This window comes from Aegilops tauschii, chromosome 5 (assembly GCF_002575655.3).
Source record: "Aegilops tauschii subsp. strangulata cultivar AL8/78 chromosome 5, Aet v6.0, whole genome shotgun sequence".
Classification (NCBI taxonomy): domain Eukaryota; kingdom Viridiplantae; phylum Streptophyta; class Magnoliopsida; order Poales; family Poaceae; genus Aegilops; species Aegilops tauschii.
In genome coordinates, this window is record NC_053039.3 from 136,795,761 (window position 1) to 136,939,939 (window position 144,179).

Here is a 144,179-nt window from a genome sequence, read left to right on the forward strand (position 1 = left end):
AAGGGGTGGTGGGAAGAAAGGTGAAATGGGAACCTTACGTTATTTTTAAGTAGTAGAGATAAGTAGTAGAGAAGAAAGATATAGAGATAAGTAGTAGAGTTTCATTTTTTATGAAAGCTAGTGTCTCTACTCTCATGACGGAGGAGTGCGAAATATGGCAGCCCAGTGAACTTGGCTTGTGCACTGGTCCATACTATTTTTTTCTTGACTTGAAGATCTTTTGAAACAAGGTGATGACTTGAAGATTGCTCACCATGCCTCCTGCTTGGTGTGCAGTGGTTCATACGCCAGACTTGTCTTAAGACTGGCACGTAGCCTAGATATCAATATACGATGATAAATTTTGGCTTGGCACGTGCTGTATGTCCCACATGTTAGGGGATTGACGAGGACATGAACAACGTGGTAGAGCATCTCTAGTTCTTCCATATTTATGTAAGCAAGCGTCTCCACTCTTACAAGGGAGGAGTGCGAAACAAGGCAACAACATGATATGACCACCCTTTTTCCTTTAAGGGCGATTTCACGGTGTAGTTCGAGGGTCGGAGCCCACATGCAGTACTCCCTCCGTCGGCAGGCCATCGGCTCATGCACGAAAGGAGGCATCGATTTCACTATGGGGTAGCTATCCCCATTGAAAACCGAGTACTCTCCAAGTGTATTCATGCGCACCTAGGTAGCATCACGGGGGTCGAACACGCCTTCGTCCATATGGTATACCTGACATCTCAAACCTGGATACATGATCAGGGTCCCATTGTGATAGATCGTGGCACCTTGTTGCCCTTTAATGGTACCATATGTAACGACTCTAGGATAGTACGTCCCAAGTGGGAGTCATCAGTTACAAGTTTCCACGTGAGACCGAATACCCCAGGCACATCCATGACCGGCAATCTGATGTTGATTGAGGGATCACTGTTCCCTGCACAATAATGGAGCACTATTTAGGGATTACAACACGATGGTTAGGAGATCTCCAACGCTGACCCACAAATTTACACCGGCATCTATCCGCGGACACTGACGATGGAGGATGCCATCCAATGTTGCCCACATACCTTTCGACAACTACATGAACTAATCAGACGAAATTCATGCAAGCAAAGCAAATTTCTTATAAACCAAACGAAATTCATTACATTTTGAAAACTTCTCCTACAAACCATACAAAATTTATTTCATTTTTCACACAAACCGTACTAGAACCTACTCTAAACCTAATTTAAATGATCGGTGGTGCCCGACCACCATGTCCGGCCATGAGCCCCGAGAACTAATGCTCCAGCTATTGCCTTCGCCTCCTCCTCATCCACCTTGGCACTGTCCATCTCCGCCTCCATAACCTCCTCCTCCTCCGGAGTGCAAGGTTCTAAAGATTTCCAGCTCCACTTCGCTACCAAGTGGCTAATCGGTCGCCGATGTTGATACCACCAAGTTTGGCATCGACGGAGGGGAGGAGCGGTGGCCTTCCTGGGACCAGAGCAACGGCGACCTACCATGCACTACTCTTCCTCACTGCCTGTGGCGCCCATGCAGACATGCCGACTTCGTGGTCGTGGCAGCGGAGGGCGGCCAGGGGGGAGCCGGCGATGTCCTTTGTCTGCTCGTACGATAGTACATCCAAGAGAGCTTTCGAGCGTGCCCGAAGCGGAGCCAGTGATGTACCTTTGTCTGCTCTGGAGGCAGTACATCCCAGAGAGCTTCAGAGAGCAAGGAGGCCATGGTTGGGGTGGTGCCGACAGGAGAAAGGGACGAGAGGAGAATGATTGTGGGTCTGTGGCTGTGGCCGAGGCTGAAGTTAATATAGAGGGCGAATGGAAATGAGCTGCAGCAGACGGACGGGAGGCGCCGGAGTAGGTTAGTCGGTAGCTGCGTGTCATTAATGTGGGCAGCGGAAGGACGAATGGTCATGGTGTCGTTATAATGCGGAGCAGTCACTTGCACTAGGAAGCGGCGTGGGTGGCACTCTCTCGGCCATCACGCTGCTGCAATGCCGGCGCCAGTGAGAGGTCGCGTCGAGCGTGAATGCGACATTGACGTTCTGGAGTGGTGCTGGCCATTTCAGGCGAGAAGCGCGTGCAGGTGAGGAAAGGGGTTTTGGTGGGCCAGGGCGGGCAAACACGGGCGTGGTGGTATTGCTTTTGTAGTTTGAATTACTCAATTAATGTGGCACTTGACTTTTTTTCTACGATCAACATACACCCTACAAAGCACTGTGTTCAAATTTGGCATTTTTCTGGGTTCATTTACCATATTTAGGCCATTATGTGCATTTTGTAGACATTTACTACCACCATCTGATTTATTGGCCCCCTTAGTATTTTGTGCCAAACTTTAACCATAGATTGAAGTAAGAAAATAATAATGCATGCCACCAAAAATTATATCATTGGATTCGTATTTAAACATAGTTTCTAGTGATATTATTTGTGGTTACATGCATTAACATTTTGTTAATTAGATCTAAAGTCGAAATTTAGCACAAAATGTGAAGGGGACCAATAAACCAGGACGGAGGTAGTAGCGTAGAAACATCAAATCCTAGCTATAGCTACACAGGTGTGATGAGAGGGACGTGGAATGTCGTTCGATCCCGGTGCACGCACATGATCCGTATGGCTGGGGTTGCGGCCAATCAGAAACAACCCACAATAGAGTCAGTGCACACAGTTTCCAGAGGCTACGGAAATTAACCACGTGCAATGATAAATGACCAGGATTGAAGGGGAATCCAAATTTCCTTCGTCATTTGTCCTTGAGCTTTGAAAAACCAATGCACTATATGGTTGTTTGGCCACTCCACCCAGAGCTCTCTCCAAGCGTCGTTCATGGTACCAATGCCGCACACTAATCAGTAAGGAAGTGATGGCATCCCGCCGCGCCGAGTTCCTCGCCGCCCATGACCGCACACTAAATGGTAAGGAAGTGATGGCATCCCGCCATGCCGGGTTCATCGCTGCTCACAATTTCAGACCTACGTGGGCGGACTTCGAAGCTACCAAGGCCAAATGGGTGGTAGAGCAAGAGGCGTCCAAAGCCGCACGGAGGGAGCAGAAAAGGCAGAAAGCACTCAAGAAACGAGAGTCCCACTGTCGCAATAAAGAAGAGGATGCACACGCTGCCGAGGAGAGTTCAGCGGAGATCCAAGCACGGTATGGTGTCGCCGACAAGGTCGGGAAGGAGAACAATGGCGTCTGGCCAGCATTCGCCAATGCCTCCACCTGCCAAGATCACGGCGGTAGCTACCGTGGCGCTAAGGAGAGCTGGGCAGAGATCCAAGCATGGTGGGGTGCCGCCGACAAGGACGACAAAGAGAACGATTGTGTCTGGCGAGCATGTGAGAAGTAGTACTAGTACTAGTTAGTGTGTGTGACGCCCGTATGTTTGCTTAGTTAATTATGAACATCTACCATTACTACTAGTTACTAGTACTACCTCCGTCCTGTTTTATTGGTCCCCATTGTATTTTGTGCAAAATTTTGACCAAAGATCTAACTAATAAAATGTTAATGTATGCCACCAAAATTTATATCATTGGATTTGTGTTTGAACATAGTTTCTAGTGATATTATTTTTGGTCACATGCATTAACATTTTGTTAGTTAAATTTGAGGTCAAAATTTAGCACAAAATGCGAAGGGGGCCAATAAACCAGGACTAAGAAAATAATAATGCATGTCGCCCATAGTATCATTAACGTACAATGTTGATAAGTGACATACTTTAGGACTTTGAGCATTGCTTTGTGTTCACTGAAGTTTTAGAGCTGGACCCCGGCCCTAAATACTCTCCTCAACGTCCGCCCAGTCAAAAAAGGTGACCCAACCGGGTCATAGCGGCACACCCGCAGTCACCCGGGTGCCCCTCAACATCGGCATCTCAAGGGGCATCAACTTGCATCTATGGCCACGCCGTGCTTGAGAGACCCCCCAGGAAACATACTTGTCCTTGAGGATGCATGGAAGTCCAACCAGCATGGCCTTCTCCCATGCGTATTTACGCGTTGTCTTAAAGCATTTGGTGCCAGTACTGCTAAGGAAGAAGCGGCTTATACGAGGTGAACGAATACACTGATGAGTATGCAAGATTGCAATGTATGAATTGCAATGCCAAGTCTCAAAGAGGTAAGCAATTAAAAGATACAAAGGAAATGACTTTCTATCAATAGCGCCATAAAATGAACCCTCGCATTGATTTTTGTGTGGATAAGAACATGATCGGTTGAAAATGATACACAAACGGATGAAGTGGCTTATAGAAGGTGAATGGATACACAAACCAAGTATGCAAGATTGAAGTGAAATTGCGGATGTGAGGAAGTCAGAGCGACTTATAATTTCTCCCAAAGGATCGTCGTCCAATGTCTCCCAACCTGGACGAGGATGAGAAGCACCACCGCCTTGCGGATCTATAGCAATGGTGATGAACTACCTTGTCCCCTTGGGAACTGGTTTAGATGAGATGAGATGGTAACTATAGGGCTCCATCCCTTCATTTGTTTTCAATGCACTTCGTCCCTTCGGAATGAATGTTCTGCGGGCACAAACTAGTGAAGTTTATATTTGAGATTAGGGAGCCGACGGGCGGTTCGTTGTACGACACGTTCGTGTCCATCCACTAATCTGGAATTTAAGCATGCATGACATTTATAGCGACTAGGATCAGTTTGTTTTTCGGGTGCAGGGACCAATGCGGACTAGCGGACCTCATCGCCCTTTTTCGAGCACGACTTCGACAACAACTTGCATGAAATGCCTGCATGCAAATCTTGTGTGGCCAAACCATGCGAGGCAGAGCGGTGGGCTATCGAACTATAGCCTGCATGTTGTTCGACATGCAGCCTGCATGTTGTTTAGCCAAAAAAAATTATGGCTTGCATGTTGTACCATGTCATCCACACGGAACCTAAAGGCCAATTCATACTATCTACTACTCCCTTTGTAAAGAAATATAAGAGTGTTTAGATCACTACTTTAGTGATCTAAACGCTCTTATATTTGTTTACGGAGGGAGTACCTTTGTCCTAGTTTATTAGTCCCCTTTGTATTCTGTGTCAATTTTTGACCTTAAATTTAACAAACAAAATATTAATGCATGTCATAAAAATAATAATAATTGGAAACTATGTTGAAACACGAATCAAACTATATAATTTTTTGTGACATGCATTAATATTTTGCTAGTTGAATCTCTAGTCAAAATTTGGCACAAAATACAAAAGGGACTTATAAACCAGAACGGAGGTCGTAGTTGCTATTAGTACTAAATAATGTACTATGCATTGTTTGGCATGAAATTTCCTTGGAGCTCGTGTTGCAGATGTTGTACTCCACAGCCTGCTTCTCTTCTCCTTCCTCTTCCATAGCCCGGGCATGTCCATGGGAAGCGACATGTATACTACTAGTACTACAAAAAGATGCAAGCATGACTACCCACAGTGGAGAGTAACTTAGACTAGTAACATGCATATGTTACTAGTCTATGTGACTACCTCTATAGTGGGGAGTAACATATGTGGTGTCATGCAACTCTTCATTTATTAGGTTGTGGATTCATACTACATGTGTTGGTATGTGTGATGTTACTCATTTACAGTAGTAACTAGCTACTATTGTATGTTACACTACATGTCTCTCTTTCAACATTAATTACTTGCCATGTCATCTATTTTGTCTAGATAAGTGTGATGTTACCACCTATGTTACTCCCACTGTGGGTAGTCTAATTCCTTTCTCTTATCTCTATGAAATAAATGTGGCGTGAGACTCAAAGCCCTTTAACTTGGAACAACATGAGCCTAATATGATGGAAATGTATTTTTTTCAGATGAGTCCTTTAAACCAGAAAGGAGGTGATACATCTCCAACGTATCTATAATTTTTTATTCTTTCATGCTATTATATTATCTGTTTTGGATGTTTTATATGCATTAATATGCTATTTTGTATTATTTTTGGGACTAACCTATTAACTTAGAGCCCAGTGCCAGTTTCTGTTATTTTCCTTGTTTTTGAGTTTTACAGAAAATGAATATCAAACGGAGTCCAAATGGAATAAAACTTCCGCGATGATTTTTCTTGGACCAGAAGACACCCAGCCGACTTGGAGAGAGAGCCAGAAGAGTCTCGAGGGCACCACAAGCCCTCTTGGCGCGCCCCTGGCTTGTGGGCCCCTCGCGATTCCTCCAACCCTATTCTTGCGCTATAAATTCCCAAATATTCCCAAACCACCAGAAGCGTCCACCAAAATACTTTTTCGCTGCCGTAACCTTCTATTCCCGTGATATCCCATCTTGGGGCCTTTTCCGGCACCCTGCCGGAGGGAGATTCGATCATGGATGGCATCTACATAACCTCTATTTCCCTTCCGATGAAGCGTGAGTAGTTTACCACAGACCTACGGGTCCATAACTAGTAGCTAGATGGCTTCTTCTCTCTCTTTGATCTTCAGTACAATGTTCTCCTTGATGTTCTTGGAGTTCTATCCGATGTAATATTCTTTTGCGGTGTGTTTGTCGAGATCCGATGAATTGTGGATTTATGATCAGATTATCTATAAATACTATTTGAGACTCTTCTGAATTCTTATATGCATGATTTTATATCTTTGTATTTCTCTTCGAATTATCGGTTTGGTTTGGCCAACTAGATTGGTTCTTCTTGCAATGGGAGAGGTCCTTCGTTTTGGGTTCAATCTTGCGGTGTCCTCACCAGTGACAAAATAGGGGTAGCGAGGCACGTATTGTATTGTTGCCATCAAGGGTAAAAAGATGGGGTTTTCATCATATTGGTTGAGTTTATCCCTCTACATCATGTCATCTTACTTAAGGCGTTACTTCGTTCTTATGAACTTAATACTCTAGATGCATGCTGGATAGCGGTCGATGCATGGAGTAGTAGTAGTAGATGCAGGCACGAGTCGGTCTACTTGACACAGGCGTGATGCCTATATTCACAATCATTGCCTTGGATATCGTCATAACTTTGCGCTTTTCTATCAATTGCTCGACAATAATTTGTTCACCCACCGTATGCTTTCTTCAAGAGAGAAGCCTCTAGTGAAACCTATGGCCCTCGGGTCTATTTTCCATCATATATTTTCAGATCTATAAAACCAAAAACCTAAAAATACCGTGCTGCAATTTATTTACTTTTACTTTGTTTTACGTTTTAGTAATCTTTTATATATATATCTCTATTAGATCTCATCCTTGCAAGTGACCGTGAAGGGATTGTCAACTCCTTTATCGCGTTGGGTGCAAGTGTTTGATTGTTTGTGCAGGTGCATAGATTGGAGACTTGCGTGTACCTCCTACTAGATTGATACCTTGGTTCTCAAACTGAGGGAAATACTTATCTCTACTTTGCTGCATCACCCTTTCCTCTACAAGGGAAAAACCAACGCAAGATCAAGAAGTACCAGGAAGAATTTCTGGCGCCGTTTCCGCGGAGGTTCTACATCAAGCCTACCAAGTACCCACCATAAACTCTCATCTCTTGCATTACGTTATTTGCCATTTACCTCTCATTTACCTCTCCCCCACTTCTAAAAGATTTTCAGAAAAACACAAAAATATTTGCCTTTTTATTCGCCCTTCCTCCGTTCATCTTTTCGTTTGCTTCTTCTTTGCTTGTGTGCTTGATTGCTCGTTTTCTCCCATGGCTTGTCCATCTACTACCATTAGTACCCCTGAAAGTGAGGTTCTCAATTTTAAGCAAAAGGGGGAGACAATTTAAAAGATGCTTGGTATAGAATTTGCAATGCTCAAAATTGATCTACTCATAAGCAATCTACTACCATTCTCCTTCGTAATTTTTATGTGGGTGTTACTACTTGGTATAGATATGTACTAGATACCATCACCGGAGGTAATTTCTTGGGGAGCCATACTTTGGATGCTTACAATGCTATGATAGATTTGGTAGGCTCACCACCACTCATGGTTAATGAATCAGTTTTAACTTTGGAACATGTGATGCAAAGGCTTGATATTATTGAGAATAAAATTTCTAACGTAGAGCTTATTGAAAACTTGGATAAGAAGGTTCATAATCAAATTACTCAATATGGATCGAAGGTAGGAATCACTTTGAAGAATCTAAAGGAAAAAGAACCCATAGTTAATGAGAAGATAGATCAAGGTTCTACTAGAATTGATAAGCTAGAAGATATTATTACCAACTTGGGTTCCGCTTTTGACTCTGTTAAAACTACTCCAAGTTTTCCTGCTACTAAAGCTACTAAGTTTATTTATGTTCCTAAAAATAAGGGTGAATCATCTAGTAAAGGAGGCGAAGATCTTAAGATGATAAGTGTTCACCCTAGCTTTGTTAGTACCGTGAAGGAACAATTGTTACGACTGAATTTCTTGATTTCCTACAAAGGAGTGTGATTATCAATAAGATCAAAGAACTTACTAGGAGACACAAAGGTGCAATTGAGGAATTTCATACCAAAGATGACAATACCTAGATCTTTGTTTTATGCCTAGCTAGGGGCGTTAAACAATAGTGCTTGTTGGGAGGCAACCCAATCTTATTTTTATGTTTATTTTTTGGTTTTGTTTTTTTAAATACGCATTATTACTTCTGTAGTAATCGTGTTTTGGTGTTTTTATTAGTGTTTGAGCCAAGTAAGACCTTTGGCATGGCTTATGGTGATAGTTGATTTGACCTTGATGAAAAACAGAAACTTTTTCGCCCAGTAAAACAATTTTGAAAAATCACAGAAGCGTGCTTTTGATCTAAAGTTTTACACAAGATTGATATACAAATTGCCCAGGTTTTCCTAATTTTTCATAATTTTTAGAGTTAGAGAAGAATACGAAGTTTACAGATTGCTATAGACTGTTCTGTTTTTTGACAGATTCTGTTTTCTATGTGTTGTTTGCTTAGTTTGATGAATCTATGGGTAGTATCGGGGGGTATGAACCATGGAAAAGTTGGAATAAAGTAGATATAACACCAATATAAATAAACAATGAGTTCACAACAGTACCAAAAAGTGGTGATTTATTTTCTTATACTAATGGATCTCATGAGTTTTCTGTTGAGTTTTGTGATGTGAAGTTTTCAAGTTTTGGTTAGAGATTTGATGGACTATGGAATAAGGAGTGGCAGGAGCCTAAGCTTGGGGATGCCCAAGGCACCCCAAGGTAATATTCAAGGACAACCAAGCATCTAAGCTTGGGGATGCCCCGGATGGCATCCCCTCTTTCGTCTTCTTTCCATCGGTAAATTTACTTGAGGCTATATTTTTATTCACCACATGATATGTGTTTTGCTTGGAGCGTCTTGTATGATATGAGTCTTTGCTTTTTAGTTTGCCACAATCATCCTTGCTGTACACACCTTTTGAGAGGGACATGCATGAATCGTGATTTATTAGAATACTCTATGTGCTTCACTTATATTTTTTGAGCTAGGCAATTTGCTCTAGTGCTTCCCTTATATCTTTTTAGAGCACGACAGTGGCTTTATTTTATAGATATATTTGTACTCTCATGCTTCACTTATATTATTTTGAGAGTCTCTAAATAGCATGGTAATTTGCTTAGGTTATGAATTTAGTCCTAATATGATGGGCACCCAAGAGGGATATAATAAAAACTTCCATATAAAGAGCATTGAATAATATGAGAAGTTTGATTCCTTATGATTGTTTTGAGATATAAAGATGGTGATATTAGAGTCATGCTAGTGAGTAATTGTGGATTGGTAGAAATACTTGTGTTAAAGTTTGTGATTCCCGTAGCATGCACGTATGGCGAACTGTTATGTGATGAAGTCGGAGCATGATTTATTTATTGATTGTCTTCCTTATGAGTGGCGGTCGGGGACGAGTGATGGTCTTTTCCTACCCATCTATCCCCCTAGGAACATGCGTGTAGTACTTTGTTTTGATGACTTATAATTTTTTGCAATAAGTATGTGAGTTCTTTATGACTAATGTTGAGTCCATGGATTATACGTACTCTCACCCTTCCACCATTGCTAGCCTCTCTAGTACCGCGAAATTCTCGCCAGTGCATTGCACCCACCATATACCTTCCTCAAAACAGCCACCATACCTACCTATTATGGCATTTCCATAGCCATTCCGAGATATATTGCCATGCAACTTCCATCATTTCGTTTATTATGACACGCTTCATATAGAGTCATATTTTGTTCTAGCATCGAGTTGTAATTCTTGAGTTGTAAGTAAATAAAAGTGTGATGATCATCATTATTAGAGCATTGTCCATGTGAGGAAAGGATGATGGAAGCTATGATTCCCTCAAAAGTTGGGATGAGTCTCTGAACTTTACAAAAAATAAAAGAGGCCAAAGAGCCCAAACAAAAAAGATAGAAAATAAAAGAGAAAATGAAAAAATGAGAGAAAAGAGAGAAGGACAATGTTACTATCCTTTTTTCACACTTGTGCTTCAAAGTAGCACCATGATCTTCATGATTGAGAGTCTCCTATTTTTTCACTTTCATATACTAGTGGGAATTTTTCAATATAGAACTTGGCTTGTATATTCCCATGATGGGCTTCCTCAAATTGCCCTAGGTCTTCGTGAGCAAGCGAGTTGGATGCACACCCACTTAGTTTCTTTTTGAGATTTCATACACTTATAGCTCTAGTGCATCTGTTGCATGGAAATCCCTACTCACTCACATTGATATCTATTGATGGGCATCTCCATAGCCCCCTAATATGCCTAGTTGATGTGAGCCTTTCTCCTTCTTTTTATCTTCTCCACAACCACCATATTCTATTCCACCTATAGTGCTATATCCATGGCTCACGCTCATGTATTGCATGAAAGTTGAAAAGGTTTGAGAACATCAAAAGTATGAAACAATTGCTTGGCTTGTCATTGGGGTTGTGCATGATTTAATACTTTGTGTGATGAAGATGGAGCATAGCCAGACTATACGATTTTGTAGGGATAACTTTCTTTGGCCATGTTATTTTGAGAAGACATGATTGCTTTATTAGTACTCTTGAAGTATTATTGTTTCTATGTCAATATTAAACTTTTGTTTTGAATCTTATGGATCTGAATATTCATGCCACAATAAAGAAAATTACATGGATAAATATGTTAGGTAGCATTCCACATCAAAAATTCCTTTTTTACCATTTACCTACTCGAGGACGAGTAGGAATTAAGCTTGGGGATGCTTGATACGTCTCCAACGTATCTATAATTTTTTTATTGTCCCATGCTATTATATTATCTATTTCGGATGTTTTATATGCATTAATATGCTATTTTATATTATTTTTGGGACTAACCTATTAACCTAGAGCCTAGTACCAGTTTCTGTTTTTTCCTTGTTTTTGAGTTTTACAGAAAAGGAATATCCAATGGAGTCCAAACAAAATAAAACTTTCGCGATGATTTTTCTTGGACCAGAAGACACCCAGCAGACTTGGAGAGAGGGACGAGGGCACCACAAGCCCTCAGGGCGTGCCCTAGAGGGGGCGCCCCCATGGCTTGTGGGCCCCTCGGGAGTCCTCCAACACTAATTCCCGCACTATAAATTCCCAAATACTCCCAAACCACCAGAAGTGTCCACCAAAACACTTTTTCGCTGTCGTAACCCTATGTTCCCATGAGGTACCATCTTGGGGCCTTTTCCGGCACTCTGCTGGAGGGGGATTCGATCATGGAGGGCATCTACATCAACTCTATTGCCCTTCCGATGAAGCGTGAGTAGTTTGCCACGGACCTACGGGTCCATAGCTAGTAGCTAGATGGCTTCTTCTCTCTCTTTGATCGTCAATACAATGTTCTCCTCGATGTTCTTAGAGTTCTATCTGATGTAATATTCTTTTGCAGTGTGTTCATCGAGATCCGATGAATTGTGGATTTATGATCAGATTATCTATGAATATTATTTGAGTCTCTTCTGAATTATTTTATGCATGATTTGATATCTTTATATTTCACCACTGCAGGATGCTGCTAATGCGACACTACAATCAGAGACCCTTCGAGAAAGTGTGTGCAATGCCATAATCGCAAATGGTGTTGTATGAAAACCATCGAAAATGTATAAAACGTTTGCGATGACGGATGCATCAAACACAGTTCAGGTTTTAGTTGCGTGTGCGATGAAGGGCATACGGTTCAGTTCAATTAACAGTTTGCGATGAGGAGGAACAAAAGAAACGGGCAGCCAGATGAAGGCGTGTGCGATACACAGCATACGGTTCACTCGGATGAACGGTTTGTGATTAGGCAACACAAAAGAAACGGGCAGCCAGATGAAGGTGTGTGCGATATACAACATACGGTTCACTCGGATGAACTGTTTGTGATTAGGCAACACAAAAGAAAAACGGTCAGCCAGATCAAGGTGTGTGGGATATACGGCATGTGGTTCACTCGGATGAACTGTTTGAGTTGACATAAGAGAACAGAAATGCTTCAACTTAACAAGACGTGTGTGTTGTGCGATGGGATTGCATGCGGTTCACTCGGCCCTTGTCGTGAGTGTGTGACCTCTGTGGCAACCGTTCGCTCCCCAGGCGCCTCTTCGTGTACCGTGGCAACCGTCCACTGACTCTTCGCCTTTCCCTCTCGATTTGGAACTACTGTCGCACGCTAGCTCTTCCTCCCTCCTCCATTTGCCTTCACCCTTCCTTATGCCATTGTTTGATCGTCTTCTCCATGGAGGGAGCAAGCCGGAAATGACCCCGTTATTCTTGCCCTGATCTGAATGATGACGCGGTGGAGGAACTCATTGATCGGTGCGACGTCATCACCTCAGTTAGCATGGTAGGTTCGTTCAAGATCATTCTCGACTCAACTAATAACATCATTACAAGGAACCCAAGGGTTCAGGAGCAGTTTGATCTCCCCTATCTTCTTCGCCGTGACCCTGCTGACTGGCCCGGGGATGAGGGAAGCCTCGCCTTGTGTAAGTTGATGCCGCTTGATAATGATACGTATGATGTTAAGATGCATCGCTTGAGGGCAAGGCTTGGGCAGGCGCAAATGGAGATTGGGTTGTTTATATTGGGTACAACTGCGAGTGGGAACTTTTGAACGTGTACACTCGTCACCGGGTTCCACTTCGAAAAATCTCAGACGGCTGCCCAGAGGTTGAGTACACTGGTATTCTACGTGAGTTCAAATACGATCATGCTGACTGTCATCTACGGAAGATAGCAATTTGTCGAGTTCCCAACCGCTCTTGCAGTTATAGGAATGCTTATGTTGTCGCTATCTTCGACAAGCTTGTTGCCGTCCTTCATGGTTCGACTCGATGGATATTGCTCAAAAATCAGTTTCTATACACGGATGAGTATTGTGATGCAATTCAATACGAGGGTCTTGTGTTTGTGGCCACCACTCGTGGCACTGTTTTTGCATGGAATCCTCATGATTTCGGTACGTTTGTCTTCCACCGTAATTATAATTGTTTCATCCACATGCATGCGGGTTAGTTAGTTTCCCTTTACTAATTAACCTTCTTGTGTTTCCAAGGTCCTGTGAACATTCCACCACCTATACTTGAAAATTTTATTCACGAGCATGTGGACGAGCAGGACCCATATACTCAGTGGCGCCTAGCAACTTATTCCGATGGATCACCTCTTCTTGTCTGTATACGGGGCACTGCTGATGTTACTAAGGAAGCAGGTGTTGTCTCGTATGGTCGCACTCTCCGGGCCTATTCCAACATCCGTTGCAGGGTATTCGGGATGGATACTGGTATACTAGCGCCAACACCTTCTCCCTGGTTCAGTATTGAAAGTCTTGGAGGAAAATCGCTCTTCCTTGGACAAAACTATCCAATGATGGTGGAAGGCGATCCAGCTGCTGTTGACACAATGTTACTACCATTTATGAGAAGCAACTGTATCTATACCTCGGACATTACTATGCTTCCCTACCGTCCCAATATGGGTATTGAAATAGGCCGCTTCAGCCTGGATGATCAGTCGTGCGTTGGTCTAGAGATTGACAGTAGCTGGCCCTTCCCAGAGAATCACTTCTGGTTCAATGCAAGTGTTTCCAATGCTGACGAGTGGTTGAGCTGAAGTTCATTTCATCGCTTTGTTACTTGTTGTGTGAGAAAAACTTTACTAGAATGTTTTGTTGGAAATGATCTATAATCCAACGTGTATCCTCGTTGTCGTTGTGGGTTAATGACTTGTTGTATGTAATCAATGGTACATTTGCATATGCGTCCATGAACTCACGCCTGCTAGTGGTGTCCATATGAACAGTGCTAGTGATTTTAGTTGCAAAAATTAGACAGTGCTAGTGATTTGTAGCTGCATATTTTGACAAATCGCATAGTTACAAGGTTGACAAATGGCAATGTTACTAGATAAACAAATGTCAATCTTTCCAGTTTGAGAACTGGCAACATACCCAAAATGACAGATATACAAATCTTACCCAATTGTTTGTACGTGGTTGCACACGGGTCATGCAAAACAACCGTTTGCATTGAAGGGATGCAAAAATCCTGCTCGGCACATTTTCCCTTGGCTTACTGGGGAAGCTGTCGGTTTGCATACGGGTGTTCTAACTAAAACGTTTGCGATGAGTGTTTAATATTTAAAAACCGTTGACGTTTTTTTAAAAGAAAATCGTTTGATAAGTCTGTACATTAAGAGAGAAAAATGCAAGTTATTTCAAACCATATCTTTCATTCAGTCACACTGCGAATTTATATTCATATGATCGAGAATTTGAGATACAGTATTAAACCCCAAAAAAACTATTTCCGGCGGCGGCGGAGGCGGCGTGCGGCGCCGTCGTTGTCGTTGTCGTCCTCCGGGACGCCATTGTTGAATTCTTCAAGGCAGCACAAAATGTTCTTCACTGGTAAATCAAACATCATGTCATCGCGCGATCGACGGGCGGGGCGCGGGAGGATGGCAACTGGCTCCGCTGAGAGGTAGCGGTCGACGGCAGCGTCCCATGCCGCTGAGGGGGGGGGGTGCACGGCATAGGCACAGGCGCGGCGGGTGCAACCAAACGCACGGGGACCGGCGCCGCGGTGGGTGGAGGGGCGCGCACGGGTGCGGCGGGTGCAGCCAAACGCACGGGGGCCGGCGCCACGGTGGGTGGAGGGGCGCGCACGGGCACGGGCGCTGGCGCTAGCATGTACACGAGCTTGCGCAGGTCCACAGAGACCTCGCTGACGCCCGCGGCTTCCAGCTCTGCGACAGTGCTCGGCGACCAGCCCATCAATGCTACGGGGATGGTCGCTGGCGCGGGCACGGGGATGGGAGCTGGGACGGGAGCGGGGGAAGCAACCGCCGCGGCCAGCTCGTTCTGGGCCATGTCCATGAGGCCCCATTCCTCCTTATTTTCTATCTCCTCCGGCTCGGAGTCGACTTCACCAAACTTGAAGACTAGTGGCAGATGATCATTCTGCGCCATGGCGGTGGAGGTCTGGGGGGGGGGGAATGGGAGGCGAACAGTAAGGCCGCTGTATTAAACAGCGGCTCGGGCGCCATTAGTGGAGAGGAAGGCGGGCGGCCATGGAAGTCAAAGGGCTCGCTTCCCAGTGAGCCTGCGTAGCGTAAAGCTCGCACGCTTCCCGGTGAGCCTGCGAATGGGAGGACAGCTTGCACGCCTCTCGGTCAGCCTGCGCACCAGACTGCGCTCGCACGCCTCCCATTCAGTCAAGGTCAAGCAGCTGTCCGCACGGCACCTCCTACAGCCATTAAAACCAAGACACGTGGCGTCACGTGAATGGTTAACAGAACACACACGTTTTGAATTATACAAACGTTTGAGATATTAAGGTGGCAGCTATTTTTTCAAAATGCCATTGTTGGCTGTCATTATTCGAGTGCGCCTTCTCTCAAAATGGACACGAAAAATATCACATCATGTCGGGTGCCATTCCATGATAGCATGCCAAGTTTCATGAATTTCAGACGAGTTTTGGATTTACTAGAATTTAAAAACGAGGCATCTCAATGTTTTGCCGACAATCAACGGTGCCCTGGTGTTTGAAATTCATTCCCATTTTTTGCATGGGACCTAAGCATGCACCCAAGGACACATATTTGATTTTCAACCAATTTATATGCACTGGAGCATGTGCATGTAGTTCAAATTTGAATTATGCACATAAATGCATTGAAAACTCTGTTAATGCATAAAAATGTCCAAAAGAACCCCGAAAAATCACAAAAATTGACACAACACTCATGTTGTTCTATGTTGACACAAGAAAATTTTTGGAAGCAATAAGAGGCAGTGGATATCGTTTCGTCCCCAAAGGTGGGACGTTCCCTACCGAAACCATGATGCTTGTTGTGAGAAGCATATACCCAAACCTGCCCCAAACGGGACAAATTTTTTACCATGGCATGTTGATGCCGCTCCATGAAAGCATGCCAAGTTTCATGAATTTCAGACGAGTTTTGGATTTACTAGAATTTAAAAACGAGGCATCTCAATGTTTTGCCGACAATCAACGGTGCCCTGGTGTTTGAAATTCATTCCCATTTTTTGCATGGGACCTAAGCATGCACCCAAGGACACATATTTGATTTTCAACCAATTTATATGCACTGGAGCATGTGCATGTAGTAAAATTTGAATTATGCACATAAATGCATTGAAAACTCAGTTAATGCATAAAAATGTCCAAACGAACCCCGAAAAATCCCAAAAATTGACACAACACTCCTGTTGTTCTATGTTGACACGATTTTTTTTGAAAGCAATAAGAGGCAATGGATATCGATTCGTACCCAAAGGTGGGACGTTCCCTACCGAAACCATGATGCTTGTTGTGAGAAGCTCTGGTTTGTGAGAAGCATATACCCGAACCTGCCCAAAATGGGACAAATTTTTTAACACGTCATGTTGATGCCGCTCCATGATAGCATGCCAAGTTTCATGAATTTCAGACGAGTTTTGGATTTACTAGAATTTAAAAACCAGGCATCTCAATATTTTGCCGGCAATCAACAGTGCCATGGTGTTTGAATTTCATTCCCATCTCTTGCATGGGACCTATAAATTCACCCAAGGACACATATTAGATTTTTCAACCAACCTTAGTGCATTGGAGCATGTGCTAGTAGTTCAAATTTGAACTATGCACATAAATGCCTAGAAAACCCAGTTAATGCATAAAAATGTCCAAACAAACCCCGAAAAATCACAAAAATTGACACAACACTCCTGTTGTTCTATGTTGACACTAGAAAATATTTGAAAGCAATAAGAGGCAATGGATATCGTTTCATCCCCAAAGGTGGGACGTTTCCTATCGAAACCATCATGCTTGTTGTGAGAAGCTTATACCCGAACCTGCCCCAAATGGGACCCATTTTTTACCATGGCATGTCGATGCCGCTCCATGATAGCATGCTAAGTTTCATGAATTTCATACGAGTTTTGGATTTACTAGAATTTAAAAACCAGGCATCTCAACGTTTTGCCGGCAATCAACAGTGCCCTCGTGTTTGAATTTCATTCCCATCTCTTGCATGGGACCAAGAAATTCACCCAAGGACACACATGTGATTTTTCAACCAACTTTAGAGCATTGGAGCATGTGCTTGTAGTTCAAATTTGAATTATGCACATAAAATACCTGGAAAACCCAGTTAATGTATAAACAGGCCAAACGAACCCCGAAAAATTCCAAGATTGAACACAACACTCCTGTTGTTCTAAGTTGACATTAGAATTTTTTTGAAAGCAATAAGAGGCAACGGATATCGTCCCGTCACCAAAGGTGGTACGTTCCTTATCGAAACCATCATGCTTGTTGTGAGAAGCTCTGGTTTGTGAGAAGCTTATACCCGAACCTGCCCCAAATGGGACAAAATTTTCACCACGGCATGTTGATGCCGCTCCATGATAGCATGCCAAGTTTCATGAATTTTAGACGAGTTTTGGATTTACTAGAATTTAAAAACCAGACATCTCAACGTTTTGCCGATAATCAACAGTGCCATGGTGTTTGAATTTCATTCCCATCTCTTGCATGGGACCTAGAAATTCACCCAAGGACACACATGTGATTTTCAACCAACTTTGGTACATTGGAGCACGTGCTTGTAGTTCAAATTTGAATTATGCACATAAAATGCCTAGAAAACCCAGTTAATGTATAAAAAAGGCCAAACGAACCCCGAAAAATTCCAAGATTGAACACAACACTCCTGTTGTTCTATGTTGACACCAGAAATTTTTTGAAAGCAATAAGAGGCAACGGATATCATCTCGTCCCCAAAGGTGGTACGTTCCCTATCGAAACCATCATGCTTGTTGTGAGAAGCTCTGGTTTGTGAGAAGCTTATACCCAAACTTGCCCCAAATGGGACAAAATTTTCACCACGGCATGTTGATGCCTCTCCATGATAGCATGCCAAGTTTCATGAATTTCAGACGAGTTTTGGATTTACTAGAATTTAAAAACCAGGTATCTCAATGTTTTGCCGGCAATCAACAGTGCCCTGGTGTTTGAAATTCATTCCCATCTCTTGCATGGGACCTAGAAATTCACCCAAGGACACACATGTGATTTTTCAACCAACTTTAGTGCATTGGAGCATGTGCTTGTAGTTAAAATTTGAATTATGCACATAAATGGCTAGAAAACCCAGTTAATGTATAAAAAGGCCAAACGAACCCCAAAAATTCATTCCCATTTCCATGGGACCTAAGCATGCACTGAAGGACACATATTTGATTTTTCAACCAATTTGTATGCACCGGAGCATGTGCATGTAGTTTAATTTTGAATTGTGCACTTGAAATGGCTAGAAAACTAGTTTAATGTATGAAATGTCCAAACGAACCCTGAATAATTCGAATTCTTTTACGACACACATACAGTTGCATGTTCACTGCAGATAAAAGGTCTAGCAATTCAAACACCGTCCATTGCCGCTGTGACCCCATTTTGTAATTCAAATCAAGTAGATCCCACACAGTTTATTCTCACCAACCGTGTGAGATGTAGTACAAAATATCTTGGAGCACCGTCGGTGTATAGTACGCCTATGCCTTATGCGAGAAGGTGTGTCGGCTACAGTCCACAGCCGGCGTGTCAAGCACACTAGCTTGCTCCCCCAAAACTCCCGCCTCTGCATCCCTCTCTGCTTCAGTCCCTTGATTCAAATTTTCAGTAGCCCTAGCATTTTACTCCCACCTCTGCATCCCTCGCAATCTCAAAAATATCTGCTCGCCCTTGATCCAAATTTCCAGTAGCCCCGCCTTGTTACTCCCGCCTAGTAAAATTCAGTTGCCGCAATATTTACTCAAACACAACCTCCGCTCACACAGACACACACAACCCTCGAAACCATTGGTAGGTCGCCGCCATCGCCGGCGCCTCCATCCTCAACCTCTACCTGTGTGTCGGGGAGCTCGAGTAGCCAATGGCCAAAAAGAGGTTTATCGCGGCCTTTTCGCCCGACGTCGGCGAGGTGGCCGCCGAGGTGTCCCCGTCGTCCTCCGCAGGCCCGATCCGCCGTCGCCGGTCCCCCGATCCGCCCGCCGCCGCGCCCCTACGCCGGTTCAAGGACTTCCCCGTCCTCCCCCGGACCCGGCAGCCGACGAAGTCCTACCTCGGGGTCCGGCAGCGGCGGTGGGGGACGTGGGTCGCCGAGATTACAGATCGAGAGACCCACACCCGCTGGTGGCTCGGTAGCTTCCACACGGCCGAGCTCGCGGCCATGGAGTACGACCGCTAGCAGGTCCGCTACCACGGCGCGGCGGCTAGGCTCAATTTCCCCTTCGGCACAAGTCCGGTCCACCTCGTTCCACCGGAGCCAGGGGTGGTGAGCTCGGCTATGGCGCGGGAGGACCGCGAGGCGTGGGAGTATCTCGAGGCCGAGGCCGCCGATGAGGCCTACATGCAAGAGCTCCGCCGGCAGCACCCGGAGCTCGTGGAGGCGGAGCGAGCGATCTTTGCCGAGGCAGAGGGCGGCGAGGTTATTGTGCTTTCCTCCGATGACGAGGTCGAAGGCGGCGAGGACGGCGGCGCGGAGGGTGGCGAGGTTATCGCGCTCTCCTCTGATGACGAGGTCGAAGGTGGCGGTGATGGCGGCGCGGAGGGCGTCGAGGTGGGCCCTGAGGACGAGGAGATTGACATCGACGAGTGGAGGAGTGCCTTCCCCAACGACCCCGACGATGGTACTGGCCCGGACCCAGCTCGCGGCACATCGTACATGACGAGGAAGGATTGGCTCGACCTCTACTTCGACCGAAAGTAGTTTAGCTTAGTTTAAATTTATGTTTTACGTTCGGTTATGCTAAACTATCTATGTTTATGTCTGAATGCATGCTACTTTCGGTTGAACCTGCTTTGAACTTGATCAAATTGAAGTTTAATCAACCTTAAGTTTAGGGGATCGACTAGAAAAGGCCAAAATTGCTGGAGTATATATATATCCACTAAGGGTTTTAGTCCTTTAACTTTTTAAGGATCGCCTAGAGATGTCCTTATGACTTGTTTATTTCAGTTCTTCACAATGTGATGCTCCATATGTGCAACTATTTGCTATGCAGTTCAATTCCATCAATAACAGTTTCAACAATACCACTATGAATTACGATATTTGGTTGCTGTTAAGGATATTGCAGTTAACATGCCTTTTCGTTTTTCAATTGTTGTTTAGCAACATGCATTGTACTGAATGACTAAATATGCAATCCCAAGCTACATAGCAACAAGGAAGAGTGTTACCTTAATGTTCTGATGATGTCTAGATATACATGTAATAAAATCTTATATAATGGGATGGATGGAGTGTTGTACTACATCATTTTTCAATTGTTGTTTAGCTTCTAATATTAACTTGGTGCTTTTAGGTACATATATCATTGCCAAAGATCCACACTTCCACCCTTTCTGCGTATGGGGCAATGAGATATTCATGAACCAGCATCAAGTGAGGAAACTGATAAAGATTGTTACTAAAATGGGTCAAAAGATGTCAATCGAACTATTTGTTTACACTTTATGCAAGACAACATTGAACTGCAGGTTGGTAAGTAAGATCCCTGTAGCCTTCTTTTTACTGCCCGTAATGAGTTGTGTTAGATGACAATATCTGAATCTTTTTTCTTTTGCAGTGGATCCTGAACCAGTTTACTCAGGATTACCTCTCAAACTACATGATTGGCGGCCGACCATCACAAGGGGTTGGACTAGAGTCCTGCATGCCTTCTGCATCCAGGAGAGCACAATAGGGCCATTCCGCTTCACCTTGTTCAGCAACTGGAATGTCTGTCACCTCTTTCTTTACCATCTGTAATAGTACAAGTATAGAACCCTGGTACATCATTCTTTGTTTGGTGCTTCTGTAATTCTTAAACATATGTACCTTTGAATCGAATAATGCATTGGTTGTCTGAACTTGATGTATATGAATAAAACTATAGCCTACTTTCAAGTTTAAATTAGGTACAATTTTAAATAGCAGCAATTAAATTAGGGCGAAATTACGTTGTGCAGGTCATTACGGCACACACGGTTGGCAAAACACAAACGTTTGCGATATACACAATAATCCGAGACGGTTCACAGAGAGGAAACGTGTGCAAGTATGCACAAAGTTGCCGTTTGCAAAGCATGTGTGATGTCAGATACTATCACATACGGTGCGGGAAAACTAAATGTGTGTGATTGTCTACCTATTGTACACGTTTATAATCATGAATTGTTTGTGATGTGCCAGGCATCGTAAATCTCCCGTGCCTGGAATCTGCCTAGAATCTGCTGAGGGAGTCCTGGATTAGGGGGTCCTCGGACAGCCGGACTATATGCTTTGGCCGGACTGTTGGACTATGAAGATACAAGATTGAAGACTTCGTCCCGTGTCCGGATGGGACTCTCCTTGGCGTGGAAGGAAAGCCTAGCAATTCGGATCTGTAGATCTCCTCCCTTGTAACCGACTCTGTGTAACCCTAGCCCCCTCCGGTGTCTATATAAACCGGAGGGTTTAGTCCGTAGGACAAGAACAATCATAATCATAGGCTAGATTCTAGGGTTTAGCCTCTACGATCTCGTGGTAGATCAACTCTTGTAATACTCATATCATCAAGATCAATCAAGCAGGAAGTAGGGTATTACCTCCATCGAGAGGGCCCGAACCTGGGTAAACATTGTGTCCCCCGCCTCCTGTTACCATCCGCCTTAGATGCACAGTTCGGGACCCCCTACCCGAGATCCGCCGGTTTTGACACCGACATTGGTGCTTTCATTAAGAGTTCCACTGTGCCGTCACCATAAGGCTTGATGGCTCGTCTTGTTGTCAAGGACAACATCACCTCTAGGGGAGCCCTGGCTTTAGGCCAAACTCTCCGACTAGGCGGCTTCGTCATGACCGCCCGTTCGGCCGTTGCGCCGACGATGACTTCTCGGGTCATCAAAAACAGCCTCCACGTCGGCTCGGGATTCGTCGAGCAGATGGATCCAATGGAGCTCTCTTCCTTGAACAAGCTCTTGGATCGCATCGCCGCCTTGGGAGTCGCTACGGACTATGATTGGATCGGGCTTAAACCCGACCAAAGGGAGATTAACTCTCCGCGGGTCACCCATCAGATAGCGGTGGTGGAGGAGCAACGCAACAATTCTTCCTCTATCTTGAAGACAAACTATGTCCGGATTCCCGAGCTCTCCGAGCTGGATACCCATCTACGGGAGGACATGGCCCATGCTTTGAACCTAGAATCAGACAGCGGGCCAGATCTATTGGGCAACATCCCGGAGCCCGAACTGCCAAGCTCGGAAACTCCTCCGCCCCTGGGTCTCAGATCGGGTCAGGGTTCGGACCTAAATCTACCCACCCACCCAGATATAAGCGATCTTTCCCACATTAGACAAGAGCCCCAAGAGACAGTACATCACTATTGGGCCAGATTCCTCCTTGTAATGAGCAAGGTCAAGGACTGTCGCGAGGAAGACGCAATTTCATGTTGGGGAACGTAGTAATTTCAAAAAAATTCCTATGCACACGCAAGATCATGGTGATGCATAGCAACGAGAGGGGAGAGTGTTGTCCACGTACCCTCGTAGACCGAAAGCGGAAGCGTTAGCACAACGCGGTTGATGTAGTCGTACGTCTTCATGATGCGACCGATCAAGTACCGAACGCACGACACCTCCGAGTTCAGCACACGTTCAGCCCGATGACGTCCCTCGAACTCCGATCCAGCCAAGTGTTGAGGGAGAGTTTCGTCAGCACAACTGCGTGGTGACGATGATGATGTTCTACCGACGCAGGGCTTCGCCTAAGCACTGCTACAGTATTATCGAGGTGGACTATGGTGGAGGGGGGCACCGCACACGGCTAAAAGATCAAACGATCGATTGTTGTGTCCTTGGGGTGCCCCCTGCCCCCGTATATAAAGGAGCAAGGGGGGGAGGTGTGGCCGGCCAGGAGGAGGCGCGCCAGGAGGAGTCCTACTCCCACCGGGAGTGGGACTCCCTCCCTTCCTTGTTGGATTAGGAGAAGGGGGGAAAGAGGAGGGAGAGAGGAAGGAAAGGGGGGGCGCCGCCCCCCTCTCCTTGTCCTATTCGGACTAGGGGGGAGGGGCGCGCGGCCCTGCCCTGGCCGCCTATCCTCTTCTCCACTAAGGCCCACTATGGCCCATTAAGCCCCCGGGGGGTTCCAATAACCCCTCGGTACTCCGGTAAAATCCCGATTTCACCCGGAACATTTCCGATATCCAAATATAGGCTTCCAATATATCAATCTCCATGTCTCGACCATTTCGAGACTCCTCGTCATGTTCGTGCTCACATCCGGGACTCCGAACAACCTTCAGTACATCAAAACTGATAAACTCATAATATAACCGTCATTGAAACTTTAAGCGTGCGGACCCTACGGGTTCGAGAACTATGTAGACATGACCGAGACACGTCTCCGGTCAATAACCAATAGCGGAACCTGGATGCTCATATTGGCTCCCACATATTCTACGAAGATCTTTATCGGTCAGACCGCATAACAACATACGTTGTTCCCTTTGTCATCGGTATGTTACTTGCCCGAGATTCGATCGTCGGTATCTCAATACCTAGTTCAATCTCGTTACCGACAAGTCTCTTTACTCGTTCTGTAATACATCATCCTACAACTAACTCATTAGTTTCAATGCTTGCAAGGCTTAAATGATGTGCATTACCGAGTGGGCCCAGAGATACCTCTCCGACAATCGGAGTGACAAATCCTAATCTCGAAATACGCCAACCCAACAAGTACCTTTCGGAGACACCTGTAGAGCACCTTTATAATCACCCAGTTATGTTGTGATGTTTGGTAGCACACAAAGTGTTCCTCTGGTAAATGGGAGTTGCATAATCTCATAGTCATAGGAACATGTATAAGTCATGAAGAAAGCAATAGCAACATACTAAACGATCGAGTGCTAAGCTAACGGAATGGGTCAAGTCAATCACATCATTCTCCTAATGATGTGATCCCGTTAATCAAATGACAACCCATGTCTATGGCTAGGAAACATAACCATCTTTGATCAACGAGCTAGTCAAGTAGAGGCATACTAGTGACACTCTGTTTGTCTATGTATTCACACAAGTATTATGTTTTCGGTTAATACAATTCTAGCATGAATAATAAACATTTATCATGATATAAGGAAATAAATAATAACATTATTATTGCCTCTAGGGAATATTTCCTTCATTTCATTCTTTTGCAAAAATTGCACGGACAAGGGAATCCTCAACGCCATAAGTCGCCGTGACATAGCACACTTCACTGACTTGGCGGCCATAGTACAGAAGTACTGTGCGATGGAAAGTGCCTGGAAAACCCAAACAAAATTCTAGGACCCTCCGGCTCTCACTAAACCCCCCGTCCGAACTAAAAGGGTGTACTCTCGTAAGTCACCCGATCCAATTACAAAGAAGCAAAAGCCCACTACAGGGCATGGAACAGTATTGGAGGGATGGCTCAATGGGCCATGCAGAATTCACAGTACAGCGGATACCATACCAACACATAGCCTTAGAGCATGTTGGATACTCCGGCAGGTGGCCAAGAGTGGCGAGGATATCCTCATCAACAATACAACAGAGCACCATCCCATGGAAAATAACAATACTGTATTGACAGTCTTGAAGACCTTCGCCTCAAACAATAGGCGCAAGCGAGCACTCTGCAGCCTTGCCGAAGTCTGCCACGTGGCAGCAATAAATCCATGGAGCGATACGGCTATAACCTTCAATGCCAGTGACGAACATAAATTCTGAACAACCCGAGCACCAGCCGCCTTGGTCCTTAGTCCAATTGTGGACGGCTTCCGGCTCACTAAAGTGATCATGGACGGCGGCAGCGGATTAAACCTCATCTATGAGGAGACTATTTGAAAAATGGAAATGGACAAGAGCCGCATTGAGCAAAGCAGCACGACCTTCAGAGGAATCATCCCTAGTCGGGAGGCGCGATGTGCAGGAAAAATCACACTAGATGTGGTATTCGGCATGCCAGAGAATTATAGGTCCGAAGAAATCACATTCCAAGTGGCCCCGTTCAGTAGCGGATACCACGCCCTTTTAGGGCGGGAGGCATTCATGATCTTCCAAGCTATACCCCATTACGGGTACATGAAGCTCAAAATGCCCGGGCCCAATGGAATCATCACTCTAGCTAGTGATCCGGACATAGCACTCCGCGCCGAAAATAAAACCGCCGCACTAGCCCTCGAGGCGATATCCGAAGCCCTCGCGGCCGAAGAACTAACTGCGCTGCGCTCCACAGTGGACAAGGACGACGTGATACTCGACAAAAGACCCAAGTCCACCTCTTTTAAACAAGCGGACGAAATAGTCAAATTCCAAGTCCACCCAACGGACCCTACAAAAACAGCATCCATCGGGGCACAGTTAAACCCCACAGTAGACGCCGCACTGCGGGAGTTCTTGCGCGAGAATTGGGACATATTCGCCTGGCATCCTTCGGACATGCCAGGAATCCCACGCAGGCTGGCCGAGCATAGCCTTAACATTCTAAAGGGGTTCAAGCCGGTCAAGCAGACTCTTCGACGTTTCTCTGAGCCTAAGCGACAAGCCATGGGAGAAGAGCTAGCCAAGTTACTTGAGGCCGGATTCATTAGAGAAATAAAACATCCGGACTGGCTAGCAAACCTGGTGATGGTACCAAAGAAGGACAAATCCTGGCGCCTATGTGTCGATTTCAAGGACCTTAACAAGGCTTGCCCCAAGGATCCCTCCCCCTCCCCCGCATCGATCAGATTATCGACGCTACCGCAGGACACGACTCATTGTGTTTCCTCGATGCATACTCCGGATACCATCAAATTAAGATGGAGGAATCCGATCAAGCCGCAACGGCATTTATCACTCCATACGGCCCCTTCTGTTTTAACACCATGCCTTTCGGGCTCAAAAACGCCGGTGCAACCTATGAACGCATGATTCAGACATGCCTGGAAACACAAATTTGCAAAACAGTGGAGGCATACGTAGACGACGTGGTCATTAAAACCAGACATGTCGAATCTTTAATAGACGACTTGAGGCTCACGTTCGACAACTCCGAACATATGACATCAAGCTCAATCCGGAAAAATGCGTTTTCGGCGTGCCCGCCGAAAAGCTCTTGGGCTTCATCGTCTCCAGTAGAGGAATTGAAGCAAATCTGGCTAAAATCCGGGCTCTGTCATAGTTGGCTATCCCAACAGACCTCAAGCAAATCCAGAAATTAACTGGATGCGTGGCTACCTTAAGCCGCTTTATCTCCTGATTGGGAGAAAAGGCACTACCCCTTTATCGCCTTCTTCGGCGCACTGAACACTTCGAGTGGACGGATGCGGCCACGGCCGGATTAGAAGAAATAAAAGCCGTCTTGGCCACCAACCCAATCTTGGCCGCGCCAAATGTCGGCGGACCAATGCTGTTATATATAGTGGCAACACACCAAGTTGTAAGCGCAGTGCTCGTCGTCGAACGAGAGACGGACGGACATAAGTTCCCGCTTCAAAAGCCGGTATACTACGTATCCACCGTCCTCACTCCATGCAAATCATGGCACCCACATTATCAAAAGATAGCATATGCGGTCTTCATGGCATCCCGAAAACTACGACACTACTTCCAAGAGTGTTCAATTACGGTGGCCTCCGAAGTACCACTCAATGACATAATTAATAACCATGACGCCACGGGCCATATTGCTAAATGGGCTATCGAGCTCCTCCTGTTCGACATAACATATAAACCACGGCGAGCCATTAAGTCGCAAGTACTGGCTGATTTCATCGCCGAATGGACGGAAGCCGAACTCCCTAAAGAGTACGGCGCGTACTCCAATTGGATCATGCACTTTGACGGCTCTAAGATGCTGGCTGGTCTGGGGGCAGGCGTTGTCCTGACATCCCCCACCGGAGATACAATCCAATACGTACTCCAAATATTATACACAGACTCCAACAATGCAGCAGAATATGAGGCCCTGTTGCATGGTCTCCGGATGGCAGTCTCCATGGGCATTCAATGCCTAGAAGTGCGGGGGGATTCGAACCTCGCAATATCTCAAATAAATGGGGACTTTGACGCCAAGGACCCAAAAATGGCGGCTTACCGCAACGCCGTCCTCAAAATGTTAGCTCGGTTCGAGGGGCTCGAATTCCACCATGTGGTCCGAGAATACAATCAAGTGGCGGATATCCTCGCCCGCATCGGCGCTAAGCGCGACCCTGTCCCACCCAATATCTTCTTGGAAAGGCTGTTTAAGCCATCCGTGGTATGGGAAGGAGAGACCGGCAACAACAGTCCGGACTCGGCCAAAACACCAGATACCGAACACTCTGACGTAATCGGAGGCTCTGCCACCGAAATAACGCCTTCGGCCCACGAGATTATGGCTGTCATTGCCCCGTGGACAGAACCCTTCTTGGCCTACCTAACTAGGCAGGAACTACCTGAGGACCCAAACAAGGCACGTTGCATTGTGCGGCAGTCTAAAGCGTACAAGGTCCATAAGGGAGAGCTTTATTAGAAAAGAGCTACCGGAGTACTTCAAAGGTGCATCTCCGAAGAGGAAGGACGGCAACTTTTGGCAGAAATTCATGCTGGACTTGGCGGCCACCACGCCGCAGCTCGGGTCCTTGTAAGCAAGGCCTTTCGTACAGGTTTTTACTGGCCGACAGCCCGAGCAGACGCACAAGACCTCGTTCAACGTTGCGTCGGTTGCCAGCTTTTTGCAAACCAAATCCATATGCCACCTACCGCTCTCCAAACAATCCCCATCACTTGGCCCTTTGCGGTCTGGGGGCTGGACATGGTCGGACCCCTTAAAGGGGTAAGTCATAAGAAAAAATACCTATTGGTCATGGTGGATAAATTCACCAAATGGATAGAAGCCAAACCAGTTAAAACGGCCGAATCCGGACCAGTGATAGACTTCATATCCGGGGTTGTACACCGTTATGGCGTCCCCCACAGCATCATCACCGATAACGGCTCAAACTTTACAGCCGAAGAGGTAAAAACTTGGTGCAGCAACATGGGCATTAAGCTCGATTATGCCTCTGTCTATCACCCGCAAACTAACGGTCAAGTCGAACGAGAAAATGGTCTTATCATGAGCGGCATTAAACCCAGATTAGTGCGATCCTTGAAGGAATCAGATACGCATTGGGTCGAGGAGCTTGACTCCGTACTATGGGGGCTGCGGACCACGCCGAATCGCACTACCGGATACACACCGTTCTTTATGGTGTACGGCGCAGAGGCGGTACTACCCTGCGACATAATTCATGACTCACCTCGAGTGCGCATGTACGAAGAGAAAGAAGCCGAGCTTGATCGGCAGGACAGTTTGGACGCCCTAGAGGAGGAGCGTGACGTAGCTAAAGCCCGCTCCGCATTCTATCAGCAACAGGCTCGATGGTATTAAAGCAGAGAAGTACGGGCAAAAACTTATAACGTTGGCGAACTCGTTCTACACCTACCGGAGAAGAAAAAGAACAAGCTCAAGCCCAAATGGGAAGGTCCCTTCGTTATTGACAAAGTTCTTACCGGTGGAGCGTACCGTCTGCGGGATGCATCAGACAATCGACTCGAGCCAAACCCATGGAATGCAGCCAGACTCCGAAGGTTCTACGCCTAGTGTCGGACTCTGTGTTCGTCTCCTTACCTCCGTCAATTTTTTATATCCGTTATCTGTCTTTTCTTTCTTTCTTTCTTTCTTTCTTCCCTTTTTGTTCACGACCTTAAAAGGTTAAAATGTGTCTTGACTACACAATCTTGATGCGCTAGGCGTGCTCATTATACTTGGGGGCTTCTTATACAGAAGCTTAATATAACTATATTCCGGGCTCTACGCCCCCCGCACATGTGTTACTTTTCCACATGTACCTTTTCTTCGCCATTATATGCATCCATATGACTTAAGTTTCGGCCAAGCTGGGTTGCCTGGCTCTTGTGTTTATGCACTATGTTCCCGTTAATTCGGCTAGGGCATAAGGGGAGCACCTCTGCGATTGTTACTGCCGGGTCAGCCGGATGTGTACCTCAGACTGGGTGAAGCCAAAAGCTAGCGTTCTTAGGGGAATATTCGGTCGGTGAATAAAAGATGACTTTTATTTATTGTAATACATGCCCCCAGATGTTTATATCCTGCGTCTCTTTTTCGCAGTTCGGACATGCACATTAATGCATGCGTACACAGGGAAAGGAACCCTTAACGGAACTATTCTCCCTGGAAGATGTTTCCTACTACCCATGTAATATAACATAGCTAGTTGGGTACTTGTATGTTCAAGCACTTATGACCCCTACGCCCGGTTTCCACGCATACCCCGGTTTTTACATAACTGAGCGGGTATTCGGATACACTCCGGACTGTCGGGTCCAGAGGTCGAAGCGAAAAGGTCCGCCATGACAAATGATTTACAATTCGGCCAGGGACAATATATGTCACTTGAAGTACACAGTCACTTAGACTGACTAAATTCTTCTTCTATACCATCCAACAGGCCGTCTAGCCTACAATCCTGTTGGGAATACTTTGCGGCTAATTTCACCTGGTCATACACCAAACTGACGGGGATCTCTTTCCCATCAGACCCCACAGGTCCGACCTCGGCCATGTGGTTCGGGTCAGTCTTGGTATACCGCGTCTTCACCATGGCCCAGGCTTCCCTTGCACCTTGTCGGCAGGCTGATATCTTCCATAATCGGAAGCGCCGCCGCGCTCCCTTGAGCATCTCTACAAGCTCCCCCATGCCTCCTGGCAGGGAGGCGGATGGCCACAAGGCTTGGGCAATGCCCTGCATCACCTGCCGTACTTGTTCGTGCAGTTGTAAGAGCTCTGGCAGAAGGTCACCCGCAGACCCGGGCATCTCCTCTGCGGGACGACCCGTCAGCATACCTACAGATATAACTCTGTTAGCCGGTTTCTTCGCCGAACTCTATAAAAGTTCGTTCAAGAACTTACTAAAAATGCCGCGTCGAAGCCTCTTATTCTCCTTTACGGAGTCAGCAAGCTGGGCTCGAACATCTTTCAGTTCAACGCCCAGTCGGGTATTGGCATCTTGGAGATCGTTTTTCTCCCGCCTAACCTGCGTAAGCACGCGCTCGCCAGCCTTTAGTTGTCGTTGAGCATGTTGCTCATCCCCTCGCACGACCTCCGGATTCACGCCGGGGTCATCTGCAGAATCTATTATTATATTTGCATGCATGCCGAATACTAACTGGTACATGTCATTCTTTTCGATAGAAACAAGTATTACCAGATGGGGCCTTCTCGGACTCCTTCATTGCAGCAACTGCGGCCGTAGCTGGGCTTTGCACTCCTCCAGCTCTCGAGACAACTGAGTATTCTTCTCCGTAAGAACCTACGAAAACAACGATCCTTAAATCAGCTGTGCCAACTGTTTCAAGTCTCAGGGGCTACTGATATACATAATTATTAGATTTTCTTACCCGTATATCTTTTACATACTGGTCCATGGCTCTGGCTAGACCATTTTGAGCAGCTCAGATGTACGCGTCTCCTGAGTTGAAGGCATCGAATGCCTCTTGAGAGAAACAAGCATCGCGGAGTACAGCCCGGCGACGTCTGTGATTCATGGCACTCTCCACCTCAGAATTCGTAGCGGACAGCCTATCCGCATCCTCTGTAGGAGGAACATCCGGTGTTGGCCCCACGTTAGCGTCTGCCTCTAAGTTCGGCTCTAGAGCCCGGCTGGTGGAGGCGTGGCCGGCAGGCTCTCCGGATATGATCCGGCGAGCGTTTTTTCTGCTAGGAACCATGGACGTTATTACATTTTAAAAAGACGACAACCACAGAGCAGGGTTCTTTTTCATACCTCTGCGACGGCGTCTCAGTCCTGACCGCCTTCCTTTTAAGCCTACCCGGTTTCGGTGCCCCTTGTTGGTGAGTCACTGCGGGTTCGGCATGGCGTCCCGAGGACCTTCCCTGTAAGACACCATATGTGTGCGGTAGGTGAAGTGCGAAAAAAGGGATCCTTCTCGGAAGTTGGGACTCCGGTTTTACTTACATGCGATGCAGGGAGCAGTCCAGGATAATCGGCTATGATGGCCAACAAGGCGCCGTCGCAGCTTAATTGATAGAACGTCCTGTCGATGAGCTCCACAAATGTGCCCGGATCTTCTTCGAGTCTGGGGTCAAGGGCCCGGTCAGGGTCCTCTGGTTGTGGAGACGGGCTGTGGACCTCCCTCACAGCTTTTCGCAGTTCCTGCTATGAAATAGCAAGGTAAATACTTATGACGAAGAATGCGGGAAGGTTCGGAGTAAAAAGTAGTAGCTCACCCAGTTTGGGGGGTTGTACATGGAGAATCCATCCCGTGGCTTAATGCGGATGAACTCCTCTCCCTCTCCTTTGTATAAATCGGACAAAATTTTCGCTAGAGCAGCGATGGAGCCCGGTCCCTTACGACCGCAGCGGGTGGTATCGTCTTCTCCATTGAAGTGCCACGTGGGTTGTCCCCGATATTGAAGTGGCTGCACCCCCCGCATTATACATATTGATATAACCTCGATTATAGTCAATCCTGATTTGGCTAGCATTTTTATCCGGCCCATCACGTTAAGGACCTCTCCGTTATCTTCCTCCTAGGGCCTCCGAGGGCGCCAGCTGCGGCGTTTCTTCAAAGGGGCGTTGTTGAACTCAGGAAGGCCCATCCGAATAGGGTCCGGAAGAGGGACGTCCTCCATATAAAACCACTCCGAAGGCCAGTCTTCGGATGTCCTCTTCGGAGTACCGGACAGGTATCCGGTCCCGGCGATGCGCCATATCTCGGCTCCGCCCACTTGATATATTGACCCCTCCTGTGTATGGGGTATGAGGAAGAATAGTCTCTTCCATAGCTCGAAATGAGCTTCGCAGCCTAGAAACAGCTCGCAAAGGGCGACATAGCCAGCGATGTGCAATATGGAGGCGGGAGTAAAGTTATGCAGCTGGAGGCCGTAGAACTCCAGGAGCCCGCAGAGGAACGAATGGATAGGAAATCCAAGCCCCCTCAATAAGTAAGGGACAAGGCATACCCGCTCCCCCATGGATGGGTTGGGAAAGCTCTTTGCTTGCTCCCCGCCATTGTAAGTGGCTAATCTGGCTCGGACGGGGACCATACACGCAGGAGGGAGAAACCCCTGGGTCTGCAACTCTACTAATTGGCTGTGGGGGACGGAACACTTCTTCCAATTGCCTGGCTTAGGGCTACGGGAGCGAGAGGAGGAGCTGCGATGGCCGGCCATGATGGGATGGGCTTTTCCGGGCGCGCTCCGATGGATACTCGTTGTGGAAGGATGGTGTGATCTGGATTTGTGGATCCCCGTCTCTTTAAATAGACGATTTACTTACATGGTTTGGGTGGCAAGTGTAAAAATGCCCCGACTTCTCGCATTCGCTCGACACGTCGATGATAGCCATTATTGGGTGCAGAAGTCAAGGAGTGCAACATTCATGGGAAGACGGACACTACTCGACAGGTACTCAGAATTTGGAGAAGAACCCGCCTTGTAATGCCGAAGACAATCTGCACGCCGGACTCATCGTCATTGAAGCCTGGTTCAGGGGCTACTGAGGGAGTCCTGGATTAGGGGGTCCTCGGACAGCCAGACTATATGCTTTGGCCGGACTGTTGGACTATGATGATACAAGGTTGAAGACTTCGTCCCGTGTCCGGATGGGACTCTCCTTGGCGTGGAAGGCAAGCCTGGCAATTCGGATCTGTAGATCTCCTCCCTTGTAACCGACTCTGTGTAACCCTAGCCCCCTCCGGTGTCTATATAAACCGGAGGATTTAGTCCGTAGGACAAGAACAATCATAATCATAGGCTAGCTTCTAGGGTTTAGCCTCTACGATCTCGTGGTAGATCAACTCTTGTAATACTCATATCATCAAGATCAATCAAGCAGGAAGTAGGGTATTACCTCCATCGAGAGGGCCCGAACCTGGGTAAACATTGTGTCCCCCGCCTCCTGTTACCATCCGCCTTAGACGCACAGTTCGGGACCCCCTACCCGAGATCCGCCGGTTTTGACACCGACATCTGCCTAGAAAGCTCCCGTGCCTAGAATCTACCTGGTTTTAGGCAGAACCACAAAACTCCGACTGCGATGGCAATGCGAGCACAAACGAGTAGCAAGGATGAAGCGTTTGGGATATTCGAGATATCAGAAATGGTTATATAGGGACAACTGTATGCATCAAGGCTCCCTATCCCCGACGGTTTCTGGGTCGTGTGGGAAGGACCCCCCTATCGCCCACACTCACTTGGCGATGATTCCAAATGCCGTCGCGGAAAGGGGTTTTAAACCGTTTGTTTAGGATTGACGCGCACCAGTGTTTCTCTTCGAATATCGGTTTGGTTTGGCCATCTAGATAGGTTCTTGCAATAGGAGAGGTGCTTAGTTTTGGGTTCAATCTTGCGGTGTCCTCACCAAGTGACAAAGTAGGGGTAGCGAGGCACGTATTGTATTGTTGCCATCAAGGGTAAAAAAATGGGGTTTTCATCAGATTTCTTGAGTTTATCCCTCTACATCATGTCATCTTACTTAAGGCGTTAGTCCGTTCTTATGAACTTAATACTCTAGATGCATGCTGGATAGCGGTCGATGTGTGGAGTAATAGTTGCAGATGCAGGCAGGAGTCGGTCTACTTGACACGGACGTGATGCCTATATTCATAATCATTGCGTTGGATATCGTCATAACTTTGCGCTTTTCTATCAATAGCTCGACAGTAATTTGTTCACCCACCGTATGCTTTCTTCAAGAGAGAAGCCTCTAGTAAAAACTATGGCCCCCGGGTCTATTTTCCATCATATATTTTCAGATTTATAAAACCAAAAACCCAAAAATACCTTGCTATAATTTATTTACTTTTACTTTGTTTTACGTTTTAGTAATCTTTTATATCTATCTCTGAAAGCACAAGTGCTCCCTGGGTGATTTTGGTAATTAATGTCAACATATCTCTTGTTGGACTAATATTTTCATCTAGTATATTTGAGAAAGTTCAGCAAAGGCGTGGCATGGACAAGAGGATGAGGAGCCCCTTCAAGTTGCTAAGGACAGAAGATTGGCAAAAGCTCAAGACTCTTCATTTCTATTTCAGTGATCCAAGATCACATTGAGTCCATAGGAAAGCCAATACTATTAAGAGGGGATGAGCTGTTGCTTAATGGTCTACTTGCTCAAAGTGCTTAGTGATATGCTCCAAAGCCCTCAACCACTTTCTCAATTCCAAATATATCGTAAACCTAAAGTCAAAGTCGGCCCCACCGATTTGATTCATCCGGTGCCACTGAGTTCACTTGACATAGCCATAGCCAGAAACCCTAATCAGTTCGGTCTCACCGATAGGGATCTCGGTCTCACCGAGATGGGCTTGCAAACTCTTTGTTGTGTGTTGCAATTATTTCAGTATCACCGAAATATGCAGTCGGCCCCACCGAGTTTGCTTGACCAACTCTGTGTTTGCTTATTACTAAAATCGGTCTCACCAAGTTTGTGCAATCGGTCAAACCGAGATGAGGTTTTACCCTAACCCTAGCACATCGTTCCCACCGAAAAGCCTAACGTTCACATTTTGAACTAAATCGGTCTCACCGAGTTCATATATTCGGTCTGACCGAGTTGGCTCAAATGTGTGTAACCGTTAGATTTTGTGTGGAGGCTATATATACCCCTCCACCCTCCTCTCCATTTGTGAGAGAGCCATCAGAACGTGCCTACACTTCCAGCATACATTTTCTGAGAGAGAACCACCTACTCATGTGAGACCAAGACATTCTAATCCACCCACAAGAATCTTGATCTCTAGCCTTCCCCAAGTTGCTTTCCACTCAAATCATCTTTCCACCATAGCCAAATCTGTGAGAGAGAGTTGAGTGTTGGAGAGACTATCATTTGAAGCACAAGAGCAAGGAGTTCATCATCAACACACCATCTATTACCTTTTGGAGAGTGGTGTCTCCTAGATTGGTTGGGTGTCACTTGGGAGCCTCCGTCAAGATTGTGGAGTTGAACCAAGGAGTTTGTAAGGGCAAGGAGATCGTGTACTTCGTGAAGATCTACCCAAGTGAGGCAAGTCCTTCGTGGGCGATGGCCATGGTGGGATAGACAAGGTTGCTTCTTCATGGAACCTTCGTGGGTGGAGCCCTCCGTGGACTCGCGCAACCGTTACCCTTCGTGGGTTGAAGTCTCCACCAACATGGATGTACGATAGCACCACCTACCGGAACCACGCCAAAAATCTCCGTGTCTCCAATTGCATTTGCACACTCCAATCCCATCCCTTTACTTTCTTGCAACTTGCATGCTTTACTTTCTGCTGCTCATATACTCTTGCCATGCTTGCTTGAAATGTATTGTGTATGTTTAAACTTGTGCTAAAACTCCACCTCAACTTGAAGAACTTAAAAACTGCTACTTTTTCTTGTTGAGGGTCTAATCCCCCCTCTAGACACCTCTTCTCTTTCCTTTCAATTGGTATCAGAGCATTGGTCTCCATTGCTTTGGTTTAATCACCATTGGAGGAAGATGGATGAGTCTATGATGGGGAGTTTTAGACGTAGAGTGCGTATGCTTGATGGAGAGTTCTATAATGCTTGAAAAAATGAGATGCTTGAGATTTTCAATGAAAATCACCTGAACAAGTACATTACTAGCCCTTCTGCGCCCCTTGTTCACCCCTTGCATCCTACCCCTGATGAGTCCCTTGACATGATCCATAATCTTAGAACTATCAATCTTATCATTAGAGGATTGCCTAGAAATTTGATTGTATGCTTGCCTACTCTTGAACGTGCTTACACCATATGGAGATTTCTTGAGGAACGGTTCCCAAACTATTCCTTGGAAAATCTAGATGTCATTCTTCAAAAGTCCATAGCTTTTCACAAAATGAAACCTAGTGATCCTAAATTTGATGATTGTCTATTTGAGCTTCATGACCTTATGCGTGCCAAAGGAGATATTGGAGTCATTATCTCTCAAGTCATTAGAATTCATAAAGATGCATATTGCCATGGTCATACATCTAATGAATCACTCTCTCTAGGTGATGATCAATCACAAGATGATGTTGAACATGGATACTATGATGAGGATGATGATAATGACTTTGATCTCGATGAGTCTATGAGACACTTTGGTCTTATGGCTAACCTTCGCGGCTACATGGCTGGAGGAAAGGAATGGGTTCTTGATAGTGGATGTACCAATCACATGACCGGAGACAAGGATATGTTTTGTGAGCTTGCTGAAAATGACGACCCTCGAAAGTATGCCACTTTTGGTGATAACTCAAAGGGTAAGGTGGTTGGCCTTGGTAAGGTGGCCATCTCACATGGCAGCTCCATCCAGAATGTTATGCTCGTTGAATCTCTTGGCTATAATTTACTTTTCATATCTAGACTAGCCGATTTCGGTTTCAATGTCATATTTACTGAAGTAGATTGCCAAGTGTTTCGAAGAGATAATCATAATATGGTCTTAACCGGTATACGTAGAGGTGATCTATACATGGTAGATTTCACTAAAAAGGCTCAACCTAGAACTTGCTTAATTGCTAAATCATCTAAAGGTTGGTTGTGACATAGAAGGTTAGGCCACGTGGGCATGCGAAATTTTGATAAGCTTATTAAAGGTGATCATATCCTTGGAGTTAAAGATGTTATATTTGACAAGGATAGACTTTGCAGTGCTTGTGAGGCAGGAAAACAGGTTGGAGGAAGCCACCCCGTGAAAAACATCATGACCACGAGAAGACCGCTCGAGCTGCTTCACATGGATCTTTTTGGTCCAAACGCCTATAAAAGTCTCCGTGGTAATTCGTTCGGTTTAGTCATTGTCAATGACTTTTTAAGATTTACGTGGGTGTTCTTTCTCGATGATAAATCGTAGGTCCAAATATCTTCAAGAACTTCGCTAGGAAGGCCCAATATTAATTTGAAGTGAAGATCAGAAGGTGCAGCGACAACGAAACGGAGTTCAAGAACGCCAATGTGGAACCCTCTCTTGAAGAAGGGATTTCACATGAGTTCTCTGCTACGTACACACCTCAACAAAATGGAGTTGTTGAAAGGAAGAACCGGACTCTTATTGAGATGGCGAGAACGATGCTTGATGAGTACGAGACGCCAAAACACTTTTGGGCGGAAGCGGTTGAGACAACTTGTCATGCAACAAATCGTCTATATCTTCACAAGCTACTCGGCAAGACGGCTTATGAGCTTCTCACCGGTACCGAACCCCAAGTTGGATACTTTCGAGTATTCGGCTCAAAGTGCTATATTCTTGATAAGCATCGTCATTCGAAATTTTCTCCTAAATCTCATGAAGGTTTCCTACTCGGTTATGGCTCAAACTCTCACACTTACCGTGTCTACAACAATTTCACCCGAAAGGTTGAAGAGACGGTAGATGTGAAGTTTGATGAATCTAACGGCTCGCAAGTAGAGCAATTGCCAATTGATGTAGGAGACAAAGACCCTTCGGAAGCAATCCAAGACTTGTCTATTGGCAAGATTCGCCCAACGGAGGCGAAGGAGAGTACCTCGTCCATTCAAGTGGAAGCCTCTACCTCACGACAAGGTGGTCCACGAGTTGACTCGGAGGCACCCACAATTGGGACACACCAAGATGAGGGAAACGAGGAAGTACACCAAGATGAACCTCATGAACCTCCTTCTCCACCTCCACAAGAGAACAACAACACCAACAATGAAGAAGGCCAAGAGGAAGAACAAGATGATGAAGAAGATGTTCCACCCCGACCCAAACAAAAGCTCTCACGAGTTAGAGCAAGAGTTTCAAGAGATCATCCCGTCGAACAAATCTTTGACGATATCCAAACCGGGAGAATTACTCGCTCTAAAACTCATTTGGCTAATTTTTGTGAACATTATTCATTCATCTCTAGTATTGAACCTATGAAGGTCGAAGAAGCGCTTGATGATCCGGATTGGGTGTACGCCATGCACGAAGAGCTACACAATTTCGAGAGGAACCAAGTGTGGACATTGGTAGAAAAGCCGGACAACAACCAAAATGTCATTGGAACCGAATGGGTGTTTCGGAATAAGCAAGATGAAGATGGATAAGTTCTATGCAACAAGGCCCGTCTCGTCACCCAAGGCTACAGTCAAGTCGAAGGTATGGACTATGGTGAGACATATGCCCCCGTTGCTAGACTTGAGGCCATATGCATCTTACTTGCTTATGCCAATCACCATGACATTACTTTGTATCAAATGGACATTAAAAGTGCTTTTCTAAATGGTGAAATTGAGGAGGAAGTTTATGTTAAACAACCTCCCGGCTTTGTTAATCCTAAGAAACCTGAACATGCTTACAAACTTCACAAAGCTCTTTATGGTCTTAAACAAGCTCCTAGAGCGTGGTATAAATGCTTGACTAAGTTTTATTGCAAAAGGCTTTGAGATTGGAAAAAAATGATTCTACAGTTTTTACTATAAGGGTTAACGGTGATTTATTTGTGTGCCAAATTTATGTGGATGATATCATATTTGGTTCGACTAACCCTCATTTTAGTGAAAAGTTTGGAAGGCTAATGTCGGAGAAGTTTGAGATGTCTATGATGAGTGAACTCAAGTTATTTCTTGGTTTGCAAATCAAGCAAACTAAGGAGGGTACCTTTGTTTCCCAAACAAATTATACCAAGGACTTATTCAAGAAGTTCAACATGCAAGAAAGCAAAGGTATGAAAACACCCATGCCTACTAGTGGACATCTTGACTTGACAAAGGATGGCAAACTGGATGACCAAAAGTTTTATCGCTCTATGATTGGTTCATTGTAATATCTATGTGCCTCCCGTCCTGATATTATGCTAAGTGTGTGCATGTGTGCACCATATCAAGCGGCCCTAAGGAATGTCATCTTAAGGCTGTGAAAAGGATAGCGAGATACTTAATTCATACACCAAATTTGGCATTTGGTATCCTAAGAGGTCTTGTTTTGATCTTGTTGGCTACTCCTATTTGGACTATGCCGGTGATAAGGTTGATAGAAAGTCCACTTTGGGTACTTGTCAATTTATTGGTAGATCTCTTGTGTCTTGGTCCTCCAAGAAACAAAACTCGGTATCCTTATCCACCGCCGAAGCGGAATACATTGCCGCCGGTTCATGTTGTGCTCAGTTACTTTGGATGACCCAAACTCTTAAAGATTATGGGATATATGTGAAACATGTTCCATTGCTTTGTAATAATGAAAGTGCTATTAAGATTGCTCACAATCCCGTGCAACATTCTCGAACTAAGCATATTGAAGTTCGTCATCATTTCATTCGAGATCATGTTGCTAAAGGAGACATCGATCTTACGCATGTTCGTACCGATATGCAATTGGCGGATATATTCACCAAACCGCTTGATGAGAAAGTATTTTGCCATTTGAGAGGTGAATTGACCATCATTGATGCCTCAAACTTGGAGTAGAAACTCCATTTGGATACATGCAAGGCATGAGCCTCTGACAAATCCTTTATATTTCTCTTGTGATGATGATCATATGTCTTGGATCTATACTTGTACCCTTGCATGTCATCTAACCCTTGTAGGTACTTGGATGAATCCAAATCTATGAGATTACAACTCACTCATATCTTGAGCAATCTCTACATCACCAAGTCTCTACAATATGGTGGTTGAAGACAAGGAAGCATGAATCCTTTCAACATATCCTTTGACAATTTCAATATATCAAATTTCATTTGGTATCAAATTTCATGATTGTCATTTTGGATACACAAGTGCTCTTCCTTGCAAAACTAACCCATGTAGGTAGATGAACTCAAACTACAAGTGGTGCTCCCAACTCTTGATGAACTACATCAACCTTGAGCATCCAACACAAGTTCAACTACATGATCAAGATCAACACCACTACCCAAGGTATGTTATTCTATCTTAGAGGAGCTTTACCCCTAGACATGGGTCAAAGCATCTCAACAAGATGAGAATACATCAAAATGCTTAAACAAAAAATGGTAACCCTGTTTTGAGCTTAAATGATGAGTATGACCTATGATCAAGTGTTCTCACTTGACTCCTTAGTCAATATACTCTAACATAGGTGACTTTGTCGCCGGCCATTCTAGATGAAGTTCTCTAGTGTTTCTTTGTGTTCTTGCATTTGTTTCTTTCTTGTTTGTTCCCCTTTCAAAAAAAAACTTCATTTAGAACTCTTTTCTTTTTGTCTGTTATTCTCTGCATTCCCTGCATCTAATTCATTGCAAATCTATCAGTTAATTCCTTGCAAATCCTTGTGAGATCTTATTTGCCAAGTGAGCTGAGATGACAAAATATTTCCTCTGTATTGAACTCGGTCTCACCGATTTCTGCCTATCGGCTAGACCGAACTGCAATGTACATTGTAGTTTGTTCATCGGTACAACCGACAAGGACAAACACGGTCTGACCGATATGCATCATCTATGACACTGCTAACTCGGTGTCACCGATGAAAATAAATCGGCGTTACCGATTTCACTACTGAGAATTTTTTTGGCATTACAATGTTAGTTCTTCTCCAGCTCCACTCGATGATTCTTTTCCTCTACTAGCATCTTAAATTTCTTGTTGCTTTGTAATGTGACTCAAGGATCAAACCTATAGGACTCATGCTCCGGAAGATCCCTATCGGTGTCAAAACCGGCGGATCTCGGGTAGGGGGTCCCGAACTGTGCATCTAAGGTCGATGGTAATAGGAGACATGGGACACGATGTTTACCCAGGTTCGGGCCCTCTCTATGGAGGTAATACCCTACTTCCTGCTTGATTGATCTTGATGAATATGAGTATTACAAGAGTTGATCTACCCCGAGATCGTAATGCCTAAAACCCTAAAAGTCTAGCCTGTATGATTATGGTTGCCTCTACAGACTAAACCCTCCGGTTTATATAGACACCACAGGGGACTAGGGTTGTACAAAGTCGGTTACAGAGAATGGAATCTTCACATCCGAACGCCAAGCTTGCCATCCACGCTAAGGAGAGTCCCATCTGGACACGGGAGAGAGTCTTCTGTCTTATATCTTCACGACCCATCAGTCCGGCCCATGTCCAACAGGTCGGACGCCCGAGGACCCCTTAATCCAGGACTCCCTCAGTATCCCTTGAACCAGGCTTCAATGACGAGGTGTCCGGCGCGCAGATTGTCTTCGGCATTGCAAGGCGGGTTCCTCCTCCGATTACTCCAAAGTATCCTTCGAACGTGTCCGGCTCTGCAAAACAAGTACCACACACAACCGCAGAGAGTATAATATTTCACGAGTCCAATCTGTCGACAACTTTTGTAGCGTGACATCATGTCCCTTCCCGGTCATTATTTCGAACTGTTTTTAGCCTCCCGCTCCATATTTCGAGATGCGGTTTTATTGGCATGTCTTGTCAAAGCAGAGATCGTGTCCCCTTATTGCGGGATTCTCATCAATACGGGCGTGGGTAATCCAACCGTGCCGCCTACACGGCCCTTGGGGAATAGGCGAGTTTTAAGGCGAGTGGGGAGGCGCTTGATATTCGCTGCCTTTATAAGGAGATAAGGATTCACCCCTTTCAACCATGCCTTCTCTCTCTCTGCCCACCCATTCTCGTGCTCCAGCGCCCAAGTTCTCATCCTTTCCGCCTCAAAAAAAGCACTCCGATCATGTCCGGATCCGGAGCGCAGGGCAAGTAGATGGTCTCCTCCGTCAAGGAGAAGGACATCACCAAGCTCCGGGAGGCCGGATATTTGGCCAAGGAGGTTGCCCACCGACTCCTGACCAAGGGACAAATCGTCCCTACCCCGGAGCCCCATGAGAGGGTAGTGTTCATCCCCCACTTTGTCCGCGGGCTGGGATTTCCACTCCACCAATTCATCCGCGGACTCATGTTCTACTACGGGCTGGATTTCCACAATCTGGCCCCCAACTCCTTCCTCAACATCTCGGCATTCATTGTCGTGTGCGAGGCCTTCCTCCGCATCTCACCCCACTTCGGATTGTGGCTGAAGATCTTCAATGTGAAGCCGCAGGTGGTGGACGACCAACACGTAGAGTGCGAAGGTGCCATGGTGAGCAAGATGCTGAACGTCATATGGACCAAAGGTACTTTTGTGGAGACCATTATAGGATGGCAACAACAGTGATTCTATGTCACAGAACCCCGCGACACCACCTGGGCCGCGGCTCCCGAGTTCAGGTCCGGGGCCCCGATGCAGCTCACCTCCTGGCTAGAGAAGGGCCTAGACTGGGCCTCGTCGGACGAGCTAACAGCGCTGCAGATGCGCATCAAGAGCATGGTCGACAAGAACATGAAGCTTGTCAATGTGATCCAGGTGATGCTCTTTCGCTGGATCCTTCCATGCCAAAGCCGGACCTACAATTTGTGGGAGTTCGATCCGGCCAAGCACCAGACCCTGCAACACTTCTTCGGCGTTACGCACGAAGGTATTTGGAAGGTGCTCTTCAAGGCCAACGAGACGTGGCCGAAGGAGACCGAAGATCTTGGGTACAACCTGACCCACCCCGCCAGTCCGGTAAGTTTTTTTTTGTGTTTTCAAGGTGTATCCTTTACTTATATACTCAAGGAGAACGTCTGAACTTCCCCATCTTACTTTTTCAGGGCTGGACAAAGAAGGTAGAGCTGGTCAAGTGTCCGGCTCCACTGCCTGAAGAACCAGCAATTCCACTCCTGACGAAGATGCTGGTTCCGGCGCCCTACCAGGCGCCGGAGAAGAAGGCCAAGGGGACCAGAGGTGGCCTCCGCCACAAGGGCACTTCGGACGTGACGTCCGAAGACGCCGAGACCCATTCCTCACCGGCCACCGACGAGGAGGAGGAGGAGGAAGAAAGCCACTCCCCCCCTGAGGGGGGAAGGAAGAAAAGGGCGGCATCCATGCGTCTGGAGGCTGAAGCTTCCAATAGGGGGATAGGCTCCCTTGCGGACGCACGCCGGGTACTGACACAGCTCGGAGTGGCGCCCCGGGGATAAGCCCCCGGCCGAATCGTAAGTATTCAAAGGCTCTGGCGCACTTATATGTCCGACTCCTTTATCTCCTAATTCTAATGTGTTGAATCACGTGCTGCAGTCCGGCCCACGACAGCTCCCAGCGATCCTCATCGGGGGATTCACTGGATCCAAAAGCTATGGACAGCGATTCACTACAGTTGGCCTCCTCTCCCAAAGCCACGGACGACGCCGAGGCGCTGTCTCGAAGGACCTTCACAGGCCAGGGAGAGACGCAGGAGGCCATCAGGACGGCGCCGAAAGGCGAAACCTTGGCTGCCGGACACCTGGGGGAGCAAATCCCCCTGGAGACTGGCGATGGGGGCCATATCCACTGCGGCCCCTAGCCGAGTACCATTCCGGAAGCCAGCACGGCTCCGGATTCAGACAAGCAGCCTCCTTCAAAAGAAGGGGGTGCGCCTGCTCGCCGGTGTCCTCTGTCCATCCAGAGGCATCGGATAATCTGGTGGAAGCGCTGCAAGGCACTTCCATTGTTGAGGAACACCGTATCCTTATGGGTACGGTGGTTGAGAGTGTTCAGTCCGTTAAGAGCGGAGTGACCGAAGCCTGCACCAGCCTTCTAACAGGCTTTGAGGTAACCGACGCAATTGTATAAAAAGAATGTCATAGTGTAGACAGTAGCCCCTGATACTCTGTCCGCTGTTCGGAAAGAAAAGCTGGACTGAGGATCAAATGATTTCCGCAGGAGACTAACCATACATGTCTATGTGAAATAAGCAGGCGCCGTTGCTGGCTGCGACCTCTCATGCTGCCGAAGTCTCCGGACTGAAGCAGGGGCTGGAGCGGGCCAAGGAGGAGCTCGGCCAAGTAAGAAAGCAGCTGGAGGATAAGCAAGGTATGTAATGACCTATTTAGATACAAAGAGATATGAATTGTTTGTGTTGACAGGAGTGCCATAATATTTATAGGAGCGGCGACCGAGGTGGAGACCCTTAAGAAGGCGCTGGCTAAGGCCCAAAGGAAAGCGGCAAATGAGCAAGCCGCCCGTGAAAAACACGAGGCCAGAGTTGGTGAGGTCCAGCAAGAGCTCCAGGACGCCATGAAGAAATGCGAGTCCTTGGAGCGCAATATTGCGGATCAAGGGACCGAACTCGCCAAGGCCCGTCAAAGCGCACAAGATACCCGGGTTGAAGACCAGTGCGCCCTCCAGGAAATCAAAGAGGCCAGAAAAATCGCGGCGGGTAAGGCCTTCATTATGCAGAGCAAATATGTGAAGAGGAGGTATCTCTTACTAACCCAGATTTTGAGTTCTCCAGGAGTGTTTGCGGATTTACTGCGCAGTGTTGCCGATGCTGCAGAGTTCTTCCGAGTCGAAGAGGGGAGCTCGACGGAGAAGCTATTCTGGTCGCAATATCTTGCGCCAGTACATCCGGTGCCCTTTAGCGATCAGCTAAAACAGTTGGTCGAACTGCATAGGATGGCCGAACTAGCCATGAAGGATTTGATAATCTGGCTATGGCCTGCCGAAGCCATGCCCAACAGTTACTTCGGGCTCGTGAAGCGGCTGGTCAATGCCTGCCCCCGGCTTGACGTCATCAAGCGGTCAGTCTGCTTCGAGGGTGCGCGGATGGCCTTCGCCCGTATCAAAGTCTAGTGGGCGAAGATGAACGCCATCAAGCTCGCGATGGAGGGACCACCCGCTAGCAAGGAGCACCGCACGCCCGAGCAGTATTTTGATGATGTCCTGGAGGGATCCCGCATTGTAGCGGAGCAATGTGCTAAGGACATTATTTTTGAATGAATGTATTCATGTTATCCTGCCCTGTATGGTGAAACAAAGCTGATATGTAATATAATGTTTGTTATTTTGCTTCTAGTGCGGCCGTTTTGTTAAATATGAGAGTTGGCCTGTCGTTGGCTTCAGCCCCCACATAGGTAGTACGGGGTGTTCGGGGTGGAATCTAAACACTCTTGATCCAAAAGTTTGGTCCTTGAAGGAGGTGTTTAGTGCAACGAACCAGGCAATCGGACTATGTGGCTTTATCACCCTCACTTAGCCATAGGAGTTTGACAATATAAATGTAGGCACAGCCCCTAGCTAGTTTTTAATCCGGACTAGGGTGCTGTAAACACCTGACCGGATGAAGGCCGATCCGTCGCACAAAGCAGAAAAAATCACAAAAGATTTTGAACCTTCGAATAGCTGACCAGCTCTCGCCACATCATGACAGTCAGTTTTCGGCTTTCTCTACTGAGGTGTTTGCTCGGGTAAACCAGAAACACAATCGCAGTAGTTCTGCCTTTACTACCCTAGCCGATAGAGCGGAATGTAAGGTAGTAAGCAAAGGAGCCGGGCAACCCAACTATTGACCAAAGACATGATTCGGAGCCAATGCATATAATGCTAAAATTCGAGGTGCCGAAGTATACTGTAGAAGTGTTCGGACTTTGTTGCCGTAGTATGGAGCGTAATAAAGCCCCTGGCGAATTCAAGCATACCAAAGTGTACGGGTGCAATCGATAAGAACAACGAAATAAAGAATGAAGTAGTAAGCCGGTGCCACATAAATTGGGCCACAAACTGTTTCCACTATAATTTGATTGATACGTCAAAGCGTATTTGTACAAATAGTGCAATAAGCGACCTGGCTATTTAACATGCCAAGACCAAGGGGAAGCCGCGTGCGGGTCCCGAAAATAGGTAGAATGATCGTCAAGAAGAACATCTAGAAATTCCCCCACACGTTTGTAGTACTTGCCGCCTTGGTGTATCTGTCCTTCAAAAAGGACCAAGGAGCAGGCCGCAGCGAGGGGCCTGTGGAAAAGAAACCTGAAAAGGATAAAAAGAAAAGTGAAAGGATGTGTGTCCAGGGAAGGTCGAGCCATATTATGGACCACAGTCTGGCTATGCCTCCGTCTCTGCCCATGGTATTTTCAGTGCGTAGTTATGTACACGCGGTACGTATGCCGCTACTTGGTCGGGACTGAGATGGAGGTAGAATTGCTAGTCTAACTCCTAATGAGCCGGATTGTCATGCTGCGGAGTAGTCCGGACTCGTTTGACAGTGTCTGGGAGCTTGGCCGCTGGATTAAAATTCTGCCTTAAAAGGCCGCTCCGTACTTCCGCTGCAAGGGCTGCGGTGTGCTCCTTGGTACGGAGGGAGCGCTCCGTATTTCCATTGACTATTATGACACCGCGTGGTCCGGGCATCTTGAGCTTGAGATAAGCATAGTGCGACATCGCATTGAATCGAGCGAATGCGGTTCGTCCGAGCAGCGCGTGATAGCCACTGCGGAAGGGGACGATATCAAAGATCAACTCTTTGCTTCGGAAGTTGTCCGGGGATCCGAAGACGACCTCCAATGTGATTGAGCCCATGCAGCGGGCGTCTACACCTGGTATAACTCCTTTAAAGGTAGTTTTTGTGGGCTTGATCCTTGACGGATTGATGCCCATTTTGCGCACTATATCCTGATAGAGCAGGTTGAGGCTGCTGCCACCATCCATGAGGACTCGCGTGAGGTGGAATCCATCAATTATTGGGTCGAGGACCAGTGCGGCTGAACCGCCATGACGGATGCTGGTCGGATGGTCCCTGCGATCGAAGGTGATCGGGCATGACGACCATGGATTAAATTTTGGGGCAACTGGCTCTATCGCATAGACATCCCTGAGCACGCGCTTGCGCTCCCTCTTGGGGATATGGGTAGCGTATATCATGTTCACCGTTTTGACCTGAGGGGGAAACTTCTTCTGTCCCCCTGTGTTCGGTGGACGGGGCTCCTCGTCATTGTCCTCACTTTGCGATCCCTTCTCCTTGTTCTCGGCATTTATCTTGCCGGCCTGTTTAAAAACCCAACAACTTCTGTTGGTGTGATTGGCTGGTTTATCGAGGGTGCCGTGTATCTGGCATGGACGATCGAGTATGTGGTCCAAGCTGGATGAGCCCGGGTTGTTCCTTTTGAATGGCTTCTTCCGCTGGCCGGACTTGGAGCCACTGAATCCGGCGTTGACCATCGTGTCATCGGTATTGTTATCGTTGCTTCGACGCTTGTGTCTGTTGCATCGGGGTTTGCCATTGCTATTTCTGGCTTCAAGAGTGCCAGGTTCACTTGTATTGTTATTGCTATGGGCTAGCCAGCTGTCTTCGCCCGCGCAAAAGTGGGTCATGAGTGCCGTGAGGGCTGCCATGGACTTCGGCTTTTCCTGGCCGAGGTGTCGGGCGAGCCATTCGTTGCGGATGCTGTGTTTAAAGGCCGCTAGGGCTTCGGCATCTGAACAATCGGCAATCTGGTTCTTTTTAGTTAAGAACCTAGTCCAGAATTTCCTGGCTGACTCTCCGGGCTATTGGACTATGTGACTTAGGTCATCGGCATACGGAGGTCAGACGTATGTACCTTGGAAGTTATCGCGGAAGGCGTGTTCCATGTCCTCCCAGCTGCCAATGGAGTTTTCGGGCAGGCTGTTCAACCAGTGCCGGGCTGGTCCCTTGAGTTTTAGTGGGAGGTATTTGATGGCATGAAGATCATCACCGCGGGCCATATGAATATGGAGAAGAAAATCTTCGATCCATACCGCGGGGTCTATTGTCCCATCATATGATTCGATGTTCATGGGTTTAAACCCTTCTGGGAATTCGTGCTCCATTACTTCATCAGTGAAGCAAAGGGGGTGTGCGGCCCCTCTATATCGGGCCACGTTGTGACGTAGCTCAGATGGAGTCCGTCTGCGGTTTTCGGCCCGGGCGTGATTATGCTTGTCGTGTCCGGCTAGGTAGCCATCATCGCGTGTTGGGGCACGCCCCCGCGATCCGTAGGTCGATCTGGTCTGTCCTGCTCTACTGTCTAGGTCCTGCCGCAGGTCATATGTATATCCCCGAGCTATTTTATCTCTGCCTTTACGGTGAGGTAGTACAGGCTGGTGTTCGGCTTGAGTTGCCGCTTTGTCCCGGCCACGTGGTGGTCGATCAGCCACATTATGCGCTGATGGTATGGGCTCAAGTGCCTCGTCATCGAATTGAGGTAGCAATTTGCGCTTCGGGTAACTTTTGGTGGGGCGCTCGAGGCCGTATTCGTCGGCTGCCAGGACATTAGTCCATCTATCGTTGAGTAGATCTTGATCAGCTTGAAGCTGCCGCTACTTCTTTTCCAGGCTCCTTGCAGTAGCTATTAGCCGGCGCTTAAAGCGCTCCTGCTCGAGAGGTTCCTCAGGTACGATAAAATCCTCATGGCCGAGGCTCACCTCATCCTCGGAGAGCGAATGATAATTACTATCTTCCGAGTCTTAGTTTATGACCTATTCATCAGGGCTAACTCTCCCATCTTCCCGTTCGTCCTTTTCGGAGGTTGGCTCAATGGGGTCTTCATTGTCTTCGGCATCGTCTAGAGTATTATTTTCTCTTGTGCCGGTATTGCTGTCTTTTCCACGGCGTGACTTAGAGCGGCGCCGCTGTCGTCGGCGCTTTGGCTGTATCTCAGGAGGTTGACCCTCGACTGGGTCTTCTTTGTCATCACCGTTAGCTTCTTTGGGTGTATCCACCATGTACACATCATACGAAGAGGTGGCCGTACAGCGTCCGGTAAACGGCGGGTTTTGGGCCTGCTCTTCTCCGGCATCGTCGTCCATATCATCGTTGTTTTCGGAATCGTAATCGAGCATGTCGGTTAAGTCCTCGACAGTGGCTATAAAGTGGGTGGTGGGTGGGACGGAAAATACCCTGCTCTCAGTCCCTAGTCCGGGCTGGGCATAGTTCGGACGTTGCTCCTCTGTAATAACAAGGGACCGCATTAAGTCCAGAGCCTTGCTTAAAGGCGAGGTTTGGCCCGAGAGAAGAGAGCCCGTGGAGTACGGCGAGAGGGAGACTCCTTGGCCGAACTCACACGATGCTGACTCCGAGGGTTCGGATCCAGTGTCCGGAGAAGGGTCCAGCTTCATGATGGTTGCCAGCGACACCACTTCCTCCGGCTCTCCCGTAATGGGCTTAATGGCCGCAGATAGTCCGGCGGGCTCAGGAAGCCCGTCTTCGGACCTGGCCATACGCTCTAGATCTAAAGCCAGAGCGGAATTTGGGGGCACGAATCCTTGGAAGATCAAGTCTCCTCGGATATCAGCGACGTAGTCTAGATTTCCAAAACTAATCTGGTGACCTGGGGCGTAGCTGTCGATCTGCTCTAGATGGCCAAGCGAGTTGGCCCACAGTGCGAAGCCGCCGAACACAAAGATCTGGCCAGGGAGGAAAACCTCCTCCAGGGTAGCATTGTTGAAGGCGATTGACGGGGCCATCGATCCTTATGGGGACGACGCAGCGGAACTCTCAATGAAAGCACCAATGTCGGTGTCAAAACCGGCGAATCTCGGGTAGGGGTCCCGAACTGTGCATCTAAAGTCGATGGTAACAGGAGACAGGGGACACGATGTTTACCCAGGTTCGGGCCCTCTCTATGGAGGTAATACCCTACTTCTTGCTTGATTGATCTTGATGAATATGAGTATTACAAGAGTTGATCTACCATGATATCATAATGGCTAAAACCCTAAAAGTCTAGCCTGTATGACTATGATTGCCTCTACGGACTAAACCCTCCGGTTTATATAGACACCGGAGGGGACTAGGGTTGTACAAAGTCGGTTATAGAGAAAGGAATCTTCACATCCAACGCCAAGCTTTCTATCCACGCCAAGGAGAGTCCCATCCGGACATGGGAGAGAGTCGTCTGTCTTATATCTTCACGACCCATCAGTCCGGCCCATGTCCAACATGTCGGACGCCCGAGGACCCCTTAATCCAGGACTCTCTCAATACCTTCTTGGAAATCGATGTCAAAGGGGGAGAGAGAGCACATCAAAGCTTATCACATAAGAGGGAAAGCACATCTTAGCTTTTCCAGATGCTTATTAACCATATAGGAGAGAAATCACATGTCTTTAATAGGGGAAAGAGATGTTAGCATATGTTGCTGTGTTCTGATTTTATTTTACCCTACCTTCTCCCATTATCCAATATCAGATTCAGGGGGAGAAAGAGTTCATATCTAAGGGAAGAAAATCTTTGGAATTCACTGCATATCTTTATTCCTTGGGGACATGTCTATATACAAATAGAGTACTAAGTACTCACTCACTACATGTCATCCCAGTCTTGGTACTCTTGTGGTTTTCTCAAATTGCTCTGTTTAGTAGGTGTTCTTGTGTTATCTAACCCTGTTTTCTCAAGATTCACCTCCTCCAAAGCCAACTCAAGACCACAAGGTAAGTATATGCATCACACCCATGTGCATGTTGATCTCTTGCTGATGTACATACTATTTGCAAGAAGGACTCATGAACATGAATGTACATTTCATGTATTTACATCATTTGCTCTGATGCATATAGCCAAGATGCATGTAACTCATTGCTTGCTCGGACATGCTTATGCATTCACATGCTCTTACATACAATCTTTACATGACTGCATACTTGTAGGGGGAGCCTATGCCTGTAACATGTCTTTCCAAAGCTTTACTTGTTATTCTTCATATCTTTATCTAAGACTTTGATGTATGTTGTCATTAATTACCAAAAAGGGGGAGATTGAAATCACAAGTGCTTCCTGGGTGATTTTGGTAATAAATGTCAACATATCTCTTGTTGGACTAATATTTTCATCTAGTATATTTCATAAAGTTCAGCAAAGGCGTGGCATGGACAAGAGGATGAGGAACCCCTTCAAGATGCTAAGGACAGAAGATTGGCAAAATCTCAAGACTCTTCATTTCTATTTTAGCGATCCAAGATCACATTGAGTCCATAGGAAAGCCAATATCAAGATTGGAGACCCACCACAAGCAGAGAACAAAAAGCTATTAAGAGGGGATGAGGTGTTGCTTAATGTTCTACTTGCTCAAAGTGCTTAGTGATATGCTCCAAAGCCCTCAACCACTTTCTGAATTCCAAATATATCCTAAACCTAAAGTCAAACTCGGCTCCACCGATTTGATTCATCCGGCGCCACCGAGTTCACTTGACATAGCCATAGCCATAAACCCTAATCAGTTCGCTCACCGATAGGGATCTCGGTCTCACCAAGATGGGCTTGCAAACTCTCTATTGCCTGTTGCAACTATTTCGGTCTCACCGAAATATGCAGTCGACCCCACCGAGTTTGCTTGACCAGCTCTGTGTTTGCTTATTACTAAAATCGGTCTCACCGAGTTTGTGTAATTGGTCAAATTGAGATGAGGTTTTACCCTAACCCTAGCACATTGGTCCCACCGAGTTGATCATGTCGGTCCAACCGAAAAGCCTAACGTTCACATTTTGAACTGAATCGGTCTCACCGAGTTCATATATTCGGTCTGACCGAGTTGGCTCAAATGTGTGTAATGGCTAGATTTTGTGTGGAGGCTATATATACCCCTACACCCTCCTCTCCATTTGTGAGAGAGCCATCAGAACGTGCCTACACTTGTAGCATACATTTTCTGAGAGAGAACCACCTACGCATGTGTTGAGAGCAAGACATTCCAATCCAACCACAAGAATCTTGATCTCTACCCTTCCCCAAGTTGCTTTCCACTCAAATCATCTTTCCACCATAGCCAAATCTGTGTGAAAGAGAGAGAGTTGAGTGTTGGGGAGTTTATCATTTGAAGCACAAGAGCAAGGAGTTCATCATCAACACACCATCTATTACCTTTTGGAGAGTGGTGTCGCCTAGATTGGTTAGGTGTCATTTGGGAGCCTCCATCAAGATCGTGGAGTTGAACCAAGGAGTTTGTAAGGGCAAGGAGATTGCCTACTTCGTGAAGATCTACCCAAGTGAGGCAAGTCCTTCATGGACGATGGCCATGGTGGGATAGAGAAGGTTGCTTCTTCGTGGACCCTTCGTGGGTGGAGCCCTCCGTGGACTCGCGCAACCGTTACCCTTCGTGGGTTGAAGTCTCCACCAACGTGGATGTACGATAGCACCACCTATCGGAACCATGCCAAAAATCTTCGTGTCTCCAATTGTGTTTGCACACTCCAATCCCATCCCTTTACTTTCTTGCAACTTGCATGCTTTACTTTCCGCTGCTGATATACTCTTGCCATGCTTGCTTGAAATGTATTGTGTATGTTTAAACTTGTGCTAAAACTCCACGTCAACTTGAAGAACTTAAAAACTGCTACTTTTGCTTGCTGAGGGTCTAATCCCCCCCTCTAGACACTTCTTATCGATCCTTTCAATCTCTATCAGATCTCATCCTAGCAAGTGACCGTGAAGGGATTGACAACCCCTTTATCGCGTTGGGTGCATGTGTTTGATTGTTTGTGCAGGTGCATAGATTGGATACTTGCGTGTACCTCCTACTGGATTGATACCCTGGTTCTCAAACTGAGAGAAATACTTATCTTTACTTTGCTGCATCACCCTTTCCTCTTCAAGGGAAAAACCAACACAAGCTCAAGAAGTAGCAGGAGGGAGTACCACGCTCCATGTATATTCACTACAAAAAACACTTCCGTGATGATACGTGCATGTCACAGTAGGTCATGTTTTCTGCCATGCATGTACATCCATGACAATTTTATGACAGAATCAAGATAGTCATATTTGTGCTGTCGTAGAAGTGTTCCATGAAAATACTGAAATTATCATCACGGAAGTGTCCACTTCCTTGACGATAAAGGCCGCGTCATGGAATTGTTTTCGCCAAGGATAACCGACACATGGCATCCACGGTAATGGGTCGCCGTTAAGCTATCGGCTCCAGTTTTGGATCCGATAACCCGTTAACAGCCACAACCAATGGCGATTTTCCACGTGTAAAATTCTCACTGGCCGAAGGATCCATGATACGTCTCCAATGTATCTATAATTTTTGATTGTTCCATGCTATTATATTATCTGTTTTGGATGTTTTATATGCATTAATATGCTATTTTACATTATTTTTGGGACTGACCTATTAACCTAGAACCCAGTGCCAGTTTTTGTTTTTTCCTTGTTTTTGCGTTCTACAGAAAAGGCATATCAAACGGAGTCCAAACGAGCTGAAAATTTATGTTGATTTTTTATGGAACAGAAGAGACCCATGGAGCATCGGAGTTGGGCCAGAAGAGTCCCGAGGTGACCACAAGCCTAGGGGGCGCCCCCCCTAGGCGACCACAAGCCAAGAGACTCTTTGTTATTTGGTTGCAGGGTTGTCTGAGAGAGACCATCTTCATCCTACGCCTCCCATAGATTGATAAACCTTAGGTCATCCACTTGAGGGAAAATGTCTACTGTCCTACAAAACTCTGCGCTTGGAGGCCCAACACGAGTCTACAATAAGAAGGTTGCGTAGTAGACATCAAGCTCTTTTCTGGCGCCGTTGCCGGAGAGGTGAGTGCTTGAAGGTATATCTTTAGATCTTGCAATTGAATCTTTCAGTTTCTTGTTTTATCACTAGTTTAGTCTATAAAAGAAAACTAAAGAAGTTGGAATTGAGGTTGCCTCATATGCTTCATCTTTTTAATGTCTTCCATGAAAATGATGGAAATGAAATTGTGCTCAAGTGTTAGAATAAGAAGTCAATAAAATGTTTGGCTCTAAATCTTTGAATGATAAACATGATTGCAATGTTGTTAGTGTGCTTGCTATGAATATTCATGATACTAATGATGATTGCACTAGTCATGATAAAGATGTTTCTTATAAGCATGTCAATCTTTGTGGAGTGAATAGAGTTTGTGAAGACATGCCTTATAGGGATGATAGATTTTGTAAGAAGCATAAACATGATGAAACCAATCGGTGGCTGTCGGTGTCAAAACTGGCTGATCTCGGGTAGGGGGTCCCGAACCATGCGTCTGAGGATTGAAGGTAATAGGAGGCGGGGGACACGATGTTTACCCAGGTCCGGGCCCTCTTAATGGAGTTAATACTCTACTTCCTGCTTGATTGACTTTGACGAGTATAGGGGTTACAAGAGTTGATCTACCTCGAGATCATAATGGCTAAACCCTAGATGTCTAGCTTGTATGATTATAATGATCTCTACGGACTAACCCCTCCGGTTTATATAGACACCGGAGGGGCCTAGGGTTGTACATAGTCGGTTTACAAAGAAAGGAAACTACACATCCGGACGCCAAGCTTGCCATCCATGCAAAGGAGAGTACCATCCGGACACGGGGAAGACCTTCTATCTTGTATCTTCACGGCCCATCAGTCCGTCCCATGCTATATAGCCCAGACGTCCGAGGACCCCATAATCCAGGACTCCCTAGTAGCCCCCGAACTTGCCTTCAATGACGACGTAATATTCAGCTCATGTCTTCGGCTTTGCAAGGCGGGTTCTTCACTATAATCCGGACTGATGACAATCTGGTGATAATCTTGATGCCTTTTACGATTCCCCCTATTGACGCTTGGATTTCCGCTCGCTGAGCGAATATAAACGATCCATGCTTTTTTGCAAATAAGTCGTTTACCACGCTCGGATGGCATCTATATAAGGTGATACAGATCTCGAAATGGCATCCCACATCGCGCAGAAAGAAAATTGCCAAGTCCAGCCACGAGCAAAGCCTCCCACCATGACCAGTGCCCCAGGCTCTTCTTCACGCCCCCATGGCCCTCAAGAGGGCGATTGGAAGAGCTGCTCCATGCCTCATTTGTAGTTAAGCCGGCTCCAGACACAAGGCTACCTCCCCCCCCCCCCCCCCCCCCCCCGCGGATCTAGTCTCGGTCCGAGCGGGATTGTATTCAGTAGGCAACAACGCGACGGCTGAGAATTTCCCTAACCCCAATAAGGAGGAGAGGGTGTGCTTCATCCCATTCTTGTTGCGGGGCCTAGGATTTCCAATCCATCCCTTTCTCAGGGGGTTATTGGAATTTTATGGCATCCAACTACACAACCTTACCCCAGGTTCGATTTTGCACATCTCAGGCTTTGTCGCCCTCTGCGAGCTATTTTTGGGTATTGAGGCCCATTTTGAATTATGGAGGAAGTTCTTCTGTGTCGTTCCCCACCACCGAGGAGGTTCTATATTTGAGGTGGGCGGTGCCGAAGTATGGCGTATAGCCGGATCCGGATACCCCGTAGGAACACCTAAAGAGGTATACCGGATAACCCACAAGTATAGGGGATCACAACAGTTTTCGATAAGTAAGAGTGTCGAACCCAACGAGGAGCTAAAGGTAGAACAAATATTCCCTCAAGTTCTATCGACCACCGATACAACTCTACGCACGCTTGACGTTCGCTTTACCTAGAACAAGTATGAAACTAGAAGTACTTTGTAGGTGTTGTTGGATAGGTTTGCAAGATAATAAAGAGAACGTAAATAAAAGCTAGGGGGCTGTTTAGATAAAGACACAATAAAGTAAATATTGTGAGTGTGGAAAAGTGGTGGTAGGAGTTGCGAAATTGTCCCTAAGCAATTGACTACTTTACTAGACCGATAGCAAGTTTTATGTGGGAGAGGCCACTGCTAGCATGTCATCCCTTACTTGGAATTCTATGCACTTATGATGGGAACAATTAGCAAGCGTCCGCAACTACTAACGTTCATTAAGGTAGAACCCAACCATAGCATTAAGATATATTGGTCCCCCTTCAATCCCGTATGCATCAATTTCTATGCTAGGTTGAAGCTTCTGTCACTCTTGCCCTCCAATACATAGTCCTATCAACATACAACTAACCCTATGGTATGATCCACGTGCACACTCATATGATGGGAACCAAAGGACAACAACATAACCACAAGCAAATTAAATCAATCATAGCAATTCATCAACCACCGATAGGACAATGAAAATATACTCAAACATCATAGGATGGCAACACATCATTGGATAATAATATGAAGCATAAAGTGTTGGGGAACATAGTAATTTCAAAAAAATTCCTACGCACACGCAAGAGCATGGTGATGCATAGCAACGAGAGGGGAGAGTGTGTCTACGTACCCTCGTAGACCGAAAGCGGAAGCGGAAGCACAACGCGGTTGATGTAGTCGTACGTCTTCACGATCCGACCGATCAAGTACTGAGCGTACGGCACCTCCGAGTTCAGCACACGTTCAGCTCGATGACGTCCCTCGAACTCTGATCCAACCGAGTTTTGAGGGAGAGTTCCGTCAGCACGACGGCGTGGTGACGATGATGATGTTCTACCGACGCAGGGCTTCGCCTAAGCACCGCTACGATATGACCGAGGTGGATTATGGTGGAGGGGGGCACCGCACATGGCTAAGAGATCCAAGGGATCAATTGTTGTGTCTATGGGGTGCCCCTGCCCCCGTATATAAAGGAGCAAGGGGGGAGGCGGCCGGCCAAGGAGGAGGGCGCGCCAAGGGGGGAGTCCTACTCCCACCCTTGTTGGAGTAGGAGAGAAGGAAAGAGGGGGAGAGGGAGAAGGAAAAGGGGGCTGCACCCCTTGTCCAATTCGGACCAGAGGGGGGGTGCGCGCCTCCTTCCTTTTGGCCTCTCTCCTCTATTCCCGTATGGCCCAATAAGGCCCAATACTTCTCCCCGGCGAATTCCCGTAACTCTCCGGTACTCCGATAAATACCCGAATCACTCGGAACCTTTCCGAAGTCCGAATATAGTCGTCCAATATATCGATCTTTACGTCTCGGCCATTTCGAGACTCCTCCTCATGTCCTTGATCTCATCTGGGACTCTAAACTCCTTCGGTACATCAAAACACATAAACTCATAATATAACCGTCATCTAACTTTAAGCGTGCGGACCCTACGGGTTCGAGAACTATGTAGACATGACCGAGACACGTCTCCGGTCAATAACCAAAAGCGGAACCTGGATGCTCATATTGACTCCCACATATTCTACGAAGATCTTTATCGGTCAAACCGCATAACAACATACATTGTTCCCTTTGTCATCGGTATGTTACTTGCCTGAGATTCGATCGTCGGTATCTCAATACCTAGTTCAATCTCGTTACCGGCAAGTCTCTTTACTTGTTCCGTAATACATCATCCCGCAACTAACTCATTAGTTACAATGCTTGCAAGGCTTATAGTGATGTGCATTACTGAGTGGGCCTAGAGATACCTCTCCGACAATCGGAGTGACAAATCCTAATCTCTAAATACGCCAACCCAACAAGTACCTTTGGAAGCACCTGTAGAGCACCTTTATAATCACCCAGTTACGTTGTGACGTTTGTTAGCACACAAAGTGTTCCTCTGGTAAACGGGAGTTGCATAATCTCATAGTCATAGGAACATGTATAAATTATGAAGAAAGCAATAGCAGAATACTAAACGATCGTGTGCTAAGCTAACGGAATGGGTCAAGTCAATCACATCATTCTCCTAATGATATGATCCCGTTAATCAAATGACAACTCATGTCTATGGCTAGGAAACATAACCATCTTTGATCAACGAGCTAGTCAAGTAGAGGCATACTAGTGACACTCTGTTTGTCTATGTATTCACACATGTATCATGTTTCCGGTTAATACAATTCTAGCATGAATAATAAACATTTATCATGATATAAGGAAATAAATAATAACTTTATTATTGCCTCTAGGGCATATTTCCTTCATAAAGCACCATGTTCAAGTAGAGGGTACAGTGGGTTGCGGGAGAGTGGACCGCTGTAGATAGAGGGGGGAAGGTGATGGAGATGTTGGTGAAGATGGCGGAGGTGTTGGTGAAGATCGCGGTGATGATGATGGCCCCAGCGGCGTTCCGGCGCCACCGGGAGAGAGGGGGAGAGAGCCCCCCTCCTTCTTCTTCCTTGACCTTCTCCCTAGATATGCCCACGCTCTAACAAATATAAGTGAAGCAAAAGAGCATTCTACAAATGGCGGTTTTCTATGTAAAGAGAAACAGGCAATCCAAACTTCAAATGATATAAGTGAAGCACATGAAGCATTCTATAAAGCCGTACTCAAAAGATATAAGTGAAGTGCAAAGAGAATTCTATAAATCAACCAAGGACTATCTCATACCGGCATGGTGCATAAAAGAAAAGTGAAAACTAAATGCAAAAGACGCTTCAAGATTTGCACATATCACAAGAATGAAACGAATCCGAAAACATACTGATACTTGTTGAAGAAAGAGGGGATGCCTTCCGGGGCATCCCCAAGCTTAGATGCTTGAGTCTCCTTGAATATTTACTTGGGGTGCCTTGGGCATCCCCAAGCTTGAGCTCTTGCCTCTCTTCCTTCTTCTCACATCGAGACCTCCTCGATCATCGAAAACTTCATCCACACAAAACTTCAACAGAAAACTCGGTAAGATCCGTTAGTATAATAAAGCAAATCACTACTCTAAGTACTGTTGCAAACCAATTCATATTTTGTTTTTGCATTATGTCTACTGTAATATAACTTTTTGATGGCTTAATCCACTGATAGAAATTGATAGTTTCATCAAAACAAGCAAACTATGCATCAAAAACAGAATCTGTCTAAAACAGAACAGTCTGTAACAATCTGAACATTAACCATACTTCTGGTACTTGAAAAATTATGCCACAATTAGGAAAAATAAACAATTTTTATAGAAAGACAGTGCAAAAACAATCAGAACTATTTGATGTTCCAGTAAAACATTAAAAATCGCGCACTACAGCCAAAGTTTCTGTCCTGCACCGCACAAACCAACAAGTATTGTAAACATCCTAAAGGCAAACCTTGGCACATTATTTTTATAATACAATGGAATTGTACAAGGGGATAATTATTTTTGTTAAAAAGTTTCTGTAATTAATACTCACAAAGTTTCCATGGGCATGAACAAAGTTCAAGGACGTCCCCCACTTTCACAATGCTCGTCTATCTCACTTTCACTTTTCTTTTTGAAAACGTTTTAGGTTCCCCTCTTTATTTTTTTTTGTTTTTAAACTATATAAAAGCACTCAACAGAAATAAATGACTCTCTAAAACTTCCGGGTTGTCTCCTTGGCAGCGCTTTCTCTAAAGCCATTAAGCTAGGCATATAGTGCTCAAGTAATGGATCCACCCGGATCCCAAGGTATATCAAAGCCAATTTTAATTAGCAATGATTTGGCATTTAGTAGTGAGCACAAAGCAACATATATCAAGCAATGACGAAGTCTAACTCTCTTCCTATGCATCGGCATGTCATATAAGAACAATTCATGCACACATAGTAAAGGCCAATGCATAGTATAAGCAGTTTCTTGCAATTTTACCATGTTGGAAACATAGAGAGGTGGAGATATAGTTCCTCTCTCATAATAATTGCAAGTAGGAGCAGCAATCACATGCATATTATATTCATCAAAATCATCATGTGCAACGGTAAAAGGCAACCCATCAATATAATCCTTAATAAAAGCATACTTCTCTGATATAGTGTAGTTTAGAGAATTCAAAAAGATAATAGGACTATCATGCGTGGGTGCAATAGCAACAATTTCATGTTTAACATAAGGAACTATAGCAAGTTCATCTCCATAAGCATAATTCATAGTGGCATCTTGGCCACAAGCATAGCAAGCATCATCAAAAATGGATATTTCAAGAGAATCAACGGGATCATAACAATCATCATAGAAATCATCCTTCGGTAAGCACGAAGGGAAATTAAACAATGTATGAGTTGAAGAGTTACTCTCATTAGAAGGTGGGCACAGGTAGCTAATCCGCTCTTCCTCCTTTTGTTCTTCGCTCTCCTCATCTTTTACATCCAATGAGCTCACAGTTTCATCAATTTCTTCTTCCATAGATTCCTGCAAAATAATAGTCTCTTCTTGGATAGCGGAGACTTTCTCAATAAATGCATCAATATCGGAATTGAATTCATAATTGGCATAGCAATATTTAAGGATAGCTAAATTTTCAGGTCTATAAACTGCACCATAAAGATTTTCAAACTCTTTGAACATAGATTCAATTTCATAAGCACCCATAAAAGCAACAAATTCTTCTATTTGTTCCACATCATAGTAATCGTATATACCTCTAGCATAAGAAGCCAAGGTTTCATTATCATTAAATTTGCATGAAAAGGGAAGGTGTGGAGCCTTCATCCTAGAGCAACAAGTATAATCATATCTCAAGCATACTTGCCGAGCATACCACTTCAACATATAAATTTGATCCCATAATAGTTTCCCTTTTTGAGTCAAGCGATAATCCCTAAAGTATTCACGTTGGTCCAATGTGTCTCCCATTACATAATTGAATGAGGTTTTCTGAGGATTATCAAAGTGGTACATAATATTTTTCACATAATGATCATCGAGGGTTTTAGGAGGTTCCCCATCTCCAGGAGTAGCAAGTACACCTAATTTTTTTTGGTATTTCGTGTCCCATATCCATAACTAAAGATAAAGAACAACTAAGAACAGCAAATAAAAATTACTTAGTGATAAAGCAAACAAGCACACACGAGAATATTCACCCCCCGCTATGACTCCCCGGCAACGGCGCCAGAAAAAGGTCTTGATAACCCACAAGTATAGGGGATCGCAACAGTTTTCGATAAGTAAGAGTGTCGAACCCAACGAGGAGCTAAAGGTAGAACAAATATTCCCTCAAGTTCTATCGACCACCGATACAACTCTACGCACGCTTGACCTTCGCTTTACCTAGAACAAGTATGAAACTAGAAGTACTTTGTAGGTGTTGTTGGATAGGTTTGCAAGATAATAAATAGAGCGTAAATAAAAGCTAGGGGCTGTTTAGATAAAGATACAATAAAGTAAATATAGCGAGTGTGGAAAAGTGGTGGTAGGAGTTGTGAAATTGTCCCTAAGAAATTGACTACTTTACTAGACCGATAGCAAGTTTTATGTGGGAGAGGCCACTGCTATCATGTCATCCTTTACTTGGAATTCTATGCACTAATGATTGGAACAATTAGCAAGCGTCCGCAACTACTAACGTTCATTAAGGTAAAACCCAACCATATCATTAAGATATATTGGTCCCCCTTCAATCCCGTATGCATCAATTTCTATGCTAGGTTGAAGCTTCTGTCGCTCTTGCCCTCCAATACATAGTCCTATCAACATACAACTAACCCTATGGTGTGATCCACGCGCACGCTCATATGATGGGCACCAAAGGACAGCAACATAACCACAAGCAAGTTAAATCAATCATAGCAATTCATCAACCACCGATAGGACAACGAAAATCTACTCAGACATCATAGGATGGCAACACATCATTGGATAATAATATGAAGCATAAAGCACCATGTTCAAGTAGAGGGTACAGTGGGTTGCGGGAGAGTGGACCACTGTAGATAGAGGGGAGAAGGTGATGGAGATGTTGGTGAAGATGGCGGAGGTGTTGGTGAAGATCGTGGTGATGATGATGGTCCCGGCGGCGTTCCGGCGCCACCGGGAGAGAGTGGGAGAGAGCCCCCTCCTTCTTCTTCTTCTTCCTTGACCTTCTCCCTAGATGGGAGAAGGGTTTCACCTCTGGCCCATGGTCTCCATGGCGTGGGAGGGGCGAGAGCCCCTCCGAGATTGGATCTGTCTCTCTGTCTCTCTCTGATTCTGCGTTCTCGTCGCTGCCCTTTCATCGTTTCGTATATATATGGAGATCCGTAACTCCGATTGGATTGAAACCTTCACCGTGATTTTTTTTCCGAAAAATAGCTTTCTTGCGGCCGAAGAAGGGCATCAGCCGCCTTACGGGTGGACCACGAGGGTCAGGGGCGCGCCCAGGGGGTGGGGCGCGCCCCCTGCCTTGTGCCCACCTCGGACACCGTTTCGCGTTGATTCTTCCTCCCAGATTTTCCAAATATTCCAAAAGTATTCTCTGTCCGTTTTTATCCCATTTGGATTCCGTTTGATATGGATATTCCGTGAAACATAAAACATGCAACAGACAGGAACTGGCACTGGGCACTGGATCAATATGTTAGTCCCAAAAATAGTATAAAAAGTTGCCAAAAGTATATGAAAGTTGTATAGTATTAGCATGGAACAATAAAAAATTATAGATACGACGGAGACGTATCAATACCCGCAGTGGTCTTCGGAATGGTTCTATGTGGATGATGTCCCACTGCCGGACCCAGTTCGTAGTGGCCTCCCAGAATTTTCCAATGCTCCTTTAAAGAAGCGCCTCAACTGGTGTCATGCCCAATATGCGATACTATCCTAAAGAGACTCGAAGGTCCCACCAAGGATAGAACCGCATATTGACACGCTTTTGCAAGGTGGATATCATTACATCAACATTACATAATAGATGGGGATACATACAAGGCATACCAATGCCGCAAGAATACATCAATACATCTTACATAAGATCAACATCCGACTACGGATGAAACACAAACAGAAGCTCAAACGACATCCACCCTGCTAGCCCAGGCTGCCGACCTGGAACCTATCCCCTGATCGAAGAATAAGCAGAGGAAGAAGTCCAAAACAAGCAACGTCGCTCTCACGGCATGATTATCACAAACCGGTACCTGCAACTGGTGTTGTAGTAAACTGTGAGCCACGAGGACTCAGCAATCCCATTACCATGGGTATCAAGACTAGCAAAGCATAATGGGTAAGGAAGGGGTAAAGTGGTGAGGTTGCAGTAGCGACTAAGCAAGTATGGTGGCTAACTTACGCAAATAAGAGCGAGAAGAGAAGCAATGGAACGGTCGTGAAACTAGCAATGATCAAGAACTGATCCTGAACTCCTACTTACGTCAAACATAACCCAAACACCGTGTTCACTTCCCGGACTCCGCCAAAAAGAGACCATCACGGCTACACACGCGGTTGATGCGTTTTAATTAAGTCAAGTGTCAAGTTCTCTACAACCGGATATTAACAAATTCCCATCTGCCACATAACCGTGGGCACGGCTTTCGAAAGATAATACCCTGCAGGGGTGTCCCAACTTAGCCCATTATAAGCTCTCACGGTCAATGAAGGATATTCCTTCTCCCGGGAAGACCCGATCAGTCTCGGAATCCCAGTTACAAGACATTTCGACAATGGTAAAACAAGACCAGCAAAGCCGCCCGAATGTGCCGACAAATCCCGATAGGAGCTGCACATATCTCGTTCTCGGGGCACACCGGATGAGCAGTCCGTACAACTAAAACCAGACCTCAAGTTTCCCCGAGGTGGCGCTGCAAAGGGCTCTAGTTTGGACCAACACTCGGAGGAGCACTGGCCCGGGGGGGCGTAAATAAAGATGACCCTCGGGCTCCGGAAACCCAAGGGAAAAAGGCTAGGTGAGGCAAATGTAAAACCAAGGTTGGGCCTTGCTGGAAGAGTTTTATTCAAAGCGAACTGTCAAGGGGGTCCCATAAATCACCCAACCGTGTAAGTGACGCAAAATCAAGGAACATAACACCGGTATGACGGAAACTAGGGCGGCAAGAGTGGAACAAAACACCAGGCATAAGGCCGAGCCTTCCACCCTTTACCAAGTATATAGATGCATTAATAATATAAGAGATATTGTGATATCCCAACATAAACATAATCCAACATGGAGCAATCTTCATCTTCACCTGCAACTAGCAACGCTATAAGAGGGGCTGAGCAAAGCGGTAACATAGCCAAACAACGGTTTGCTAGGAAGGGTGAACAAAGGTTAGAGGTTCATGGCAATTTGGGAGGCTTGAAGAGCAAGTGATAGGTAGCGCAGCATAGCGACAGAACGAAGCAACTAACATAGCAATGATAGTAATGAGATCCAAGGTGACGGTCATCTTGCCTGGAATCCCGCTAGGAAGAAGAACGAGTCCATGAAGAATATGAAGCCACGAAGACGAACGAAGCGTAGACGAACGAATCCTCACGATCGCAACGAAACGGGAACTTTTGAGAAGAATCACACAACATGGTAAACACACCACACATGAACAAGGCATGATGCTCAATCAAGTATGATGCATGACAAGGCTAAATGAAGCTACTCATGGCAAGAGATGATGCATACAAGAACAACACATCAAAGCAAGTTTAAATGAGGCCGGAAACAACATATAACAAATCCGGTAAGTCCTCATATGCAAATTTCGAAATTAGTCCAGATCTGAATAAACCTTATGTTCAAGTTGTTAAACAGCAAGTTAAGATGCACCAATATGATCTACACAAAATTCTAGTCAAGTTACATATAAAGTTCATTAGATTCGGAGCTACGGCCTAGAAGATATGAGCAAAACAAGTTAAGCATGGCATTAATGCAAAATGCATTCAATCATCAAGCAAACACCTCAAAACAAGGATGCAACAAGGGAATATGAAACTACATGCAAAACTAAGCAAGTTTCATATAGAGCATGCTCAAAACGGAGCAACGGTGCAACACATACACTCCAAATAAGATATAACAACAATCTGTCCATAACAGCAACTAGGCATCTTGCAAGCATCAAAACAACATGCTACAGCACCCCAATATGAAAACAAAAGGCATGGACGTGATGTACAGGTAAAGCATGACAAAACATAATAATGAGCTATCTCCAGAAATCACTATAACATGCTCAAAAAGGGCATGGAAAGATTGCAAATAATAACAGATCACAGACTTAGCAGAAATTACTGGACATGGCAGAAATAACATCAGGTTGCAAAGTTTGGAGCTATCAAACAACATTCTACAGGAACATATCATAGAAAACAAAGGCATGGCATGAATCTACTAATTGCATAGAAGAAAAGTTTCTTACTGATCACGAGCCAAAAAGGCACAGAAGATAGGATGGCACCCAGGTAAACATATCAAGTTTCATAAACAGATTCAGACTTAGAAAAAAAACAGAGCATGGCAGAAATAACGATAAGTAGGCATGTTGGTGAGCTTGACCCACTCATTACAGAGCATTAAATGGCATGGAAAGGTAACCAGAAGTAAGAAGGCATAATTATGAAGCTAAGCATGGCAATAGTATAGTCATAGGGTGCATGGATCACTAGTAACAACCATGGCAAATTTGATTAGCATGTAAACAATCTGCCAGGAACATTTTATAGAAAAAGTAGAGCAAGATTAAGACATACTAGAGCACTCCATAATTGCAAACATGAGTATGGATGGATAGATCATAACATGTATAACAAAACATCCTTAGTGAACATCTCCATATTATGCATAGAACTCATGGTGACAGTAGGTTTACATGGCATCACAAAGTTACAGCTACAGACTTAGCAGAAATGACCAAGTCACAGAAATCAGCAACATCATGGAGGCTACTTTGCATGCTTGTGCTAGTCACCACAGAGATCACAAAAATACAAGACAAGCACCACTGTAAATATGGCATGATGTAGTACAAAACTCATGTAGACATCAAGCTCATAGGATGCACACACAAAATGCAATGAAAATGACAAATCATGAAGTTCTGATAACAGACAGTAGTTAACATCATATAGCACTCTTGCAACGATGATTAGGGCATCAAGATGGACTCAAACAAGCATGGAACAATGGAACAAAATGAAGAGCATCTCGTGGCGAACATTTTGATATATTATATGCATGAATCGGAGCACCGAGCACGAAGTTATGGCATGATGAACATGAGCACATAATGCAATAATTCGGGGACTTGGAAGAATTCTCACCCCGGGGACAAAGTGGACGGGACGATCCGGGACGGAGGCGTACGGCGCGGGGGGAGGCGTTTGGATGGCCGGGCGGGTGGATCTCGTCCCACCCGTCGGATCCGGCGACGAGGTGGCGGCCGGCGATGGAGGCGACCTCCGGCGAGGCGCGCGACGGCGGGGGAGGCGCGGGGAGCGGCGGCGGGTCGCGGACAATCGGCGACGGCGGTCGGAGTCGGCGAGGCGACGGGGCGAGGTCGCCGGCTGGGCGGACGGCGACGAGCGGGCGCCGGGGCGCGTGGGCCAGCGGCGGCGGCGGAAGGCGGCGGCTCGGGGAGCGACCGGCGGCGGGGTCGGGGCGGCGACGCGGAACCGAGGCGGCGGCGCTGGGCGGCGAAGGGCGGCGGCGGCGCGCGGGCCGGATCTGGGCCCCGCGGGCCTGGCGCGGTGGGAGGAGAGAGGAGGCGAGGTGGCGGCTCGGGATTGGGCGCGGGGGCGGCGGCGCTGAGGTGGCGGCGCGAGATTGGTCGAGGCGACGTGTCCGGCGGACACGTCCGGCGACGGCGATTTCGTCTGGCGGCGCGGGAGGAGCAGGGCTAGGGTTCATCTGCGCGAAATTTCGGGGAGGGGCACATATATGTAGGTAGAGGGAGCTAGGAGAGTCCAAACGGGCTGCGGTTTTCGCCCACACGATCGTGATCGAACGACCGAGAGCATGGAGGGGAGTTGGATGGGCTAGGTGGGCTGTGTGAAGAGGTGCTGGGCTGCAAAGAGAAGGGGGTTTTCGGGCTACGCGGTTAACCGTTGGGGTATCAAACGACCTCCAAATGGAATGAAATTTGACGGGCGGTCTGTCAGTGCTATACCAAGGCCACTCGGCAAATCTTGGCCCATTCCGAGAACGTTTTTCTCCCACTCACGTAACAAGGTGAGAGAGGGGCGACATGCGCGTGTGGGAGTGTCGGAACACGAAACGGACAACGGGGAAAAGGACCGGATGCAAGTTTTGAAAAACATGAGGATGCAATGCAGATGATGACATGGCAAAATGCAACACGCAAGCAAAAGTCAAGGCAACGACGGAGAATAAATGGAAGACACGTGACGCATCGGATCCGGGGCGTTACAACTGGCGTCCCCGCAGTCCCGATGAGGAGGACAATGCGGAGATAAAGAGGTTGGTCAGCAAGATCAGGTCGCTAGCCCATACCGAGCTCAAGATGAGGAGGACAATGCGGAGATAAAGAGGTGTGTTCAGCCTCTTCAATCCAGAGTGACTCCCTTATGGTGCTATATTGGAGAAGACGATGCGTCCCGCTGCAGTCGGAAGGGTCCGGATACCCTAGCCGAACTGGCTTCAATTTTGGCTGATCTGTACAAGGGCGAGAAAGAAGTTTTTCTCTGGTTAAACTACCGGGAGGCTTATTCTATGTACACCCCTATTGAATGGGTAAGATCTCGATTGTCTGTGCTTATTTTATTGTATTGCAGACACTAATCGAATCTGCTTGTTGTTACCATCAACAGTCATGGAGAAGGATGACCGAAGACATCCACTGCCCTGCTCCCCAGCCAGAGGATCATAATCGAAATGAGGATCCTGGCTTTTGCGAGGATCCAGACATATATATATAATTTGATGACGGGGTATTCTATCAATCGAGCCTTGACGGTTCGGAAGTGGCCATCACCGCCGACTACCCTCGCCTTTATCCCTTCTGCATTGTGACTATCTGCAGGGTTCTTAAAAGAAGATCCTTATCTGCATCTCTACCCATTATACTGATCCAGATTTTAACAGGATCGGTGCTCTAGGGACCATATCTCCTCAACAGCGCCCCCTACACAAGGCCGTCGTTTGAAACAAAAAGAGACCGGGAAGACTACAGAGAACTCACAGGCTTCCAAGAGGTACATATGCCTTAATGCATTCCTATACATGAGTCTGGATTATTAAAAGTTTCCCTCTTTATCCTTGTCATTAGGAGGAGTACGCGGCAGACCGTGCCCGATTAGCCAAATGTCTGCTGATCCGGCGCTGGAGTCGTCAACTAGGACGCGAGACAATGCAATGCCCATTCGGCCTCCTCAAGAGGATTCAGATGACGTATCAGTCACGAATTCCAAAGTGGAGAGCGTGATGAATCACTGTCGATTAAAGGAGGCTATGCGTGCTCCGGCATTTTCCGAACAAGAATTTGCCGCACTGAGTTCGGTGGATGCATATTTTTGAGCCGCTCGAGACGGACTTGCCGGAATCATTCAGCTGTTCTCGAAGGATATACAGGTAAAATTTGACGCAAATTGTATGGTCATATGCCAGTAGCCCCCGAGACTTGAAGCAGTTTCCCAACTGATTTAAGGGTCGTTATATCTTTAGGTACTGAAGGAGAAAAATAACACATTGTCCAAGGAGCTTGAAGAATGTCGGACCGAGCTATCTGTTGTCACCGCCGAACAGGAAGATTTGAAGAAATCCAAGAAGGCATCTGATGGTAAGCACAACAGTGTCCAGAAAATATGATACTGTGCCAACAATGATTGCTAAATATGCTTTGTACAGCGGCATGATCGACATATCAGTTGGAGGAGCGACTAAAGGCTTCTCAGGCGAACAAACAACATGCCGAAGGGCAAGAAGCCGCTGGTCAATGTATATTGACACGGACCATTGATGAGAAGAACAAACTACAGGATGTAAACATCAAGCAAGCCGAAGAGCAAAAGGACGTACGAGCCCAACTGTCGGATGCCTTGAAGGAGAACAGAAAGCTAAAAGGTGGCATATTCAGTATGTCCTTTAAACTGTCTTTCATATGGTCCTCTGATGGAAAGTTTTACGAAATTGTTCCTGTAGGTTTGTTAACTGGGCGGCCCGAGGGAGAAGTGTCCGGATTTCAAGGCGACTTGCTGCAAGAGCTATCCAAAGTGCACGAGCGAGCTCGGAAATCCATGAGGAACATGGCTAAGGCTTTGTGGCCATCCAATTCTCCTTCAAAAATCATGGAGGTGCTCGTGAATTTATTCAAGGGAGCCCGACGCCGCTTTGAACTATGGAAGGCATCAGCATGTCGAGAAGGTGCATGAGAAGCCTGGGCCATGGTGAAAACGCGGTATACCGGACTTGATTCGAATCATATGGCTCGGGCTGGACCTCGAGGACCAGGCGGACAAGAAATTCCTGTTAGCTTGGTGTATGACCAAGTAAAGAAGGCATCCAAATTTTCACAACAGGACTATAAACTAGACAACCTTATAGATGGTATAGATGGAGAGTAGGCGTTTGATTCCATGTAACAATATACTTTATCATCAAACTTATATCCGGCCGAATTTTAAAAGGTTGTCATGGCAGATCTTCTGCTTCGACCTCCGAAACCCAAGGGTTGGAGTGTTTTCGAATACCATACCTGTGGTAAACACCAAGTATGTTCGGAAACCAAGCAATCCGGTCATAGTTGCTTGAACAGCCAAGTTGTATTCGGGGAGTTATGTTATATTACTTTTTTACGTAAGAAACATCTTCCAGAGAGAATAGTTCCGTTAAGGGTTCCTTTTCCTGGGTCAGCATGCTAATTTGTGCACGTCTAAGCTTTGATTCACAAAAAGCACAAGAAACTTTGTCCTTTGGGAGTTTATATTGTCACAAAGGCAGTCCGTCGTCAGTTTTCCGACCAATTATTCTCTTAAGAATGCTAGCTTTCGGCTTCCCCAGTCTGAGGTACATGCCCGGATAACCCGGTTGTAGCAATCGCAGAGGTGCTCCCTTTATGCCCTAGCCGAACAATCGGGAACATAGGGCATAAGCACATGAGCCAGGCAACACAGCTTGGCAAAAACTTAAGTCATAGAGGTGCATAGGCAAAGAAAGACATATACGAGCATACGACACATATATATGGCGAGCTCTAGGCTCGGTAGAATAATAAGATTCTATTTGGAGAAGCCCCCAGTCATAGTGGGGTGTATACATTTAAAGATGTGTACCCCTCAAGTGTTCGGCTGACCCAAACATACACTGGAGATCGTATAAAAACGAGGAAAGCAGAAGAAGTTTGAAAAGGAGAAAAGGCACGAAAAAGGGGTATGTCCGGACTTATGCGTAGAATCTTCGGAGCCGAGCAACGTTCCAAGGATTTGGCTCAAGGCGATTATTCAATGCATTACGAAGGCGGTAGGCTCCTCCAGTGAGAACTTTATCTATAATGAAGGGACCTTCCCATTTAGGTTTGAGCTTGTCCCTTTTTTCCCTGGGAGGCATAAAACGAGCTCACTGACATTATACGTCTTTGCCCGCACTTCTCTGCTTTGGTATCTCCGATCCTGTTGTTTATAGAATGCGGAATGGGCTTTTGCGGCATCGCGCTCCTCCTCCAGGCCGTCTAGATCGTCCTGCCAATCGAGCTCGGCTTCTCTCTCTTCATACATGCGCACTCAAGATGAGTCATGAATAATGTCACAGGGCAAGACAGGCTCTGCGCTGTACACCATGAAGAACGGTGTATATCCAGTCGTGCAGTTGGGCATGGTCCGTAGCCCCCAGAGTACGGAGTCGAGCTCCTCGACCCAATGTTTATCCGACTCCTTTAGGGACCGCACTAGTCTGGGTTTGATGCCATTCATTATCAGGCCATTGGCCCGTTCAACCTGACTGTTTGTTTGAGGGTGATATACGGAGGCATAATCGAGCTTGATACCCTGATTAGCACACCAATTCTTCACCTCATCGGCTGTGAAGTTAGAGCGTTGTCAGTAATAATGCTATGTGGGACACCATAACAGTGTACAACACCGGAGATAAAATCTATCACCGGTCCGGCTTCAGCCATTTTTACTGGTTTGGCCTCTATCCACTTAGTGAATTTGTCCACCATAACCAGTAAATATTTCTTCTTATGGCTTCCCCCTTTAAGGGGTCCAACCATGTCTATCCCCCAGACTGCAAAAGGCCAAGTAATGGGGATTGTTTTTAGGGCTGTGGGCGGCATATGGCTTTGATTGGCAAAACACTTGCATCTGACACATCGCTGTACAAGGGCCTGTGCATCTGCTCGGGCCGTGGGCCAGAAGAAACCTGTACGAAAGGCCTTTCTTACGAGGGCCTGAGCTGTAGTGTGATGGCCACCGAGGCCAGCATGTATTTCGGCCAAGAGCTGTCGCCCCTCCTCTTTGGAGATACATCTTTGAAGAACTCTAGTAGTGCTTTTCTTGTAGATTTCTCCTTTGTGAACTTTGTAGGCCTTAGAAGTCGAACTATGTGATGGTCCTCATTCTGGTCATCAGGGAGCTCCTACCTATTAAGGTAGGCTAAGAAGGGTTCGGTCCATGGAGCGATTACCGCCATGATTACATGGGCGGAAGGTGTTGGTTCGGTGCCCGAGCCCCCAGTGATATCCGAATCGTCTTGGGCATCCGGGGGTGTGATCGGCGCCGGACTGGTATTTCCGCTCTCGTCCTGGCATACCACTGATGGCTTGAAAAGCCTTTCCACAAAGGTGTTAGGCAGGATGGGGTCGCGTTTAGCGCCCATTCGAGCAAGGATGTCCGCTGCTTGATTACTGTCTCGAGCCACATGATGAAACTTGAGCCCCTCAAACCGAGCTGATATTTTGAGTATGGCTTTGCGGTAGGCCGCCATCTTTGGATCTTTTGCATCGAATTCTCCATTTATTTGGGATATTGCAAGGTTCAAATCCCCGCGCACCTCGAGGCATTGTATGCCCATAGAAACAACCATCCGGAGACCATGCAGTAGTGCCTCATATTCGGCTGCGTTGTTGGAGTCCATATACATGATTTGCAATACATATCGGACTGTGTCCCCTGTAGGGGATGTTAGGATGACGCCAACCCCGAATTCGGCTAACATTTTAGAGTCGTCGAAGTGCATCACCCAGTTGGAGTATGTGCTGTACTCTTTAGGGAGTTCGGCTTCTGTCCATTCTGCGACAAAATCGGCCAACACCTGGGAATTAATAGCTCGACATGGCTTGTATGTTATTTCAAATGGTAGGAGCTTGATGGCCCATTTGGCAATGCGGCCGGTGGCGTCCCGATTGTTTATGATGTCATTGAGTGGTACTTCGGAAGCCACCGTGATCGAACACTCTTGAAAGTAGTGCCGCAGCTTCCGGGATGCCATAAAGACTGCATATGCTATCTTTTGATAGTGTGGGTATCGGGATTTGCATGGTGTAAGGACCGCCAATACATAGTACACTAGTTTTCGGAGGGGGAATTTGTGTCTCTTTTCCTCTCGCTCGACGACAAGCACCGCGCTCACCACCTGGTGAGTTCCAGATATGTAGAGCAACATAGGTTCACTGACGTTTAGTGCGGCGAGGATTGGGTAGCTTTCTAACAAGGTTTTTATTTCCTCCAATCCAGCTGTTGCCGCATCTGTCCACACAAAGTGGTCGGTGCATCGGAGCAGGCGATAAAGTGGCAGTGCCTTTTCTCCCAACCTGGAGATAAAACAGCTCAAAGCTGCCACGCACCCAACTAGTTTTTGGACCTGCTTTAGGTATGTTGGCGTTGCCAATTGTGACAGGGCTCGGATTTTGGCTGGGTTTGCTTCATTCCTTTGTTTGAAACAATGAACCCAAGCAGTTTTCCGGTTGGAACGCTGAGGGAGTCCTGGATTAGGGGGTCCTCGGGTGTTCGGCCTGTTAGCCATGGGCCGGACTAATGGGCTGTGAAGATACGAAGACCAAAGACTGCACCCGTGTCTGGATGGGACTCTCCTTGGCGTGGAAGGCAAGCTTGGCGACCGAATATGTAGATTCCTTTCTTTGTAACCGACTTGTGTAACCATAGATCTTCCCGGTGTCTATATAAACCGGAGGACTTAGTCCGGAAGGATATACTCATTACCATAGTCATACAGGCTAGACTTCTAGGGTTTAGCCATTACGATCTCGTGGTAGATCAACTCTTGTAATACTCATATCCATCAAGATCAATCAAGCAGGAAGTAGAGTATTACCTCCATAGAGAGGGCCCGAACCTGGGTAAACATCGTGTCCCCTGTCTCCTGTTACCATCGACCTTAGACGCACAGTTCGGGACCCCCTACCCGAGATCCGCCGGTTTTGACACCGACATTGGTGCTTTCGTTGAGAGTTCCACTGTGTCGTCCCCAAAAGGTTCGATGGCCCCTTCAATCATCAACAATGACGCTGTCCAAGGAGAAACCCTTCCTCCCCAGACAGATCTTCATGTTCGGCGGCTTCGCATTGCGGGCCAACTCGTTTGGCCACCTGGAGCAGATCGATAGCTACGCCCCTGGCCATCAGGTCAGATTTGGGAGCTTGAATTACGTTGCGGACATCCGTGGAGATTTGATCTTCGCTGGATTCGAGACCGTGGCAACCGCTCCTAGTCACCTTGACGAACATGACCTAAATCTGTTGTCAGACCGCATCCAGGAGATAGCCCCTGTGACCACTCAGGCCTTAGATCCAGAGCACACTGCGGCATCCAAGGATCGGAGGCCACAGATTCCCCAGCATTGGAGCCGCACATGGACTTAACCTCACACAATATCTGTGTCACCGGAATTCCGGACTCGTCTCTGGTTATAAGTTCCGAACCATGTGAGCCCGTGGACGCCGAACTTGATCGCTCATCGATCTTCGAATTCAGCGCCGCAGACATCTTCCAGCATTCGCCTTTGGGCGATGTGCTAAACTCATTAAAGAGCCTGTCCTTGGCGGGGGACTCACAGCCGAACTCCGTCCGGTTCGGACTAGGGGCTGATGATCGAGAATTTTGCTTCCCACCCGCCACCCACTTCATAGCCACTGTCGAGGACTTAACCGACACTCTTGATTATGACTTCGAAGACATCGACGGTATGGACGACGATGCCGATGAGGAGCAAGACCAAAATGCGCCATTTACTGGACGCTGGACGACCACTTCTTCGTACGATGTGTGCATGGTGGATACACCCAAAACAACCAACGACGATGACAAAGAAAACCAGTTGAGAATAAACCTCCTAAGACACAGCAAAAACGCCGGCGTCCTCGGTGCCGCTCTAAGTCACGTCGTTCAAAAGACAGCAATGCTAGCACCGGTGAAAATAATACTCCGGATGATGCCAAAAACAATGAAGACCTTGCTGAGGTAACATCCAAACAGGAGGAGCAAGAAAACGGGCAAGCTAGCCCCAACGAATAGGACAGGCCCAACGACTCGGAGGACGGTAGTTACCGTCCGTTCTCCAAGGATGAGGAAAGCCTCGACAACGAAGATTTCATCATGCCTGAGGAACCTCTCGAGCAGGAGCGCTTCAAGCGCCAGCTAATAGCAATGGCAAGAAGCCTGAAAAAGAAATAGCAGCAGCTTCAGGCTGACCAAGATCTGCTCGTCGACAGATGGACTGATGTCCTGGCAGCCGAAGAATACAGCATCAGACGCCCAGCCAAGAGTTACCCAAAGCGAAGGCTGCTACCCAAGTTCGATGAAGAGGCGCCAGAGCTCATACCTCCCTCGCGTAATGCGGCCGATTGACCACCACGCGGTCGGGACAGTGCGGCGGACCGACCACCACGTGGTCAGGATAGAGCGGCAGCTCAGGCTGAACAGCAACCTGCCCCACCGCCTCGTAAAAATAGAGACGAAACTGCTCGGGGTCACACATATGACCTCCGGCAGACCCCAGATAGTAGAGCAGGACATACCCGATCGATTTACGGATCGCGAGGACGTCCTTCGACACGTGATGATGGCTACCTATTCGGGCGTGACAAACCTAGTCACACCCGAGCCGATAACCGCAGACGAACTCCATCGGAGCTACGGCGCAATGCGGCCAAATATAGAGGCGCCACACACCCTCTCTGCTTCACTGATGAAGTAATGGACCATGAATTCCCCGAAGGGTTCAAACCCGTCAATATTGAATCATACGACGGAACAACCGATCCCGCGGTATGGATCGAAGATTTTATTCTCCACATTCACATGGCCCGCGGAGATGACCTCCATGCTATCAAATACCTCCCACTAAAGCTCAAAGGGCCAGCCCGACACTGGTTAAACAGCCTGCCTGAAAATTCCATCGGCAGCTGGGAGGACTTGGAAGAAGCTTTTCTTGACAACTTCCAAGGTACATACGTCTGGCCACCAGACGCCGATGACTTAAGTCACATAGTCCAACAACCTGGAGAGTCAGCCAGGAAATTCTGGACTAGATTCCTAACTAAAAAGAACCAGATCATTGACTATCCGGATGCCGAAGCCCTAGCGGCCTTTAAACATAGCATCCGTGATGAATGGCTCGCCCGCCATCTCGGCCAAGAAAAGCCCAAATCTATGGCAGCCCTCAAGGCACTCATGACCCGCTTTTGCGCGGGTGAGGATAGTTGGCTGGCTCATAGCAAAAACATAGCCAGCGAGGCGGGCCCCTCCGAGGTCAAAAACAGCAACGGCAAGCTCCGACGTAACAGACACAAGCGCCGAAGCAATGGCGATAATACTGATGACACTACAGTTAATGCCGGATTCAGCGGCTCCAAGTCCGGTCAACGGAAAAAGCCATATAAAAGGAATAGTCAAGGACCATCCAGCTTGGACCGCATAGTCGATCGCCCGTGCCAGATACATGGCACCCCAGATAAACCAGCCAATCATACCAACAACGATTGTTGGGTCTTCAAACAGGCCGGCTAGTTAAACACTGAGAACAAGGAAAAGGGATCGCAAAGTGAGGACGATGACGAAGAGCCCTGGCAACCGAACTCAGGGGGGCAGAAGAAGTTCCCCCTCAAGTCAAAACGGTGAACATGATATACGCTACACACATCCCCAAAAGGGAGCGCAAGCGCGCACTAAGGGACGTTTATGCGATAGAGCTAGTCGCCCCAAAATTCAACCCATGGTCATCATGCCCGATCACTTTTGATCGTCGGGATCATCCGACTAGTATCTGGCATGGCGGATCAGCCGCACTAGTCCTGGACCCAATCATTGATGGATTCCACCTAACGCGAGTCCTCATGGACGGTGATAGCAGCCTCAATCTGCTCTATCAAGACACAGTGCGCAAAATGGGCATTAATCCATCAAGGATCAAGCCAACGAAGACTACCTTCAAAGGAGTCATACCAGGTGTAGAGGCCCGCTGTACGGGCTCAATCACACTAGAGGTTGTCTTTGGATCCCCCGACAACTTCCGAAGCAAGGAGTTAATCTTCGACATCATCCCATTCCGCAGTGGTTATCACGCACTGCTCGGACGGACTGCATTCGCTCGGTTCAACGCGGTGCCGCATTATGCTTATCTTAAGTTTAAGATGCCCGGTCCACGCGGCGTCATAACGGTCAACGGAAACACGAAACACTCCCTTCGTACAGAGGAGCACACCGCCGCCCTAGCAGCAGAAGTACAGAGCGGCCTTCTCAAGCAGAACCGTAATCCGGCTGCCGAGCCCCTGGACATCGTAAAGAGGGTCCGGACTACGGAACACCAAGACAGCTCGGCTCATCAAGAGCTCGACTAGCAATTTGGCCTCCGTCCCAGCCCCGATCAGGTAGTGGCATTCGTACCACGCGTGCATAATTATGCACTAGAAATCCCATGGGCATCGACAGAGGCACAGCTAGCTTGTGATCCACAGTTCGGCTCGACCGATCCTGGACACACATATACTATCACTATTTCCTTTTTCCTTTCCAGGTTTATTTTTACATAGGCCTTCTTTGACAGCCCGACTACCGGTCCTGTCAAAGGATAAAAACACCAGGATGGCAAGAAGCAAAGACGTATAGGGGAAGCTCTAGAGGTCAATTCCATGACCACTCTACCTGTTGTCAGGACCCACACGCAGCTCGCCTTTGGTCATGGCTTATCGCACTATTTGTATTAATGCGCTTTGACGCATTAACCCAATTATAATGGAAGCAGTTCGCGGCTCAAATTTAAGGGCCCCAGATATCACCTCTGCTTCCTTTCTGTATTCCTTTAATAACTTATCTTCTAGCACCCGTACACTTTGGTATGTTTCATATTTGCCAGGGGCTCCCGGCGCCCCACAATACGGCAACAAAGTCCGAACACTCTCAAGCTCGTTGGCGAAGCAAGGTCCGCATCCTCCGGCAAGCTCTCAAGCTCGTTGGCAAAGTCGACACTGGGGTTCCAGAATGCCACCTTGGTGAGCACCTTGGTCAGGGCACCCCGGCAGAGCTTCCGGGCCTCATTGGCCAGATAAGTCGCTCGGTTGGAGCGGAGCTGCTCCAGGGCATCGAGGATGCGCTCGAAGAACAAGGTTAGCCTGGCATTGGGGCTTATGTTCGCCTCCTGGGAGTACCTAACGTCCGGCATGCCCATGAAGGCTAACTGCATGGTGAGCTTCCCTGCGACGTTGATGAGGCGGCCGATCCATAGGTTTACGCTGTCCACATAGTCCTTGTGAGCAGCGGTGTCATCCTTCCGCAGCTGCCTCTCGCTCTCAAGGCCTTGTTCAGGGTCTCCTCACGGGCCCTGACTTCGGAAAGCGTCCCTTCCAAGCCGTCCAGTTTCAGCTTCAGATCGTTGATGGAGTCGTTGGCCTCGGAGAGCAGCTTGGTCTTGTCGGAGATGGTGACCTATGAATCCGCCAGAGTGAGGTTCACCGTGTCCCTGTCCTCCGTTAGCTTCGAGATCTCCTTCTTCAGCTCCTCCCGCTCCAGCTCCAGCTTCTCCACCTTGCCGGTGTGGTCCAGGGCCAGAGCATCGAGTGCATCCTTATGCTTCCGCTCCAGCTCCTGGGTCTGCTGCATGACGAGCTTCTCGATCTCCTCGTCCTTGCCGCGAAGCATGGAGGCAAGCGCCTGCTCGTGAGCAATGAGGTCCTCCTCTTGAGTGTCCAGCAAAGCTTGCTGCTGCCGCCGGACAGCTTCGTCCTTGGCAGCCTGTTCCTTCGCCGCCTCTTGGGCCTTCTCAACGTCGGCCTGCTTCAGGAGGAGCTCTTGCTTGCGCCCCTCCAGCTCACCCTGGGCAGTCCTCAGTTCCTCCCGGGCCTCGCCGAACCAGACTTGCGTCTGAGCGACGCGCTCTTAGAAATCTGCCTCCGCCTTGTCCACACCGCCATCCTGGAGTTCACCTTATCCTGGCAGGCACGGTGGAGTGCCCGAAGCTTCTGGAAGTTGGAGCTCATGGCCCGGAGGAGCTGCTCTTCTTGGGAATCGCCGCTGCCGGCGCTCGGTTCATCGACAACCTGGAGCCCGACAGTGGCGAGGGCCTCGTCATCGAAGACCTCCCCTTTCGGCTGGCGCTCTGGTGTCTGCCGTCCTTGGGAGGCGGATGAACAGATCATCACCCACCTTCAAGTACTTGCCCGTGCCAGGGGCTGCAGAGGAGGAGGGTTGGTCATTGGCCACGCCCTCCCCGGCGGGCTCCTTGGCGGCCTCCTCGGTGGCAGCCTCGCCGGAGTCCCCGACAGGCCCCTTGCCGGCCTCCTCGGCAGCAGCCTTGCCGGCCTCCCCGGCAGGCTCCTTGGCGGCCTCCCCGGCAGCAATCTTGGTGGCCTCAGCTTTGGCATCCTTGGCGACCTCCTGTCGATGTCTTCCTGGTCCATCGAGGGAGGGTCTGGAAACCAGAAAGGGGAATGAAGCAAGGCAAAAGTCAAAGTTGAGAATAAAGCAAAGAAAGAGCATCGCATGACAGGAATAGCAAAGGATGGAGGACAGGCAGCTTACCCGTGCTGAGCTAAGGAGAAGTGGTTCCCTCCCCGCCAACGTTCGTTGCCGGGATGGAGCCACCAGTGCCCATGCTTGCCCCCTTTTCCTCCAAGCGCGTGGGCCGGCGGTAGGTGCCCTTGCCGGAGACGCCCCTCTGGGTGGTGTGGTTGATGGGGGCGGCGTGTCAGGGCGGCCCTCAACGGCTCCTCGTGTTGCTGCTCTCGTCCTGCAAAACCCGATAAGGTCAGCACCAAAGATACACGCCCCAATGCCCGCCGATGGGGGGGGTGAATAACAGACTCACGCTGGGGTCTGGAGTGGGGGCTGCGCTGAGGGCTGCTGTCCGGGCTGATCACCACCAATGCCGGCGTGCGCGGGGCGCTCGCTGCCCGTCGAAGCCTTGGACCTCTTCGCCACCCTCTGGGCCAGCATCTCCGTGTCGCTGTGAAGATAAGATCAAGTTAGGGAAAGATGGCGCAGGCGGAGGGTCAGGAAGTGATGAGGGGCAAGGTGCTTACTCGTCCTCCTCCGCTGGCCTCTTCTTCTTCTTCGGGCTAAAGGACCCAAGATCGAAATCGGCCTCCGGGGCGCTGACCGAAGGAGGGGGAGAAGGGGATGGGGTCCTGCGCCGCTTGGACGAGGAAGAGGCGGCGGCCGCAACGTTCTTCGCTGCCGTAGCCCTCGTCTGGCGCACGGGCTGCGCCTGGGCCTATTGCCGCTGCACGGTCCTGCCGGGCCAGACCGGCTCGCCGGAACAAGCCCGCCGCAGGACACGTTTCCTCCCCGGGGCCGAGGAGTCATCCGCATCGGCCTCCTCTTCGGCCGACTCCTCGACCGCTTCTTCAACAAGGGGGCCCCAGCACCAGCGCCACTGGCTTCCCCGGCAGACCCCGTCGACTCGGCAAACTCCCTCTCCTCTGCGGCCATGTCGGCCTCGTCCTCCGCAGTGCGAAGGCTGCTGGCCTCCTCGGCAAGTGCTGCTTTCTCCGCCCTGGCGGCAATGTACGCCAGCTCCTCCTCGGTGGTGTCACGGATGAGCAGTGGCTCGTCACGAACATACCTCTCCGATAAGTTGTCGAAGAACGCCTGCGCCAGCTCCGCTTTTGGCTTGGCCAAGGTTGGATAAAGGTCGTGCGCGTTGAAAACCGGCATCATAGCGATGATGGCGGTCTAGCAAGAGTTGTTGCTCAACGGGACCACCCCCGCTGGCAACCCGAATAGAGACTTGCCGACCTTGGCAGCCTTGCCGGTCTTCTCGGCCTTGCCGGTCCTCTCGACCCTGCCGACCTCATCGACCTTGAGCTGAAAAAGCCTCTGGCAAAGGTGGCCATGCTGCAGCACCATGAAGTTGTGGTTCAGGCCGGGGTGGAGCCTCATCATAACGATCACATTCCTAAAATCCCAGGCCGGCCTCCCCTTATTGTGCAGTGGGGCAATCTGGCGGCGGATGAAGTCAGCCCCGATCATCTCGACAGTGAGCCCGACCGAGATGAGGCGATGGATCCTGGTGGTGGCAACCGTGAGCTTATTATCGTCGGTGTCAACATCGCCCTAGTCCTTGTTGCGGACCGACGGTTTTTGATGGACCCGGCAGAACTCCTGCGGATCTGCCTCCACAATCCAGCACCACCGGTCCCACCACTCGTCCCACCTCTCTTTCTAGGCACCCTCCGGGTACGTACCCCTGCTCTGGGTCCTCGGGATCCAGGTGATGCAGCCAGAGATGGCGCCCCCTGGCTAGATGCGAGGGGTGAAGTAATGGCGGAAGAGCGCCATGCTAGGGAGCACTCCGGCAAAGCCCTCACAAAGGTGGGCAAAGAAGGCCATGCACGCCACGGCGTTCGGCGTGAAATCCAGAAGGTGGAAGCCGTAGGTGTGCATGATGTCGTTGAAGAAATCTGAGAAAGGGGGCAGAGCCTGCAGGAGAAATAGTCGACAAAGAAAGGGTACCGATTTGGACCGGCCTTGGCGCAGGAGGCGGGGATGATGCGCGTGGCAGGATGCCCCGAAGTCTCCCTTCCTCACAGAGGCCTGAACTTCTCCTTGAGGGTGAGTGCATCGACCGTCGAGGTGAAGAGGGCGTACTGCGTCCGCATCTCCACAAACTCGCTCTCCGGTGCCTCGTTCCCCTCGGCGTCCTTGGCCGCTCCCTTGCCCTTGCTTGTCTTGGGTGCCATGGCGGCTGAGAGGGGTGAGGGGTCAAGGGCAATGGGGGCGCGACGGTGGCGAGCAGAGGCGGGAGCTCCGATTTTCGCTTGGGGAAGAAGAGGGGAACGGAGGTTTCCAAGATTGGAAAGGGCACGGAGGGTAAATGAGCAGCGCCCCTGCGGTTTCCTATTTTTTATGGGGAAGGCCGATGACCCACAAGTATAGGGGATCTATCGTAGTCCTTTCGATAAGTAAGAGTGTCGAACCCAACGAGGAGCAGAAGGAAATGATAAGCGGTTTTCAGCAAGGTATTTTCTGCAAGCACTGAAATAATAGGTAACAAGTAGTTTTGTGATAAGATAATTGGTAACGAGCAACAAGTAACAAAAGTAAATAAAGTGCAGCAAGGTGGCCCAATCCTTTTTGTAGCAAAGGACAAGCCTGGACAAACTCTTATATAGAGAAAAGCGCTCCCGAGGACACATGGGAATTATCGTCAAGCTAGTTTTCATCACGTTCATATGATTCGCGTTCGGTACTTTGATAATTTGATATGTGGGTGGACCGGTGCTTGGGTGCTGTTCTTACTTGAACAAGCATCCCACTTATGATTAACCCCTATTGCAAGCATCCGCAACTACAAAAGAAGTATTAAGGTAAACCTAACCATAGCATGAAACAAGTGGATCCAAATCAGTCCCTTACGAAGCAACGCATAAACTAGGGTTTAAGCTTCTGTCACTCTAGCAACCCATCATCTACTTATTAATTCCCAATGCCTTCCTCTAGGCCCAAATAATGGTGAAGTGTCATGTAGTCGATGTTCACATAACACCACTAGAGGAGAGACGACATACATCTCATCAAAATATCGAACGAATACCAAATTCACATGACTACTAATAGCAAGACTTCTCCCATGTCCTCAGGAACAAATGTAACTACTCACAAAGCATATTCATGTTCATAATCAGAGGAGTATTAATATGCATAAAGGATCTGAACATATAATCTTCCACGAAATAAACCAACTAGCATCAACTACAAGGAGTAATCAACGCTACTAGCAACCTACTGGTACCAATCCCAGACTTAGAGACAAGAATTGGATACAAGAGATGAACTAGGGTTTGAGAGGAGATAGTGCTGGTGAAGATGTTGATGGAGATTGGCCCTCTCCCGATGAGAGGAGCGTTGGTGATGACGATGGCGATGATTCCCCCCTCCCAGAGGGAAGTGTCCCCAGCAGAACAGCTCTGCCGGAGCCCTAGATTGGTTCCGCCAAGGTTTCGCCTCGTGGCGGCGGAGTCTCGTCCCGAAAGCTTGCTTATGATTTTTCTTCGGATGAAAGACTTCATATAGCAGAAGATGGTCACCGGAGGGCCAACAGGGGGCCCACGAGGCAGGGGGCGCGCCCAGGGGGGTAGGGCGCCCCCCCCACCCAGGTGGACAGGTGGAGGCCCCCCTGACGTGGATTCTTCTTCCAGTATTTTTTATTATTTCCAAAAATAACTTTCGTGGAGTTTCAGGACTTTTGGAGTTGTGCAGAATAGGTCTCTAATATTTGCTCCTTTTCCAGCCCAGAATTCCAGCTGCCGGCATTCTCCCTCCTTATGTAAACCTTGTAAAATAAGAGAGAATAGGCATAAGTATTGTGACATAATGTGTAATAACAACCCATAATGCAATAAATATTGATATAAAAGCATGATGCAAAATGGACGTATCAACTCCCCCAAGCTTAGACCTCGCTTGTCCTCAAGCGAAAGCCGATAACGATAAATATGTCCACATGTTTAGAGGTAGAGGTGTCAATAAAATAAAATACGGACATGAGGGCATCATGATTATTCTCATAACAGCAACATATATGGATAATGTCATATGATTTCTTATGCTCAAGTAATAATCTATTCACAATGCAAAGTATGAATCAGAAACTTTATTGAGAACTAACAAACTATAATCTCAGTCATTGAAGCAATTGCCATTTATCATAACATCAGAAAGAGTCTATGTTAGAGCTTTTCAGCAAGTCCACATACTCAACTATCATTTAGTCTTTCACAATTGATAACACTCACGCAATACTTGTGGTTACGGAGTTTTAGTCGGACACAGAGAAAGATAGGGTCTTATAGTTTCGCCTCCCAACCTCTGACCTCAAGGGTAATGTCAACAATAATAGCTCATGCTAACCCACATCCAATTAGATATATCTATCAGGATCTTTCCAACACAATGTGCTTGCCAAAGGATAAAACATAAAAAGAAAAGGTGAAGATCACCATGACTCTTGCATAAGGTAGAAGATAATAATAAAATATAGGCCCTTCGCAGAGGGAAGCAGAGGTTGCCATGCACTTTTATGGTTGGATGCACAAAATCTCAATGCGAAAGAACGTCACTTTATATTGCCACTTGTGATATGAACCTTTATTATGCAGTCCGTCGCTTTTATTTCTCCCACATCACAAGATCGTATAAAGCTTATTTCCTCCACACCAATCAACCATACATATTTAGAGAGCAATTTTTATTGCTTGCACCGATGACAACTTACTTGAAGGATCTTACTCAATCCATTGGTAGATATGGTGGACTCTCATGGCAAAACTGGTTTAAGGGTATTTGGAAGCACAAGTAGTATCTCTACTTGGTGCAAAGAATTTGGCTAGCATGAGGGGGAAAGGCAAGCTCAACATGTTGGATGATCCATGACAATATACTTTATCTCAGATATAAGAAAACATAACCCATTACGTTGTCTTCCTTGTCCAACATCAACTCTTTAGCATGTCATATTTTAATGAGTGCTCCCAATCATAAAAGATGTCCAAGATAGTATATTTATATGTGAAACCTCTCTTTATTTATTACTTCCTACTAATTGTAACGATGACCAAAGCTATGTTTGTCAACTCTCAACAATTTTTAATCATCATACTCCTTATATGTGAAGTCATTACTCTCCATAAGATCAATATGATCTCTTTATTCTTTTTATTCTTTTCTCTTTTCTGTTATTCACTCAAGATCAAAGCAAGATAATCAAGCCCTTGACTCAACACTAATCTTTATTATATAGCTCGCGGACTCGATTACATAGAGAGATCATAAAGCAAAACTCAAAACTAGATCAAGATATTACTAAAAGGAACGAACTAAGAAAAACAGTAAAGATAGGAGTGTGATGGTGATACGATACCGGGGCACCTCCCCCAAGCTTGGCAGTTGCCAAGGGGAGTGCCCATACCCATATGATTATGTCTCCTTTGTTGGCGAGGAAGATGGTAGTGATGACAGGTAGTCGCACATCGAGCGTAAGAGATCCTCCAACTTGCGGATAATGCCCTTGAGTGCAACGATATGCTCCTTCAACAAAATATTTTCATGTGTAAGATACTTGTTTTGTATACGAGCTAACTCAATCATATTGAAAGCTTCGATCTCAGTTGGGGTAAGAAGATTGTGATCAAGTTGAAGGGTGTCTTCTGTTGCCGGAACATGGTCCTCCATGGCCTTCTTGATCCCTTCATCCTTGTTGATCTTCATAGTTCTTCCCTCTTCAGCTCTATCTTCATTAGCCAAGCATCATTGTCACCATTGTTGGAGGAGGGGGACGACATCATGCCTGGCCTTGACAACCCTGACAGAAAACAGCTCGAAACAAGAATAGAGGATATTTGCGTGATACAGGAGTCAAAACCTTCGGGAGATTATATAATGAATTTTCACTGACCAAAATACGTATCGTGCAAGAAAGCGGAGTCCGGAGAGCTCACGAGGTGCCCACGAGGTAGGGGCACACCCAGGGGGTAGGGCGCGTCCTCCACCCTCGTGGAGCCCTCGTGTCCTTCCCGGACTGCTTCTTATTTTTCTATTTTTCTAAATATTCCAAAACGGAGAAATATTGCCTTTAGAACTGTTTTGGAGTCGGTTTACTTACCGTACCACATACCTATTCCTTTTCGGAGTCTGAAACGTTCCGGAAAGTGTCCCTTATGTATTCCTCCGGGGTTACGGTTTCAATAACATTAGTTTCAACATTTATGGGTTGCCTGAGATATAATGTTTGATTCTTTGACCGTTTACCACCTTCGGATTTGTGCCTTCGAAGTTGTTGATTTTTATGGCACCGGAACGATAGACCTCCTCGATAACGTAAGGGCCTTCCCATTTAGAAAGAAGTTTTCCTGCAAAAAAATCTTAAACGAGAGTTGTATAGCAATACATAATCACCTACATTGAACTCAAGCTTTTGTATTCTTTTGTCATACCATCTTTTAACTTTTTCTTTAAACAACTTGGCATTTTCATAGGCTTGGGTTCTCCATTCATCAAGTGAGCTAATGTCAAATAACCTCTTCTCACCGGCAAGTTTGAAATCATAGTTGAGCTCTTTAATGGCCCAATATGCCTTATGTTCTAGTTCGAGCGGTAGGTAACATGCTTTTCCATAAACCATTTTATACGGAGACATACCCATAGGATTTTTATATGCAGTTCTATAGGCCCATAATGCATCATCCAGTTTCTTGGACCAATTCTTTCTAGATCTATTAACAGTCTTTTGCAAAATTAATTTGAGCTCTCTATTACTCAATTCTACTTGACCACTAGACTGTGGGTGATAAGGAGATGCAATTCTATGATTAAGATCATAGTTAGCAAGCATTTTACGGAAAGCACCATGAATAAAATGTGAACCACCATCAGTCATTAAATATCTAGGGACTCCAAACCTCGAAAAAATAACTTCTTTAAGCATCTTAATAGAAGTGTTATGGTCAACACTAATAGTTGGAATAGCTTCTACCCACTTAGTAACGTAATCAACAGCAACTAAAATATGTGTATATCCATTAGAGGCAGGAAAAGGTCCCATATAATCACAGCCCCAAACATAAAATGGTTCAATAACAAGTGAATAGTTCATAGGCATTTCTTGACGTCTACTAATATTACCAATTCTTTGACATTCATCACAAGATAGGACAAACTTACGGGCATCCTTGAAGAGAGTAGGCCAATAAAAACCGGATTGCAATACCTTATGCGCAGTTCTGTCTCCAGCGTGGTGTCCTCCATAAGCTTCGGAGTGACACTTGCGTATGATCTGTTCCTGTTCATGCTCAGGTACACAACGTCTAATAACACCATCTACTCCTTCTTTATAAAGATGTGGGTCATCCCAATAGTAATGTCTCAAGTCATAGAATTTTTTCTTTTATTGGTATGTGAAACTAGGTGGTATAAATTTAGCAACAATATAGTTAGCATAATCATCATACCATGGAGCAGCACGAGAAGTATTTATGACATTTAATTGTTCATCAGGAAAGCTATCATCAATAGGTAGTGGGTCATCAAGAACATTCTCTAGCCTAGACAAGTTGTCTGCAACGGGGTTCTCAGCTCCCTTTCTATCAATAATATGCAAATAAAATTCTTGTAGCAAGAGAACCCATCTGATAAGTATAGGTTTAGCATCTTTCTTTTCCATAAGATATTTAGTAGCAGCATGATCAGTGTGAATAGTTACTTTAGAATCAACAATATAAGGTCTGAACTTATCACAAGCAAATACAACTGCTAAGAATTCTTTTTCAGTAGTAGCATAATTTCTCTGAGCATTGTCTAGAGTCTTACTAGCATATTGAATAACATTTAATTTCTTATCAACTCTTTGCCCTAGAACAACACCTATAGCATAATCACTAGCATCACACATAATTTCAAAGGGTAAATTCCAATCAGGTGGCTGAACAATAGGTGCAGAGATCAATGCTTTCTTAAGTATTTCAAATGCTTCTACACAATCATCATCAAAGACAAAAGGTATATCTTTTTGTAATAAATTAGTCAGAGGTCGAGAAATTTTTGAGAAGTCCTTAATGAACCTCCTATAAAAACCGGCGTGACCAAGGAAACTTCTTATACCTTTGATGTCCTTGGGACATGGCATCTTTTCAATAGCATCAACCTTGGCTTTATCAACCTCAATACGTCTTTCAGAAACTTTATGCCCCAAGACAATACCTTCATTAACCATAAAGTGGCACTTTTCCCAATCCAAGACAAGATTAGTTTCTTCACATCTCTGCAATACTCGATCAAGGTTGCTCAAGCACTCATCAAAAGGGGATCCATACACGGAGAAATCGTCCATGAAAACCTCACAAATCTTTTCACAAAAGTCAGAGAATATAGCCATCATGCATCTTTGAAAGGTAGCAGGTGCGTTACATAAATCAAAAGGCATAAGTCTATAGGCAAAAGTACCGAAAGGGCAAGTAGAAGTTGTCTTTGATTGATCATCGGCTCACACAGGTATTTGCGAGAAACCAGAATAACCATCTAGAAAGCAAAAATGCGTATGTTTGGATAATCTTTCTAGCATTTGATCAATAAAAGGTAAGGGGTAATGATCCTTTTTAGTAGCTTTATTTAATTTGCGGAAATCAATTACCATCCTATAACATGTAATAATTCTTTGCGGAATCAATTCATCTTTATCATTAGGAACGAGAGTAATACCTCCCTTCTTAGGGACACAATGGATAGGACTTACCCACTGACTATCAGCAACGGTATAAATTATACCTGCCTCAAGGAGCTTTAGTGTTTCCTTTCTTACCACTTCTTTCATCTTAGGATTCAGCCGTCGTTGGTGATCACGAACTGGTTTGGCATCTTTCTCCAAATTTATTTTGTGTTGACATAGAGTGGGACTAATGCCCTTAAGATCATCAAGAGTATATCCAATAGCAGCTCGGTGCTTCTTCAGAGTTTTCCATAAATTTTCCTCCTCCTTCTCTGAAAGGTTAGCACTAATAATAATAGGATATATCTTCTTTTCATCAAGATAAGCATATTTAAGAGTATCAGGCAATGGTTTAAGCTCAAACACGGGATCACCCTTGGGTGGAGGGGGATCCCCTAGGATTTCAACAGGCAAATTGTGTTTCAGGATGGGTTCCTGTTTAAAGAATACTTCATCTATTTCCCTTCTTTCATTCATAAACATATCATTTTCATGGTCTAGCAAATATTGTTCTAAAGGATCACTAGGAGGTACAACAATAGAAGCAAGACCAATAATTTCATCTTTACTAGGCAATTCCTCTTCACCGTGTTGTCTACGAAATTTAGAGAAATTAAACTCATGAGACATATCACCCAAACCAATAGTAACGACATCCTTTTTGCAGTCTATCTTAGCATTAACAGTGTTCAAGAAGGGTCTACCAAATATAATGGGACAAAAACTATCTTGTGGGGAACCAAGACCGAGGAAATCAGCAGGATATTTAGTTTTCCCACACAAAACTTCAACATCTCTAACAGTTCCCATTGGTGATATAGTATCTCTATTAGTAAGTTTAATTGTGACATCAATATCTTCTAACTCAGCAGGTGCAATGTCATGCATAATTTCTTTGTATAAGTCAAAAGGTATTGCACTAGCACTAGCACCCATATCACATAAGCCATGATAATAATGATCTCCTATTTTAACAGAAATAACAGGCATGCCTACCACAGGTCTATGTTTATCTTTAGCACACGGTTTGGCAATTCTAGCAGTTTCATTACAGAAATGAATAACATGCCCATCAATATTATCACTCAAGAGATCTTTAACAATAGCAACATTAGGTTCAACTTTAACTTGCTCAGGAGGTGTATAAGTTCTAATATTGGTTTTATGAACCACAGTTGAAGCTTTAGCATGATCTTTTATTCTAACGGGGAAAGGTGGTTTCTCAACATAAGCAGTAGGAACAATAGGATCATTATAAGTGATAGTCTTTTCTTCAACCTTAATGGGTGCAGCTAGTTTTACTTCTATGGGAGGATTATATTTAAACCACTTCTCCTTAGGGAGATCAACATGAGCAGCAAAAGATTCACAGAAAGAAGCTACTATCTCAGAGTCAAGTCCAAATTTAGTGCTAAATTTATGGAAAACATCAGTATCCATAAAAGATTTAACACAATCAAACTTAGGTGTCATACCTGACTCCTTAACTTCGTCGAGGTCCCAATCTTTAGAATTGCATTTAATTCTTTCCAATAAATCCCATTTGAATTCAATAGTCTTCATCATAAAAGAGCCAGCACAAGAAGTATCGAGCATGGTGCGATTGTTATCAGAAAGCCGAGCATAAAAGTTTTGAATAATTATTTCTCTTGGGAGCTCATTGATTTAAGCCTCCCCCAAGCTTGAGCGATGCTTTCTCCTTCGCGAGGCCAAAAATTATATATATAATTGCGATCACGATGAACAACATGCATAGGCTAAAACTTCTGATGAAATTCCAATTTCAATCGTTTGTAGTTCCATGATCCCATATCATCACATAGCCTATACCACGTCAATGCATCTCCCTTCAAAGATAAAGGGAAGACCTTCGTCTTAATAACATCATCGGGCACACCTGCAAGCTTAAATAATCCACAAACTTCATCCACATATGTTAGGAGCTCATCAGGATGCATTGTTCCGTCTCCGGCAAAAGGATTAGCTAGCAGTTTTTCTATCATACCCGAAGGAATCTCAAAGTAGACATTTTCATTTTCAGTAGGTTCAGTAGGTTGAGGAGCAACTCTTTGCTCTACTGGTTGGGGTGAAGATACCCCGAACAAGCCCCTCAGAGGATTACTTTCCATAGTAACAAGTGACAGTAAATTTCAGCACACTATATAAATTTTTCCTTAGCAAATTCCACCTATCAAAGGCGCTTCATTCCCCGGCAACGGCGCCAGAAAAGAGTCTTGATGACCCACAAGTATAGGGGATCTATCGCGATAAGTAAGAGTGTCGAACCCAACGAGGAGCAGAAGGAAATGATAAGCGGTTTTCAGCAAGGTATTTTCTGCAAGCATTGAAATAATAGGTAACAGATAGTTTTGTGATAAGATAATTGGTAACGAGCAACAAGTAACAAAAGTAAATAAAGTGCAGCAAGGTGGCCCAATCCTTTTTGTAGCAAAGGACAAGCCTGGACAAACTCTTATATAGAGAAAAGCGCTCCCGAGGACACATGGGAATTATCGTCAAGCTAGTTTTCATCATGTTCATATGATTCGCGTTCGGTACTTTGATAATTTGATATGTGGGTGGACCGGTGCTTGGGTGCTGTTCTTACTTGAACAAGCATCCCACTTATGATTAACCCCTATTGCAAGCATCCGCAACTAAAAAGAAGTATTAAGGTAAACCTAACCATAGCATGAAACAAGTGGATCCAAATCAGTCCCTTACGAAGCAACGCATAAACTAGGGTTTAAGCTTCTATCACTCTAGCAACCCATCATCTACTTATTACTTCCCAATGCCTTCCTCTAGGCCCAAATAATGGTGAAGTGTCATGTAGTCGATGTTCATATAACACCACTAGAGGAGAGACAACATACATCTCATCAAAATATCGAACGAATACCAAATTCACATGACTACTAATAGCAAGACTTCTCCCATGTCCTCAGGAACAAATGTAACTACTCACAAAGCATATTCATGTTCATAATCAGAGGAGTATTAATATGCATAAAGGATCTTAACATATAATCTTCCACCAAATAAACCAACTAGCATCAACTACAAGGAGTAATCAACACTACTAGCAACCTACTGGTACCAATCCCAGACTTAAAGACAAGAATTGGATACAAGAGATGTACTAGGGTTTGAGAGGAGATGGTGCTGGTGAAGATGTTGATGGATATTGGCCCTCTCCCGATGAGTGGAGCGTTGGTGATGATGATGGCGATGATTTCCCCCTCCCGGAGGGAAGTGTCCCCGGCAGAACAGCTCTGCCGGAGCCCTAGATTGGTTCCGCCAAGGTTCCGCCTCGTGGCCGCGGAGTCTCATCCCGAAAGCTTGCTTATGATTTTTCTTTGGACGAAAGACTTCATATAGCAGAAGATGGTCACCGGAGGGCCAACAGGGGGCCCACGAGGTAGGGGGGCGCGCCCAGGAGGTAGGGCGCGCCCCCACCCTCGTGGACAGGTGGAGGCCCCCTGACGTGGATTCTTCTTCCAGTGTATTTTTATTATTTCCAAAAATAACTTTCGTGGAGTTTCAGGACTTTTGGAGTTGTGCAGAATAGGTCTATAATATTTGCTCCTTTTCCAGCCCAGAATTCCAGCTGCCGGCATTCTCCCTCCTTATGTAAACCTTGTAAAATAAGAGAGAATAGGCATAAGTATTGTGACATAATGTGTAGTAACAGCCCATAATGCAATAAATATTGATATAAAATCATGATGCAAAATGGACGTATCAAAGGCGCGGGCCGCCTCTTTACTATTCACCGCAAGGTGACGCAAGCATGCTGCGGCCGTTACACGCACGACCCCCACGTCACGCACTCAATGCGGGTCGTGGGGAAGCGCAACTGGCGAAGGAGTTACCGCGGCTAAAACTCTGCCACGCGTGCCCGCACACCGTTCTGGGCCTGGCCCAACAACGCTTCACGCTTATGTGTGGCCCAGGCCCGAGGGCTCCTATCTGTGTACAAAAGTAGGGGCCTTTTCTGTACCCCTTTACTTGTGCACGGGCAGTCGTAGCCACACCTGCGGCCGTGCTTGGCGGGGCAGAAGAAGCAAAGGTACAAGGCTGCAAAGGCAGTGCTCAAGCCAAAAGCATGAAGAGCAAAGGGACACGATGGATTTCCCTGGCGACACCCTTGCCGGGGCAGACCGCATAGCCCCGTCAAGAGCCTTGCCAGGGTGACTTACCCAACACCAGCAAGGCCACCACCCTTGAGCCTGAGAGCTTTGACTCCATTGACAATGTCAAGACCAAGACTCAGGGGCGCCTGTGTGGTGGCATGCAGATCTTTGTGAAGACGAAAGGCCTGCAAAACTAGATAAGAACCAGAAGGCAAAGATCCCTGGCAAGAGCCTTGCCGGGGACAGACAAAGACCCCCGGCAAGATCCATGCCGGGGACGCCCATGAAACCCCGGCAAGACCCTTGCCGGGGGCATCTGTGGGGCCGAGGCCAGGCCCACACCCACCAACGTTTCACTGCCCCGCGGCTGTTCCGATGCGGCAACTAGCCCGCCAACTAGGCAAGCGCCTGCGTGGCAGCATGCAACTTCTAGGCTAACCAGTCAAGCACCTGCGTGGTGGCATACATATCTTCATGGAGGCCCTGTCACCGCTCCAGCACAGCAGCCAGCCAGCATGGCGCTGCATGCCTCGTCAGCTTGGACGCGCGCCGAAGCAGGGCGAGGCAGCGACGGACGGGACGAGCTCTGTTGCAGTCCCCGATAAAGCAAGAGGGCACGTAGGTAGTGCATTAAATGCATTTGTCCTATGGTGCCAGGTGATAAACTTGTACACTATAGACACTTTCCACCTCCTATGTGCCATTGTGGTGACCCCTTTGACATATAAAAGGAGGCCCGAGGCGTACTGTGGAAGGATTCGGACTTTTTGGACTGGGCATACACCGTAGGTAGTTCAAGAGCTCAAGAACACCAAATATACACAGACAAGCAGGATTAGGGTTTTACGCATCGTTTGTGGCCCGAACCTGGGTAAAAATCCCTCGCGCTGATCCTCTAGACCTGCTCTTTGCGCAGCTCCACGCCCCGCCAACCGTAGAAGGGATTCCCTGGGATCCCGTAGGTGTCGTTTCCCCCGACAGAGATGCATAGCAATTAGGGGGAGAGTGTGTTTATGTACCCTCGTAGATCGTAAGCGGAAGCGTTTCACAACGCGGTTGATGTAGTCGAACTTCTTCGCGCTTCAACCGATCAAGTACCGAACGCACGACACCTCCATGCTCTGCACACGTTCAGCTCGGTGATGTCCCTTGCCTTCTTGATCCAGCAAAACATCGAGGTAGTAGATGAGTTCCGTCAACACGATGACATGGTGACGGTGATGGTGAAGTGATCTCCGCGGGGTTTAGCCTAAGCACTACGAAAATATGACCGGGGGTGTAAACGGTGGAGGGGGGTGCCGCACACGGCTAGGCAATTGTCTGGACTATGCTAGGCGCCCCCTCCTCATATATATTGTAGCGACCAGACCTCAAACAGTCTGTGCTGCTATGCACCAGTGTCATCCCTGGATCAGTAATGCTGACACGCACAGTACAAATGGAGGAATTATAACAGAGTAGCAATCACACACTTATTACATCGAGTATCTCAAGAGAGAAATAAGTATGACAAATATGGCTTAAGGCCATCTAAAACGATAACAGCAGAAGACTTGGAAGATAAGTGAGTCCATCAACTCCAACGGCATCACTGAGTATAAGACCACGACCTAAGGCACCTTACTCGTCGTCTGAAAAGTCTGCAACATGAAACGTTGCAGCCCGAAAACGGGTCAGCACATGGAATATGCTGGCAATGTAACACATAGAGAGTAATGAACAAAATCATGCTATACTACATGCATATATGGCTGGTAGAAGGCTCTATGGTTACAGTTTTGCGAAAAGCAAATTTTTCTCTACTGCAAAGGAATAAATTTTATTTAACTATCATGGTGGTTGTTAAACATTGAGATGGTTGACAGCATCTCAATCCCAATTAAGTATCATCATTAACCCAACAAAGTTAATTAAAGTAACATGATGATGAGATTCACATGATAATCCAAGTACTAGATACTCAAGATGTCCATAACCGGGGACACGGCTAACCATGATTAGTTTATACACTCTGCAGAGGTTTGTGCACTTTTCCCCACAAGACTCGATCGCCTCCGCTTGATTCTCGCACTACATGATGTTTGAGAAACGGATGACCGAGACACAGTCTTTCAGAAGTGTTTGCACCTTACGAATGGGTAGACCATTACACCTACTTTAACCTACATCTGCTAGTCTACCACTGTAAGAGTTCACACAACTTAGTCAACTATGCTAGAGCCCATAATAGCTTGCGGCTGCACACGGAGGTTACTAGCATGAATAATCTCATGATCCCTTTGAACCTGGGTGGCGGTCCAAAAGAAAACAGGCAATCCTCGAATACCCAGGTACCTCAATCCACCCAGATGTGAGTTTTAGTTGCCACCTTAAGGTTAACCATTAATTAACAATCTCACATCTTTCATGGTAACACTCAAACCCAATCCACGTCTACTAGCATAGCATAGCAATATAAGCAAACATAGAAGTAACTCCCAAGGGTTTGATAATAAACAGGTAATAGGTACTACCTCAACTACTTCCCAATACCCACAATTTAATTAGATCCTAACCATGCAATGTTTGAGGATTGGTCTAATGCAATAAAACTGGGTAGTAAAAGAAGTATGATCAAAGTGGTACTTGCCTTGCGGATGATCCGTGAAACCTAGAGATTCGAAGTAGCAAGCGGCGCACTACGGGTACTCTATCGCAAACAAACAAGAATACAATAAGCACTCATCAAATACATAGGTAAAACTCAAATAAAAGATCTAACCAGAAAGTTCAACTTAAGAACTCCGGTTTGCAAAAAGAAACAAATCGAACGAAGCAACAAAAGTCAAATGGCGAAAGAAACAAGCTTCGTGTACTAATTTGAATCTAGGTCAAATTTTACAGTAGCAAAAACTTGTTTGAATAGGTTAAACGGAAAGAGAATTTCGAGACGAAACTCTAGGCGCTTGAATCGCCTGATTCCGATAAACGAGCTAAAAGATATACCAGAACGAAAATCTGATCAGAAATCGCGATCCGGAAAAATCGCGGAAAATCCAACAAAAAAGAAAACTGACGAACAGTTAAACGAACGAACGTTCGTTAGCTGCGACTAACCGACGAACACGTTCGTTAAAACGAACGGATCGGGCGAACGCTCACTAACTAACTAAACCGACAGAAAATAAATAAACCGATTTAAAAAAATAAACCTAGGGTTCGAAAAAAATAAACCGAGGCGGTTTTGTTTTTTTTTTAAACCGGACGGCGGACGGCGGCGGCGGCTAACCTCCGGCGAGGCTCGGGACGGGCTCCGGCGGGGTCTGGACAGGGCGGCGAGGGGCGGCGGGGTGCGGGTGTCGTCGTGTTCGGCGAGGGGCGACGAACAGGGCGGCGGGCAGCGGCGTTCGGGCTCCGGCGGCGAGCTCCTTCGGCAGCGGGGTCGGGCGGCTCCGGCGCGGCTCCTCTCGGCGGCGGGGCGGGCGGCTGTGGGGGTGGGGAGAGGCGGCGGGGAGGGGGGATATATATATAGAAGGGGGGTGCTGCCTTGGGGAGGGGGCGACGGCGGCGGCGGCGTCGTGTCCGACCAGGACACGGGCGGCGGCGGGCGGCGTGCTCGGGAGGGAGACGGGGCGCTGGGCCGCGCGGGGAGCTGGGCCGTCGGCTGGGCTTCGGCCCAGTCGGCGCGCTCGCGACTTTTTTTAAAATAATTTCGCTGAACCTAAGAAAAATCGTAGAAAAATAAATAAAAATCCAAAAATGCCAAAACAAATTTTCACAGTCTAATTAAAATAATTAGAACGAGATGAACATTTTCTTGGCCCAAAAATGCAGTTTTGAAAACATGCAATTTTTCTAATGCAATTAAAATTGCTAGAAAATCGGAATAAAATCAAATATTTGATTTTAATATTTTTCCTCCAATATTTCAATTATTTTGGAGAAGTCATATTTTCTCCTCTCATTTATTTTAATACGAAATATTTTACGGAGAGAAAAATAATTAAAACCAAAATCCTCGTTTTATTATTTGATAAAAATCAAATATGAAAATCGCGAAAAACCCTCAACTCTCTCCGAGGGTCCTTGAGTTGCTTAGGATTTTCGAGGATTTTGCCAAAATGCAATAAAATATGCTATGCAATGATGATCTAGTGTATAACATTCCAAATTGAATATTTGGGATGTTACATATATAAGTAGGAGGGAGAGGGGAGAGGCCAAGGGGTGTCCCAAGTAGTTCCTAATCCTACTTGGGCTCCTGCCCTTGGCCGCGCCCCCTGCCTTTTTTGTCGGAGGGGGAAGGAAAGAGGGGGGGGAGAGGGAAGGAAGTGGGAATCCTAATCCACACTTACCTTTCCCTTCTCCCCTTTCCTTATCCTCCTTAGGCCGGCCCATATGGGGGGCACACAAGCCCTTTGTGGCTGGTGCGTTTCCCCTCTTGGCCCATACGGCCCATATCTTTTGCCGGGGGTGTTCGGAACCCCTTCCGGTGACCTGATAAGTACCCTGTACCCCCCGAAACACTTCCGTGTCCGAATACAATCGTACTATATATCAATATTTACCTCTAGACCATTTCGAGACTCCTCGTCATGTCTGTGATCACATTCAGGACTCCGAAGAACATCTAGTCACCAAATCACATAATTCATATAATACTATATCGTCATCGAACATTAAGCGTGTGGACCCTACGGGTTCGAGAACTATGTAGACATGACCGAGACACCTCTCCGGTCAATAACCAATAGCTGAACCTGGATGCCCATATTGGCTCCTACATATTCTATGAAGATCTTTATCAGTCGAACCGTTATGACAACATACGTAATTCCCTTTGTCCATCGGTATGTTACTTGCCCAAGATTCGATCGTTGGTATCTTCATACCTAATTCAATCTCGTTACTGGCAAGTCTCTTTACTCGTTCCGTAATACATCACCTTGTGACTAACTCCTTAGTCATTTGCTTGCAAGCTTATGATGTGTATTACCGAGAGGGCCCAGAGATACCTCTTCGATACTCGGAGTGACAAATCCTAATCTCGATCTATGCCAACACAACAAACACCTTTGGAGATACCTGTAGAGCATCTTTATGATCACCCAGTTACGTTGTGACGTTTGATAGCACACAAGGCATTCCTCCAGTATCCGGGAGTTGCATAATCTCATACTCGAAGGAATATTTATTTCACATGAAGAAAGCAATAGCAATCCGAACGATCATTATGCTAAGCTAACGGATGGGTCTTGTCCATCACATCATTCTCCAAATGATGTGATCCCATTATCAAATGACAACACATGTCTATGGTCAGGAAACCTTAACCATCTTTAATGAATGAGCTAGTCTAGTAGAGGCTCACTAGGGACACGGTATTTGTTTATGTATTCACACATGTATTTAAGTTTCCGATCAGTACAATTCTAGCATGAATAATAAACCTTTATCATGAATAAGGAAATATAAAATAACAACTTTATTGTTGCCTCTAGGGCATATTTCCTTCAGTCTCCCACTTGCACTAGAGTCAATAATCTAGTTCACATCGCCATGTGATGAACACCAATAGTTCACATCGCCATGTGGTTTACACCCATAGTTCACATCGCCGTGTGACCAACACCCAAAGCGTTTACTAGGTTCAATAATCTAGTTCACATCGCGATGTGATTAATACCCAAAGAATACTAAGGTCTGATAATTTTTTGCTTGTGAGAGAGGTTTAGTCAACGGGTCTGCCACATTCAGATCCGTATGTATTTTGCAAATTTCTATGTCTATAATGCTCTGCATGAAGCTACTCTAGCTAATTGCTCCCACTTTCAATATGTATCCGGATTGAGACCCAGAGTCATCCGGATCAGTGTCAAAGCTTGCATCGACGTAACCCTTTACGACAAACTCTTTGTTACCTCCATAACCGAGAAACATTTCCTTAGTCCTCTTTAGGTACCTAAGGATAATTTTGACTGATGTCCAGTGATCTACTCCTGGATCACTATTGTACCCCCTTGCTAAACTCATTTCAAGGTGCATAATAGGTCTGGCACACAACATGGCATACTTTATAGAACCTATGCCTGAGGCATAGGGAATGACTTTCATTCTCTCTCTATCTTACGTCATGGTCGCGTTTTGAGTCTTACTCAATGATACGTCCATTTTGCATCATGTTTTCTTACTGTTATTTCTAAAATTTTATCCATAATAATGCTTTTTGGAGTAATTCTAATGCCTTTTCTCTCATGATTTACAAGGTATACACAAAGAGGGAGAATTCCGCGAGCTGGAGATCTGGACCTGGAAAAGCTACGTCAGGCCACCTATTCTGCACAACTCTAAACAAGCTGAAACAACACGAGGAATTTTTATGGAATATATAAGAATTATTTGAGCAAATAACTACCAGAGGGGGCCCACCAGGTGGGCACAACCCACCTGGGCATGCCAGGGAGCCCAGGCGCGCCCTGGTGGGTTGTGCCCTCCTCGACCCACCTCCGGTGCCCATCTTCTGGTATACAAGTCATTTTGACCTAGAAAAAAAGGAGGAGAAGACTTTTGGGATGGAGCGCCGCCGTCTAGAGGCGGAACTTGGGCAGGAGCACTTTTGCCCTCCGGCGAAGCGATTCCGCCGGGGGGAACTTCCCTCCCGGAGGGGGAAATGATCGTCATCATCATCACCAACAACTCTCCTATCTTGGGGAGGGCAATCTCCATCAACATCTTCAACAGCACCACCGCATCTCAAACCCTAGTTCATCTCTTGTGTTCAATCTTGTTACCGGAACTATAGATTGGTGCTTGTGGGTGACTAGTAGTGTTGATTACATCTTGTAGTTGATTGTATGGTTTATTTGGTGGAAGATTATATGTTCAGATCCATTACGCTATTTAATAGCCCTCTGATCATGAACATGTGTATCATTTGTGAGTAGTTACTTTTGTTCTTGAGGTCACGGGAGAAATCATGTCGCAAGTAATCATGTGAACTTGATATGTGTTCGATATTTTGATAGTATGTATGTTGTGATTCCCTTAGTGGTGTCATGTGAACATCGACTACATGACACTTCACCATATTTGGGCCTAAGGGAATGCATTGTGGAGTAGCAATTAGATGATGGGTTGTGAGAGTGATAGAAACTTAAATCGTAGTTTATGCGCTATTCCCTAAGGGACCGGTTGGATCCAAAAGTTTAATACTATGGTTAGAATTTATTCTTAATACTTTTCTCATAGTTGCGGATGCTTGCGGGAGGGTTAATCATAAGTAGGAGATTTGTTCAAGTAAGACCATCACCTAAGCACCGGTCCACCCACATATCAAATTATCAAAGTAGCGAACACAAATCAAACCAACATGATGAAAGTGACTAGATGAAATTCTCGTGTACCCTCAAGAACGCTTTGCTTATCATAAGAGCCGTTTTGGCCTATCCTCTGCCTCAAAAGGATTGCGCTACCTTGCTGCATATTTGTTACTACTATCGTTACTTGCTCGTTACAAATTATCTTGCTATCAAACTACTCCGCTACTTACAATTTCAGCACTTGCAGACATTACCTTATTGAAAACTACTTGCACTACAAAAAAAGACACATCCGTGACATTTTGGGCCGAACGAATTTTTTTCTTGTCATACTTATGACACTTCTATGACGATAATTGTAACAAAACCCAGTATCATCATAGATGTGGTGGGCTCCTACTTCTATGACAAAAAATCATGACAGAAAATGGGCTTTTCGTCCTGGGCGGGCCGGAGACGCAGCTGCATGACATTCTTTGGGCCGTCCATGACGGAAAAAACCGTGGTAGAAGCGAGGGCAAGGAAAATATCGGGGGAGTTCCCGGTTACGGTGGGTGGTCAGGGGCCGAGCGATGCGCGTTTCTCTCGTATGTATGCACGTGTGTGCGAGGCGTTGCGCTCTAACTGAACCTGAGCGAGGCGTTGGGCTCTAACTGAACCCGAGCGATTACACTAGCTACGTTACTGAACCCGATCGATCGATCCCTTGCTGTTAACTGAACCCGAGTGATTCCTTCGCCACTCCTGCTAACTGAAGTCGATCGATCTGCCTCTAGATGAATAGTGAGTGTTGTTGGGGGTGGGGGTTGGATGAACAGTTCCCGGTGGGGGGTGGATGAATAGGAACCCATGGTGTTGCCGCTAGATAAACAGTACCCCGATCGAGCCGGTTGGGGGTGGATGAACAGGACCCCGTGGAGGGCTGGACGAACAGGACGACCCCGTGGAGGACTGGTTGAACAGTAGCCTGTGGAGGGCTCGATGAATAGTAGCCCGTGGAGGGGTGGTTCAACAGGACCCCGTGGAGAGGGCTAGTTGAACAGTAGCCGGTGGAGGAGCGCGCGGTGGAAGCTGGATGTACATGAGCCCGTGGATGAACAATCACAGGTGGAGGATGGAGGAGGTCGACGGTGGATGAACAGTAGCCCATGGAGGCAGTCGACGGTGGAGATGAACAGTATCCCGTGGAGTCCCGTTTTGCGGTACGCCACACCCCTCCCGATGAACAGGACCCCCGTTTCGACCGTAGCACTCCAACACAAGTCCGTTTCCTCCGTTTTGCAGTACACCACACCCCTCCCGATCAACAGGACCCTGTTTCCACCGTTGGAGGTCCAAGAGAAGTCCGTTTTCTCCGTTTTGCGGTATGCCAGACCCCTCCCGATGAACAGGATCCCGTTTCGACCGTGGCCGGTTGAATACAAGGCCGTTTCCTCCGTTCTGCGGTACACCACGCCTCGTTTCCATCGGCTGTTCCGTCCATGCCGGTTGGCTCCCGATGAACAACACGCGTCCCGTTGCCTCCCGATAAACACGACACATTCCGTTGCCTCCCCATGAATACGACGACGACGCAGTTTCTCCGTTCTGACCCAGCCATGTACACGAGCCCTGGCCGTACGTATGCGCGAGTAGGCGTTCGAGACCCCGCCCATATGTACATACATGGCCGTATTTACTTTCTTGCACCATGGCCGATGCACGTATGTGTACATGCTATGTGTGTGCCTCTACTACGACACGTGCGCACCTCTACTACAACACGTGCCCTTCCTTACACGGCCATGGTTCATCGCTGCAGCCTGCAGACAGACCGATCGTATGTACGTACACGTTCGCGACCAAAATGACAACGCTACGTACGCTTCGAACAGGTGGGTCCCGACTGTCAGGCACTTCCTTGCGTGTGAAGATGTAGCTGGTGGGTCCCAGCAGTCAGGGGGCGAATTTTTTTTGCCCGTAATATGGAGCACTTCCTTGTGTGCGAAGATGTAGCTGGTGGGTCCCAGCTGTCAGGGGAAACATTTTTTTCGTGAAATACGGTGGCCCATCCGATGGGTCCCTGCTATCAGGTGGAGGAATAATTATTTTGCGCGTAATAAGGAGGCACTTCCTTGCTGCGGCCGTAGACCCAGCTGTTAGCCTCTCCACGTACAGTACTCTTCCGATTGAAGTCGTTCGTTGACCACATTGATCACACCGCGCCGAGAGCACCAGGGCGGTGGACGATGGTGAGGCCTAGGAAGGGACGACGCGGAGCCGGGGAAGATGCGGTAATGGATGCCCACGCGGAGGGGACTACGTGGGTTGACTGCTTCGGCTGCGGTGTGAGGCTGCCGTCGCCGGAGAATAACACGAGGTCTGGTGAGTATAGAGGGGTGGCATGGCCAGCGGTGGCAGCACAGCCGGACACGGGAGGCAGGAGCAGGTAGCACGGCCGGCGCTTGTTTGGGCGGCTGGAGCAAGAAGACATGAGGTTGACGAAGCACTACGGTCGTTGGATGGACATCGTACGGTCACTGGAGCTAGAATCGTTCATATTGACTAAGTTGACAAAGCACTCCGTCCCTGTCATCTTAGTAGGCCCACAAGTCAGCCTCCCACTATGGTGGGTCCCAGCTAGCTGGGGGAGTATTCATTTTTTGTGCGTAATAAGGAGGCACTTCCTTGCGTGCGAAGATCTAGCTGGTGGGTCTGACTTGTCAGTGGGGGAACGTTTTTTTCGTGAAATACAGAGGCCCTTCCGGTGGGTCCCAGCTGTCAGGTGGAGGAATCATTATTTTGCGCGTAATAAGGCGGTATTTCCTTGCGTGCGGCCGTGGACCCAGCTGTCAGCTTCTCCACGCACAGTCCACTTCCCATGCATGTCGTTCGTTGACCACGCCGCGCCGAGAGCACCATGGCGGTGGACGACGGTGAGGCCTAGGAAGGTAACGACACAGAGCCAGGGAAGACTCGACAGTTGTTTCCCATGCAGAGGGGAGTACGAGGGTTTACTGGTTCGTCTGCTATCGCTGGAGACTAATAGCAGGTGTGGGTGAGTAGAGGGATGGCTAGGCCAGCGATGGGAGAACGATGGGGCGGTGAGGCCTGCGCGACAGCATAGCCGGCCGTGGGAGGAGGGAGCAGGCAGTCCCGCCGGTGCTTGTTTGAGCGGCTGGAGCAGGAAGAGCAGAGATTGAAGAAGCACAACGGCCGTTGGATGGACATCCAACAGTCACTGCTCTCGTGTGTTGACTAAGTTGACATGGCGTTGCGTGTGCGTCAACCTTTTTTTAGGAAAGCGTACACGTCAACCTGTAGTAGGCGCACAAGTCAGCCTCAAATCTATGGGAAACAACATACATCCCATCTGCCATTATTTTTGATAATCTACAGCCCATTTCCCAATTCTTAAGAATTTTTTTGGAGCCCATCTTCTTTTTGTTAGCATTACTCCCAATATTGTGGCCACGGTTAAAAATTATACGAAATTTTGCATATTTTGGTGCGGTCAACTGTTTTTAATCCTGAAATATCGAGTCACATTCAAACTATTTTGAAAAATAATTTATATAAATATAAAATTCAAATAATTGTCCACGCATAAAAATCAATGGAATTTAAAATCTTGTAATGAAAAAAAATTGAAACTAATTCCTGGTTTGATGTGTTTTAAAAATGTACAGCTCATTTCTGGGCAAACCGAATGAAACTCTCCTCGTCTTGAAAGATTTGCAGCCCAGCAGGCTGATAAAGCAAGTAGGCCTCGTTTGGGTATTTCTTAAAAAAAATAGAACTGGGCTAGCCATTTTCAGCAAGAAAAAAAAGACAACTGGGCTCATGATGTGGTAAACATAAATAAAACCCTGGCTAGACGGGCCACAGCCCGCGCACAGCCCTTTTGTTACCCTGATCCGTCGCTAAAACTAGTATAAATAACAACGGCTTGTTCCTAAAAAAAGTAAATAACAACTGCATGACCTGATGGGTCCTTGGTGTCAGCCGCTCATTGTGTAATTCTCTCGTTTATTGACTACGTTGACAATGGCGTGAGCCCCAGATGTCCAACCATTAGGAGGAACCATTTTTTGGGCTTATAATAATGAGGCACTTGCTTGCATACTACCATGACACTGGTGGGTCCCTACTGTCATCCTCTCCACGTACAGTCATCTCCTTGTTCCTCTTGGTTGTTGACGACGTTGACAACGCAAGAGGGCAGCACACCGCGCACGGCGAGCGAACCAAGGCCGAGGACGACTGCGAGGCCTCGGACGGAACGTACAGGAGCCGTGGAAGATGCGCCCGTCCAGTCATAGGCGGAGGGGAGTATGAGGATTGACTGGTTCGGGTGCGGGTGCGTGTTGGGGCTGACGTCGCCGGAGAATAACAGGACATGTGGGGGAATAGAGGGAGGGGCTGGCCAACGTTGGAGGGTACAGTAGGGCGGCGGAGGCGCAGCCAGCCATGGGAGGCGGGAGCAGGCAGAGCTGACGGGCTGGTTTGGTTTGGGCGGCTGGAGGAAGAAGACAAGAGATAGAAGATACACGACAGATGTTGGATGTCAATCCAATGGCTGGTAGGTAGAATCATATGTTAACTAGCTAGTAAGTGGACACCACCTTGGATAGGCTATTTCCTTGTGGGTCCCAAATGTCAGAATCCAAATCTGTCACGGTCATGCAGCCTTTCCTATGAAAATTTACAGCCCATTTGGTGTGCTAGTTCAAAATAAGTTTGTAGGTGCTGGTGGGGGCTAATCACTTGGCTTCTGTAATGCACTGTGAGCTCAAGCAGCCAGCGAGAGTGATGTTATTTCCCTTGGTTGGGATTTGTTACAATATTTCACTCTAAATTAAACGAATGGCAAGCCATTTGCCTTGTTTCAAAAAAATATGACATTCACAGCCGAGTTGAAAAGGGCAAGAACATGTAACTCCATCTTACAAACTGTACAAAGGCACGAGGGTTAATTGTTCATCAGGTTTAGACAAAACCCAGGTTGAAAAGGGCAACAACATCTAACTCCAGCACTGTTTTCAGCAGTCACAGTCAAATGGATCGGTGAGGTCCATAGAATGAACATCCCGGGGCGTAAAATTTACTGGATTATGACTACAATATGTTGTAAATAGAAGCCCGGCACGTTCAAAAGCTCTTTTGCCCACCTGAAACTCCTTTTTCTGCTCTTCAACATACCCATCCGTCAAAACCATGGTGCTGATAAACTTAAGCCTAATGGACAATAGTAACCTCGCATTCAACAGGAAGAATGTGACAAATCTAGTGTTTGCATGGTTGGCTACATATCGTTCTAGCGTTACTGTCTTCAATCGAATGTCATGAGAAGTGAGAAAATCCCGGTGCTTACAAATCCACCAATTGGTTATAACTTTCTTACCCCGTCATGTTGCCTAAATAGACATGAAGATTGAAAATAGTTAAGGTCTAAAAAAAGAGTGTGGAAAGAGCAACAGCTGAACGGTTAATTCTAGTACACTATATGCGGGCTTCCAATGTGCGTGAAATTATCACCTTTATATACAACTTCTCCAGACATGGAAAGCATTGCAGCAAGCCAATAATCTTGTTCAGATCAAAACTATTCATTTGGATATATAAGATCTTGACAGAATCCAACACCATTGATAGGCTATCCATGGAGAAACTCTTCATTGAGCATAGAACATAATATTAGTACAAAATGTGTACTCCGAGATGATATATAACTTACGTGCAGAAATTTAAAATGCATCTTATGGTTACAAGTGTAGATGATAATATAAAGTACCTAAAGAACTGTGGAGCCAAACACCATATTGAAATGAGCACAAAGATCATGTATTACACCCAAGGTCTCCAGCTTAGGCGCAGAGAGGACGGTTATTTGCGACGGTGAATAACTAGAATCAAGGATCAACCTTTGAAGTGAAGGGGAATCTTGGATGATGAGTTGCCTTCCGTCAAAAGAAATTCCAATTCTTACAAGGTTAGGTGACTTTATTTGGAGACAACTGATTCTAACTGTGAAAACAAGCACCAAGCACTCCAGAGCAGGGCAACTGGAGTGGATGATGTTGTGCAATGAGGCCTCTGATATATGAACCCGCATAAGTGGAAGTTTCTTGAGAAATGGGAGTCGAAGGTTTAGTACCAGATCGTCTGGTAGGTAGCACCGCACAAAGGTGGCGGTGTGGAGAGAGGAGGAAAACCGCGAGATGGACATCGGTGTTGAGGGCACAGGTAGATGGCATTCGATATCTGGTAGGTGATTTCCAGGGGAATAGTAGAACTCAAGCAGCTGTAGTTCTGTGAATTCAGGGGATTTCAGCCAGGCGTCCACCGTGTAGGGCATGGCATGCTTGCTCAGGTAGCATGACGGGATGCAGAGGCTTTGAACGGAGCCCTGGTGGGAGGAGATGATGGCTCTGGGGATTTCAAAATCATTGAAGAGAGATAGCTGATGACAGTCGAGATTAAGGGGCACGACATGCCATAGAGGGCGCCACCAAATTGAGAGGACTTGGGTGCGGCAGCAATCCTTGGCGGGGAGAAGCGGGATGATCTCCCCAAGGACGGCATCTGGGAGATCGCTGATGAGGTCCACCCGATATTCTATGGGTTCCTGGGATCCGGTGGGGGTGGGGTCGCCGCTTCTCCCCGCGCTGCTGGGTGCGGGATCTACAACAGGCGTCGCCGCTGGCGGGAGCCTCATCTTCTTGGCGCTGGGGTCAGCCGACTCTATTTTCCTCGAGGGTGTTGCGTCGCACTCACGGATTTGAGCAGAGTAACGAATGACGAGCCTAGTTGTAGTGCGAGTGAATAAGAAGGGGAGCTGGGTTTTTTTGTAGTATTGAGGAAGAAGGGGAGCTGGGGTTTTCTGTAGGAGTGAGGTGAGGAATTTGGGGTACGAGTGCAGCGAGCTGACGTGAGGTGGGTGGGAGTGAGGAGGAAGAAGAGCACCCAGGTTTTTTTGGGGGGCGGTGTGCTGGGTGTGGGTAGCGCCTCTCATTAAGTAAATATATGGGCTTTTGAATTGATTCTATTATTTACTAGGGTGGATGGGCTGTTTTGTCTTGGGCCTAGAGAAACAATTAGTACTAGTACAGTGGAGACACTCTACAGCTACCAGAAAAACAATTACTACTAGTACAATGGATACACTACCATTTCTAGCTCCTCCTAGGTCATCAAAACGTCTCGCTCTACTGAATGTCGTTTTACTTTTGTTCACCGACATGCGGGCCATGCCGCGCGCGGGCCCAAATGCCATCCACCAAATTAGAAGGCAGTATGTAGGCAGAGAGTCACCCCGGTCGTAGCGCGGCAGTAACGAGCCGTCGTATCACAAAACCCCACCTCCCCGCAGTCTAAGTTTGATAGACGAAGCAACCATCATTTCACTCTTCGTTGAATCCCCTTCTCCCTCACCGTCTTCAAGAAAGCCAACACTCGCATCTTCCACTGTTCTTCTCTCCCAACGAAGGGAAAGTAAGCGGATCTGTGATATTGGTATATTTTTGTTCAGAAAAAAAGAACTTTTGCAAAGCAGTAACCGATCCTCACTCTCTTTTTTGTTTCATTGTCATTGCGATTGTGTTTTCCTTTTAGTGGTCTCCTAGTATTTGTCAGTTTCATGATGGACCAAGGAGAACCATGCAAAGATCTGCCGATATTGGAGCAGACGCGGGAGGATGATCCCCACGAGACAGAGAGCTCCAAGATGATGGAGGCAACCACCGAGTCGACCCCAGATACGCTCACGGCCACTACTGAGATGGTCAACGCCCCGTTTGAGGTTACAGCCCCCGTGGCACTTCAGGAGCAGTTTTCCCCCTTCGAGGATGTGTCCCCCCCCCCACTGAGCTGCCCAAGGTGATTTTCTTCTTTGCCGATCTCGTTTTTCATCTAAGTATGTGGTGATGAATAATGCAAAATTTTATTAGCTTCGATGCCGTGCTATACATAGTGGTTTAAATAACTTGTGTTTCTTATACTGGAAAGTAATTCGGAATTTGTTTCTGTTTCAATTAGAGCCCTGATGCAGACAAGGATTGTGTGGTTGTACATGTCACTCGCTATGAGGCGGATGACCTGAATATACGCACTGGGAAAACAGAGTTCTAGGCTGTTGGATCCTGGAAGCCATTTGCGCTTATACCGATGTCGAGTTGTATTCCAGCCTCACTGTTGTCAGGCGTGTTTTCCAAGGTGTACTGAAGCACAAGAAGTTGAAATCTACTCCTTCGTTTGTGAGGCATACTGTTCTTGTCAAGCTTACGTAGGAAGATGACATGGCATGCCTCCACAAACAAGTTTATGAGTGGCAAGGCCACAAGGTTATCTTCATGAAGGTTAACAGGATTGAGCTGCTGCCGGACGTCCTCGATGATGTTCATGGCAAGGTCCATCTTATGTCAAACCCAAATTAGATCGAGGCATGAAATAGTTGCCGCAGCTAGTGTTTAATACTAGTTTGGATTGTGTCTACTTATCCAAACCTTGCCTATTATCGAGCCCTCTGGGGTAGTACTCTGTTTGAATCCATCTATGGGAACGGCTGCTACTTTTGTGTGCCCGTGAATCATGTGAGAACCATCGTAATTGTTGCCGAAATAGATGCGTCCTCACTAGTTTTTTCATGAATATGGCTTGGTAAGACATAAGTTGTCACGGTTTATCATACGAGCAGTGTGTGTTTGATGAAATAGAGTACTCGTTCGAGAAATGTACGCTGACGTATACATAAGTACTTATAAACACTATTGGTGCTACCTCACCTGTAAGAAGTTGTGCAAAACACGGCACATTGGCTCAGCTCGCTTCAACACTAGGCTATCGACCAACTAACAATCAATAATCTGTTGTTTGACATATAAGCAACTACGTATCTTGTTACAGCGGTTCATGCAGTTAACTGAGGCCACAATGTAAATTCGAAACGTTCACACGCTAGTCCAGCGTTCATGTGGAACACTCACATTAAACTCGGCTTCAATGATTCATAGAACATAACAAACATATACTAGTTCACAGCAAAAGACAAAGTTGTGAGAAGGTTTACAAATCAGGAAAAAACAAGCAAGGCTTCTCTGAGCAAAGGGCCTCCCGGCAGGCTTAAATTTCCTAGAGTTCACTCTGGTTTTTTCTTGTTGCCACCATCCAGGGTTAGGTTCTCTCATTCCAGAATAACCAATTATAATTGTGTTCTCAGCTGGAATGCTGAACTAAACCATGTAGTGTACCGACAAGGTGAAATTCTTGTGCATTCCACTAAATTTAAGCACCGCTATTTGCAGAAATAAGCAGACCGCAATGCCTCTTGTCCGTGCACCTATCCCAAAAACCTCCGTGCAGCCGTGCCAGCTAGTCCTCGGTCCATGGATCAACTTGTAGAAAGTGCATTTCGGACTAGGATGTAGTTTTTTTCGCTCGTCCCTGAACTGCAATCGGGAACTAAAACGTACGAATCAGCTTCTTTTAGATTGCATTGGTCATTCTACCTAGTTACTACCAATGTAGGAATACCTGGAACACTGGAGGTTAGAGGACGGCAGCTAGGAATAGCCATCTCATTTTGTGCAGTTGTACTAAAACTTAGGTGTGTGCTTTTGATTGCGCAGATAGAAATGATATGGAGACAGACATCCCTGTTTGCGCAAATACGAAATATGGTTATTTAAACAGTGACAAATATTTGCAGTGGCGTATGATTAACAGCAGCATCTATTGTGTTATTATTGGCACTAGATTGACAGTATGAAAGTGCCCTTAAGTAAGTAGCATCACATCACATCAACACTGCCACTAGATTAACATGCAGAACAATAGCATTAGTATTACTGTCATGAGAGTAGCCATGGTCAGTAAATGTGCAATCAAATTTGTGCAGTTCCACTGGGATGAAGCAATGTTAGCGTTGTGATATTTAAGTGTAACTGCAAATACACAATTCATGGGAAATAAAGCAAGACGGAAGCACTTCATAAAATGGTGGTGGCATTGCTTAAATTTATCGACGGCACTAGACCATTACTTATAGTGACATTAGGTGGCATTGCTTAATGCTTCATGTGATTTTACATTAACGGTAGCGATATGGGCATTGGGACAGCAGGGGCATAAAGTGGTGAGGCAGATGTGGTTGCCGAGAGCGGCAAACACTCAGGCAGCACGTCTGCATTTGTCCCATTTTTTATCTCCTCGGTGACATTTTCCTATGTGAGCACAGGAAATCTAGACCCGCTCATTGTCATTTGCGTTGTCCCCCCAACACCCTCACTTTCTTTCCTTTTTCAACCAAGAGATTGGTCCACTTCCCCCACCCTTCGCCATCCACCATGCTTTCTTTGCCTTTTCAACCAAGAGACCGGTTGGGTAGCCAGTATCTACTACTTTCCCCCGTTTCCTCTTAGAACCAAGTCCTAGATTCATGCTACAGCTTTCCCACTTTCTTCCCTGTTTGAACCAACTCTTATATTGGACTGTATGAACAACCTTTACCTCTAATAATAGTAAAAGTCTAGGTGGCTTTAGAACAGCCGACGGAAGTAGAAAAAGATCCACACGCAGCCACGTGGGGAGATGGGGTAGTAGAGCAACGCAGGTTTCGAAGGAATATATACCTGAGGGTCGTCGGCATGTGGCAAAGACGACGTCGGGAGGCCACATCTTGGCCACAATACCGCAGGGAGGAAGAAGGGGTCGGAGGCCCTCCCGAGCCGGCGCTCTCTCGGAGAGAACGACACGGCCGCCGATCGGGACGCGCGGGCAGCCGTTGGTCTCCTCCCTCGCCGCCGACGACAGCATGAATGATGCACCTACACCCCTGCCCTGGTCGAGGTGGTCCGACTGGATTTGTGACCAGCCGTGGGCAAAGAGAGAGTGTGGCCACCTATGTCTTGCTTAGATCTGGAGAGCATGAGAGAGTGAAAGAGAGGAACCCTAGTAAAGCAAGCGCTAAGGCTCCTGCTTATATATATAGTGGAGTGATTTTGTTGTACCAGCTTCAAAAAAATGTGCTCCTACGTGTACCCGCAAGTGGGTGTGAGAGAACTAGTGCGTGCGTGCACCGCTTCTCTTCGTGAGAGTACAATATACTATGCCCAAAGAATGTTCACCACAAGAGTAATAGTATAAGTGTGTGACGTGTGAGCTAAAATAAAAGGTGCGCGACGTCTTTTGTTTTTTAGAAGTTCTGAGGGTAGGATGTGAAGAGCACATGTCTGTGTGACTTTTACCTACAGATAGACGATGGGTGCGAGATGTCGGATTTCGGGTTCCGGAAAAACCCTTGAGGTTCAAACACTGGGGTGCGCACGAAGATCTCCCCCTACCTAATCACGCCCTCAGCCTCACCGCGATCACAAGGCCTAGCTCAACGAACCCGCAACACAAGGGACACGAGATTTATACTGGTTCGGGCCACCGTTGTGGTGTAATACCCTACTCCAGTGTGGTGTGGTGGATTGCCTCTTGGGCTGAGGATGAATAGTATAAGGGGAAGAACAGCCTCCTGAGGAGAGGTTTTCTTGTGCTTGGTGAACGTGTGTGGGTGAGGATGATATCAATTAGTTCGTCCCCTCCTACTGTGGTGGCTAGTCATATTTATAGAGGCCATGGTCCTCTCCCCAAATATTGAGCGGGAAGGGAGCCAACAACAGCCAATTTCGAAGGGAGACAACTAGTACAAGTTATCCTGACTAAAGGTGGTCTTCGCCTACAAAAGGCTCTGGTGGTGACGCCGTCTTGGGCTCTATGGTGACCTCTGTCCTGCCGTCCTACTGGTCTTCGTCTCGTTGCACCGATATGGAAACCTTTGCCTGATGCCTCGGGACTCCTCGCATGCGCTTGCCCCTTTAGCACCAAAGAGGAAACGAGGACACTGCGCGCACTGGCGCCCGCCTGGCTCCAGTCGCCATGGCTTGAGTCACAGGAACCTCGCGAGGTGTCCCTTGCCTTGATCTCTCCGCCCCTCGCGAGCCAGCCTGGTGAGGCCGCTCCCGAGGAGGTCTTGTGTCGTCCGCCTCGCGAGGCTTGGCCCCTCGTGAGGGTCTTGAGTATTTGTTGGTGAAGATGGGCCATACAGGGCCGCTGGTGGAGCCATGCCGCGGGCCGCAGGCAGGCAAGTCTGGGGACCGCCGTTCCCCGGACGCCGACAGTAGGCCCCGGGCCCAAGGCGCGCTCGGACTTGGCTTCGAGGCGAAGCCAAAGGGCAAGTGCGGAGCGCCGCGGGGCCCAACTGCCTGCGGCCTTGGTCGACGCATGGCGATTGATTGGACGTGGGCGTCTCCGCTTCCCCACGTTGCCTCGGCAACTGCCCAACTTGATGAGTCCCTGCTGCATCTAGAGAAATATCATCATTACCGGTGATCGTGGGGATCGCCGGTTGGCCTTCTCCTGCTATAAATGAGGAGGGGGGCGGAGCCCCCGTTGCTCATCTCTTCCTGCTCACTTCTCCTTCCTCGCTCTACTGCTAGTAGCGACCCCCATGGCGCCTGCGAAGAGGTTCTCGGCCGCGGAGAAGGGGAAGGCTCGCCAAGAGGGGCCCGGCTCCCCGCCGCCCAAGCGCGGGCACGGCCGTCCCCGTAAGCATACCGCGACCCCCATCGTGGCCGCCCGCGGCTGCCGCGGTGCCCCTTCGCGGGGCGGGAGTCGCCCATGTCGTGGCAGCCCCGTCGATGAGGGGAGACGCGCCATGGTCACACGGCCTCCCCGGTCGTGCTTCCACTTGGCGGAGGTGCTGCCAGAGTTCGTCGTGTGGTCGGAGAACCCGGTCGGCACCTAGCTTCAGCTCCCGCGCTTCTTCGTTGGCAAGCTGCCAGCCACAGGTCCAGGCGGGCTCTGGCTGCAGGCGGACGACTGCTGTAGCAAGGCTTCGTGGGTCGCAGTCGAGGCCTCCATCGCAGGCAACGCAGCCCTGGCCCATGGGTGGCAGACGTTTGCCCGCGTGCGCGGCCTGGGCAGGCGGTGCACCCTCCACTTCAAGTATGACGGCAACGCGACCCTCTACGTGAGGGCGTTCGGGGACGACGGCCGCCACATCGGGTGCTGCCCCAAGGACAACGACGGTGACGAGGTGCTTGGCCTTGGCGACGGTCGAGACGAGGGTGAGGATGGCCTTGCCTTCGGTGATGGCCGCCGCTCGCCCAGCTACATCGACTCCCCCTCCGGTGACAGCTCCAGCAGCGGCGGCTACGATCAGCTGCCATGTCGCCGCGCCCGCTTCGAGGGCGGCAGCGGGTCGTCTCGTCGCCGCGCCCCAGTAAAGCGCGAGGAGGGGTTCGGCTGAGCCCATGAGAGCGCCATGGGTCCATCCTCGCGAGCTGCCCCAGGGGCATGCACCGCTTTTGTTTTGTTCTTCCTTTTCTTCCTGCATTAAGAGAGACAAGTATGGGGCCCCACAGGGGCGTGCAACAAACTATGGTTTCCAAGTTGTTATGCTGTGTTTATTGTTCCTGTGTCGCGTCACAATATCAATGTTTTATATAGGCACGTAGGAATAACTTAGCTTGACACGCTTGAAGTAGTTTCCGCCTTACGAGGCGCGCATTTCTCTGTACCTGGCGAGGCGTCTAGGAACTGCAAAAATTTGTTAGGAGATTCTGAGCCCTGGTCGCGGGCGCCACTGGCCATGACCCAGCGCCTCGCATGGCGGTACCCGAGGGGCACGGATTGAGAGGGGAGCGCCAGCTTGCGGCTCGAACGAGAGTGCCTCGCGAAAAAATAGACAAGACGCTCACGAGGGCCCTGTCCAGCCCCCTCGCGAGGGATGCGAGAGAGAGTACAGGTCAAACAGAGAACCGAAGGCAGAAGGCGATGGAACAAGACCGGCAAGGAACACCAGAAAGCAAATTTCGATTAAAGACGGGCAAGCCAACTACGGAAAGCAAATGAAAAGCCGCGTCCGGCACCTAGTCTAGTCTTCTTGTCTTCTCACCAGCGCGGAGCTAAGTGCTGCCACTAGGACGTGGGAGGGAGCCCCAGAGGCCCGAGGGCGGCACTCCTGAGACTCCAGGGCGTGTACAGCCCACTCATTATTACGTGAGAGTGTCACGAGAGGAGACCTTCACAGGCACTGGGCCTTCTTCACAGGCGCTGGGGCTTTCTTCATGGGTAGAACTTCCGGAGGTGCTGGATGTTCCAGGCATTCTGGATGGGTACCCCGTCCTGCGTCTCCAGGCGCGCGGCGCCAGGCCTGGAGACGTGGGCGACCCTAAACGGGCCCTCCCACATGGGTGAGAGCTTATGCAGCCCCTCCCTGGAGAGCACCCGCCTTAGGACGAGGTCACCCACCTCGAGCGTCCTGGAGCGGATGTTGCGACAGTGGTACCGCCGCAACGCCTGCTGATATCTTGTCGCCCGTAGCGTGGCTTCACGGCGGCGTTCCTCCCCCAGCACGAGGTCCATCCCTCGCATGGCGTCCTGCTGCGCCTCATCAAACGCTAGGACCCGCGTGGAGCGATGCTTGACCTCGTGAGGGAGAACCGCCTCTGCTCCGTAGATGAGGAAGAATGGGGTCTCGCCCGTTGGCTTGGTGGCGGTGGTGCGGATGGACCACAGCACGGACTGGAGCTCGTCGTGCCAGCCCCTGCCATAGGCCTCGAGCTTCTTCTTGAAGGTACTAGTCTTGAGGCCTCTCAGGACCTCCGCGTTGGCGCGTTCGGCCTGACCATTGCTCCGGGGGTGCGCCACCGAAGCGTAGCAGATCTGCGTTCCAAGGTTAGCACAATATGTCTTGAAGAGATTGCTAGTGAACTGCGAGCCGTTATCGGTGATGATGTGGTTGGGGACCCTAAACCGGCTCACGAGACCTTTGATGAACTTGACCGCGGAGCCGGCCGGGATGGTGCGGACGGCTTCTACCTCCGCCCACTTGGCGAACTTTTCGATGGCGACGTAGAGGTAGCGGTAGCCCCCAGGTGCTCGAGGGAACGGGCCCAAGATATCCAGCCCCCAGACCGCGAATGGCCACGAGAGTGGGATGGTCTGGAGGCCCTGAGCCGGCTGATGGATCTGCTTAGCGTGGAACTGACAGGCCTCATATGACTTCACCAGCTCAATCGCGTCGTTGAGTGTCGTAGGCCAGTAGAATCCACTGCGAAACACCTTGCCGACGAGGGTCCATGAGGACGAGTGGTGCCCGCAGTCCCCGCCGTGTATGTCGACTAGTAGCTCTTTCCCCTGCTCCCTGGACATGCAACGCCGGGAAACGTCATTTGGCTGGTTCTTGTATAACTCACCGTCCTGGATGCAGTATGCCGTGGCCTGTCGGGCCACACACTCCGCGTCCTCCTCCTTCTCCGGCAGTGTCCCTTGCGTCAGGTATTTCTTGAATTCCTTGGTCCAGCACCCCTCCTGAGGTTTGAGCGCCAAGAGTAAGCGCGCTCCCGAAGTCGGGCCGTAGGCCGGGGCTCCCGAGGCTGGTGGTTGAGGGAGCTCCTCCCGAGGCAGCGTTGTTCTTGAAAGTGGTGGTGTTGCCGATAGCTTGAAGAGCCGCTCCTCAAAGACGCCAGGCTCTTGGGGTAGCCGCTTGGATGCTCTCCTGGCGATGTCGTCGGCTTCTTTGTTGGTGCCACGAGGCACGTGCTGCAATTCCAGGCCCAAGAACTGCTTCTCCATCTTGCGTACCTCCGCGAGGTACGCCTCCATGTGCTCGTCCTTCGGATCATATACCTTGTTGGAGAAGTTGACGAGGAGATGCGAGTCGCCCTTGATGGTGAGGCGCTTCACTCCCAGTGCCACCGCAGCCTTGAGACCAGCTATGAGGCCTTCGTACTCTGTTATGTTGTTGAAGACCTTCTCGCCCTGCTGGAAGCAGAGCTGCACGGCATAGTAAAGCTTGTCCTGAGTGGGTGAGATGAGCACTGCTCCAGCCCCCGCGCCCTGGCGCACAAAGGCGCCATCGAAATACATAACCCAGCTGTCTGGCGCTTCACTCCCCGGCGAGAGGGACCGATCCTCGCCTTCTTCAAGCCCCGGGGCGTCCGTCCATTATGCCAGGAAATTAGCGAGCGCGGCTCCCTTGATGACCCTGGTTGTGCTGAACTCCAACTGAAATGCCTGCAGCTTGATGTTCCACTCAGCGACTCTCCCGGCGAAGTTGGGGCTCCTGAGCACCCTCTCCAACGGGTAGGCCGAGATGACCTTGATGGGGTGACCTTGAAAGTAGTGCCGTAGCTTACGCGACGCCACCAAGAGCGCGAGCAGGAGCTTCTGAGGCATGGGGTACTGTGCCCTCGCGTCCCGCAACACCGTGCTGAAAAATACATAGGGTGCTCGACGAGGGTGGGTGCATTGACGAGGCTCACGGCTTCCAGAGGTTGGGGCGCCTCCTGAGACGACGAAGCCCCCAGAGCCTGGTCGCTCGTTGGGGCCTCCACAGGCCCAAGTGCGCTGTCTTGCTGAGCCTGGTCCTTTGCTGACATCGCCGCAGCCATCGTGGTGCCCTCTGGGTCTTGCGCCGGCTCGGCTGGGGGAGCGGCTTGGCGCGACGCATCCCTGACCCGGCGCTCCTCCCGGACCGCCACTAGAGCTGCGCTGGCGGAGTAAGGGGTGGTGGCAAGGTACAACACCAGGGGCTCGAGAGGTCGGGGCGCCACCATCACTTGAGGGCTGGTCAGGTATCTCTTGAGGTCTTGAAACGCTTGGTCGGCCTCCGGGGTCCACTCGAATGGGCCCTTGTTCTTCATCAGCTTGAAGAATGGTAGGGCACGCTCTCCCAGCTTGGAGAAGAAGTGCCCCAACGCAGTCACGCGACCGGCAAGCTTCTGCATCTCCTTAAGGGTCCATGGTGGACTCATGTCTTCGATTGCCTTGACCTTCTCTGGGTTGGCCTCGATCCCTCTGTGGGATACGAGGAAACCCATCAGCTTGCCGGAAGGGACACCAAACACGCATTTCTCCGGGTCATGAACGGACGTGTGTCCAGAGTGGGTTTCTCGGCTTCCACACGGGTTTCATGGAGGCGTTTGAATGCGGCACGAGCCTTCTTGAGAGAAGCTCCGATTTGCAAGAATCTTGTACCAAAGATTGTCCCAATTCGGCCAAAAAAATTACCACGGCATGTTGGTGCCATGTCATGACACCATGCCAAGTTTCATGATTTTCAGGCGTGTTTTGGATTTACATGAATTTAAAAACCAAGTTTCTCAATCTTTCCAGCTGAGCCACGACGCCCAGATGTTTGAATTTCATTCCCATTTTCTTGCATGGGACCTAGAAATTCACCCAAGGATACACATATGATTTTCAACCAACTTTGGTGCACTGGAGCATGTGCGTGTAGTTCAAATTTGAATTATGCACATTAAATGACCAGGAATTAAATTAATGTATAAAAAATCCAAACAAACCCGGAATAATTCCAAATTTTAACACGGCACTCATATAGTTCTATGTTGCCTCAGTAAAAAATCAAGGGGGGGAAGGCAGCATATATCATTTCGCACACAAAGGTGACACGCCCTCCCTCGGGAACCATGACTCTTCTCGAGAGAAGCTCCGGTTTGCAAGAAGCTTATACCATAACTTGTCCAAATGCGGCCAATTTTTTTACCATAACATGTTGGTGCGATGAAATGAAACCATGCCAAGTTTCATGATTTTCAGACGAGTTTTGAATTTCTAGGGATTTAAAAACCAAGTTTCTCAATGTTCCGGCCGAGCCACGATGCCCAGATGTTGGAATTTCATTCCCATTTCTTGCATGGGACCTATAAATTCACCCAAAGACACACATGTGATTTTTCAACAAACTTCGGTGCACTGGAGCATGTGCTTGTAGTTCAAATTTGAATTATGCACATTAAATGCCTAGAAACTCAATTAATTCATAAAAATGCTAAACGAGCCCGGAATAATTCCAAATTTAAACACGACACTCATGTAGTTGCATGTTCACTGTACATAAATGTTCTAGCAATTCAAACACCATCCTTTCCCTCCGTAACACCACTTTGTGTTTCAAAACATAATGAAAAAAATCAGGTATACCACAAACAGTTTACTAGAAAGAATCGTGTGGGATGCGATATAAAATTCTTGGCGCACCATCTTGTCTGGCTTACGCAGGAAGCTTCATTGTTTACAGTCCACCGCCCGCGCTTGAACCACACTTGCGCGCCAATTTCTCGCGGCACCAAGCTAAATTTTTCTGCCACCGCAGAAATATCTATCTCCCCTCCCCCTCCCTCCCACCAAAAGCCACATTTCCACTGTTCCTCCTTGCTTTCCAAGTTCAAACCTTCACTACAGCTTACTGGCAGCTCAGCCTCCTCGCCGGCAACCCTTCTTCTTGCAGCGGTGCCTCCTCGCCGGCTACCCTTGTTCTTGCAGCGCCACCTCCTCGCCGGTGACCCTTCTTCTTGCAGCGCCGCCTCCTCGCGGCGACCCTTCTTCTTGTTGCGCGGCCTCCTCGCCGCCGACCCTTCTTCTTGCTGCGCAGCCTCGTCGATATGGTTAGGTAATCCACACCCCAACCACACATCCTCCTCCTTCCCCGTCCCACATGCCCCGACCGATGGCACGACACCTTCCGCTGAAATCACTATCCCCGGTTCTCTAATTAAGCACCGCCCACAACCATTTTGCACGCAGTATAACGTGGAGCTCGGTAGCATCTGGCAGCGGAGAAGCAAATCGCGGCCGCACGCGCGCACGAGGTCACTATGGCTACCATTCGTGCCGACCGCCAGATCTTGGAGGAGCACCTCGTCTTCGAGGCCACCGTCGACACTACCACACAGTTGTCTACTTTAAAATACAGTTCATGCTGTTTTCTCGAGGCCACCGCCAGTGCCTTCTAGTGATTTGTCCTCTGTAATGTTAATATGCAATCTGATGTTCAATTAACATTTGGTCCTATGAAATGTAATGTTCAGTTAACAGTTTGGTCCTCTGAAATGTAATGTTCAATTAATAGTTTGGTCCAACAATTGCTACATTTCGTAGTACTATTCTCAAGCATTATTTATTTTGTTAACAGTCTTATCTTCTGGTACATGTTTCTATTCTGCAATGTCGTGCTCAGTTAACTGCTTTGGTTCATTTGGTCTGCTGTCCATTTAACTGTTTGGTTCAATTCTGCAATTTGATTTTCGTGTGCTGTGGGCACAATTTTGTATTGTTATGCACATGAGAAATAAATTGAATTTGGCTATACTCAATATATATTCTACTGATAGTATGGCAACTCTCATTTAACCTGATCAAGATCTTCCTTATGTGTGTTGCAGGGAAACAATGGGAGACACTGCGTTTTGCCATCGAGGTTTGCTCATGCATGGTCCTTTCCCTAATAGCACATTATTATGCAGTTCCAGGAATCATTCTAATATTTAGATTTCTTACAATTTGGTCTTGCACATGTAGGTCCTGCTGTCAGAGGCTTAGACCCACTATTCGACCCATTTTGCATATGGGGAAATGAGATGTCCATGAATATAAGTCAAGTCAAGAAACTCAGTAAGATTGTTAGGATGAAGAAACTTGCGATGAATAACAGCAAGATCTTTGTTTGCACAATGAAGAAGACATCAGTCAACTATAGGATGGTACTAACTCTTTTACCTTGTTTTTACCCCTTGCGCCATTTCAAAATGTATAACAATGATTTATGCATATCTTTGTTTTTAGTACTTTTCAAAGCAGTTCACCGATGATTACCTCTCAAACCACCTACATGGTCAAGAGGCGAGGAAGGTATTCATTCAACACCCACGGTACAATATTGAAGTCTTCCTGAAGAGGACGAAGGTTGGGCGGGCAATTATCCATAGCCACTGGCCTAAAGTTGCAAGGACATTCAACATCACTGAAGGCTCAATATTTGCCTTTCTCTTCTGCAGCTTCCCAGATGAGATTCATCTGTCTATTTACCATGTATGATGCTACTTTCCAAAGGTTTTCGATGTTGCATGTGAAACTTGGTGCTGTTGTGTCATGGTGTAACAGAGTGCCGAAGCTATCTGATGTAATTCGATTATGAAATCCTGGTTGCCGTTATACGGATATGAAATATCTAGTCTATTTTATAAGAATATCAATTTGATTACTACTTGGATTATCAATAATAGGCTAATTACCCTGCTTATTGGGGTTTTCTATTGCAGATGGTTACTCAGACAGCACCGTGGGCGATGAACTTAAACAACCCACGCGGTTTCTACAAAGTAAGCATGTTCGATCAACTAACAATCACACACGGCTTCCGGCAGAGAACTGTTTGCGTTAGGCCACCTTGCAAAAACGTTTCCACACACAAAACTATGTGTGATATACATACAACGAAAATGTTTTTCTGGGATTCACCGTGTGGGACGTACATATGAACAGAATCAATTGGGTTTCGATGCCTCGCCAGATCGCACACGAGCTCATTTTGCCCCAGCATGCGTGCAGGCGCGCCTATCCCCGATGGTTTCTGGGTCGTGTGGGAAGGACCCCCCCTATCGCCCACACTCGCTTGGCAATGGTTCCAAATGCCATCGCGGAAAGGGGTTAAAAACCGTTTGTATAGCACCTCGTTGTACCAGTGTACTACCCTATCTAAGGTAGAATAGCATAAAACAAGATAGGCCCTGATGCTCCATTATGGAGAATGGAGATTATCCTGTCTCCAATTCTTGCGCTTCGCACAATGTTGCTTCCAAGTAGCTCCCTATGATTGTCCATACATTTTTTCCATTCTTTGATTGTCATGTCTTCATCAGTTTTAGAAATCCGGTATGAACAACGGTGAAGCCTAGGATGACCTGGTCGTAAGCTAATAACATCAGGGCGACCTTTCGGAAACATCAGTTCAGGCACACAATCCTTCGGGATTTTCTGTTGAAAAACATAATAATAACATCGTAGTTAGCAATGTAGTTTAGCTTTATATTAGAAGAATTTATGCAAAAGATGCACATATTTCGTAATAGTAAAAAATCTTACAATGCCATCTCCATGGATGTTACCATAGTTCAACACATGCACTAGTGGCACGTATTGACCATAATGTGCAAGAGTTTCATGATTGATATAGTAATTCTCAACATCAATAATAAATGAGATAAGATGATCTTTCTTCTGATAAGTTAATTCTGCGCCATCGGTGTAGTAGGTTCTGTCTACCATCTTCCGTACATTTTTTGAAGAATGAAAATAAGCTCTCAACTATTTTGAAATAAACAATATAAATTAATTAATAAATATGTTTGAGAAACTCACATAGAGGTAGAAGTGGAAGCATATCGACATGGACCCAAATGTCCATATTCTCTGCGTCGATGTCAGGATCACAAAGATCAAAGGTGACAAGCATACCCTCCTAAAAATCATATGCCTTGCATAATGCTTCCCAATTCGAGCAACCAAAATGGGATACGCTCTCAGAATTGTATAGATTTACAGCAAAATCATAACCATGATGGGTCCTTAGGTGATCTATCTTTGTCTCCATATTTTCGTGATCTTCAAAATCCAGCTTCTCCAAGACATAGCGTCTTGCATGGCATGGGATAAGCTAGTCAAATTGTAAAAGACGAAAAATACACGTTGAAGAAGCAGAAGTCCTGCTTAATTACGAAAAAACACTTGTCGTCGTTGCATACTGTTTCAACATCGAATGTCTCGTCGAGCTTAATACTGAAGAGCCGACCGTCTACCAGGTGAGGCCTATCGCACAGACCTCGGTCGTCGCCGCACCAGTCGCACTCCGGGAGCCTATCGTTGTCGTCAGACATTTCCTATGTTCATAATTCAAAGATTAAACTTGTACAATTCAATATGTGTACTACAAAAACATAGGCCACTGTGAGGTGTTCCCTACAAACATAGGCCACTTGGGAAAGCACTAGTACTACACAACACTACATACCACACGTCTAAATCTCCATCATATTTGAAAGACCTACATTGAAAATTTTCTATTCCATGGAAATTGTCACAGCTACTCATCTACTACTCTACTACATCTATGAAAACATCTACATCATCATCAATATGGGGATTTGGCTGGTCTCACCTCGAGGTCGGTGACGGGGACGACCGCGGCGATGATGCAGGACTCCTTGATTTCTGCAAAAAGAAAATATAAACAAAAACATTATTATACTAATTTTAGTACCTAGTGAAACCCTATAAGATATGAACTAAACATTATTATGCTGATTCAAAACACCTACATTTACTAAAATTTTGTAAAACCTAGTTCTAACCCTAACAGCTTTCCATCCATCCATCCATCTATCCAAAGCATTACTGAAAAAACTAGTTTAAATCATCTGTCTATCCATCTATCTATCCAAGCATTTCAAAAACATCATTCACCCATATATATGAACACCTAGGGTTAATTACATATAACTAGTTTAGTGCTCTAATGATGAAATGGGCTCATATATATGAACACCCAGGGTTCATATATATGAACAAAATTAGTAAAATACTACCTACCTATTCTACAATCAAATTCTAACTATTTTTTATTACAAAAAAATTGTATACCTAATATTTTTACTAACAAATTCTATACGGTGAGAGGTGGGAGGAGGGAGGAGTGAGGGGTAGTGGGAAGAGGGAGGAGAGAGGACAGAGGAGGAGGGCAGTGTGAGAAGGGAGGAGGGCGACCAGAGGTGGAGGGAGGAGTGAGGAGGGCGCGACCGGAGGAGGAGGAGGAGGAGGGCGCGGCCGGAGGAGGAAGTGGCTGGAGGAGGAGGAGGAGGGCATGGTCATAGGAGGAGAGAGGAGGGCGGTGGAAGGAGGAGGAAGGAGGGGGCATACTAAGGAGGAGGAGGACGACGACAATGCGGCGGCAGCGACGACGAGGAGGACGAGGAGAGAGTGGAGAGGGAGAGGGAGAAGAGCGGATGAGAGGGAGAGGGAGGGTCGGCCGCGCGGGGAAGACGATATGCTAGGGTTAGTAGCAGCGCGGGTTGGGGACAAGTGCTACTACTACAGAGCATATCAATAGCGCCGGATATTGATCCTAGCTGCTGCTAAGTGGGGCTCGCCATGTGGCGCCCAGTTCAAACCTAGCAGTAGCGCATTTTTCTACCACACACTACTGCTATGTGGATAGCAGTAGCGCCCTTTCCTACCACGCACTACTACTAAGTAGCAGTAGCGTCGGCTTTTAATAAGCGCTACTAATAAGCTTCTATGTATAAGCTTTTCCCTATAGTAGTGCCCCTTGATGGGGGTGGCAGATCAACACGGACACGGGGGGAGGGGATCAGGGCGGTTGCTAGGGGACTCCCCCTTGGCGAACCATTGGGAAGTGTGGTGTGAAAGGTGAGAGGGCGCCATGGCAAAGATGAGGTGGCATCATCTAGTATTAAAGGAGAGGGCACCACTGAGAAATGTCCCACTACAATGAGAAACCAAGCAGAATAGGGAGGATCTGGCAGGAAAAGGGAAGGCTACGTCAGGGGGTAAGGTTTTTGTGTTGGACCCATGTGTTGGAGATCACATGACATATAGTTCGGACAACCACATTTCTCCCCAACACATGGTGTGAATTTGAGGGACCTCGGACTATGTAGATGGTTCAATTTTGGAGAGACTGTTGGACGCCCGTTTGATGTCCGAACATGCGCAGACTTATGAGGAAGAAATGAGCATCAATCTTGAAGAGAACCTTAATAATTTGTTTGACTCTTACATGCATTATAGCCCATAGCAATGCACGGGTGTTCTACTAGTACTCCTTGGTATGCAGACTATACTAATTACATTGTTGCTAAATATATAGCACCTAGTTTCACATACCAACAAAAGAAAAAGTTCTTCTTTGATCTGAGACATTACTTTTGGGATGACCCACATCTTTATAAAGGAGTGGATGGTATTATTAGACGTTGTGTACCTGAGCATGAACAGGAAATCCTACGGAAGTGTCATTCCGAGGCATATGGAGGACACCATGCTGGACACAGAACTGTACATAAGGTATTACAATCTGGTTTTTATTGGCCTACTCTCTTCAAGGATGAACATAAGTTTGTCTTATCATGTGATGAATGTCAAAGAATTGGTAATATTAGTAGACATTAGGAAATGCCTATGAATTATTCACTTGTTATTGAACCATTTGATGTTTGAGGATTTGATTATATGGGACCTTTTCCTTCCTCTAATGGGTATGCTCATATTCTAGTTGTTGTTGATTGCGTTACTAATTGGGTAGAAGCCATTCCAACTAGTAGTGTTGATCATAACACACCCACTAAAATTCTTAAAAAATTATTTTCCCATGGTTTGGAGTCCCTAGATATTTAATGCATGATGGTGATTCACATTTTATTCATGGTGCATTCCGTAAACTCCTTGCTAAATAGGATGTCAACCATAGAATTGCATCACCTTATCATCCTCGGTCCAGTGGTCAAGTTGAGTTGAGCAATAGAGAAATAAAGCTAATTTTGCAAAAGACTGTTAATAAATCTACAAGGAACTGGTCTAAGAAACTTGATGATGCATTGTGGGCATATAGTACTACTTATAAAAATCATATGGGTATGTCCCCTTATAAAATGGTTTATGGAAAAGCTTATCATTTACCTCTTGAGGTAGAACATAAAGCATATTCGGCAATTAAAGAACTTAACTATGATTTCAAACTTGCTGGTGAAAAGAAGTTATTTTATATTAGTTCTCTAGATGAATGGAGGACACAAGCTTATGAAAATGCTAAGTTATTTAAGGAAAAGGTTAAAATATGACATGATAAAAGAATCCAAAAATGGGAATTTAAAATAGATCAAGTTTTATTAAACAAGTCTAGTTTAAAATTCTTTGCAGGAAAGCTCCTCTCAAAATGAGAAGGACCTTATATTGTTGAAGAAGTTTGTCGTTCCAGAGCCATCAAGATAAACGATGCCGAAGGCACTAACACAAAGGTGGTTAATGGGCAAAGGATCAAATATTATATCTCACGTACACCCATTAATGTTGAAACCAATATTATCGGAACCATGACACCGGAGGAGCACATAAGGGAACCCTCCCAAAACGCTCTAGAACCTTGAAAAAGGGGTAGGTACGTGGTACGGTAAGTAAAACCGACTCCAAAAGTTCCATAAAAGTACTTTCTGCTTGTTTTGGAATATTTAAAAAATTAGGAAAATAATAAACAGTCCGAAAAGTGCACGAGAGAGCGACAAGCCCGAGGGGCACGCCCTACCCCCTGGGCGCGCCTCCTAGGCTTGTGGCCCCCTCATGGACTTTCCCGACTCCGTTTTCCTTCCATGTTACTCGTCCTGCACGAAAAAATTCACTATATATACTTCCTAATGTTTTGACCACTGTATCGCAGAGATATCCTCAGTTCATGCTTCGTGTTGTTTCTCTGACAGATCTAAGAGTATGTCGTCCCAATACTCAGATAGAGAGAGCTATGTTTCCTACTACATTGCAAACCCAAGGATCTATGGAGATGTGGATCCTTATGGTTGGTCCACGGAAGAGGAAGGAGATGTTGATCCAGAGGGAGCGAGAGACACGAGTTCAGAACAAGATGAAGCTCCCCTACCTCAACCAGGAGATATGCATGTGGACTTCAAGAAGTCAAGCCTCCCGAACATAGTAAACGAATCTAATTTTCAATTTATCCTGTTCCATGTTCTGCAGGAAAGCAAAGATGCATTATGTGAAAGGGTATCAAAGCTTGAGCAAGAGATCAATAAGCTTAGAGAGGAAAATCGCATCCTCAAACGTAAGCTAAAAAGTAACCTACTACCTCATCACCACCATCATCAAAGAAGGAGACTTGAGTACATGGGTATGGGCACTCCCCTTGGCTTGTGCCAAGCTTGGGGGAGGTGTCCTAGTATCGTATCACCGCCACTTTTATCATCATTATTTATCTTAGTTTGATCCTTAGTTATTTCGTGATTTATAAGAATAAAGTTTTAGTATGATCTATTTTCGAGTGCTTGCTTAGTGATCTATCTATCTATCTAATCGTGTGCGAGATATATAATAAAGAGTAGTTTGAGTTTTGCTTTGCTTTCTTGTTTTCATCTTAGCAATTGGAAATAAAAAAATTAAAAATATCATATGATACTCCCATGGGGAGTAATGACTTCACATAAAAAAAGTATAGTTGATAAAATTTGTTAGAAGTTTGCAAGCATATAATTGGTCATTGGTGCAATTCATGAAAAAGTTATAAAGGAAGAGAGGTCTCACATATAAATAATATATTGGACATCTTTTATTATTGTGAGCCCCCATCAAATGTTCAATATCAATTAGTTGACGTTGGACAAGGAATACAATGCGATGAGTTATGGTTGTTTACATTCACATAGAAGTTATATTGTTATGAATCTTCTAACATGTGGTGCTTGTCTAGGATCTTTTGCTAGCGAAAAAATTTGCACTAAGTAGTGATACTACTTGTGCATCCAAATCCTTAAACCCAGTTTCATGTCATAAGAGTCCACTATACCTATGGATTGAATAATATTCTTCAAGTAAGTTGTCATTTGTGCAAAGCACCTAAATATGTATGATCTTTTATTATATGGGAAAATAAGCTTTGTACGATCTTGTGATGGTGAAGAAATAAAAGCGACAGACTGCATAATAAATGTTGCTATCATAAGGGGCAATATAAAGTGAGGTTCCTCTACATTAAGAGCTTGCACATCCAAAAACAAAAAGTGCATGACAACCTCTGCTTCCCTCTACGAAGGGCCTATCTTTTACTTTTATGCAAGATTCATTAGTGTTTATTCCTATTGCTCTCTATGCATTCTTTAGTGGCAAGCATCATGTGGTAGATAGATGCAGACATATATGTCTAGTTGGTTGTAGGTGACCATGAGTTATTATTGTTGACATTACCCTAGAGGTAAATAAGTTGGGAGGCGAAATCGTAAGCCCCTATCTTCCTATGTGTCTGAGTAAAACTTTTGCTCTATAAATGTGCTTTGAGTGTCAGCAATCATAGAAGACTAAATGATGGTTGAGTATGTGAGCTTGCTAAACAAAGCTCTTACGTAGACTCTTTCTGAAAAGATGATGGATTGTGATTGATTCAATGACTGAGATCATAGTTTGTTAGTTTCCAATAAAGTTTATGTTTCATACTTTAGCTTGTGAATGAATTGTTACTCTAGCATGAGAAGTTTTATGATGATATATTGTTGTTATGATAATGACCATGATGCTTCCATGTCCGTATTTTATTTTCATCCACACTTCTCTCTCTAAACATGTGGTAATGATTAGCGATTTCGGCTTTCGCTTGAGGACAAACGAGATCAAAACTGGGGAAGTTGATACATCCATTTTGCATCATGTTTTCATATCCTTGATGCTATTCAATACCCCTCTGATCTTGAACACTAATATGATTTGTGAGTAGTTACTTTTGTTCTTGAGGACATGGGAGACTCCTTGTCATAAGTAATCATGCAAATTCGATGGTTGACAATGCCGCACAATGTGGTCTCCAACGTATTGGAGATCGCTGTTGGGATCCTACGCTCCCGCAAGATCTATCTAGGAGATACATAGCAACGTGAGGGGGAGAGTGTGTCCACGTACCGTCATAGACCGAAAGTGGAAGCATTTGACAAGGCGGTTGATGTAGTCGAACTTCTTATTAATCCGACCGATCAAGCACCGAACATATGGCACCTCCGAGTTCTGCACACGTTCAGCTCGACGTCGTCCATCTAACTCTTGATCCAGCAAAGTGTCGAGGGAGAGTTCCGTCAGCACAACGGCGTGGTGACAGTGATGGTGAAGTGATCCGTGCAAGGCTTATCCTAAGCACTATGAAGATATGACCGGAGGTGTAAACTGTGGAGGGGGCGCCGCACATGGCTAACAATTGTTGGTGTGTGTTCTAGCGGTGCCCCCTCCCTCATATATATAGGTTAGGGGGAGGAGAGGTAGCCAAGGGGGCGCCCCAAGTAGGAGGAATCCTACTGAGGGAGTCCTGGACTAAGGGGTCCTCGGGCGTCCGGCCAGTTGGACATGGACCGGACTAATGGGCTGTGAAGATACAAGACCGAAGACTCTCTCCCGTGTCCGGATGGGACTCTCCTTGGCGTGGAAGGCAAGCTTGGCGACCAAATATGAAGATTCCTTTCTCTGTAACCGACTTTGTAACCCTAGTCCCCTCCGGTGTCTATATAAACCGGAGGGCTTAGTCCGGAAACATATATAGTCATACAGGCTAGACTTCTAGGGTTTTAGCCATTACGATCTCGTGGTAGATCAACTCTTGTAATACTCATATTCATCAAGAACAATCAAGCAGGAAGTAGGGTGTTACCTCCATAGAGAGGGCCCGAACCTGGGTAAACATTGTGTCCCCTGTCTCCTGTTACCATCGACCTTAGACGCACAGTTCGGGACCCCCTACCAGAGATCCGCCGGTTTTGACACCGACACCTACTTGGGCGCCTCCCAATTCGTCCTCCCCCCTTACCATATCCACCAGAGGGGGAAGGAAAGAGGAGGGAGGAGGGAAGGAAGGGGGAGGCCGAATCCCTCCCCTTCCTTCTCTCTTATCCCCTTTCCTTTCCCTCAGGTGCGGCCCATATGGGGGGGCGCAGCAGCCCCTGCTGGCTGCTGCATTTCCCCTCTTGGCCCATTAGGACCATATAGTTTGCCGGGGGATGCCCGGAACCCCTTCCGGTGGCCTGATACGTACCCGGTACCCCCGGAACACTTCCGGTGTCTGAATACTATCGCCCTATATATGAATCTTTACCTCTCGATCATTTCGAGACTCCTCGTCATGTCTGTGGTCTCATCCGGGACTCCGAACAACATTCAGTCACCAAATCACATAACTCATATAATAATAAATCGTCATCGAATGTTAAGCGTGCGGACCCTACGGGTTCAAGAACTATGTAGACATGACCAAGACACCTCTTCGGTCAATAACCAACATCAAACATGGATGCTCATATTGGTTCCCACATATTCTACGAAGATCTTTATCCGTCCTACCGTAATGATAACATACGTTATTCCCTTTGTCCATCGGTATGTTACTTGCACGAGATTCGATCGTCGGTATCTCTATACCTAGTTCAATCTTGTTACCGACAAGTCTCTTTACTCGTTCCGTAATACATCATCCCGCGACTAACTCATTAGTCACATTGCTTGCAAGGCTTATTATGATGTGCATTATCGAGAGGGCCCGGAGATACCTCTCCGGTACTCGGAGTGACATCCAAATCTTGATCTATGCCAACCCAACAAACACCTTCGGAGATACCTGAGCATCTTTATAATCACCCAGTTACGTTGTGATGTTTGATAGCACATAAGGTATTCCTCCGGTATCCGGGAGTTGCATAATCTCATAGTCGAAAGAATATGTATTTGACATGAAGAAAGCAATAGCAATAAAACTGAACCGTCAACATGCTAAGCTAACGGATGGGTCTTGTCCATCACATCATTCTCCTAATGATGTGATACCGTTCATCAAATGACAACACATGTATATGGTCAGGAAATTTAACCATCTTTGATTAACGAGCTAGTCTATTAGAGGCTTACTAGGGACACTGTGTTTTGTCTATGTATTCACACATGTACCAAGTTTCCGGTTAATACAATTCTAGCATGAATAATAAACATTTATCATGATATAAGGAAATATAAAATAACAACTTTATTATTGCCTCTAGGGCATACTTTCTTCAGTCTCCCACTTGCACTAGAGTCAATAATCTAGTTCACATCGCCATGTGATTTAATACCAATAGTTCACATCGCCATGTGACCAACACCCAAAAGGTTTACTGAAGTCAATAATCTAGTTCACATCGCTATGTGATTAACACCCAAAGAGTACTAAGGTGTGATCATGTTTTGCTTGTGAGAGAAGTTTAGTTAACGGGTCTGCCACATTCAGATCCGTATGTATTTTGCAAATTTCTATGTCTACAATGCTCTGCATGGAGCTACTCTAGCTAATTGCTCCCACTTTAAATATGTATCCAGATTTAGACTCAGAGTCATCTGGATCAGTGTCAAAGCTTGAAACATTTCCTTAGTCCTTTTCAGGTACCTAAGGATAATTTTGACTGATGTCCAGTGATCTACTCCTGGATCACTATTGTACTGATGTCTACGACGCAACTTTATTCTTGTAGACTCATGTTGGGCCTCCAAGCGTAGAGTTTTGTAGGACAATAGCAATTTTCCCTCAAGTGGATGACCTAAGGTTTATCAATCCATGGGAGGCGTAGGATGAAGATGGTCTCTCTCAAACAACCCTGCAACCAAATACAAGAAATCTCTTGTGTCCCCAACACACCCAATACAATGGCAAATTGTATAGGTGCACTAGTTCGGCGAAGAGATGGTGATATATGGATGGTAGAAATATATTTTTATAATTCGAATAAATAAAAACAACACGGTAGCGAATAGTAAACGGGCACAAAAACGGTATTGCAATGCTTGAAAATGAGGCCTAGGGTTCGTACTTTCACTAGTGCAACCTCTCAACAATGCTAATACAATTGGATCATATAACCATCCGTCAAAGCGCGATGAAGAATCACTTCAAAGTTCCTATCTAGCGGAGAACATAAGAATAAATTGTTTGTAGGGTACGAAACCACCTCAAAGCTATTCTTTCTGGTTGATCTATTCAAGAGTTCGTACTAAAATAACACTAAGCTATTCCTTTCGTTCGATCTATCCTAGAGTTCATACTAAAATAACACCAAAGCATATGTCATTCACATCATTTCCGATCAATAATATGTCATTCACATATACTTATCAGAAAGGCTGTAGTGCTCCCACTCACTTTCTTGTAAAATAGGCTTCACTGCGAGTCTGTATAAAACTATATGCTTTGATCAACTTATCAAAGCGTATATTCCAATTCCGAGATGCTTGCACCAGTCCATAGATGGATCGCTAGAGCTTGCACACTTTGTTAGCACCTTTAGGATTGACAAAACCTTCTGGTTGCATCATATACAACTCTTCTTTAATAAATCCATTAAGGAATGCAGTTTTGATATCCATTTGCCAGATTTCATAAAATGTGGCAATTGCTAACATGGTTCGGACAGACTTAAGCATCGATACGAGTGAGAAAATCTCATCGTAGTCAACACCTTGAACTTGTCAAAAACCTTTTGCGACAATTCAAGCTCTGTAGATAGTAACACTACCATCAGCGTCCGTCTTCCTCTTGAAGATCCATTTATTCTTAATGGCTTTTCGATCATCGGGCAAGTCCACCAAAGTCCACACTTTGTTCTTATATATGGATCCTATCTCAGATTTCATGGCCTCAAGCCATTTATCGGAATCTGGGCTCATCATCGCTTCTTCATAGTTTGTAGGTTCATCATGGTCTAGTAACATGACTTCCAGAATAGTACTAGCATACCACTCTGGTGCGGAACATGCTCTGGTTGACCTACGAGGTTCAGTAGCAACTTGATATGAAGTTTCTGGATCGTTATCATTAGCTTCCTCTCTAGTTGGTGTAGGCATCACGGGAACGGTTTTCTATGATGAGCTAGTCTTCAATTCGAGAGAAGGTACAATTACCTCATCAAGTTCTACTTTCCTCCCACTCACTTCTTTCGAGAGAAACTCCTTCTCTAGAAAGGATCCATTCTTAGAAACAAAGATCTTGCCTTTGGATCTGTGATAGAAGGTGTACCCAACAGTTTCTTTTGGGTATCCTATGACAACGCACTTCTCCGATTTGGGTTCGACCTTATCAGGCTGAAGCTTTTTCACATAAGCATCACAACCCCAAACTTTAAGAAATGACAGCTTAGGTTCCTTGCCAAACCATAGTTCTGCGGTGTCGTCTCAATGGATTTAGATGGTGCCCTATTTAATGTGAATGCAATTGTCTCTAATGCATAACCCCAAAACGATAGTGGTAAATCGGCAAGAGACATCATAGATCGCACCATATCTAATAAAGTACGGTTACGACGTTCGGACACACCATTACGTTGTGGTGTTCCAGGTGACGTGAGTTGTGAAACTATTCCACATTGTTTTAAATGAAGGCCAAACTCGTAACTTAAATATTCGCCTCCGCGATCAGATTGTAGAAACTTTATTTACTTGTTACGATGATTCTCCACTTCACTCTGAAATTCTTTTAACTTTTCAAATATTTCAGACTTGTGTTTCATCAAGTAGATATACCCATATCTGCTCAAATCATCTGTGAAGGTCAGAAAATAACGATACCCGCCACGAGCCTCAACACTCATCGGACCGCATACATCGGTATGTATTATTTCCAATAAGTCAGTGGCTTGCTCCACTGTTCCGGAGAACAGAGTTTTAGTCATCTTGCACATGAGGCATGGTTCACAAGCATCAAATGATTCATAATCAAGTGATTCCAAAAGTCCATCCGCATGGAGTTTCTTCATGCGCTTTACACCAATATGACCTAAACGGCAGTGCCACAAATATGTTGCACTATCATTATCAACTTTGCATCTTTTAGCATCAATATCATGAATATGTGTATCATTATGATCGAGATTCAATAAACCATTCATATTGGGTGTATGACCATAGAAGGTTTTATTCATGTAAACAGAACAACAATTATTCTCTGACTTAAATGAATAACTGTATTGCAATAAACATGATCAAATCATATTTATGCTCAATGCAAACACCAAATAACTTTTATTTTAGGTTTAACACTAATCCCGAAGATAGAGGGAGTGTGCGATGGTGATCGTATCAACCTTGGAATCACTTCCAACACACATCGTCACTTCACTCTTAACTAGTCTCTGTTCATTCTGCAACTCTAGTTTCAAGTTACTAATCTTAGCAACTGAACCGGTATCAAATACCCAAGGGTTGCTACGAACACTAGTAAAGTACACATCAATAACATGTATATCATATATACCTTTGTTCACTTTGCCATCCTTCTTATCCGCCAAGTATTTGGGGCAGTTCCATTTCCAGTGACCATTTCCTTTGCAGTAGAAGCACTCAGTTTCAGGCTTATGTCTAGGTTTGGGCTTCTTCACGAGAGTGGCAACTTGCTTTTCGTTCTTCTTGAAGTTCCCTTTCTTTTCCTGTGCCCTTTTTCTTGAAACTAGTGGTCTTGTTAACCATCAACACTTGATGCTCTTTCTTGATTTCAACCTTCGCCGATTTCAGCATCGCGAAGAGCTTGGGAATCGCTTTCGTCATCCCTTGCACATTATAGTTCATCACGAAGTTCCAGTAACTTGGTGACAGTGACTAGAGAACTCTGTCACTCACTATTTTATCTGGAAGATTAACTCCCACTTGATTCATGCGATTGTAGTATTCAGACATTCTGCTCACATGCTCACTGGTGATACGTCACCAATGTATCTATAATTTTTTATTGTTCCATGCTATATTATATTCTGTTTTGGACATTATTGGGCTTTATTATACACTTTTATATTATTTTTGGGACTAACCTATTAACCGGAGGCCCAGCCCAGAATTGTTATTTTTTGCCTATTTCAGAGTTTCGCAGAAAAAGAATATCAAACGGAGTCCAAACGGAATGAAACCTTCGGGAACGTGATTTTTGGAACGAACGTGATCCAGAGGACTTGGACCCTATGTCAAGGCATCAACCAGGAAGCCATGAGATAGGGGGCGCGCCTACCCCACCCCCCCAGGCGCTCCCTCCACCCTCTTGGGCCCCACGTTGCTCCACCGACGTACTTCTTCCTCCTATATATACCTACGTACCCCCAAACTACCAGATACGGAGCCAAAAACCTAATTCCACCGCCGCAACCTTCTGTACCTGTGAGATCCCATCTTGGGGCCTGTCCCGGAGCTCTGCCGGAGGGGGCATCGATCACGGAGGGCTTCTACATCAACACCATAGCCTCTCCGATGATGTATGAGTAGTTTACCTCAGACCTTCGGGTCCATAGTTATTAGCTAGATGGCTTCTTCTCTCTTTTTGGATCTCAGTACAATGTTCTCCCCCCTCTCTCATGGAGATCTATTCGATGTAATCTTGTTTTGCGGTGTGTTTGTTGAGACCGATGAATTGTGGGTTTATGATCAAGTTTATCTATGAACAATATTTGAATCTTCTCTGAATTCTTTTATGTATGATTGGTTATCTTTGCAAGTCTCTTCGAATTATCAGTTTGGTTTGGCCTAGTAGATTGATCTTTCTTGCAATGGGAGAAGTGCTTAGCTTTGGGTTCAATCTTGCGGTGTCCTTTCCTAGTGACAGTAGGGGCAGCAAGGCACGTATTGTATTGTTGCCCTCGAGGATAACAAGATGGGGTTTATATCATATTGCATGAATTTATCCCTGTACATCATGTCATCTTGCTTAAAGCGTTACTCTGTTCTTATGAACTTAATACTCTAGATGCATGCTGGATAGCGGTCGATGTGTGGAGTAATAGTAGTAGATGCAGGCAGGAGTCGGTCTACTTGTCTCGGACGTGATGCCTATATACATGATCATACCTAGATATTCTCATAACTATGCTCAATTCTGTCAATTGCTCAACAGTAATTTGTTCACCCACCGTAAATACTTATGCTCTTGAGAGAAGCCACTAGTGAAACCTATGGCCCCCGGGTCTATTTTCCATCATATTAATCTCAACACTTAGATATTTCTGGCGCCGTTTTTATTTTACTTTCTTTACTTTGCATCTTTATCATAAAAATACCAAAAATATTTTATTATCATATCTATCAGATCTCACTCTCGTAAGTGACCGTGTAGGGATTGACAACCCCTTATCGCGTTGGTTGCGAGGATTTATATGTTTGTGTAGGTGCGAGGGACTCGTGCGTGACCTCCTACTGGATTGATACCTTGGTTCTAAAAAACTGAGGGAAATACTTACACTACTTTGCTGCATCACCCATTCCTCTTCAAGGGAAAACCAACGCAGTGCTCAAGAGGTAGCAAGAAGGATTTCTGGCGCCGTAGCCAGGGAGTCTACGCAAAAGTCAACATACCAAGTACCCATCACAAACCCTTATCTCCCGCATTACATTATTTGCCATTTGCCTCTCGTTTTCCTCTCCCCCACTTCACCCTTGCCGTTTTATCTGCCCTCTGTTTTCCGTTCGCCTCTTTTTCGCTAGCTTGGCCGTTATGGCTTGTCCCCTATCTTCTCCGTTATCTCCCGAGAATGAAGTTCTTAATTTTAAACAAAGGGAAGGAGAAAATTTAAAAGACGCTTGGTATAAGATTTGCAATGCTCAAAATAGATCCACCAGGAAGCAATCCACTTCCGTTCTTCTTCGCAATTTTTACGTAGGCACTACTCCTTGGTACAGATATAACCTTGATACCATTACTGGACGGAATTTCTTGGGTAGCCATACTTTTGATTCTTATAATGCTATGATAGATTTGTTTGGCTCACCCCCTCTTATGATTAATGGAACTATGTTAACTTTGGAGCATGTAATGCAAAGACTTGAAATAATTCAAAATAAAGTTGCTACCGTAGAGTTAATTGAAAATTTGGATAAAAAGATCCACAATCGAATCACTCAATATGGATCTAAAGTAGGAGTCACTTTGAAAAATATTAAGGAGAAGGAACCCATAGTTAATGAGAAAATAAATCAGGATTCCACTAGAATCGATAAACTTGAGAATATCATTACCAACTTGGGAACCGCTTGTTCCTCCATAATGAATACTCCAAGTCCTCCAACTAAAATTGCAAAGCTTATGTATGTTCCTAAAAATAAGGGTGAATCCTCTAGTAAGGAAACGGCGGATCTCAAATTTATAAGTATTCATCCCAATCTTTTTGCTATTATTAAGGAACCATTTGCTACAAATGAACTTTTCGATCTTGTGCCTAAAAGTTTGATAATTAATAAAAAGAAAGAAACTCCTAAGGATGATAGATGCCTCATTGAAGAATTTCCTACCAAAGATGGCAATACCTAGATCTATCCTTATTTTTTTGGCTAGCTAGGGGCGTTAAACGATAGCGCTTGTTGGGAGGCAACCCAATTTTTTTATTTTTTTTGCTTTTTTTCTTCTGTTTAGGAATAAATATTTGATCTAGCCTCTGGTTAGATGTCTTTTTATGTTTTAATTAGTGTTTGTGCCAAGTTTAACCTATAGGATCTTCTTGGATGATAGTTATTTGATCTTGCTGTAAATTCCAGAAACTTTCTGTTCACGAAAACAATTGTTAAAAATTATCATAACGTGATAAAATATTGATTCCACTTGCTTCTTATCAATAAACAAATTGTCTAGGCCGTCCTATTTTGGCTGAAGTTTTGGAGTTCCAGAAGTTTGCGTTAGTTACAGATTACTACAGACTGTTCTGTTTTTGACAGATTCTGTTTTTCGTGTGTTGTTTGCTTATTTTGATGAATCTATGGCTAGTAAAATAGTTTATAAACCATAGAGAAGTTGGAATACAGTAGTTTTAACACCAATATAAATAAATAATGAGTTCATTACAGTACCTTGAAGTGGTGTTTTGTTTTCTTTCGCTAACGGAGCTCACGAGATTTTCTGTTAAGTTTTGTGTTGTGAAGTTTTCTAGTTTTGGGTGAAAGATTTGATGGATTAAGGAACAAGGAGTGGCAAGAGACTAAGCTTGGGGATGCCCATGGCACCCCAAGATAATCTAAGGACACCTAAAAGCCAAAGCTTGGGATGCCCCGGAAGGCATCCCCTCTTTCGTGTACTTCCATCGGTAACTTTACTTGGAGCTATATTTTTATTCACCACATGATATGTGTTTTGCTTGGAGTGTCTTGTATGATTTGAGTCTTTTCTTTTTAGTTTACCACAATCATCCTTGCTGTACACACCTTTTGAGAGAGACACACAAGATTCGTAAATTATTAGAATAGTCTATGTGCTTCACTTATATCTTTTGAGTTATATAGTTTTGCTCTAGTACTTCACTTATATCTTTTAGAGCATGGTGGTAACTTTTGTTTTATAGAAACTATTATTCTCTCATGCTTCACTTAGATTATTTTGAGAGTCTTAAATAGCATGGTAATTTGCTTAATAATCCTAATATTCTAGGTATTCAAGTCTAGCAAAAACTTTCTTATGAGTGTGTTGAATACTAAGAGAAGTTTGATGCTTGATGATTGTTTTGAGACATGGAGGTAGTGATATTAAAGTTGTGCTAGTTGAGTAGTTGTGAATTTGAGAAATACTTGTGTTGAAGTTTGCAAGTCCCGTAGCATGCATGTATGGTAAACGTTATGTAACAAGAACATGAGGTGTTCTTTGATTGTCCTCCTTATGAGTAGCGGTCGGGGACGAGCGATGGTCTTTTCCTACCAATCTATCCCCCTAGGAGCATGCGCGTAGTGCTTGGTTTTTGATGACTTGTAGATTTTTGCAATAAGTATGTGAGTTCTTTATGACTAATGTTGAGTCCATGGATTATACGCATTCTCACCTTTCCATCATTGCTAGCCTCTTCGGTACCGTGCATTGCCCTTTATCACATTGAGAGTTGGTGCAAACTTCGCCGGTACATCCAAACCCCGTGATATGATACGCTCTTTCACACATAAACCTCCCTATATCTTCCTCAAAACAGACACCATACCTACCTATTATGGCATTTCCATAGCCATTCCGAGATATATTGCCATGCAACTTTCCACCATTCCGTTTATCATGACACGTTCATCATTGTCATATTGCTTAGCATGGTCATGTAGTTGACATAGTATTTGTGGCAAAGCCACCATTCATAATTCTTTCATACGTGTCACTCTTGGTTCATTGCATATACCGGTTCACCGCCGGAGGCATTCATATAGAGTCATAATATGTTCTAGTATCGAGTTGTAACCTTTGAGTTGTAAATAAATAGAAGTGTGATGATCATCATTAATAGAGCATTGTCCCAATAAAAAAAGAAGAGAAAGGCCAAATAAAAAAAGGAAGGCCCAAAAAAAGGAAAAGAAATAAAAAGGGACAATGCTACGATCGTTTTTTCCACACTTGTGCTCCAAAGTAGAACCATAATCTTCATGATAGATAGTCTCTTGTTTTGTCACTTTCATATACTAGTGGGAATTTTTCATTATAGAACTTGGCTTGTATATTCTAACAATGGGCCTCCTCAATTGCCCTAGGTCTTCGTGAGCAAGCAAGTTGGATGCACACCCACTTAGTTTCTTATGTTGAGCTTTCATATATTTATAGCTCTAGTGCATCCATTGCATGGCAATCCCTACTCCTTGCATTAACATCAATCGATGGGCATCTCCATAGCTCATTGATTAGCCTCGTTGATGTGAGACTTTCTCCCTTTTTGTCTTCTCCACATAACCCCCATCATTATATTCTATTCCACCGATAGTGCTATATCCATGGCTCACGCTCATATATTGCGTGAAAGTTGAAAAAGTTTGAGATTACTAAAGTATGAAACAATTGCTTGGCTTGTCATCGGGGTTGTGCATAATGAGAGCATTCTTGTGTGACGAAAATGGAGCATGACTAAACTATATGATTTTGTAGGGATGAACTTTCTTTGGCCATGTTATTTTGAGAAGACATAATTGCTTAGTTAGTATGCTTGAAGTATTATTATTTTTATGTCAATATTGAACTTTTATCTTGAATCTTTCGGATCTGAATATTCATACCACAATTAAGAAGAATTACATTGAAATTATGCCTAGTAGCATTCCACATCAAAAATTCTATTTTTATCATTTACCTACTCGAGGACGAGCAGGAATTAAGCTTGGGGATGCTTGATACGTCTCCAACGTATCTATAATTTTTGATTGTTCCATGCTATATTATATTCTGTTTTGGAAATTATTGGGCTTTATTATACACTTTTATATTATTTTGGGACTAACCTATTAACCGGAGGCCCAGCCCAGAATTGCTGTTTTTTGCCTATTTCAGAGTTTCGCGGAAAAAGAATATCAAACGGAATCCAAACGGAATGAAACCTTCGGGAACATGATTTTCGGAACGAACGTGATCCAGAGGACTTGGACCCTACGTCAAGGCATCAACCAGGAAGCCACGAGGTAGGGGGCGCGCCTACCCCCCCCCCCCGGCGCGCCCTCCACCCTCGTGGGCCTCATGTTGCTCCACCGACGTACTTCTTCCTCCTGTATATACCTACGTACCCCCAAACTACCAGATACGGAGCCAAAATCCTAATTCTACCGCCGCAACCTTCTGTACCAGTGAGATCCTATCTTCGGGCCTGTTCCTGAGCTCCGCTGGAGGGGGCATCGATCATGGAGGGCTTCTACATCAACACCATAGCCTCTCCGATGATGTGTGAGTAGTTTACCTCAGACCTTCGGGTCCATAGTTATTAGCTAGATGGCTTCTTCTCTCTTTTTGGATCTCAATACAATGTTCTCCCCCTCTCTCGTGGAGATCTATTCGATGTAATCTTGTTTTGCGGTGTGTTTGTTGAGACTGATGAATTGTGGGTTTATGATCAAGTTTATCTATGAACAATATTTGAATCTTCTCTGAATTCTTTTATGTATGATTGGTTATCTTTGCAAGTCTCTTCGAATTATCGGTTTAGTTTGGCCTACTAGATTGATCTTTCTTGCAATGGGAGAAGTGCTTAGCTTTGGGTTCAATCTTGCGGTGTGCTTTCCCAGTGACAGCAGGGGCAACAAGGCACGTATTGTATTGTTGCCATCGAGGATAAAAAGATGGGGTTTATATCATATTGCTTGAGTTTATCCCTCTACATCATGTCATCTTGCCTAATGCGTTACTCTGTTCTTATGAACTTAATACTCTAGATGCATGCTGGATAGCGGTCGATGTGTGGAGTAATAGTAGTAGACGCAGAATCGTTTCGGTCTACTTGATACGGACGTGATGCCTATGTTCATGATCATGCCTAGATATTATCATAACTATGCGCTTTTCTATCAATTGCTCGGTAGTAATTCGTTCACCCACCATAATATATGCTATCTTGAGAAAAGCCACTAGTGAAACCTATGGCCCCCGGGTCTATTTTACATCATATTAGTTTATCATCAACTTGCCAATTTCTGTCGCCATTTATTTCGTAATATTTACTTTCCAATCTATACAACAAAAATACCAAAAATATTTATCTTATTATCTTTAGCAGATCTCACTTTTGCAAGTGGCCGTGAAGGGATTGACAACCCCTTTATCGCGTTGGTTGCAAGGTTCTTGATTGTTTGTGCAGGTACTAGGCGATTTGCGTGTAGTCTCCTACTAGATTGATACCTTGGTTCTCAAAAACTGAGGGAAATACTTGCGCTACTTTGCTGCACCACCCTTTCCTCTTCAAGGGAAAACCAACGCATGCTGAAGAGGTAGCATCGGTATATATATCCTGGCCCTGTCGGTGTGACCGAGTGGAACAACTCGGTGGCATCGAGATGCAGAATCGTAAGCGGTTACTGCAACTCGGTGTGACCGAAAAGTTCTAATCGGTTGCACCAAGATTGAAAACCTAGATCAACTCAGTGAACTTGGTCAGACCAAAAAGGATGAATCGGTCAGACTGAAAGGCATGGAGAGGTTTTGGAAGTTTAAGTCTATGACGAATCGGGGACTCCGAGTGCTCCTCACACAGAGTATTCAAATCTGACTTGATCAAACTTTGTGATGTAGCATGAATAGAGTTTGAGACGAGAAAAGCATAGATAGCTAGAGAAAGTTCTTAGGCATTCTTGTCCATCCATTTGGCAAAAGAAAAAGAGCCAAACAATCAAAGCAACAAATGGATGTCCTCGAATGAGTAAAATATGCAATCAACATGCTCACACAATAAAATGGCAAATGAAATATGTGACAAAGCATGCACAAACACTCTAGCATCTATCAAGCAATTGGCAATGACTAGGTCATCTATATATGAGTATATTGACTTAGGAGTCAAATGAGAACATTTGATCATAGGTCGTACTCATCGTTTAAGCACAAGTGGGGTTACCACTTTTACATAAAGCATTGTTGTGTTCACACCATTAGAGTTGCTTTAGCTCAATATTTAGAGTAAAGCTCCCCCTAGATGTGATATCCCCCCTAAGAGGGATGAACTAACATTGGGTTTTGTCTATGATGACTTCATGTAGATGTTGAAGATGTGGATGCTCAATGTTGATGTGGATCTTTTGGAGCAATCCATTGGAGTGAGTTGCACTTTCAATACCTACACGGGTTAGTCCCACAAGGAACAAACATGGATATCCATAGACATAGAGTGATGTTCATACAAGATGATGTCCATGAAAGCATTGGGTTACCTTGTCCCTTGTCTTACCAACAAGAGGGATTGTGACTCCTTGAACTAGTGCAAGATGTGGAAGTTGTTTGCACTTGTCCTTGAAAAGATGATATGAGTGAAGTATGTTGGCGGAGTCACCCTCAAGAACTCTCTAGTTCTTCTTCTTCGGGATCCACATCAACTTGATGGGAATCCTTGGAGTTGTAGTTGTACTTGATGAAGTAGAATTTGATGTAGTCTTGGGAACCCACTTGACCAAGGCCTTCGGAGCTTCTTCAAATGCATCAATCTCCTCTTGAAGCTTGTCCTTGCCTTTTTGCTTGTGGTCTTGTGGTGGAAGATCATCTTGAGCTTGTGTCCCTTGGAAAGAAGTAGGATCATACTTCTCTTGTTGAGGAACAAACTTCGCATTGGGGTATTGATCTTCTTCCCACTCAACTCCATTGGCATTGAACTTTCGTTCAAAACCAACACCTTGATTCTTCCAGTGCCTTCCTTGCTTGCGTACAATTTCCTCAAATTGCTTACTCCTGGCAAGGCTCTTGTAAACACCTTTCTCTATAATTCCCTTCAATAAGCTATTTTCTTGCTCAAGTGTAACTTGGCGAAGAGAGTCGTTAGTGGAATCAAGAGAACTACTAGAAGCAACAATATTGGATTTAACATGATTATTGTTACTACTATAAGAAGAATCTTTCTTACTCTTGTTGCTAGATTTAACTTGTGGCATGTAAGTAGACAAGAATAAACGCTTGGCAATGTAAGAAGAACTTTTCTTGCGAAGATCATCATTGATTGCTTTTAAGAACCCATGCTCTTGCTCAAGGTTGAGCTTTTCAAAGCGTAGCTTCTCATGAGTCTTTAAAAGTTCTCGATGGTCTTCCAAGGTAGTTTCATGAGCTAACTTAAGAGTGTTTAGTTCTTTAGTTAGATGCTCAATCTCCTTCTTATCATCGTCATTCATTTTATCTTGATTAGCATGATTAATAGCATTTCATCATAGTTTTCATCACTAGAGTTGTCAACAAGTAAATCATCATCACCTAGCAAATCATCTTCATCACTATTGAAATCAACATACTCGAGGTGTGATACCTTTGGGCCATTAGCCATGAAGCATCTTCCAATTCCTTCATTTGGTGAATCAAATATGTCGTAGGAGTTGATTGACACAGGTGCTAGACCAGGAACACCTTCATCTTGAGTATATTTGGAGTCGGAGTGATAACTTCTTTCCAAGTGATGGTCGGAGCCGGAGCCGGATACCCATTCACCAACATGAGCTTGATGTCTTCGTTTTTTGTAGCTCTTTGATGATTTGTCCTTCCTTTCTGAATCCTTGCTTCCCCGAGAGGTTCTTCTTCGTTCATAACGATCATCTCTACTCCTTCTCTCTCTTGGAGGTGATTCTTCTCTTCTACTTCTCCTTTTGGGTGAATCTTCTCTTCTTTTGTAGGGAGCCGTACACTCATTGGAGTAGTGTCCGGGTCTTCCACAATTGTAGCAATTTCGCTCACGACTCTAAGATCTTTTGTCATTGTAGGACCTTGACTTGGAACTTCTTTCTTTGCTTCTACTCTTGTAGAACTTGTTGAAGTTCTTCACCATTAGGCTCAATTCCTCATTGAAGTTTGTTTCTCACTTGATGATGTAGGAGCATCACATGAGGCTTTGTAAGAACTACTAGACTTGTTGTGAAGCTCTTCCTTATCCTTGAATGACATCTCATGAGCAACAATTCTTCCAATGACTTCCGTTGGCTTGATATGTTTGTAATTGGGCATCATTTGGATCAATGTGCACACGGTATCATATTTTCCATCCAAGGCTCTTAGGATCTTCTTGATGATGAATCTATCGGTCATCTCTTCACTTCCTAAGCCGACAATCTCATTTGTGATGAGAGCAAGCCTAGAGTACATTTCAGCGACACCTTCACCATCCTTCATTTTGAACTTGTCAAGTTGACTTTGAAGCACATCCAATTTGGATTCCTTGACGGAGTCGGTACCCTCGTGCATATCAATCAAAGTATCCCAAATTTCCTTTGCATTCTCAAGATGGCTGATTTTGTTGAATTCTTCGGGGCACAATCCGTTGAAGAGGATATCGCAAGCTTGAGCGTTGTATTGCAACATCTTCAACTCTTCCACTGTAGCTTCACGGTTCGGTTCTCTCCCATCAAATAATTCACCTTGCAAGCCAATACACACAATAGCCCAAACGGCGGGGTTATGTCCAAGAATGTGCATTTTCATCTTATGCTTCCAGCTAGCAAAATTAGTACCATCAAAGTAAGGACCTCTACGGTGGTAATTTCCCTTGCTAGACGCCATACTCTCCTAGGTTGTGAAACCAAGGCTATGATCACCAAAAGCTATGGAAATCAAGGCAAATAGAGACCAAAGCTCTGATACCACTTGTAGGATCGAAAGTATGTCTAGAGGGGGGTGATTAGACTACTTGACCAAATAAAAATCTAGCCTTTTCCCAATTTTAAGTCCTGGCAGATTTTAGCAACTTAGCACAAGTTAAGCAATCAACCTACACATGCAAGTCTAAGAGTATAGCAGCGGAATGTAAAACATTTGCATACGAAGGTAAAGGAAGGATTTTGGAGGGAGCAAACGCAATGTAGACAGAGATTTTTGGTGTGGTTCTGATAGGTGGTGCTATCGTACATCCACGTTGATGGAGACTTCAACCCACGAAGGGTAACGGTTACGCGAGTCCATGGAGGGCTCCACCCACGAAGGGTCCACGAAAAAGCAACCTTGTCTATCCCACCATGGCCATCGCCCACGAAGGACTTGCCTCACTAGGGTAGATCTTCACGAAGTAGGCAATCTCCTTGCCCGTACAAACTCCTTGGTTCTATTCCACAATCTTGACGGAGGCTCCCAGACACCTAACCAATCTAGGAGACACCACTCTCCAAAAGTGTGACGCCCGGACAATTAGACTGCAGTAATTCCCTGCTAATGATGCCATGTCACCTCGGTTACTGTTGATAATCTCACATTAGTTCGAAACCGGTTCGAATTCAAATTCAAAATTAAGCAAACAATAAAAGTTTTCAAATGTCAAAACTAAAATGTTCGGAGTGAACCAAATAAATCATAAGAAATTATGGCAGAGGACCCATATCTAAATAAAATATTTAAATACAAAATAGTAGATAAAAAGCGACAAAATAATTATTTAAATGCTTTTAAATACTAAGCAAATATTAAACTAGTTCATTTGGTCACCAAGCTTGTTGAGGTAGTGGCATATGTTATTATGCTAATTTAGGAGTAGGGGTTATATTTTTGTAGAACTATTTGCTAACAAAAAGGAAACGCAAAAGAAGAATAAATGAAAACTAACAAAAAAAATAAAAAGGAGACAAAGACTTCCCCCTCCCTCACTGGACCCCTTGGCCCAACTGGGCCATGGACCAGCCAGGCCGGCCCACGCCTCTGGCCTACATAGGCCTTCCCCACTCCCTCTAACCCTAACCGATCGCCCCACTTCCCCACTCCCTCGATCCTATGAGGAACCCCCCTCGTCGAGCTCCCGTGCCCCGATTTCCTTTTCTCCTGTCCCGACGCCGTGCGCACTCACCCCTCCCCCAGTCACGGCCTCGCTCACCCCAGCTGGCGCCCGCCGCCCCATGCCCGCCTAGGCCCGAGCTCCATCGCCGCCCCGCCCACTGACGCCGCCGCCACAACCCACCACCGGCTCCCCCACGGCCACCGTTTGACTCGCCCGGGAGCGCTCGTTCGAATGCCACCATCCACGCGAGCTCCCATGGCCGGAGTCGGCCTGCCGGCGATTGCTGGAGCCGCCGGATTAGCGCCGGTGGTTACGCTGATGTGGCACCATTAGATTAGGTTAATCACGCGCTTAATTACCTCCCCTTTGTATGACAGGTGGGACCGCCTGGGCCCCTTTGACTTTGTTGACCAGTCAACTGGTTAACAGTTGACTGGGCTGACTTGGCCCCTGGCCCCACATGTCTGTCTTAGTAGCACATATGTAGGTACACTTCTGTGTACCCATAGTAATTTCCCTTTTATTTTTGATTTAATTTAAATTCAGAAAATGAATAAAACTTTGAAAATTAATACAAAATAATCCGTAGCTCGGATGAAAAAACTTTGTACATGAAAGTTGCTCAGAACGACGAGACGAATCCGGATATGCAGCCTGTTCGTCTGCCGCACATCCCTAGCATATCAAACACGCAACTTTC